Source organism: Bos javanicus, chromosome 11, assembly GCF_032452875.1.
Source record: "Bos javanicus breed banteng chromosome 11, ARS-OSU_banteng_1.0, whole genome shotgun sequence".
Classification (NCBI taxonomy): Eukaryota; Metazoa; Chordata; class Mammalia; order Artiodactyla; family Bovidae; genus Bos; species Bos javanicus.
The window spans coordinates 84,073,197-84,217,375 of record NC_083878.1 but is presented as its reverse complement, the minus strand read 5'-3'; positions in this window follow the sequence as shown (position 1 = coordinate 84,217,375).

Here is a 144,179-nt window from a genome sequence, read left to right as displayed (position 1 = left end):
TATCGCCCTCCTTATTTAAGTTATATGCAGAGTACATCAGAGAAATGCTGGGCTGGAAGAGGCACAAGCTGGAATCAAGATTGCCAGAAGAAATATCAATAACCTCAGACATGCAGATGACACCACCCTTATGGCAGAAAGTGAAGAAGAACTAAAGAGCCTCTTGATGAAACTGAAAGACGAGAGTAGAAAAGTTGGCTTAAAGCTCATCATTCAGAAAAGTAGATCATGGCATCTGGTCCCATCACTTCATGGCAAATAGATGGGGAAACATTGGAAACAGTGCCAGACTTTATTTTGGGGGGCTTGAAAATTACTGAAAATGGTGACTGCAGCCATGAAATTAAAAGATGCTTACTCATTGGAAGAAAAGTTATGACAAACCTAGATAGCATATTGAAAAGCAGAGACATTACTTTGTCAACAAAGTTCCATCTAGTCAAGGCTATGGGGTTACAGTGGTCATGTATGGATGTGAGAGTTGGACTATAAAGAAAGCTGGACACCAAACAATTGATGCTTTTGAACTGTGGTGTTGGAGAAGACTCTTGAGAGTCCATTGGACTGCAAGGGGATCCAACCAGTCCATCATAAAAGAAATCAGTCCTGGATTTTCATTGGAAGGACTGATGCTGAAGCTGAAACTCCAATACTTTGGCCACCTGATGCGAAGAGCTGATTCATTTGAAAAGACCCTGATAATGGGAAAGACTGAGGACAGGAGGTGAAGGGGACGACAGAGGATGAGATGGTTGGATGGCATCACTGACTCAGTGGACATGGGCTTGGGTACACTCAGGGAGTTGGTGATGGGCAGGGAGGCCTGGCGTGCTGTGGTTCATGGGGTCTCAAGAGTCGGATACAACTAAGCGACTGAACTGAACTGAAAAGTAGGTTATAAAATTGAAAATGAAAATAGTAATAAGTAAATTAATATTTAAAAATGATAAAAATAATATATATCTAGGAATCCTCTGGAGCTGTTGAGGGCAGTGTGGGGTCAGTTCAGTTTCAAATAGTTCCTTGTTCCAGCCTATTCTTCTCACGGTCTATAGGCCCTTTCCAATGTAGTCAATGCTAACTACAGGGTTTTAATCTGTTAACACTTGACAGTTACAAAGCTGTTCCCTCTTTGTTTATTTTGGCTTCCTCTGTTTGCAAGTCTCTTCAAGTGTCTAAATTCTGCCCTGACACAAGGGGGTGTAGGTGGTCACTTATTTAAGCTCACTTGTTCAGTTGTGCTGTAGGGAGGGAGGAACACTGCAAACAAATATCACTGGCGTGTATGGGGAGTGCTCGCAGTGTATGGACCACACTGGGTTGGCCCCATCTCATGTGGGGCACGTGTGCTCTCCTGGTCTACACTGCTCAGGCTCCAGGTTGCTCTGCAGGGCAACTCTCCAAAGCAGGCCCTGGGTTTTGTGCACTTCCCAGGTCCGAGCAGCTCAGGCGACCAGGTGCTTGGCAAGTGCACTGTCGCATGTGATCTGTGCATTTTAACCACCTCCCCGGTCCCAGACACCTGGTTTCCTGGGTGTGCAGCAAGAGTTGTGTGTCTCCTCTGGGGAGATGATCTCTGGCTGCGGCCCTCCTGGCGGATGTCAACCGTCCAGGATCCCAGGAAGACTTGGTTAGCAACTGGGAGCCTGCTCACAGTTTGGTGGAGAATGCCCCTTGTCTTCCAGCTCTGGCTGCTGCCCGCCTGCCTCTCTGCCTCTGCGAGTTGATGGGCTGGTCCGCAGTCGGCTAGCTCTCCTCTGGTGTTCCCTTAATCCTTTGTTCTATGAGCAGGCCAGTCTGTGCCTTAGGTTAGAGCTTTTCTTGGGAAAGTTCTCTCTCTCTCTCTCTCTCTTTTTTTCCCCTCTGTCTGGCTATCCTACATTTTGGGTTGCTAGCTCACATTAGCTCCTTCAGATTTTCCTCAGGGCACTCAGGCCAGGTCCTTACCCTAAGCATGCAACCTGCACCCTCTGTTCAATCCCCACTTGTTGGTGGCAGATGCAAACATCTGGGCTACTTCTCTGCTGGGAGTTGTGGATAAGGCAGGTATTCAGTGGGTTGTTTTGTTTTGTTTCCTCCTGGTTATGTTGCCCTCTGAGATACCAAAACTCCCCACAGACCTGCTGGTGAGAAACCTGCTGGTGACAGGGTTTCCTGGTGTTTGGAACCTTCTTAACAACTCCCTCCCTGGGATGGGTCTCCATCCCTAACTCTTTTGTCCCTCTTTTTGTCTTTTATATTTTGTCCTACCTCCTTTTGAAGAGAATGGGCTGCCTGTCTGGGTGCCTGGTATCCTCCGCCAGCATTCAGAAGTTGTACTGTGGAAGTTGCTTAGCATTCAAGTGATCTTTTCATGAATTTGTCGGGGACAAAGTGGTCTCCTCGTCCTATTCCTCCACCATCTTCCATCACTTCCTTAGTTTTTTTAATTTTTAGTTTTAAGCCAGCTTTTTCTCTCTCCTCTTTCACTTTCATCAAGAGGCTCTTTAGTTCCTCTTCACTTTCTGCCATTAGAGTGGTGTCATCTGTATATCTGAGGTTATTGATATTTCTCCTGGCAATCTTGATTCCAGCTGGAGCTTTATCCAGCCCAGCATTTCACATGATATACTCTGCATATAATTTAATTAATCAGAGTGACAACATATCAGTCCAGTTCAGTTCATTCGCTTAGTCATATCTGACTCTTTGTGACCCCATGAACTGCAGCATGCCAGGCTTCCTTGTCCATCACCAACTCCCAGAGCTTACTCAAGCTCATGTCCATCGAGTGGGTGATACCATCCAACCATCTCATCCTCTGTCGTCCTCTTCTGCTCCTACCTCCAATCTTTCCCAGCGTCAGTGTCTTTTCCAGTGAGTCAGTTCTTCACATCAGATGGCCAAATTATTGGAATTTCGGCTTCAGCATCAGTCCTTCCATTGAATATTCAGGACTGATTTTCTTTAGGATTGACCAGCTGGATCTCCTTCCTGTCCAAGGGACTCTCAAGATTCTTCTCCAACACTACAGTTTAAAAGCATTAATTCAGTGCTCAGCTTTCTTCATAGGTCAACTCTCACTTCCACACGTGACTACTGGAAAAACCATAGCCTTGACTAGACAGACCTTTCTTGGCAAAGTAACGTCTATGATTTTTAATATATTGTCTAGCACTTTGGCCACTTCATGCAAAGAGCTGACTCATTGGAAAAGATTCTGATGCTGGGAGGGATTGGGGGCAGGAGGAGAAGGGGATGACAGAGGATGAGATGGCTGGATGGCATCACTGACTCAATGGATGTGAGTCTGAGTGAACTCCGGGAGTTGGTGATGGACAGGGAGGCCTGGCGTGCTGTGATTCATGGGGTCGCAAAGAGTCGGACATGACTGAGCGACTGAACTGAACTGAACTGAACTAGCTTGGTCATAACTTTTCTTCCAAGGAGCGTCTTTTAATTTCATGGCTACAGTCACCATCTGCAGTGATTTTGGAGCCCAGGAAAATAAAGTCAGCCACTGTTTCTACTGTTTCCCCATCTATTTGCCATGAAGTGATGGGGCTGGATGCCATGATCTCAGTTTTTTGAATGTTGAGTTTTAAGCCTACATTTTCACTCCCCTCTTTCACTTTCATCAAGAGGCTGTTTAGTTCTTCTTCACATTCTGCATATTTGAGGTTATTGATATTTCTCCTGGCAATCCTGATTCCAGCTTGTGCTTCATCCAGCCTGGCATTTCTCATGATGTACTCTGCATATAAGTTAAATGAGCAAGGTGACAATATACAGCCTTGACGTATTCCTTTTCCTATTTGGAACCAGCCCATTGTTCCATGTCCAGTTCTAACTGTTCCTTCCTAACCTGCATACAGATTTCTCAGGAGGTAGGTCAGCTGGTCTGGTATTCCCATCTGTTTAAGAATTTTCCACAGTTTCCACAGAGGGGAATAATCCTCTTCTAAACTTACTTAGGTTGATGGGCAAGTTCAGGTTCTTTGTAGAACTAAATGACTTCAACTTCAGCATCAGTCTCTGACATGACACTGCTTTAAGGGCTCATGTGATCACACCAAACACATCTAAATAATCTCCCCATCTTAAGGTCAATCGTTGCCCATAAGATAACACAATTACAGGAGTGGAGTGGAACATATTTTGGTGCCATTTTTAAAAAACTGCTTATTATATAGAGAAAAAGAAATTTTCCATGAATGCTAAGTGCTTCAGTTGTGTCCAACTCTTTTCCACCCCATGGACTATATAGCCCACCAAGCTCCTCTGTCCATGGGATTCTTCAGGCAAAAATATTGCCATCAAGGGATCTTCCCAACTTAGGGAGTGAACCTTTGTCTCTGGCATCTCCTGCATTGGCATGTGGGTTCTTTACTAGTAGCACCACCTGAGAAGCCCTAAGAAACTATGAACTGTTGCAAAGTTAGTAATGGGTGAAAATAAATACACCACAAAAACTAAGAAAACAAAACATATTATTATTTCTATCACATTTATTCTCTGTATAAAACACCTCTACCATACTGTTACAGGGAAGGACTGACTCTATGTTGGATCTGTTTCTTTTGCTGTAAGCTTTGCTTCCCATTGCTTTTGTTTATTAGAAGGATACTGTCCATACATAATGGTCTGCCTCAGGGAAGCCTGCTCCTGTGCCTGAATGTTAAAGTAAAATGCCTTTGTTCCAGACCCTGTCCACTTGTGGATAGCTACAGGAAGAAATAAATTAGTACACCCCCTACTCAAAGATGGCCATTCCTGGAGATATTTGTAAGACTAATGGCCATTTTTACTTTACATCCTCACCTCCCTGCCTCTCTGTTCTATAAAAGAACCTGGCATCCAGACCCTGATGAGATGGTTATCTTGAAACATTAGTCTGCCATCTTCTCAGTCTTCCAGCTTTCTGAGTAGTCGAATTCCTTGCCTTAACACCTCTTCTCTGGGTTAATTGGTCTGTTATGCAATGAGCAGAGCAAGCTTGGACTCAGTAAGAATGCTTTTTGAAAACCATGCTGGAGTATTGGTTTTGAGTGACTGAATTGTTCTCATCTTTCCTTTTCTTGCCTAATCATTTCCATCTTTGGCACATTTAAATGAAGATATTCTGAATTCTTTATTACACTTTTCAGGTTCACCTGAAATAATCACCCTTTGACCTTTAAATGTGGTTTTTTAAAAGGTTGTCTGTTAGTTCATGAGTTAATCAGAGTCACATGTCTGGCCTCTCCCTGTGGTGCCCTGCAGCTTTCTGCCTTATGTCTTCCAATTTAAGTACTCTGTATTCTCGGACTTGTTAATTCTGTTCTACCTCTGTGTTTTGCATTCGGCCACACTCTACTGCAGCAAAAGTGTTACTGTAATTTGCTCCTTTTGATGAAAGTACCTTTCATGTTGAGCTGAAAGTGGTTTTTTTTTTGTTCTTTTTTTTTTTGCTTTGGAGGAATATAGATGGTTTCTCCTTCATGTGTAGCACCATTGAGCATCCCCTCCGGCAGCAAGAGTTCAGAGGTATGCTTTATCATTTATCGTTTCATGTCCAACATTCGCAATCAGATTTATCTCCAATGACATTGATATTGAAAGTGGGATCATATGCACTTTTAGGGTCATGCTACTCTAAACAAAGCTTTGGGCCTTTCCTCTTTACGTGTGCAGTTGGGTATGAGTGTGTGTTGTGTGTTCATGTGTGTCCACTCATTCTTTTACTCATTTAACAAACGTTCATTAATTGACTATACACTTTTGGTGTGGTATTATTGAAAAGGATGAGAACACTTAGAAACTGTGAGACACTTTATAATCTATTATGATAATAGACAGGTAACTTTGGAAGACTTGGTTAAGCATTTTGAAAGTAGGAAACATGAGAAGAGCTTGCATAGAAATAGCAACAAACTCTGTTTAGTGGAGGATCAGGGAAACCATTCCTATGAACACTGTAAACGGACCAATCTTGCAAGATGAGAAATTAGCCAGGAAGGACAGTGCATAGATAAAGAGCATTCTTATAAGAGAATGAATGCATACATATTAAAGCCAATGGGAGAAAGCAGAATACATTTAGATTTTTAAAGCACATCTGTGAAACAAATATAAAATGTGAAGACACAGCAAAACCTGTGTCTGGAAAGATATATAGAATGTACCTAGATGTATATACAATGTTAGCATTAACAGTAACTTGCAAGACACATTGTACACATGATTCTCTCATTCAGAAAAAAAAAAAAAATTGAAGGCTATGATATTTGTATACTTAAATGCTTTTGGCAAGACTATAAAAGACACTTTTCTAAACATACCTAAGGCTAAAAAGTAGAAAATATTTACTTTATTAATGAATTTAAAGTTTGTGATCACTGTAGTCACAAATCTTCTTCTTAGTCAAATCTTCAGATCATTTTTTCTGATTTCATCCACATGGGAATCATAAATCTGTCACTTTTGCATTTCACTTAAGCAAGGATGTAGGTTCCTCTATCTCTCATTCTACCACTTCCTTCTTTCATTGTCTTAAATTTAAGCTTTCTTTGAAGGAGCACTTTAATTCAGGGCTTGCGCTACAGAACCTTCACTGAGTCTCAAGCAGAGTCAATCTACTTCTCTTCTAATCTGATATCTTGTATATGCCACTTCCTGTAGCAGGATTTTAATCATTTCTGAAGTCTCAACTTAAGCTTTATTATATTTATTACATTAGAAGTCCTTGTATTTTTTTTTTTTTTAAGTTCTATCTATCTAACTTATCTTAGAGCAACTTCAAGCCACATTCAGGATATTCCTTGTTCTTCTTGGTTTAAAATCAGCACAAATGACTCTGCATGGAACATCAGATTGAATGTGTATATTCTAGAATTAGAGACAATAGTAGGAGGTGGCATCATGAGAAAAGACCATAAAGAAGGCTGCGGCTCTTGCTCAGTAATATCTTTCACCCAGGAAATGAAGTACCAAGTATAGCATGGGTACTTTCAAGACTGTAAATCTGCAATAGACTGCAGATTTGGGTTGCCTGGAGAATCCCATGGACAGAGGAGCCTGGTGGGCTATAGCCCATGGGACTATAGCAAAAAGTCAGACACACTGAGCGACTAAGCATGCACACACAGCCTTATCTTATACCACTGTATTGACATATAACTGACATACACAATACAGGGTTGATGTATACAATTTGATGAATTTAGACATAAGTATGTTTGGAAGGAATGATGCTGAAGCTGAAACTCCAGTACTTTGGCCACGTCATGTGAAGAGTTGCCTCATTGGAAAAGACTCTGATGCTGGGAGGGATTGGGGGCAGGAGGAGAAGGGGACGACAGAGGATGAGATGGCTGGATGGCATCACTGACTCGATGGACGTGAGTCTCAGTGAACTCTGGGAGTTGGTGATGGACAGGGAGGCCTGGCGTGCTGCGATTTATGGGGTTGCAAAGAGTCGGACACGACTGAGCGACTGATCTGATCTGATCTGATCTGATGCACCCATAAAGCCCTCATCACAAATCAATGTCATAACTATGTGTTAATATATATCAATCATCACCTCCAAAAGTTTCTTCTTGTCCTCTTTATCTTTTATGTGATAAGAACACAACATAAGATTTGTCCTCTTAACGATTTTTAAAATTATACTGTATAACACCGTATCATTAACTATAGCCCCTATAGTGTAGAGTAAAATGTAAGAATTGCACATCTTGCATAACTGACACTTTGTACACTTGGATTAATGTCTCCTTTTTTCTCCCTCCAGGCCCTGGAAATCACCACCCTCCTTTCTTCTCCATGAATTATATCATTTCAGATTCTTTATATAAATTGTGTCCTGTAACACCATCTGCAGTGATTTTGGAGCCCAAAAATAAAGTCTCTCACTGTTTCCTTTGTTTCTCCATCTATTTGCCATGGAGTGATGGAACCAGATGCCATGATCTTAGTTTTTTGAATACTGAATTTTAAGCCAGCTTTTCCCCTCTCTTCCTTCACTTTCATCAAGAGGCTCTTTAGTTCCTCTTCACTTTCTGCCATAAGGGTGGTGTCATCTGCATATCTGAAGTTATTGATATTTCTCCTGGAAGTCTTGATTCCAGCTTCTTTTCATTCTGGGCTTCATCCAGCCCAGCCTTTTGTATAATGTACTCTGCATATTGGAGAAGGAAATGGAAATCCACTCCAGTACTCTTGCCTGGAAAATCCCATGGATGGAGGACTGTGGTAGGCTGTGGTCCATGGGGTTGCAAAGAGTCGGACATGACTGAGAGACTTCACTTTCACTTTTCACTTTCACTCTGCATATAAGTTAAATAAACAGGGTGACAATATACAGCCTCGGCACACTCCTTTCCTGATTTGGAACCAGTCTGTTGTTCTATGTCCAGTTCTAACCGTTGCTTCTTGACCTGAAATTCTTTCCATAATATACTATTTGTCTTACATTATTTTGAAGCTAAGAAATCTAGAAATCAATAAAATGTTACCCATATATTTGTAACAATAAGATAGCATTTCTTCCTTTTCAGTTCTAGAATCTTACCCATTATTCATTATTCTTTAAATATTATTAATTGTACTTTGATAAAATGATTTTCTTTCTCTATTAATAATATCTAAGATAAATACTGGAGAGGGAAATGGCAACCCACTCCAGTATTCTTGCCTGGAGAATCCCAGGGACAGAGGAGCCTACTGGGCTGCCATCTATGGGATAGCATAGAGTCGGACACAACTGAAGAGACTTAGCAGCAGCAAGATAAATCAATGAGATATTATTTTTATTTTATTTTTTTATTGAGGTTTTTTATTTTTTTTAATTTTATTTAACTTTACAATATTGTATTGGTTTTGCCATATATCAAAATGAATCTGCCACAGGTATACACGTGTTCCCCATCCTGAACCCTCCTCCCTCCTCCCTCCCCATACCATCCCTCTGGGTCGTCCCAGTGCTCCAGCCCCAAGCATCCAGTATCATGCATCGAACCTGGACTGGCAACTCATTTCATATATGATATTATACGTATTTCAATGCCATTCTCCCAAATCATCCCACCCTCTCCCCACACTCTCCCACAGAGTCCAAAAGACTGTTCTATACATTTTTATTTTTAAAATTTCTGTTCTTTAATAGTGAGTTTTTCTTTAAGATGCTTATAATTTACATCATTTTATACATCAGTCGTGGGCAGAACTGAAATCAAATTCACTGTGAAGCTTATAAAAGAAATATGTGATTATGAAATAAACCAGTTTATGAGACTTTATAGGTAAAAATGGATGGAATATGTCAGAATTACCCTTGCACATATAAGCTCCCCAGGGTATTCATTTTTTACCTTTCAGAAAAACAGACAACCTCACACACACTTGTATAGTTTTAGAGAATTCCTCAAAGATTTCTGAGGACAAAGGAAATTCAATAGAGATCAATAGATACAAGTTAGAGATGTAAGTAATTGGGCACATGCTGTCAGAAAAGAATAGATATAATTCCTAAGTCACGTTCCTTAAATTGCCCATAAAGATAAAAAACTTGAGAGTAGAGGCTGTGATGGGAATTGCCCTGTTTTCTGAGAACAGCTGGCCATTTGTTCTGACATGTAATATGGCAAGTCAATTCACGAGTTGTTTGTGTTAGAGAAGACTGCACTCAAAATACTTCTGTGCACACAGAAGCTATAAATCACAATGAATTCTGAAACCTTGATAGAAGTTTTTTTCTTGAGATAGGATAGAAATAGGATAAGTGATTCTACTTGTACAACATAGGAATATTTTAGAAATAGGCCAGTTAAATACTACTATAGCAATAAATAGCCAATATTGCATTAGTCACTTAAATTTCCCCTAATATTCTATCAGGAATAGAATATTTTTTTCAAAACTCTATAATCCTTACTTGAAGATTATATGTATAAATTATAAAATTATATAGGAATGGAGATGACATTAAAGTTATTGCAAAATGACTTAAAGAATTAAAAAAATATTTGACATATAAATATACATTTGTATGTATGTATGGCTATTTATTCATATATACATATATGTCTGTGTATCTTGTATATATGGATGTAATTGGATCTCCATGGTTTTAGTTATCCTTTTGGAAATGAAAAAAAAAATAAAAACACAAAGTAAAATTCTATATACTTTTATGAAACATTCATAGAAAGAAAAAAAATTTTTTTTTTGACTGTGCAGTTGAACCTCAAGTCACTGTAGCTTTAGTAATTGCTTATTGTATTAGTTTAGATGCTAGCACTGCATGTGCTGTGCATATTCTGATTTTATTAAAATAAAAGTTGAAAAAATATTTTTAAAACCACAGTTAAGAATAACAAAGTCTCAGATAAAAGGAAGATTACACTAAAATTTTAAAAGGATAATCTATATGCCTCTTCCTAATTTTATTGAATATAGTTATTTAATAATCACTCATCTGGTTCAAATCCATGTTTCTTATTATTTATTGCAGTGTAAAATGATTAATTCATCTGCCCAATAACACACACATTAATTGGATGGTGGCACTAATCTAATCCCAAATAGCATACCCTATTCAATGTAATAAATTACTGGAACATTTATATCTTGGATTTTCCATTTTTCTTGTTATATACATGTTGTTCTTTGTTTAGTGTATAGATTGTACTCAAAATAGTAATTTATCAAACTAAAAAAATAGTATAATATATAGGATTTAGTGTCCTGGGTTATTTTAATACAGGGACAGCAAACTTTTCTCTAAAAGGCCAATGAATAAACATTTCAGGCATTATGGTTCAGGCATTGTCTCTGTCACAACTACTTAATTTTGCTGTCACAGGGTGAAAACAATCATCAGTTCAGTTCAGTTAAGTTCAGTCGCTCAGTCGTGTCCGACTCTGCGACCCCATGAGTAGCAGCATGCCAGGCCTCCCTGTCCATCACCTACTCCCGGAGTTCACTCATTCAGCCATCTCATCCTCTGTCATCCCCTTCTCCTCCTGCCCCCAATCCCTCCCAGCATCAGAATCTTTTCCAATGAGTCAACTCTTCGCATGAGGTGGCCAAAGTATTGGAGTTTCCGCTTTAGCATCAGTCCTTCCAATGAACACCCAGGACTAATCTCCTTTAAAGTGGATTGGTTGGATCTCCTTGCAGTCCAAGAGACTCTCAAGAGTCTTCTCCAACATCAGAGTTCAAAAGCATCAATTCTTCGGTGCTCAGCTTTCTTCACAGTCCAACTCTCACATCCATACATGACCACTGGAAAAACCATAGCCTTGACTAGACGGACTTTGTTGGCAAAGTAATGTCTCTGCTTTTGAATATGCTATCTAGGTTGGCCATAAATTTCCTTCCAAGGAGTAAGTGTTTTTTAATTTCATGGCTGCAATCACCATCTGCAGTGTTGATAATACATAAACAAACATGGCTATATTCCAATAAAAACTTTATTGATACTGAAATATGAATGTTATAGAATTTTCACATATGAAATATTATTCTTTCTTGGCTTTTTAAACATTTGAAAATGAAAAAGTGATTCTTAGCATACAGTTTGCACATAAATACAAGGCAAGCTAGATTTCCTAAAGGACATAGGTTGCTGACCCATAGTATGTTAATATGAATGCAAATATATGACTTTACTAGAATGATTTCTGCAAGAACTTATTTGCTTCAAGCTTACATAAATCTTAACTAATCCATTTATAACAAATGGATGCAGTATACTCAAACATATGGAAAAGGCACTAATACATCTTTCTTGGTACCTACACAAAATCCCCCTCATTGAGTTTCAGTAGAGGAGAATTAACTACTTGGTATGACTGTAGAGTGTAAAGTCTTTTCCCCCTGCTATAAATTTGAATGCACTAGTTGTCTACTTTTCAGAAATTGTATTTTTTTTTTTTTGTAGGAGATGTAAGTTATTGATTGGTTCTCCAAGCATAATATAAACAAATGAGGCGTGCATCTTTGTGCACCTACTAGCCTCTACAAACCATTAAATCAAGTTTGTTGTTTAGTCTCTAGGTTTTGTCTGACTCTTTTTGTGACCCCATGGATTGCAGCCCACCAGGCTCCTCTGTTCAAGGAATTTCCTAGGCAAGAATTCTAGAGAGGGTTGCCATTTCCTTCTCCAAGGGATATTCCCAACACAGGGATCTAGCCCACATCTCCTGCATTGGCAGGCTAATTCTTTACCGCTGAATCACCAAGGTAGTCCATTAAATCAGCTACCTTCTAATCTCTGTTCTAAAGATTCAATTGACCTGAGCAGAATATATGGAGGGTACTTTATAAAAACTCAAATTATCCCATATAAGCCCCTGCCTAAATTATACTTCGGTGTGCTCTTAAACAGATAGGAACCTCAGAAGGAAGACCTGTTACTGAGTCTTTCTTAGCACATGGACTTATTGTGCTGTGCATAGGTCTTTGAAACATTTCTGTACTCTCAGGTAAGGAGCTTAATGGAAGAGGCTACTTATCTATACAAGCCCTCAGGGCAATCAATTAAACTTGGAATCCATAGATTTCCAAGGTGTTCATACACACTAAATAAACATGTTTCCAATAGCAGATTTATTTGTAGCCTTCTATAGTTGCCAAGGAGACCCAACTAGTCCATCCTAAAAGAAATCAGTCCTGAATGTTCATTGGAAGGACTGATGTTGAAGCTGAAACTCCAATCCTTTGGCCACCTGATGTGAAGAACTGACTCATCTGAAAAGACCCTGATGCTGGCAAAGATTGAAGGGGAGAGGACAAGGGAATGACAGAGGATGAGATGGTTGGATGGCATCACCGACTGAATGGACATAAGTTTGAGTAAACTCTGGGAGTTGGTGATGGACAGAGAGGCCTGGAGTGCTGTAGCCCATGGGGTCACAAAGATTCAGACACGACTGAGTGACTGAACTGAACTGAACAGATGCCAGTAGGTAAGGGTTAAAGTGTTAGTCATTCAGTCATGTCCTATTCTTTGTGATCCCATCGACTGCTGCCTGCCAGACTCTTCTGTCCATGGAATTCTCTAATCAAAAGTGGCTAGCTTTTAGTCACTTTTTTGATTGGCCAATCTGCAGCACTTGTTTGGTTATACTTCAAGTATTTATGGAAACGCCTAAATATTTCTCTCAGTGTCCAAATGATCTTACAGATTTGACTTTTGCTTGAGGATTCCCCCTGAAATGGCATGCAAATTATTTAACTCTGTGTTCTCTTGAAGTCACTCCATAATTTCTCTCAAGAAGATCAGCTGAAGAACAGCATAAACCATCTAGAGAAAACCTGCAAATCTGAAAAAAAAAAAAATAAAGCTGTGTAATGTTTGATCTCACAGACACATTTTTTTCTGTCCTCTTAAGAATAAAATCTATTCAATAATGCTCACCAGGGCTTCCCTGGTGGCTCAGATGGTAAAGCGTCTGCCTGCAATGTGGGAGACCCAGGTTCGATCCCTGGGTTGGGAAGATCCCCTGGAGAAAGAAATGGCAATCCACTCCAGTACTCTTGCCTGGAAAATCCCATGGATGGAGGAGCCTGATAGGCTACAGCCCATGTGGTCCCAAAGGGTCAGACATGACTGAGTGACTCCACTTTCACTTTCAGTAATGCTCAAGAGATTAAAAAAATAAGGTATAATTGCCAGAAGCAGGAAGGGGAATGTAATGGACAATTTTGTGCACAAATTTCCCAAAGATTAATGATGGAGTAAACTTTTATTTTTAAATTTTTGTTATTTTTATTTTTTAATCAGGATGTAGAATTGGAGGCTGTTAGATGTTACTGGTTGATCTGCTCTAGTTTTTCAGTCGCTAAGTCATGTCTGACTCTTTGTGACCCCATAGAGTGTGGCACGCCACACTGTCCTCTGTCCTCTACTACAAAAAGGAGTTTGCTCAAATTCATGTCCATTGAGTCAGTCATGCTATCTACTTATCTCATCCTCTGCTACTCCCTTCTTCTTTTGCCTTCAATCTTTCCCAGCATCAGAGTCTTTTCCAGTGAGTCAGCTATTTGCATCAGGTGGCAGAAGTATTGGAGCTTCAGCTGCAGCATCAGTCCTTCCAGTGAAAATTCAGGGTAGATTTCATATAGGATTGACTAGTTTGAAATCCTTGCAGTCCAAGTAACTCTCTAGAGTCTTCTCCAACACCACAGTTCAAGAACATCAGTTCTCTGGGGCTCAGCCTTCTTTTATGATCCAGCTCTTGTTGTTCAGTTGCTAAGTCATGCCTGACATTTTGCAACTCCATGGGCCACAGCATGCCAGGCTTTTTATGATAATCTTTCAGAATTTGTTGGCTATTTCAAAGCAGGGAAATCATTAGATAATAAATTATCTAAAAGCTAATCTAAAAATTCAGATGGAAAAAATTTTACTACAAATGCATAGCTCTGGGGGGCTATCCTTTTTCTCCAAGCACATCCACATCATTTTTTTTTCCTTTAGGAAAGTACAGCATTAAACACAGTAATAGAAGTCTCATCTAATCTCTTATGACTGGCTTAATGAAATTAAATGACACTATTGACTTCCTAGGAAAGGAAATATCAGAAGGGAGATGCCTAGTCCTCAAAAGTACAATAATCTTAGATAAGATCTTGGTTTCAGAGAGAGGACACTTGTGTTGCCTTGGGGAAAGAAATCATAAGGATACACTAACACTCTGTATATCATTTTGGTTGGTTACTTTAATTCAATATATTCATTTTGAGATTTATTCAAGTTATGATGTATATCAGTGGTTCTTTCATTACTAAGTAGTGCCCCATTATATTAGATATATGACAGACAATTTGCTTATGCATGCATTTCTTGATGGGCATTTCAGTTATTTTTAGTGTGGGGCTATTACAAACAAAACTGTCATGAAACATTGATGTACGAGTCTGTATATGGATACATGCTCATATTTATCTTGACTAAACACCTAGGAGGGGAATGGCAATATTACTTGGTAGGTGTACACTTCACTTTTTAGAAAATGGTCACCTTCTTTTCCAAAGTGGTTGTCCCATACTGTACTCCCACCAGCAAGGTATGATTTCCAATTTGTCCACGTCTTTTTCAAAGCTATGTGTAGTCAGTCTGTTCAGTCTGGGGCATTGTAAAAGATGGGAGTGGTATGTCACTGTGATTTTAATTTGCATTTCTTTAAAGACTAATGAGTTTAAGAGTCATATTATGAGCTTGTCACCCTCATCTCATCTCAGTGAAATAACTGTTCAATTTTTCTCCCATTATTTAAAGTGGGGTCAGGAGCACATTTCAGCCCATAACAAGAAAAGTATAACTATATATACATATATATGACATTATATATATGTATATATATATATATATACACACATATATAATGTCACCATGTGAGCAACACCATAAAATAACACCTATAGGTGTCATATGTAGAGAATTTGCTTTCTGTTTATTTGTAGAGAGATGTGATTTTTAGAGTCCTGAGGGCACCGTCTCATCTTATATGCATGGTTTAGCATTAGGATGAAGGGAAAGAGAGAAAGGCTTTGCTTCTTTTTAACAGTTTCACAGAAAATTACAATGCTGTGCATTTTTTATCATGAACAGAAATGGCATTATAGAGAATTCTTTGGAGCCAAATGCACAATTCACTCTATCTAGTATAGGGGTTTTAAATTGAGTAGGGTTTGTGTTGGTCTCATTCAGCTGTGCAGTTTGAAAGTTCATTTTGACAGTTTTATGGCTTATAGCGTACTTTAAAGTTGGTTTTTTTCCTCGCTTAATTTGTTGGAGTAATGTCAACTTCCTTTTAGGCTAGGCTGTTATTTCTGCATATGATGCCATCTTCTGAATATGGCTGGAGAAACAGACATCAATAACCTTCAAGCCTTAGACAGGTTTATGATTTCAGTTCTCCAGCTGGAGGCACAGTGGGGTAGAGGGGTGAAAGGAAGAAAAGGACATTTGAAAAACCTGTGTAGTTTTTGATCTTTAAACTAATATTTCAGAATAGTCAGAAACTGCTTACATATAGGGTTTATTTTTCTGAGTAGCCTTTGAAACTGGTAAAACCTTTTTTTTTCCTTACACTGCTTTTGTTGAGATAGTAAGATATTCCTCACATTTAGTATGTAACTGTATCACTCAAAGATTATCAGTGAATTTTATTTTTTTTTTATTTTTTTTAATATAAATTTATTTATTTTAATTGGAGGCTAATTACTTTACAATATTGTATTGGTTTTGCCATACATCAACATGAATCCCCCACGGGTGTACACGTGTTCCCCATCCTGAACCCCCCTCCCACCACCCTCCCCATACCATCCCTCTGGGTCATCCCAGTGCATCAGCCCCGAGCATCCTGTATCATGCATCAAACCTGGACTGGCGATTCATTTCACATATGATATTACACATATTTCAATGCTATTCTCTCAAATCATCCCACCCTCTCCCTCTCCCACAGAGTCCAAAAGACTGTTCTATATATCTGTGTCTCTTTTGCTGTCTCGCATACAGGGTTATCGTTACCATGTTTCTAAATTCCATATATATGCATTTGTATACTGCATTAGTGTCGTAAAGCATTTTTTTTGTGTGCCTGGCTGGTCCACTACTTATCTTAGTCTGTTCAGGCTATTTTAACAAAACTACAATAGACTGGGTGGCTGAAACAGCAAACAATTCTTTCTCATGGTTCTGGAGGTTGGAAAGACAAAGACGAAGGTGCTAGCAGATTCTGTGTCTTGTAAAAGGCCGCTTATAGACTGCAGACTGCCATCTTCTCACTGTTTCCTCACACAGCTTAAGGGATGACAGAGCTTGCTGGGATCTCTTCACGAAGGCCCCTAATCCCATCCATGCGGGGTTTTGCTCTCTGTCCTAATTATCTTCCAAAGTCAGAACCTCCAAATACCAGCACAATGGGGGCTAGTTTTCAACATATGAGTTTGAAAGGAGCACAAACATTCAGTCTATTGTACTAAGTAGGTGTTTGCTTTGGTTTTAATTATTACTGTTTGTTTAATTATTGATGCTTTTGAACTGTGGTGCTGGAGAAGATTCTTGAGAATCCCTTGGACTGCAAGATCAAACCAGTCAATCCTAAAGCAAGTCAATCCTGAATACTCATTGGAGGGACTGATGCTGAAGCTGAAGCTCCAATACTTTGGCCACCTGATGCAAAGAGCCAACTCATTGGAAAAGACGCTGATACTGGGAAAGATTGAAGGCAGGATGAAAAGGGGACAACAGAGGATGAGATGGTTGGATGTCATCACCGACTCAATGGACATGAGTTTAAGCAAGCTCTGGGAGTTGGTGAAGGACAGAACCCTATCCTGGCATGCTGCAGTTTATGGGATCACAGAGAGTCAGACACGACTGAGTGACTGAACGACAACAAAAATTGTTGTTTAAATAACAGAAGGCCCTGTGACTAAGATTAAAGAAGACCCAGGAAGTCCAGCATTGGAAGTTTGGTGATAAGACAAATTCACTTCAGATAAAGGTCACCTCTTGTTCTGTCTGCATTCCATATGGAGAAGAGAGAAGCCCCCCCTTCCTGGTAAGGGTCTACACAACTGCCTCTATGTCTGAAAACAGTGCTTCATTTGGGAATTTCTTTCCCATGTTTCTCAGAACATGCATATCTAAATCTCAAACCCTGAGGAACATCAGTTCAGAAATTATTAAAAAAAAAAAAAAACAGCCAAAATTTAAAAAATTCACCAAGAACTTCCAGATGTTCAAATTGAATTTAGAAAAGGCAGAAGGACCAGAGATCAAATTGCTAACATCTGTTGGATTACAGAAAAAGCAAGAGATTTCCAGAAAGACATCTACTTTTGTTTTATTGGCTACGCTAAATCCTTTGACTGTGTGGATCAAATCAAACTGTGGAAAATTCTTAAAGATATGGGAATACCAGACCACCTTATCTACCTCCTGAGAAACCTGTATGCAGGCCAAGAAGCAACAGTTAGAACTGGACATGGAACAATGGACTGGTTCCAAATTGGAAAAGGAGTATGTCAAGGCTGTATGTTGTCACCTTGCTTATTTAACTCAAATTCAGTGTACATCATATGAAATGCCAGGCTGGATGAAGCACAAGCTGGAATCAAGAATGCTGGGAGAAATATCAATAACCTCGGATATGCAGACACCATCCTAATGGAAGAAAGTGAAAAGGAACTAAAGAGCCTGAATGAAGGTGAAAGAGGAGAGTGAAAAACCTGGCTTAAAAACTCAACATTCTAAAAGCGAAGATCATGGCAGCTGGCCCCATCCCTTCATGGTAAATTGATGGGGAAATGGTAGCAGACTTTATTTTGGGGGTGGGGGGGCTCCAAAATCACTGCAGATGGTGACTACAGCCATGGACTTAAAAGATGCTTGCTCCTTGGAAGAAAAGCTATGACCAACCTAAACAGTGTATTAAAAAGCAGAGACATTACTTTGCCAACAAAGTTCCATCTAGTCAAAGCTATGGTTTTTCCAGTAGTCATGTATGGATGTGAACGTTGCACCATAAAGGAGGCTGAACACTGAAGAATTGATGCTTTTGAGCTGTGGTGCTGGAGATGATTCGAGAGTCCCTTAGACTTCAAGGAGATCAAATCAGTCAATCCTAAAGGAAATCAACTCTGAATAGTCATTGGAAGGACTGATGCTAAAGCTGCAATGATTCAAAGAGCCAACTCAATAGAAAAGACCCCGAGCTGGGGAAGATTAAAGGCAGGAAGAGAAGGGGACAATAGAGGATGAGATGGTTGCATGGCATCACCAGTCAATGGACATGAGTTTGAGCAAGCTCCGGGAGTTGGTGATGAACAGGGAAGCCTGGTGTGCTGAAGTCCATGGGGTCGCAAAAGTCAGACATAACTGAGCAACTGAACAACAACGAGAACGCAGAAACATTAGTGCTTTGAAGGAATCGATGATGTCAAATCAAAAGTATTAAGAGCTACATACTAAGTCAAAGTTTAAGGTTGATATTTCTCAGAACAAGGACAAGAGCACATAAGGGAAGTGATCATGATTTAGTCCAGGCAACAATAAACTTTTTCTGTAAATGGCCAGACAGTAAAGAGTTTAAGTTATGGTCCTTGCTAAGTGCAACTATTCAACTGTGTCTTTGCATTAGACATACGCAATTGAATAGACATGGCTTTGTTTCAGCAAAAACTTATTTATGAACATTAAAATTTGAGCTTCATATGAATTTTAAGCATCATGACATACTGCTTTTAAAAATTTCTCAGCCATTTAAAAATGTGAAGATATTCTTAGCCTGTGGAGCATACAAAATGGCGGGGGGGGGGGTGTGCGGGGAACGCATAATAGGCCAATATCTGATCTCCTTAATCTTTCTGCTGCCATGTTGGAAGTGTGAGTTCCAGCTATAAGTGCTGCAAACAATAAGTCATTTTTGCAAATAAAATATATACACAAATAATATATGTATATGTCTTTAAATAAATTCTATAAGTGATGTTTCAAAAAGCTACAAGTTTGGAATCAAAATAAGTCCTTAAATTGACAGTTTTGACACATAATTCTGTGAGATGTTAACTATGCTAGAAAATCTAAATGCTAAATTGTTCCTAAGCTACCCAGTCAAATGTCACCCAACTACCCAAATGTGTTCTCTAAATTTTTTTCAGAGAATTAGTCTTCAAATTTGCTGTCAATAGCATTTTTTACATTAACAAAAGAAATACAAAGATTATATGAGTTTCTTTATGAAATGCTCTAAAGTAAGGTATTTCCTGGTAGCTCAGATGGTAAAGAATCTGCCTACAATGCAGGAGACCTGGGTTTGATTCCTGAGTCAGGAAGATTCCTTGGAGAAGGAAATGACAACCAGCTCCATTATTCTTATCTGGACAATCCCATGGACAGAGGAGCCTGGCAGGCTACAGTCCATGAGGTCCAGAGTCAGACAGGAATGAGCTACTAACACTTTCACTTTCAAAACAAGGTCAGAAACTGGTCAAAATGTTTATTAGCAAAAGCAATATTCATTTTGGTAGTGGCAACTGAAGAAACATTCACAACACAAAGTTATGGGTTAAGTTTTATTCAGAGACCTTACTGAAAACTATAGCCCTGGAGTTAGTTTCTCAGATAACTCTAAGGAATTGCCCGAAGAAGAGGTAAAAGAAGAGCCACTATATATAGGAGCTTTTGCTGGGGAAAAAAGTAAAAATATTACTGTAAATCAAAAAGAAAATAGACATCTCAAGTTAATGACTTTAGCATTTCTCTATGTATGAGAAAATGCAAGAATCATTGAAGTGTTGGACTGGACAGTCTGAGTTGGAATCCTGCTTCTCTACCTGCCCATTATAGGATTTTGAAAAATTAATAAGTTTTGTTAATCCTCAATTTATTCTTATGTGAATGGTGATGTTGAGAATGCCTACTCGCCTGCTCCACAGGTTATACACAGAAAAACTAAAGTGTGTAAAGTGCCACGTGATGTATTGTCTACAGAAAGGGTTTAAAGAGTTTTGACAAAAAGTACCATAAACAATTATAAAGGCAATATGTAATGCAAAGTGATGGCTCTGGAAGAGACATACAGATATTCTTCTGAAAACTCAGAACTGGAAATGATTGATTTTTGCCTAGATGAATTAGCAAAGGCTTTATTGAGTAGAGGAACTTGATCACACACACACATAAAAAGAGAGGAATTTCATCAGTTAAAAAGAACAGCCAAATTAAAGAAAATGCCCATTTCAACAAGATGTAAACCCCAGGACAGAGATATAGACTCTGAATCTTGGTACTGAGCTTGTTAGACATTTAGGACTTATTTATTATATTGAATTAAATTGGCTTCCAGGAATTTAAAAGAGTTAAATGTTCCCCCAAATTGTGACTACTTCAGTATGAATAGAGAATGTAATCTTCAAGAAGTAGGAGATGAGGCTGGAGAAATATTTTAAAGGATTTAATCTTATTTTATACTACAGGCCAGTACCATCAAAATTACTTTTATTCCCCAAAGTACATATACTTAACACAACCAAAGAATGGCCAAAATAAAGAATTTTAAGAAAGTTCTCTAGAAAGACATGTGAGGGTTTTGAATTGAATACAAATTTGATCAGATTTTTATCTTTAATTAAAAACATGGCTTCATGACATCTACATCTTGGGGTACATAATTTTTCCTTTTACTAATTTAAATTGGTATATTTAAAATATTACTCAAAGAAATATCTTATTCCATAGTATACAAAACAGCAATCAGAGAAGAAAAATAAATAAAGGAATCCAAGTTGGAAAAGAAGTAAAGCTTTCACTGTTTGCAGATGACATGTATTATACATAGAAAATCCTAAAGATACTAGAAGAAAACTAGTAGAGCTGCTCATCAATGAATAGGGTGAAGTTCCTGGATAGAAAAACTAATATGCAAAAATATGTGGCATTTCTATATACCAATCACAAAATATCAGAAAGAGAAAGTAAAACAATCTCACTTACTATCACATTAAAAAAAAAATTGAATACATGAAACAGGGCACTCAAAGCTGGTATACTGGGACAACCCAGAGGGGTGGGATGGGGAGGGAGGTGGGAGGCGGGTTTGGGAGGAGTGACACATGTACACCTGTGGCTGATTCATGTCAATGTATGGCAAAAACCACCACAATATTGTAAAGTAATTAGCCCCCAACTAAAATAAATTGATTTTTAAAAAATTAAAAAATGTTTTTATTTCTTCAGCCCCATGGAACCAAGAAGGCAGCTCTAGGGGGAAATGAGTAGAGAAGCAGCGAGGAAGGCCTGTGGCCGAGTCTAGGTTGCCTGTTAATTTCCAGGTTGCCCCCTCTGAGGAGGTCAATGAATAAAAAATTATAAAAAAAATTTGAGGTCCCCCCCCAAAAAAATCTAGAAATAAACCTAGCTGGGAGGCAAAAGACATATATTCTGCAAACTATAAGATGATGATTAAAGAAGCTGAAGACAACATGAACAGATGGAAAGATAAACTGTGTTCTTAGATTGGAAGAATCAATATTGTTGAAATGACCATACTATCAAGAGCAATCTGTAGATTCAATGCAGTCCTATAAAAATATCGGTATTTTTTACATACCTAGAATAATTTTTTTTTTTAATTTGTAAGTAAACACAAAAGACCTTGAGTAGCCAAAGTAACCTTGAGGAAGACAAATGGAGCTGGAAGAATCACACTCTCTGACTTCAGACTACAAAGCTACAGCATGGTACTGGCACAAAACAGACAAATAGATCAATAGAACAGGATAGAAAGCCCAGAAATAAACCCATATACTAGGATCAATTAATCTAAAACAAAGGAGGCAAAACTATACAATGGAGAAAAGACAGTCTTGTAAATAAGTGGTGCTCGGAAAACTAGACAGATACATGTAAAAGAATATAGTTACAACATACTCTAACGCCATATACAAAATAAACTCAAAATGGATTAAGGATCTAAATGGAAGATAGGTTACTAGAGGAAAATATAGGAAGAACACTCTTTGATATAAATTACAGCAATATAATTTTTTGGGGATTCATCTCTTACAATGATGGAAATGAAAACAACAATAAACAAATAGGACCTAATTAAACTTAAAAGATTTTGCATATCAAAGGAAACCATAAACAAAATGAAAAGACAACCTGTGGACTGGGAGAAAATATTTGCAAACAATGCTACTGACAAGGGACTAATTTCCAAAATATACAAACAGCTCATACTGCTTAATATTAAAAAAGCAAACAACCCAATCAAAAAACGGGCATAAGACCTAACAGACACTCTTTCAAAAAATATATACAGAAGGCCAAAAATCAAATTAAAAGATGCTCAAGAAAAATGCAAATCAAAACTACAGTGAGGTTTGTGTTACACCAGTCAAAATTTCTGTCATTGAAAGTCTATAAATAATAAGTATTGGAAAAGATGTGGAGAAAAAGGAACCCTCCTATACTGATAATGGAAATGCAAATTGGTACAGCCACTATGGAGAACAGTATGGAGGTTTGTTCAAAACAAACAAACAAAAAAAGAGTTACTTCATGATCCTACAATCCCAGTATTGGGTATATAACTGGAGAAAACTTTTAATTCAAAAAGATACATGCACCCTAATCTTCAGAATGCACTATTTACAATAGCCAAGACATGAAGCAGCCATATACAGCAACACGGATAGATCTAGAGATTATCATACTAAATGAAGAAGGACAGACAGAAAAACAAATATCATATGATATTGCTTACATGTGTAATCTAAAAAAAAATGATACAAATGAACTTATTTACAAAGCAGAAATAGACTCATAGACTTAGAAAACAAACTTATGGTTACCAAAGAGGATAGTGGGGAGGTAGAGAGATAAATAAGGAGTTTGGAATTAACATATACACACTGTTACATATAAAGTAGGTAAACAACAAGGGCCTACAAATATAGCACAGGGAACTATATTCAATATCTTGCAACAAGCTATAGTGGAAAAGAATCTGAGAAATATGTATATGTGTGTTTGTGTGTGTGTGTGTGTATAACAGAATCACTTTGCTGCACACTTGAAACTAATACAACTTTACAAATTAACTATGCTTCAATAAAAATCATTAAAAGCATAATATGCAAAGTTATTATAAGTCAATTTGTAATGAAAAATCTTGAATATATTTAAACCCATGGCTTTGTTTTTTGGCTTTAATTTATTTTATTTAAAAATCTCTACTCACATTGGTTTTGTAAAAATAAACAAAGACCAACCAAACAAGAACAGAGGCTGTTTATTCAGGGCTTGCTGTAGTAAGAGTCAGCCAACATTATACTTGCATTAGAGGCTCATAGGCAACAGGAGAGTGAGATAACTATACTGGACAAAAGTCAAGATTATAGATGCTTGATTAGAGGTTTTTGGCACGGAGAAGCTGGAGGTGGGCAGCAGGATATGTTAGTGATCAATTTGGGTCTTGAAAACCAGGGCAAATAAAATAGGGACATAGGTGTCATTGACTCAGTTCTCATGTTTTTGTGTTGATTGCTGGTTGTGGTTTGGATTCCTGGACTGGTTACTGCAGAAGTTCTGGGTATTTTACTGAATTTTACTGTCATATATAATATAGCCACCGCCAATTGTTTATTGACTGTTTCACTTCTAATGCCTTCCATGGATGCTAAGCACTTTGGACTCATCAAAATTTCAATGCTAAATTTATGCTAAAATCATTTTCATACACAGTGATGTGGAAGTAAAAAATAAACTATAACTAAATAATTTGAAAAATCTCTCAGTCACTGAACTAGAGAGTGATGCAAGCTTTAATCTCCTGAATTTGGGGCATATCTCAATGTATATAAAAATATGTGTGTATTTCTATTTTTCATCATACAGTTTAATAACACAAAAACTTTTTATTCAGCAAATACTCCCTTTATCCATTAGCAATAGACTCATTAAATCATCACAACTGAATGCTTTAATTTTTTCTCTGCTCTTAAAAAAAGAATAATAAAGGAGGCAATCAATGCCATTTCTTTCATAGACAAAACCTAACCTATCATTGGAGAATTAAAATAGTACCATGGGCTTATAACAATACCTTTGGATAAAGAATCCAATCATTCTTTTTGAAATATCAGTAAAAAACAAAAAATTATACAAAACAACAGTTGATTTAATAATCCGATTAAGCTTAGTTCCTTTCTGGATTTTCTAGGTACAAAAATGAATTTGTAAAAAAATTATGGAAAGCATCCATATAAGTAAAACAACAGCCCTTGAGCCACTGGATATCTGACAATTATAGTCCATTTTCACTAGTCTTTAGGGATTTTAATATTTTTATTTTATTCAGTTTTCAGTGAGTTAAATATTTGTGGTTAATGGGTACATACTGTATTTTGTACTGGATTTATAGAGAGCTGTATGATGAACTGGGGAATGTTCTGAGTAAGATGCCCACTGGTGCTTCATTCTATTCAATTAATATTTACCAACTATCAGAAGTGCTAGGTTATGGTAACATGAGACTGAAATAATCACCATCACTAATAATTTTTAATTTGTGTGGATACTTGGTGTGTGTATACCTATAATAGACATATACACAATCATGCTTTAAAATATATAATTATATATTATATTGCAAACCATTCATGTCATATATATGTAACTTCAAGTCATGTGCTTAGTGAGTGTTTCAGTCCAGTTCAGTCACTCAGTTGTGTCCAACTCTTCGCAACCCCGTGGACTGCAGCACATCAGGCCTCCCTATCTATCACCAACTCCTGGAGTTTACACAAACTCATGTCCATTCAGTCAGTGATGCCATCCAACCATCTCATCCTCTGTCGTCCCCTTCTCCTCCCACCTTCAATCCTTCCTAGCATCGGGGTTTTTTCAAATGAGTCAGTTCTTTGCACCAGGTGGCCAAAGGATTGGAGTTTCAGCTTCAACATCAGTGCTTCCAATGAATATTCAGGACTGATTTCCTTTAGGATGGACTGGTTTGATCTCCTTGCAGTCCAAGGAACTCTCAAGAGTCTTCTCCAACACCACAGTTCAAAAGCATCAATTCTTCTGTGCTCAGCTTTCATTATAATCCAACTTTCACGTCCATATGTGACTACTGGAAAAACCATAGGTTTGACTAGACAGACCTTTGTTGGCAAAGTAATGTCTCTGCTTTTTAATAAGCTAAGTTGGTCATAACTTTTCTTCCAAAGAACAAATATCTTTTAACTTCATGGCTGTAGTCACCATCTGCAGTGATTTTGGAGCCCCCCAAAATAAAGTCTGTCACTGTTTTCCCATCTATTTGCCATGAAGTGATGGGACCAGATGCCATGATCTTAGTTTTCTGAATGCTGGGTTTTGAGCCAACTTTTTCACTCTCCTCTTTCACTTTCATCAAGAGGCTTTTGAGTTCCTCTTCACTTTCTGCCATTACGGTGCTGTCATCTGCGTATCTGAGGTTATTGATATTTCTCCTGGCAATCTTGATTCCAGCTTGTGTTTCTTCCAGTCCAGAGTTTCTTATGACGTATTCTGCATATAAGTTAAATACACAGGGTGACAATATACAGCCATGATGAACTCCTTTTCCTATTTGGAATCAGTCTGTTGTTCCATGTCCAGTTCTAACTGTTGCTTCCTGACCTGCATACAGATTTCTCAAGAGGCAGATCGGGTGGTCTGGTATTCCCATCTCTTGCAGAATTTTCCACAGTTTATTGTGATCCACACAGTCAAAGGCTTTGGCGTAGTCAATAAAGCAGAAATAGATGTTTTTCTGGAACTCTCTTGCTTTTTCCATGATCCAGAGGTTGTTGGCAATTTGATCTCTGGTTCCTCTGCCTTTTCTAAAACCAGCTTGAACATCTGGAAGTTCACAGTTCACATATTGCTGAAGACTGGCTTGGAGAATTTTGAGCATTACTTTACTAGCTTGTGAGATGAGTGCAATTGTGCAGTAGTTTGAGCATTCTTAGTTCTTCACTTTCTGCCATAAGGGTGGTGTCACCTGCATATCTGAGATGACTGATATTTCTCCCAGCTATCTTGATTCCAGCTTGTGCTTCATCCAGCCCAGCATTTCTCATGATGTACTCTGCATATAAGTTAAATAAACAAGGTGACAATAAACTACTTTGATGTACTCCTTTCCCTATTTGGAGCCAGTCTGTGGTTCCATGTCCATTTCTAACTGTTGCTTCCTGAACTGCATACATATTTCTCAAGCGGGAGGTCAGGTGGTCAGGTATTCCCGTACCTGGAGTAACAGGAAAATTTGGCCTTGGAGTACAGGATGAAACAGGGCAAAGGCTAATAGACTTTTGCCAAGGGAAAGCACTGGTCATAGGAAACACACTCTTCCAACAACACAAGAGAAGACTCTACACATGGACATCACCATATGGTCAATGCAGAAATCACATTGATTATGTTCTCTGCAACCAAAGATGGGGAAGCTCTACACAGTCAACAAAAACAAGACTGAGAGCTGACTGTGGCACAGACCATGAAATCCTTATTGCCAAATTCAGAGTTAAATTGAAGAAAGTAGGGGAAACCACTAGACCATTCAGGTATGACCTAAATCAAATTCCTTACCATTATACAGTAGAAGTGACAAATAGATTCAAGGGATTAGATCTGATAGATAGACTGCCTGAAGAACTATGGATGGAGGTTCATGACATTGTACAGAGGCAGAGATCAAGAAATGAAAAGGAAAAGAGATGCAAAAAGGCAAAATGGTTGTCTGAGGGGGCCCTACAAATAGCTGTGAATAGAAGAGAATCGAAAGGCAAAGGAGTGAGTGTTTACCCTTTACCAACTTCTATTCTAGGTGCTGGAGAAATGATTATATAGAAGATACAAAGAATTCCTCACAGAAGTAAGAGTTAGTGAAGATCTCAAACAAACATGCTGAAATGTGTATGCTAAAGTTGTGCCATGCTTGGATATACAGGAAAGTATAGATGTTGACTGAGTTGAATCTTGAGAGAAATTTCCGATACATTAATAAAGGAAGGACTATTTCAGGGAATACTGTTAGACCTTTCCTTTGTGTTCACAGATATGTCTCCTAACCTTATTATCTTGAAATTTTACAATGATCTTTAATAATAAACTATCATTCTTAGTAACTGGTATGTTGCACATATGTGTGTAGAAATTTTTTCAAAACTGAAAAAAATTATATTAAAACATAAAGACATTATACTCTCGGTTTCAAAGCTCTTCAATGATCACAAATTCACTCCTCTTTGAGTAATTCCTAGGAAGGAGTTAGAGACAGATGGGGTTTTACTACCCTGTTGACAGACAGACTTAATCTGGTCATAATTAACAAACAAACCTTCTCATTCCAGTTGTATTCTACTTTGACAAATATTTAAGTTTTACTCCACCATTATGACTCAGGCTTTGGTCTTCTAGGTCTCATGGTTCAGGAGAGAGCACAGTTTTACAAACAAATCAGGACAACCACACTGTGCTGTGCTTAGCGGCTCAGTCGTGTCCAACTCTGTGACCCCGTAGCCTTTTGTAGCCCAAGAATCCTCTGTCCATGGGGATTCTCCAGGCCAGAATTCTGGAGTGGGTAGCTGGTGTCTTCTCCAGGGGATCTTCCCAATCCAGGGATCGAACCCAGGTCTCCTGCACTGCAGTAGTATTCTTTACCGTCTGAGCCACCAAGGAAGACATGATAATAACATTTGTACAAAGTATTAAGAAGAGAGAGAATTTTATTTGTAGGCAAGTTCCAAGCAGTCTTAAACTGATCTTTTATTATCTTAAATAGGTTCTGAATTACACAGAGATGCTTGCAAGCCAAAGAAAAGGGGGAGACTGTATTCAAGACAGCAATAATGGTGTCTATAAAATCTCAGATGTATGAACCAAGTAGTTTTCATATTCATTAGTATCTAGTGCAGCAGACAGTTAAAAGTAATGGTGACCTTCATTCACATTTGACATGTGAAAGAGATTGAGCCTTGGCTCCTATCTTTGCAGTGACTAGGTATGTGAACTTGCACAAAATTGTTTAGTCTCATTGAATCCCTATTATGCACTAGCGAATGGGGATAATACAATGGAGTCATTGTTAAGATTGAAAATGATAACACCCTGTAGGCTGTATGTACAAGACCTGATATAGTGCTGCATTCTCCACCACTGTCAATACAGTTATAAAAGCATCTCCTTTTATAACTCATAGGTAACAATACAAATAAAACTAACTGCTTAGATATATAGCTAACAAAATATCTTCCTTGATAAGTTTTTTTTTTTTTTTTAGTATATTCATACTAACATTAGTGATATTGACTAAGGACATGAAGCAAAAGTGTTAGTCGGTCAGTTGTGTCTAATTCTTTGTGACCCTATGGACTGTGTCCCACCAGGCTCCTCTGTCCATGGATTTCCCAGGCAAGAATACTGGAATGGGTTGCCATTTCTTTCTCCAGGGATTGAACTCACATCTCCTGCACTGCAGGCAGATACTTTACCATCTGAGCCAACAGGGAATTCCATTAGCAACTTTATTGTTCTTCAGTTGCTAACATCGCTTTCATCTAAGAATAGTTGTCATTCACAGAAAGCAATTATATTTTCTAAATCCCATTCCAATGAATAGTATCCAAAATATGGGGGAAAGAATGAAAATTAATATGCACTTAATCTCCCTGTCATAGGAGGCCCTATAAAACAAGGTCAGGCTCTAAGTTTCCCAGAGTCAAGGCTGTGGCAGGTTTTTGTATTTCCCCAAGAGTAGAACAGGTTAAATGTGCTAAAAATTATTTTTTTGTTATTGTTTAGTTGCTAAGTTGTGTCCAACTCTTCTGCAACTCCATGCATTATAGCCACCCAGGCTCCTCTGTCTATGAAATTTCCCAGGCAGAAATACTGGAGTGGGTCGCAATTTCCTTCTCCAGGGGATGTTCCGACCAAAGAATCGAATGTTCATCTCCCGCACTGGCAGGTGGATTCTGAGCCACTAGATCAGATCAGATCAGTCACTCAGTCGTGTCCGACTCTTTGCGACCCCATGAATTGCAGCACACCAGGCCTCCCTGTCCATCACCAACTCCCGGAGTACACTGAGACTCACATCCATCGAGTCAGTGATGCCATCCAGCCATCTCATCCTCTGTCGTCCCCTTCACCTTCTGCCCCCAATCCCTCCCAGCATCAGTCTTTTCCAATGAGTCAACTCTTTGCATGAGGTGGCCAAAGTACTGGAGTTTCAGCTTTATAATCATTCCCTCCAAAGAAATCCCAGGGCTGATCTCCTTCAGAATGGACTGGTTGGATCTCCTTGCAGTCCAAGGGACTCTCAAGAGTCTTCCCCAACACCACAGTTCAAAAGCATCAATTCTTCGGTGCTCAGCCTTCTTCACAGTTCAACTCTCACATCCATACATGACCACAGGAAAAACCATAGCCTTGACTAGACGAAGCTTTGTTGGCAAAGTAATGTCTCTGCTTTTTAATATGCTCTCTAGGTTGGTCATAACTTTCCTTCCAAGGAGTAAGTGTCTTTTAATTTCATGGAGGCAGTCACCATCTGTAGTGATTTTGGAGCCCAGAAAAATAAAGTCTGACACTGTTTCCACTGTTTCCCCATCTATTTTCCATGAAGTGGTGGGACCGGATGCCATGATCTTCGTTTTCTGAATGTTGAGCTTTAAGCCAACTTTTTCACTCTCCACTTTCACTTTCATCAAGAGGCTTTTGAGTTCCTCTTCACTTTCTGCCATTACGGTGCTGTCATCTGCGTATCTGAGGTTATTGATATTTCTCCCAGCAATCTTGATTCCAGCTTGTGTTTCTTCCAGTCCAGAGTTTCTTATGACGTATTCTGCATATAAGTTAAATACACAGGGTGACAATATACAGCCATGATGAACTCCTTTTCCTATTTGGAATCAGTCTGTTGTTCCATGTCCAGTTCTAACTGTTGCTTCCTGACCTGCATACAGATTTCTCAAGAGGCAGATCGGGTGGTCTGGTATTCCCATCTCTTGCAGAATTTTCCACAGTTTATTGTGATCCACACAGTCAAAGGCTTTGGCGTAGTCAATAAAGCAGAAATAGATGTTTTTCTGGAACTCTCTTGCTTTTTCCATGATCCAGAGGTTGTTGGCAATTTGATCTCTGGTTCCTCTGCCTTTTCTAAAACCAGCTTGAACATCAGGAAGTTCACAGTTCACATATTGCTGAAGACTGGCTTGGAGAATTTTGAGCATTACTTTACTAGCTTGTGAGATGAGTGCAATTGTGCAGTAGTTTGAGCATTCTTTGACATTGCCTTTCTTTGGGATTGGAATGAAAACTGACCTTTTCCAGTCCTGTGGCCACTGCTGAGTTTTCCAAATTTGCTGTCATATTGAGTGCAGCACTTTCACAGCATCATCTTTCAGGATTTGGAATAGCTAGGGAAGTCCCCAAATTATTTAGGCCATGCTAAATGATGAAGCTTGCTTTGCTATAGACATTTTTCAAGCTACTTTATAAAATATTAGGTATGTATTAGGAAATCACATGTATATTGGGTACTACGATTTTTCTAATGAATACTGATGTGCTTTGTTAAAGCTCACCAATGCAATTGCTAATTTGTAGTCTGATGGGAAAATTTATTTTCCATATGCTCAGGATGTAATTTTATACATTTACAGTAAGAAAATTTAAATTAATAAATTAGCATTCATTAGTAAATAATAAAGTGCTAATTTGCATATTGCTACCCTCAGAATCGGAGAAGGCAATGGCACCCCACTCTAGTACTCTTGCCTGGAAAATCCCATGGATGGAGGAACCTGGAAGGCTGCAGTCCGTGGGGTCACTGAGGGTTGGACAAGACTGAGCGACTTCACTTTCACTTTTCACTTTCATGAATTGGAAAAGGAAATGGCAACCCACTTCAATACTCTTGCCTGGAGAATCCCAGGGATGGGGGAGCCTGGTGGGCTGCCGTCTATGGGGTCGCACAGAGTCGGACACGACTGAAGCAACTTAGCAGCAGCAGCAGCAGCACCCTAAAAATAGTTCACAAGTAAATTTTTTTTAATTTTATTTTATTTTTAAACTTTACAATATTGTATTGGTTTTGCCAAATATCAAAATGAATCTGCCACAGGTATACATGTGTTCCCCATCCTGAACCCTCCTCCCTCCTCCCTCCCATACCATCCCTCTGGGTCGTCCCAGTGCCCCAGCCCCAAGCATCCAGTATCGTGCATCGAACCTGGACTGGCGACTCATTTCATATATGATATTATACATGTTTCAATGCCTTTCTCCCAAATCTTCCCACACTCTCCCTCTCCCACAGATTCCATAAGACTGTTCTATACACCAGTGTCTCTTTTGCTGTCTCGTATACAGGGTTATTGTTACCATCTTTCTAAATTCCATATATTTGTGTTGGTATACTGTACTGGTGTTTTTCCTTCTGGCTTACTTCACTCTGTATAATAGGCTCCAGTTTCATCCACCTCATTAGAACTGATTCAAATGTATTCTTTTTCATGGCTGAGTAATACTCCATTGTGTATATGTACCCCAGCTTTCTTATCCATTCATCTGCTGATGGACATCTAGGTTGCTTCCATGTCCTGGCTATTATAAACAGTGCTGTGACGAACATTGGGGTACACGTGTCTCTTTCCCTTCTGGTTTCCTCAGTGTGTATGCCCAGCAGTGGGATTGCTGGATCATAAGGCAGTTCTATTTCCAGTTTTTTAAGGAATCTCCACACTGTTCTCCATAGTGGCTGTACTAGTTTGCAATCCCACCAACAGTGTAAGAGGGTTCCCTTTTCTCCACACCCTCTCCAGCATTTATTGCTTGTAGACTTATGGATCGCAGCCATTCTGACTGGCGTGAAATGGTACCTCATAGTGGTTTTGATTTGCATTTCTCTGATAATGAGTGATGTTGAGCATCTTTTCATGTGTTTGTTAGCCATCTGTATGTCTTCTTTGGAGAAATGTCTATTTAGTTCTTTGGCCCATTTTTTGATTGGGTCATTTATTTTTCTGGAGTTGAGCTGTAGGAGTTGATTGTATATTTTTGAGATTAGTTGTTTGTCAGTTGCTTCATTTGCTATTATTTTCTCCCATTCTGAAGGCTGTCTTTTCACCTTGCTAATAGTTTCCTTTGTTGTGCAGAAGCTTTTAAGTTTAATTAGGTCCCATTTGTTTATTTTTGCTTTTATTTCCAATATTCTGGGAGGTGGATCATAGAGGATCCTGCTGTGATGTATGTCGGAGAGTGTTTTGCCTATGTTCTCCTCTAGGAGTTTTATAGTTTCTGGTCTTACATTTAGATCTTTAATCCATTTTGAATTTATTTAGACCTATATATAGAAAACTATAAAACACTGGTGAAAGAAATCAAAGAGGACACTAATAGATAGAGAAATATACCATGTTCATGGATTAGAAGAATCAATATAGTGAAAATGAGTATACTACCCAAAGCAATTTATAGATTCAATGAAATCCCTATCAAGCTACTAACAGTATTCTTCACAGAGCTAGAACAAATAATTTCACAATTTGTATGGAAATATAAAAAACCTCAAATAGCCAAAGCTATCTTGAGAAAGAAGAATGGAACTGGAGGAATCAACCTACCTGACTTCAGGCTCTACTACAAAGCCACAGTCATCAAGAGAGTATGGTACTGGCACAAAGACAGAAATATAGATCAATGGAACAAAATAGAAAGCCCAGAGATAAATCCACGCACATATGGACACCTTATCTTTGACAAAGGAGGCAAGAATATACAATGGATTAAAGACAATCTCTTTAACAAGTGGTACTGGGAAAACTGGTCAACCACTTGTAAAAAATGAAACTAGAACACTTTCTAACACCATACACAAGTAAATTTCTATCTATAAAATATTTAATCTAGTAAGCAAACTCTATAATGCTGCTGCTGCTGCTGCTAATTCGCTTCAGTCGTGTCTGACTCTGTGGGACCCCATAGACTGCAGCGCACCTGGCTCCCCCATCCCTGGGATTCTCCAGGCAAGAACACTGGAGTGGGTTGCCGTTTCCTTCTCCAATGCATGAAAGTGAAGAGTGAAAGTGAAGTCACTCAGTCGTGTCCGACTCTTAGCGACCCCATGGACTACAGCCTACCAGGCTCCTCTGTCCATGGGATTTTCCAGGCAAGAGTACTGGAGCGGGGTGCCATTGCCTTCTCCGATATGCTTTCTCAAAACACAATCACCTCTTCCAGGGAGCCAATTCAACATTTTCACTGAGTAAACAAATATTAATAAAAACCTATTCTGGTCTAGACCAGTTCTAGATGCCCTAACTTAGGAATTAAGAAAGAAAAAAAGAAGAAAGACTCTAGAGCCAGACTGATTGGTTTCAAATTCTTCTCAGCAATTTATTGGATTTTATGATCTTGAGGAATTCACTTACTTTCTCCATACAGTTTTTCAACCTTAAAATAGTGATAGGAAGTATAATATGTACTCATAGTGTTGTTGGAAATAAATTAGTCAACACACATTAGGGTTTATATCACAAACATTATTAGTGTTTAACAACACTTCAAATATACTTGAATATTAAATATATATGAAAATATATATTTGAAGTGATGTTACTTATACATCATAAATATATACAACTATATATACATATATACATACTATAGGCTTCCCTGGTAGCTCGGAGGTTAAAGAGTCTGCCTGCAATGTGGGAGACCTGAGTTTGATCCCTTGGTTGGGAAGATCCCCTGAAGAAGGAGATGGCAACCCACTCCAGTATTCTTGCCTGGAGAATCCCATGGACAGAGGAGCTTGGTGGGCTACAGTCCACGGGGTTGCAAAGAGTCAGACACGACTGAGCAACTTCACTTCATATATACATATAAATGTGTATATATAAATATTTGTCATTTAGAACAGTGACTAAAATATATCATGGACAAAAATGTCAAGTGCCTTTTGTTATTACTAATGATGATTCAGTAGTGACAGAAAAAGAACACCTGTTTTCAGGGATCTTAAACTGTGGAGAAGAGTAAATAAATAAACAAGTATAATAGAAAATCCTCTATAAATACTATGCCAAGAATCAAAACAGAGCCACATGGTAGAGAGAGAATAGTTACATACTTTCAGCTCAGACACTCAGTCCTATACCACTCGGTGACCCCATGGAGTGCAGCACGCCAGGCTTCCCGGTCCATCACCAACTCCCAGAGCTTACTCAAACTCAGTTCCATTGAGTTGGTGATGCCATCCAACCATAAAGTTACATACTTTAGGCTGAGTTACTAGAGCAGCCTTATTTAGAAGGAAGACGTTCAAGCTGAAATCTAATCACAATAAGGTCACTAATTTCATACACTACCCTTGTATCAGTGGAAAGCTTCTGGAGCATTTAAAGTTGGAGAAGAGAGAGGAACAGAGCTGTGAACAGACTTTGTGTACTAAAATACTTGAGGTGCTATGTGGAAATTTGAGGGAGGCAGCTGTGGAAGGATGGGTGGATTAGACCAAGGAGGTAACATCAGCGATCTAGACAGGCAGACAAATTTAAGATACACTTACAATTTCAGTGGACATTCTTTGTAGAACACTTTGAATCCACTTCTTTAGGATATTTTGTAAGAATATAAAACCAGTAAACAAAGACTAAAACAGAAACATTCAGGAGACCTAAATAAATCAGAATAATCTTCAAATATTTTATTTTGATCTACTCAGTTACATGTTAACATATCATGCTGCTGATAGATAGGTCAATTATATATGTCATTTGTAAATATGCAAATTAGTCTATCTTAAATAGTCAATTACAATTCTAAAGGGGAAAATCACAGAGTATTTCATGTATCTAAACAATATAGAAGAAAAAAAATTACAAGAATTGCTAAGATAATTCTTAAGAAGAAGAATATAAGATTTTGTGTATCATTTACCCAGGTTCTTCCAATGGTTATGTCTTATGTAATTATGGTACACTATTGAAACCAGGAATTTGACATTAGAATGTGTACATAGTTATATCTATTTTAATTATGTGTGTGGATGAATGATTTCATTGCCACATTCAAGATACAGAAATATTCCATCAATGCAGAGCACACAGATGTAACACCCATATATCTTAATAGTGGTATCTCCATATATGTTTCTGGCAGCACTACTTTGGTTGTGTTGCACAATTTTGATATGTGTTTTTCAGTTTTCAATAAGTTCAATGCACTTTTTGAGTCTCCTTCTGGGACCTGTAGATTATTTAGAAGTGAGCCATTTAGTTCCAAGTGTTTGAAGACTTTTCCTGTTATTTATTGATGTCTGGATGGATTTCTTTATGCTCAATTTGGAATAAACTTTGTACAATTCAATACTTTTAAATTTGTTGAGATTTTATGTTTTAGGGTGGCATTTCTCCTGGTATATATCTGGAGGTGCTGAAAAATATGTATTCTTTAATGTGACATTGTTTAATGTCATAAAATCACCCTCAATAAACAAAAAAAGTAATGCCACTTATTTCTGAATCTCCTTTATTCCATCTCAGCAGCCCCTTTTCCAAAACAGGAAGTAATACCATTCACAAGATCATATTACAAAACTAAAAAAATAAAATAAAACAATCTACCTTTTGCCAATCTGTTCATCTTTTACGTTCTTGCTTTCCTAATCCCATTCCTTCCTTTTTATAATAAAAACTTCAAAGCCATGATCAACCTGTTAGAAATGTGCTAGGCTTACTTCTTCTACTTTCCTTTCTCTTTTCCTGGGTTTTATTTGCTTTCAGCTGTTATCCATCAACAATTATGCACAAACAGTCTTGGACTTTCCCTCAGTATTAGTGGCTGAACTGGCAAAGCCTATGTTTACAGAGTTGCAAACCAGAAAATGCTAAATCAATGCAGCACATTCGCGTACTTTCCAGTTGAAAAAATTAAAACAACATAAAACAAGACAGGTGAGGCATCCTGGGAAGTGATGTGAGAGTAATTATTCTGTTTAAAATGTTTTGTCTATATATAGTATACCCACCATCACTCACAGCACGTCTCCTCTGAATGTGATTTCTAACATCCTGTTGTTTGCTGCACACTTAATTACACTGAGTAATGAAGAGATTTGAAAGCCTTACTGTGTCACAGTTAATAGGGTGAATAATTAAAGTAATAGTAGAGTTGGTTTCCCTTCTGCACAAACCATTTGGTCTTCTAACACTATTGTTTAGAGTTTCCCACAAAGTGATTCACTTCCTCAGAATTTACTGCTGCATTCTTTCAGAAGTTTGATTTCACCAATGTGTACAGCACATGAAGAATGTGAAAAAATAATCTTTTTGAAATCCCTAGAAATAACATATTAAGGTGAATAGTTATGGCTTTTTGCCTCTCCTGACCCTGCAAAACCTTTTCAATTGAGGTTAAGGTGGGCAATTTTTTTTTTTATATGGAGCAACATGCAGTTGATAATTCATTAATTGAATAATTTGGAGCTACCAGAGTTTTGTTTTGTTTTGTTTTTAGTTCCACAGAGGTGAAGTAGACTTATTCTGGATATAAGACATGCAAAAATTATCTTCACAGTGATGTCTAACAGGAGAAAACAAAAGCATGGAGAAAAAAAGTGCCTGGCACTGAGGGGTGAAAATGAGCAAATTGTTGAGATTAAGAATGGTCCATAGGAAAGAAAAATGGAGAACAAGCCAAAGGGTAGTTGAGGATCTGATTAGGAAGACTCTAATGCTGAGATACAAATACGCAATTTATTCAGTAGTGAATTCAGGGCCAAAAGGTTTGAACATGAATGTAATCTCATGCAATTAATTTTAGAAAAACTAAAACAGATAAAAGAAGATTAATTTGTAGGCATGTACTTTGTGCATTAGGATACACAGTTATTAATTTCAGGTCTTCCAGAGACTAGAAGTCTTCAAGTGTAACATGAAATGTTATTATTTAAGAAGTGGATTCATTTAGTGGAAACTTCCCTGGATTAGAATCATAAAGCCAAAAGTCATGTCACCTTACTGGTCTTAGCTTTCTTACCTTATAAAATAGACCTGTTCTATCTTCTCATAGGTTGGTGGTTAGGAGCAAAATGAAATGCTGACTGCTGAGCCCATGAAAGAAAAGCAAAATAACTTGTTGGTCAGTAAATCACATTTCCTGTTCATTCCAAAATAGAGACCACTACCTTGACAGAATCCAAGTACTATTTTGTAAGAAGAAGGTCCAAGATGGGATATTTATAAAGCTTTGGGGATCTGGGTTAAGGCAGGACTTTGAATATGGGGGCCTGATTGGGACTGGGCAATGTTTGTTATAAGTGCTGTGTGCTGTGCTTAGTCGCTCAGTTGTGTCTGACTCTTTGTGACCCCATGGACTGTAGCCTGACAGGCTCCTCTGTCTTTGGATCCCAGGCAAGAATACTGGAGTGGGTTGCCATGCCCTCCACCAGGGGATCTTCCCAACCACTGCATCTAACCCAGTTCTCCTATATTGCAGGTGGAATTGTTATAGTCTGAGCCACCAGGGAAACTCAAGAATACTGGATGGGTAGCATATCCCTTCTCCAGGGGATCTTCCCAACCCAGGAATTGAACTGGGGTCTTCTGTATTGCAGGTGTTTTTGATATCACAGATTAGAATTAGTAAATATGTATAGTGCGGTATTTTTTGAAAATGGATATGCTGTACTGTGCTATGCTGCTGCTCAGCTGTACTCAACTCTTTGTGACCCCATGGGCTGTATCCCGTCAGGCTCCTCTGTCTATGGGGTTTTCCAGGCAAGAACACTGGAGTGGGTTGCCATTTTCTCCTCTGGGGTATCTTCCCTGACCCTGGGATTGAACCAGCGTGAACTAAATAGTTATGTGATAAACCAGGTGAATAATCTATTAATATTCATCTATTTTTCTGAAAACGAAGTCCCTTAAAGATACGTCAACATGCTTTTCCTGAGAAAGAATTCCCTAGAATAGTGAAGTCATAGTTCTGCAAATTGTTGTATATTACAATTGTTTTCATTTTCTCTTCTTGAGAGTAAGCTTCATTTTTAACCTTACTAAACTATGTAGCTTAAACTATTCATGTTAACAGCAAGAAAAGGTTGTGCTAGCAAAATCAAGGGGGTTTATTTAGAATTCCTTGAACCCTTTAAAAAACACGAATCTAGTGGCAGATTACAAGAGGAAGCACTAGGAGTTGCTATGATTTCTATTAATAAATGAATTTATACTGTTGCTAAGTATATTGAACTGTATACCAAAAATGGTTGCATTTTGGACATGTAAATAATGTCCTAATGTTTAAAAAAGGTGGCGACTACAGCCATGAAACTAAAAGATGCTTGCTCCTAGGAAGAAAAGCCATGATAAACCTAGACAGCATATCAAAAAGCAGACATTACTTTGTCAAGAAATGTCCATATACTCAAAGTTATGGCTTTTCCAGTAGTCATGTATGGATGTGAGAGCTGGACCATAAAGAGCGCTGAGTGTTGAAGAATTGATGTTTTTGAACTGTGGTGTTGGAGAAGACTCTTGAGAGTCCCTTGAACAGCTAGGAGATGAAATCAGTCAATCCTCAAGGAAATCAACCCTGAATATTCACTGGAAGGACTGATGCTGAAACCGAAGCTCCAAAACCTTGGTCATCTGATGTGAAGTGCCAACTCATTGGAAAAGATATTAATGCTGGGGAAAGATTGATGGCAGGAGAAGAGGATGACAAACGTTGAGATGGTTGGATGGCATCACTGACTCAATGGACGTGAACTTGAGTACGCTCTGGGAGATGGTGAAGGACAGGGGAGCCTGGCGTTCTGCAGTCCATGGAGTTGCAAAGAGCTGGACATGACTGAGTGACTGAACAACGATGACAACAACAATGGATGAAAATTTTATTTTCAGTACTCCCTCCCAAATTTTTATTAGCTTGCTAAATTATTTCATCCACTTTCCAATTCAAGAGGTTTCTCCTCCACATTATAGTGTCCTAGTACTTTAAGAACAAAATCTTTTCAAAAAGAAGTAACTTCTGCATAAGAATATCCAATATGTCACATTTCCTCCATGTAAATTATTCTCTATTTCTCCAAACACTCATACTTTCTTAGCATTCTCTCTGCTCACATTTTTCAACACCCTGAGAAAACCACCCACATATCTATACATTAAACTTATATACATTCTCAGGAGCCAATTTAAATATGATCATATCTGAAAAATCTTTGCACATTCCATTATAATATTTTTATACATTGGTTAGGATAATTATTACTTTTACTTTGGATTCCAGAGACTTCTTTATATGTACATTAAGTCATTAAAACAAGAACACAAATCTCTTCATATCTTCTATTATTTGAATAGTTCTTACAGATAGAAATGTTTAGTACATATTTTGGAAATGGATGATTGGTTGAAGGGATGAGTTTCAAAATTAAATTTTCTCTACTTATGTTTATAAGGATAACTCCAGAGATCAGGGCCAGGGAAGATGGCTCATATGTAAGATACATTCGACATTGCTCTAAAATTGCCAAATTTCTGGTCTCTGAGCCTTTAGAGAAATGTATTAAAAAGGAGAATACAATGTGGAAAGAGTAATGAAAGGGGGTCACAAATGATAAGAGTAAGGGAACATGGATTCTATTTCTAAGTCAGTTAGTAAATACACTGTAAAATTATTTAACATTCTCTCTGCTCATTTCCCCTGTGTCTCTTTTTGAGTCTTAATACATAATGATTCTAATTTGGGACTCCTGCCCCATTGGTTATGTTTGTGCTAATGTACCTATCTATCCCCCCGCCTGACCTAAACATATACACTGCCTCATAATATTTCTTTTCACCATACCTCTACTTTCCATAATTTCCTGCATGAAGGCAAACGACACTGCTGCCTCTGAGCTTCCTGTAGTGTGAGTGTTTAATGAATCACCCTAGGCCCAGGCAGGTGGATTCTGCTTGTCATGTCATTTGATCACTGTCTCATTACTTTGTACAATTTTGCATTTCAAACACCAGGGTGTACTTGTTATAACAACTATTAGGTTCTCTTCTCAAGCTTTGAGCCCACTCAGGATCCATAATATATTATCTTATTATCTCAGACTCTCAGATACACTGTAGTAGGATGGTGATTTGCATGGAGCATATCTTTCTGGGTGTGGAAAGGACTAAGTGACAAGACCAAAGCATCAGGCGTTCAGCCTAATTAGTTCCACGCCCAATGTCTGGAATTTCTATGTGCTAGTTTTAGCTACAATTATGCTGAAAACAAGTGACAGGGATAATATTTTACTTGTGAATTAAGGGCTTATTTAATAAATAGGTGTCACCTCATTGTTAACTTATTTTTGTTAGAATCTAAGGCACATGTGGGGCTTCCCAGGTGGCTCAGTGGTAAAGAATCCGCTTGTCAATGCAGGAGATGCTGAAGAAGATGCCGGTTTGAAGTTGGGTTGGGAAGATTCCCCTGGAGGAGGAAATGGCAACTAACTCTAGTATTCATAAAAAATAATTTTAAAATCCTGTTTATGTATTATTCCTTTAAAAACTTTTTCATCTCTTAAATAAAAATATTAATAATTGCAAAGAATGGGAAAACAGGCTAAAGAAATGAATAAACACAACTTTCCTAAGACTCCAAATAAGCACCAATTTTATGTATTAGATGTAAAATAAGTATGGTTCATTTCCTTTGAAAATTTTACATAGGAGAAAGCAACGTTAGCTTCAGTGTTGTGTCTGATACAAAAAAAGGATGATGTCTGGATGAAGCTGAGAAGTTTGAAACAGGGCCATTCAAAGATGTATTCTGAAATGACAGCTCACATTTGTGTACATCAGTCTCAACCCTAAAATTCCAATCAAGCCAAGGGCTTATAAGACCCCTCTGACTAAATGTACAAGCATTCAAAATCTTCAATAGCCTTGAAAAAGATCTTCCTTTTTTCCCTCTTTGTTTGGGTCTTTTTAGAAAAACATCCAGTGATTGGATATGATAGAAGATCAAAGAGAGATTATCAATACAACTTCTTATCCTTAAAATATTATATTATATTCACCAAGCCCATATCCTTTAAGCTAACTTCTGTTCAACACTTAGTTGCCATTTAATATTACTTCTTTCAAAAAGATGTTTCAGAAACCTGTTTAATTAGTTGTCTCTAGGAATGCCCTGGTGGTCCAGTGGTTGAGAGTCTGCCTGTGGCTACAGGGGACCTAGGCTCGATCCTTCCTCCGGGAAGATCCTACACGCTGCAGAGCAATTAGGCCTGTGTGCCATGACAAGGATCCAGTGAAGCCAAAAAAAATTTTTTTTTAATAAGTTGTCTATTCTCAGAGAACCCTGACTTAATTCCAGTATTGATATTTTCATGCTTTATTCTGTTAGCTTAATTTCTTTAACCCTCATATTAATTCCAAGCTCACTGAAAATGATATAATATTTACTATTGTATCTCTAGTTCATAGATGATTTTATACACTAGTACATAGCTCATTCTAATTCTATGAGATTAAAAATTGACCTGGGCCTCGTGATCAGAAGAACTTCAGACTTGGTTGAGCGCTCTCCTGCTACTTTCTTAAAATTCTTAATAATTCTTTCAACTTGTATTTTATATGTGAAGTCAATGGATCGAGGGAGCATGTGAATGAACAGAGAAAACATGCACAATAGGCATGTCTGCCAGGGTTCCTGGCTAGCTCATCTGCACAGTGTTATAATACCCCATGTGCACAGAACTCCTGTGGACCCAGGATATGTGAAAGTTCAGCGACAGTCAAGGCAAGTACAAGGGAAGCATGTAAGCAGTTGTATTGACAGCATTGGATTGCTGCACTTTCTCAAAATAGGGCCATGGCTTTCTAAGTCAGAGAGCTAAGGAAGCCTGGCACATTCTTTTTCACTTGACTATATTAGCCAACTACTTAAATTGAAAATAATGACATAAAAGGAAAATGCAGGACATAAAAAATGGACAAAATTAGTTCTTTTTTCTTTCAGCCTTTTTGTAGTTGTCTTAGAGCCAAAATAGTGATAGAAGATGTGCATATCAAAAAATGGGGCTCACATGGTAAAGAATCTGCCTGAAATGTAGGAGAACTGGATTCAATCTCTGGGTAAGAAAGAGTCCCTGGAGAAGGGAATGGCAACACACTCCAGTATCCTTGCCTGGAGAATTCCATGGACAGAGGAGCCTGGCAGGCTACAGTCCATGGGATGGCAAAGAGTCAGGCAAGACTGAGCAACTAACACATATCAAAAGTGAAATATAAATAGTTGAGTTAAATTTCTGTGTTTTTTCCTACTATTTTAGTAAGAACAAAATACATATGCACTTATGAACTATTAAATACAAATTGTGCAATTTTGGTTATTCAACATATGAGTTAAATGCTCCTATTTGCATTTAAAACAGGCACAATAGAATATAAAAATATACAGTAAAATCACTGTGAATAGTTTAAAATTGTAATTTTTCTTTAATTAGAGTGATATTATATAGCAAATATGAAACATTATGCCATTCTGAAAGACAGATAATAGAAGAGAAGAAAAAACTTCATATTTAGTTCCTTTAGTGACACCATCTTTCTGCTTTTTGACCAAGAGTGTTACATTTTCTTCTAGTACTGGGTCCTACAAAATATGTAGTCAGCTTTACAGTAAAATTTTAACTCAGCAGCAAGCTTGGAGTTTTTACATCCTATGCATGCCAAAGAATGAATTGTCCTTGATTAGCTCCTGGAACACAAACTCTGAGTCCTTGGGTTATCCTACTTGATAAAAGTATTTTCTTGTATTCTGGAAATCTAGGGCCAAACCAGATAATTGCTACTAATGGTATGATTTATGGAGAATATTTATTTTTGTTCACCTGAAACTCTGGGCCATGCTGCATCAATATGACCTTTGGGAGATGGCTGGAGATTCAATGGCTAAGGTTACTCACCTAGGGTGTTCTATGGCTATGTGATTGACTCCTGATAAACGATCCTGGTTACAAGGACTCAGGTGAGCTTCCCTGATTGGTAGTATTTCATAAATTGCTTTACACATCATTGCTGAGAGAATCAAATGCTGTCTATAGAACTAAACTGAGAAAGGTCAGTTGGAAGCTTGTGCCTGCACTTTCCTAGATTCCACTCTGTGTATCTGTTACCTTTGCTGATTTTAATCTAAATCTTTTCACTGCAAAAAAAAAAAAAAAGCAACAACCACAACACCCCCATAACTGTGAGTGTAATATCTTTACTAAGTTCTGTGAGTTTTTCTAGAAAATCAACCTCATGAGCACAGTTATGAATACTTCAACACACTGGCCCTGAGCACATAGTAACTAATTGGGGCAACAGTTAGTAATTGTCAATAGTAATCTGCAGCAACAGATCTAGTCTCAACAAGATCACGGTGGGGTAGGTATTTTCCACAATTTGAAATCAAAGTGTTGTTCTAAAAGGAGAGGAAGACTTGTGATATGGTAAAAAGATTTATTTATATACATATATATATATATTTATGCTTATAAATAAATAAAACATGGTCTATAAATAAATGTGTTTATATACATAAATATATATATATATATATATGAACCCCCTTCCTTTTAAAGTCTGAAAAATATTTCATTGTATGAATTTACTACATTTTATTTATCCACTCATCTTTCAATGTACACTTGGGTTGTTTCTACTTTTTGCTTCTTGCAAATAATTCTACAATAAACATGTGTAAAATCTGTCTCAGAACAAACACATACTTAGAATATATGTTGGCACATTAAAATAAAAACTCAACCTATTACAATAATTGAAATCATAGAGTATGCTTTCTGAACAAAATGGAATCAAAGTAGAAATCAATACCAGAAAAATAACAAAAGTTTCCAAACACTTGGAAAGTAAAAAATACAGTTGTAAATAATGCATGGGTCAGAGACATGACATCAAGGAAAAAAATGAATCTACTTGAATGAATGAATAAGTGAATAATTGCAACATATAAAAATTTATGGGAGAGGGATGAAACAGTGTTGAGAGAGAAATTTATAACATTAGTGCATACATTAAGAAGTAGAAAAATTCTAAAATCAGTAATCTAAGCTTGCACATCAGGAAACCACAAAAAAGAAAAAGGCAAAATACGTACATAACAAGTAAAAAGTCAACTAAGAATTAGTCAGAAAGACACTGGAAAGACATGGAAAGACACTTCACTGAAGTCATACAGATGACAAATAAGCACATGAATATTTGTTCAATTTCAGTAGCCACTAAGTAAATTCAAGTAAAAATACCACAGTGAGATAACATCATATACATAAGAATGGCTAAAATAAAAATAGGCAACACCACTAAATCCTCCCAAGGATGCAGAGAAATTGTGTCATTCACATACGCATTGCTGATGGGAATGAAAAATTGTATAGCCTTTCTTAAAAACTTTTTTGGAATTTCTTAACTAAATGTGAAAATTCTAAAACAACCCAGCGATTGCACTCCTGAGCCTAGTCTTAACCTGGAAAAAACATAATTGTCCCCCAATGAGCAAACAATTAAACAAAACATGATACATGCACACCATGGAATATTAGTCTAAATAGGAAGGAAGACACTGATACACACAATAGTATGGATGAGTCTCCAGGCAATTACAATGTGTGAAAAAAACACCAAATGGTTACATACAATATAATTCTATTTACATAGTTTTGTTGAAATGACAAAATTATAGAAATGGAGAATATATTAGTGGTTTCCAGGAGTTCAGAAGGGGTTGAAATTAGAAGGGAGATGGGAATGTATATGAAACCATTATAGGAAGGATATTTTTGCTGTTGGAATGTTAAATCCCTTAACTGTATCAATGTCAGTATTCTAGTTATCCTACTCTTGTTTTGCAAAGATATGGCCTTTGGCAAAACTGTAAAATAGATCACTTTGTATTGTTTCTTGAAACTGCATTTAAATAAATATCTCAGAATTTACAGAAAGCATAAAAAAGGAATACACTTAATTAAAAAATAAAGGAAAAATAAGCAACAGCAGTCTCTAGATTTTCTGTTGCACTTCAGAATGTATTCACATTCAAAATCTGATTTTCTAAAGACTAACGTAGGACCAGGCCAACATGTCATGTTTAAATCTAACAATGTATTATAATAACTTTCTGCCCGTCAATTTAATTTTAATACAATATTCTTATGTACTGTTTATGTTTGTTTCTTAAAATTATATGTGTAGTGAAGTGACCTTCTAGAAAGAGCCCTGAAGTGCAGAGTGATGGTAACACTTATCACGTATAATCTTTAACATACATGTCTGGCCACCTTCCACAGAAGGCATATTGTATGTTTTTATTCCTAGCTATATACAGTTTTTATAGTATTTTATATATGCCTATTTAATGAAAAAGTGAGTTTGCATTTTAATTGCCACTTGCTACCTAAAATATTCATGCTTTCTGACTGTTACATGACTATTTGGACAAGAATTTCTAACAAGGCCACATCATTTATGTTTGTATGGCTCCAACAAATGCTGAAGATATTTAGAAAACCTTCAAGTCAGTATCCATTACTAGTACTTATGAATTAATTTTAACAGAATGAGAAAACAGGATTCAGGGGTTTGTGTCTAAGGCAAAGCCAGAGAGTAGATACAACTTGACTAAAACAATGGGGTCAGTGATACAAGAGACCAATTTTCAGAGGACTAAGACATATTTTTAACTCCTACTTCTGACATTTTCAACATAAGTAGTCTTAAACAAATCTGAAAGCAATTTTCATTTTCTTCATCTATCAAATTGGAGGCAAATCCATAACTCATATGATTTCTGTGAGTATGAAGTATGGTATTGTGGGAAAAATTGTAATATACTGACAGCCAGGTCTTTTTCTGCCTTTTGCTTAAGAGATGTTTTTTCAATGTCCTTAACTTAACAGAATGAATCAAAAATGAGATCTTGTTTTAAACTAGCATGCTTTTAACAACACAGTTGTGAAAAATCTGTAAACTAGGATGTGACTCCTTTGTTCCAGGCAAGGGAGATTAGAAGATAAAGTCAAGTAAGTAGAAAAAAAAAAAAAGGAATACTACTGAAAAGAAGTAAGAGATATTATAGATTTAATGATTTGTTTAGTCAAAGTCAAATCTCCTGTGTATTTGAAACTTGTTCAAAGATATCTCCTTCCTTAAGTATCCACAATGACAAAGAAATATCAGTATTTTATTAATTGACTAGTGGGTATTTAAGATAGTTTAGAGTTTTCTGTTCTGCATTCTAGGTGCTTAAAAAGTGTTTAATTTAGATGAGTTTCTATAATTTGATTGCCAAATGAATAAATGGATAGATGAATGAATGAACAATTAAATGCAAGAAATAATGACAATTAATATGATTACTTTCAGGCTCTAGATTTTAATAACATTCTGTATACTCAAACACTTATGGCACTTTCCATTTGGGGAAACATTCCTGGTAATTTCTTTTTATGCAATAGAAGATAGATGGCTCAGAAATAACTTGAAATTTTCAAAAAATCACATTGCTTCTCAGGATCCGTGATGCTCAAACAATCCAAGTGTCATGAGGTTGACAGACACACTAGCTCCTTAAAATATATGAGCAAGTTATAACTTTTAGCATAAGGTCCTCTGATTCTGGCCTGAATGGTATGTAGATTACAATGGCAACCTCCTTGTACACAGTATACCCATGCTAAATCTAGGCTGTTACTGATGAACAAGTGGGTTTGGTAGAGTCAAAATGCCATTTTCTATGAAAGGAAAGCCACAGAGGGAAACTTTTTCATTGTCTAACAAATCAAGGCAGACCATATGTCCAATATAGTGGTCTTCAATAATTTTTAAATTTTGACATGGATATATTTATAGAATATATTTTTATAACCATAGTACCTGACAGAGGCTCATTTTCCTAACTGATGCGTGTCCCCAAGCTGCTTTCTCCTCCCATATCTACCTTGTTGCAGGAGTGATCTTCCTAATGTACCTTGGGTTTAGTTACTTTCATGCCATCTCACTGCCTTTGAGATAAAGCCCAAGCTTTAACACGGTATGCTAGGCTCCCATGACCTGGCTTATTCCTTTCGATTCAGTTTCATTCTTCAGTAGCCTGTGTCTTAAACTTTATGCTACAGGAAATCAAGATATTTAGCAGTTCCTTTGAGTGTCATTGGAGTTCATGCTTTGATATCATCATTGTTTCAGCTTCCTTTGTCTGAAATGCTCTACCTTCCCAGTTTCTTTCTGGATAAACCATAGTTATCTCTCAAGATGTAACTGCGTATTTTTGGGAGTTCTTTCTTTCCTCATGCACCTAATTTGGTGAGGCAACCTCTCCCTGTAGTTTCCTCCTTGTGTATTATTTTTCATGGCCCTTGACTTAATGTATTGAAATTTTCTCACAGCATCTTTGTCTTCCTCATTAGACTTGTGTATCACCAAGGGATTCCCTGGTGGCTTAGACTGTGAAGAATCTGACTACAATGCAGGAGACAGGAGTTCAGTCCCTGAGGTGGGGAGATCCCTTAGAGGAGAGCATGGCAACCTACTCAAATATACATGCCTAGAGAATCCCATGGACAGAGGAGCCAGGCAGGATACAGTCCATGGGGTTGCAAAGAGTTGGACAAGACTGAGCAACTTAGCATGAATGCATGCATCACCAAGGGAAAAGTACATTCAAATTCATCTTTGAACTTCCTGAGTTTGGTGAGTATTTGAAAATGTACTCAATGACGTTGGTGTGTTAGTCACTTGGTTGTATCCAACTCTTTGCGACCCCATGGACTGTAGCCCACCAGGCTTCTCTGTCCATGGAATTCTCCAGGCAAGAATCCTGGAGTGGGTGGCCATTTCCTTCTCCAAGTGGGTTGCCATTTCCTTCTCCAATGATGTTTACTGAAATTAATTCAAATAAGTACTAAGATACAATCTATTTTAACTGAATGCCATCTGTTAGCCTGAGGGCTGAGACAAAAAAAATAAAAAACAAACAACACCATTAAATGTTTAACAGAATGGTTACAGCCAGTGATTTTTTGGAAAACAAATTGGTTAATTTATGTAGTGGTATAAAAGGTTATATTCTAGGCTTTCCAATTTTCAATAGACTTAGAATGCTTATTTTAGACACCAAGAAAGAATCTTGATTCACTTTCCTGTAGTGAATGTGCCTGTTTTGTTTTATTTTATTTCTTCAGAAAAGCTTTTATATACTCTACAACACTCAAGAGATTATCTCTTTTTAAACTGAGCTTCTTTAATTTCAGAAACATAAATTGGCTATAATTCAGAGTGAAATGTGTCATTGCAGTCTAACAGCATTTATAAATGTCCATAGATGTTAAATTATAAGCCATTCAGACACTTTAAAGAATGCATGCACATGTACATTGGGCAGCACATAATGAGAAAATTTATCTTTATGTTTGGCTGCACAATCTATTTTCATTCCCTGGACTATTTTAATTCATCATTTAAACCTGGCTCTAAATCTTCTACTGCAGAATACTTCTAATGGGGTCAACTGGGGCTGGAAAACAGAAGTGTGGAGGTTCTTATCTGTATGGGGGAGTATGTGCCTAAAATGCTCTAGGACTGTCTTAATATTTTAATCTTGTCCAAATGTACCCAGGATACTGGACACTGGTCCCTAAGACACTGCATGCTTTAGAACAATGACTACTGTTATTAGTATTTTGTCTATGGTATTTCCTTGAGTAATATTAGCTCCACTTCCAAGTTATTTTAGTTTATTGAATGAATATGCTATTGCTTATAATGTTGCTATTTTTTCTTTATTGCATAAATTATATAATGCACTGAACTGGATAGTAAGGCCACCCTGTATGTGCACATAGTAAGTTCTTAGTCAATTGAGCAATATGACTTCTCAACAGAATGATTTGTTGATATTTTCCATTCTTGCTTTGAATAAGCAATTCTTATACTCACATTCTTTCTGGAATATAGGTGGGTCAAAATCAAAATTCATTATGCTACAATGGTAGAGCAGGTAATGGGCAGTTCAATTTTTTTTTTTTTTCATATAAAATAGGAGAATGTATGCAAGATCCCACCAGGCAAAGTAAATAGGGACATAATTGCTCTGATGGAATAAAGGAAAGGGATTTTAACCCTAAACACACAAACTCCTGGTTGTACTGTTGTGACTCTTGGGATTCTAAGAAGCACAGTTTATAAAACTAAGGTCCAGATCTCTATTTGTCCTAATACTAACCTTTAGAGCACATTTGTGAAGGCTTTTTTCTACATATATAAATATGTTCATATATTTCTGGATCTAAAATACCAAGAAAAAGTCTGGAAAACAAATCAGGAAAACAGAAGATTTAGGCATGATATTATCTTCCTGTTAAAACTACCATTGTCTTAAGAGTATTCATTTATACATGTTAGGGATTCAGTGAATGCTGCTGAACCACTGGGCATTCACATGTCAAAAATTAAATAAATAAATCTAGACACAAACCGCATATACCCCTTAGAAAAATTAATTCAACATAGAACATATATCATAATGTAAAATGCAAAACTTTCAAGTCTTGATGATAATATAGGAAAGTATCTAGGAAAGATGATACTGGGTGTGGTGATAACTTTTTTAGATACAACACTAAAGACATGAGCCACAAAAGAAAATTTTATAAGCTGAACTTCATTAAAATGTAGGACTTGTGCTTTGTGAAATACACATTTATAAGAGAATGATAAAACAAACCAACAACAGGAAAATAAATAATTGCAAAGATACATGATAAAGAACCATTATCCAAAATATACCAAGAACAGTTAGGATTCAATGACAAGAGAATGAAAAAAGCAATTTCAAAGAGAAATCTCACAGATACCAAGATCATATGGAAAATAACCATGAAAAGATATTCAACATTGTATGTCATTAGAAAGAGGTAAATTAAAATAAGATACCACTAAAACCTAAGAGAATGAGCAAAATCTAAAGTATGGCAAGACAAAAGTCTTGCAAGAATGTGGAGCAACAGGGTCTCTTTCATTGCTGGTGGGAAAACTAAACTATACAAATGCTCTGGAAGACAGTTTGCTGATTTCTTGAAAAGCTACACAGATTCTTACTGTACAAACCAGCAAACACACACCTTGGCATTTTATCAAATGAATAAAAGATCTTAAGTATCTAAATCTCAGCAGTTATTTTCTTTTATGAAAAATTAAATAAAAATTATAAGTAAATAAATAAATAAATAGAAGGATTCCTGGGGAGTGATTTAGAATCAAAATTGCAGGGTGAAAATAGAGGGTCATTATTTCCATTCAAAGTCCTTTCTACCAATATCTTTAGTCCCTGATGTGGGGAAAATATAAATATAGTATTTTCCCCAAGGTACTAGTAGAGGTGCTTGAGTGATTTTAAAAGCTTTCAATTTTCCAGTGCATAATGGGCAATAATATCACAACATTAGTGTGTGCTTTGAAGCTACAATGACTTCACACTTTTTAAATGGGCTTTCTTACTACTACTGTTAACTCTTTGTGTTAATATCCACCCACCAACTGGGAAAATTTTAAAGAAGTTTACATGAAAGGGAAAATGTGCCTCAAACCATCTATGCATGGCAATACTGGCTTCATATATTTCCCATTCTGTCTGATAACTGTTTTAATTGTTACACATCCCAGGGGCTGGAGGGTTCTATAAAATATGCTCATTTGGTTGATGAAATCAGGTGTTTTCCCAGGAACCATAAAGTTCCTGGCACTATGACAAATAATCCAGCAGATTAATGACTGGAATCTAATCATCTTTTCTCCTTGGTCATTCCCTGAGTTCTGAAAGGTCATCAGTGTATCCTCTACATGATACATTACATGTCACATACTTCATCAAGTCATTCTATCCTACATTTATCCTGTCAGATCACAGTGGTGTTTTTAAGTTCTTACTTCACCTATTCTTCTCCAGTGTTAGACTACACTGTAACCTTAATTAGATGTGATCTTTATTGAAATGAGGGCAGAGATCTCCCCTGGAAAACTAAAGATGATTTAAACCTGCTGATTAGGACCAAGCTCATCAAAATCTCTCCACCTCCAAATACATGGTCTAACCTCCATTTGCCCCTAAATTTCCATTGCAAACCCCGCCTTTTACCCTTAGTTTTATGCAATATGTTCTTTTGCTATATTCAACCACGTGCCCCTTTCAGAACTTGCCAAATAGTCACAAACCACATGTGTATTGCCCATGCAGTTTCTTTAGACTTCTTTAAAGTGAAAGTGGCTCAGTCATGTCCGACTCTTTGCAACCCCATGGACTACAGAATTCTTTAAATTCAATTATTAATGCAAACACATTCTTGGCCTCATATATATGAAACAACTACCAAGAGAATATCTGGGAAAAGAGTCAGAATTTTCAGGAAATATAGAAAGATTTTGAAGAGAAAATTACGTTTAAAATGAGCCTTTCATGGTGGATGAGAGTAGTATTTTGTTAATTCAATTTTTAAAAAATAATTTTTAATTTAAAATTTATAGTGTTTAAAAAAATTTTTTAATGTGCAAATAGTCATAGGAAACCAGCCTACCATTAGTGGGACATTGTGCTCAATAGTCACATCTAATTCTCAAAACTTAGTACATATCTTTGTTCTTTTTAAATTTTTATTATTTTATTTATTTTTATTATTTATTTTGGTTGCATTGTCACATGTGTGATCTTAGTTACCCAATCAGGGACCAAACTTATTCCCTATGCAGTAGAATCGCAGAGTCCTAACTACTGGACTGCCAAGGAATTCCCTTTGTTCTTTTTTAAATATGGAAAAAAAATCCAGATTTATTAAAGGCCTTATTCAGTATTTATACACTTGAGGATTGAGACTATTTATACATTAATGGTTTGATAAAAGCAATAGTGAAAATTCAAACTATTTTTCGGTTCCATAATATAAATCGTGCTACTTTTAATTAAAATGACAACTGTTAAAATAGGAAGGCCATAAATCACATGTTTGGGGTGTGGTTTCTCACCATCCATAGGCCACGATGGACTGGCGTATCACACCAAATCCTCTTCCACCTGAAGTACAACATAGGCAGCAGAAGCACTTGTTATTGCTTTTGTCCATTCTTACAGTGGGCTAAGACCAGAGCCACAGTCCATGATAGCAACCCCTATGCCGTCTTTAAGTCAACTTTATTGTTCCCATGGAATAGGAAGACTGTCTTTTGACTACTAACTTGTCTAAACCTGTGCAAAAATTGTTTCTCTAGTTACTATTAAGAAAGAAGGGGGTAATGGAGTCAAGTATTGCTACTATCTCTGATATCCTAAGAGTTGAAGATTGGCTGATCCCAAATGAGCATGACATCTGTGAATTAAGAATTGAGTTCACAAAATAATATAATTTCCAACTTTGGTTGAGGAGCATATCTAATTCCTTGATAACAAAGACTATATCTTCAAATACTGTAACATTTTGAGGTTATGGTTCCCAAGCAAGTCCAAAACCTAGCAGAATAGGTTCTGCTATAATTTAAGGCTCTAGAATAATCCACTTTGGCTGAATGCTCCATCACTGTAGCTACAACAGTAGCAGCCCTGTCCCCTTAATTCAGGGCACCCTGACCCCTTAGCCATGGGATTTCCTTCTAAAATCATGAAGATGGATCCTCTTCTAGAACCAAAGAGGAAACAGCCCCATCCTTGAAGATTTTGCCCTCTGGGTCTTGAATTAAAAGATTAAACGTCCACCCAGGAAGGGAATTGGGTATCTTAGCTTTTTTCCTTTTTTTAAAACCTGTAGACATAAACACAAGTCTTGACATTGCCAACTACTAACCAGAGTCATTGGTTAAGTTGCTTAAACTCTCTTGAGTTTTATGATCCTTATTTTAAAGAATAAACAGTAATATCTCTAAGAGAATTTTTTAGAATAAAGCAAAATCTCTATATGATGAACTTCATAGAAAGTCAATATTATTGTTAAAGCAAATTACGTATAGAGAAATAACTGAACCAAATGAATCTTGAACTGCCATCCTCCTTCAAATGTTATGAACATTTTTGACATGTAAAATTCATGAGAGAAATTCCCAGACTCCTCTTTAATAAGCCTTCACTGCTGAGCAGCACTATTAAGATAAGTATAAATGACAGAGGAGAACAACATTAAAAAAAAAAGCCTAGATTTTGAAAGATTTACTTAAATTCTAGTTCTTATTTTTACACTTGACTTTTTAGATCACTTAGATTCATTGAGAAAAGGGACAGCTATTGTCCAGTGGCTTTTTAGGACTCTAAACAGAGAACCTTTTCCTCATGTGTGCTCAGAGATATTTCAACTGGAGGCAGAACAGTGTTCATTGATCAAGTAGAATATAAGAGAAACAGCATAGGCTATTGTTGCAGAAAGAAATAAGTTAAAAGTTCAACTGTTCCCTATATTAGCTGTGTGACACAGGACACATCTCTCTGAGTCTTAATTATACCATCTGTGGTGAAAAGATTAATGACCTCATGTACCATCTACCTCAGAAAAAATGACAAAGCAGATGAAATTGTGTAAGTTGGAAAGCACAGGAAGGTCATTTATTTGGAAACCACCCAATTTAAAAACAGACAGAATCCTAAAAAGCAAAAACAGAAGAAAGAGGTGAGATTTTAAATATACCCCTCTTCATAAATCATTAGGAGATTCAGTGAAATATATTGACCTGCATTTTTTATTATTCATGCTATAATCACTCTTAGATAATTTTTAAAACACAGTAGTTCAAGTTGCCCTTAAGACAGAATATTTGATTTCAGTATCTAAACTGCAAATTTTTTTAATTTAATTTTTTCTCAGTTTTACATTAAATGTATTTTTGTTTAGTTATCAAGTGCTTGGTGGGATTTGATTTTGAACAGTTTTTTCCCCAGAAAATGAAAAATTCTCTGTATGTTCTGTCTGGGAAATAATCACAGATCCGCATGGAATGACTCATTCAGAAGAGGCCCACATTGGTTTACCCAGTCACTAAAATTAAACTGATGTCCACTTCTGAAGCCAGACTTACTCAGCCAGGGATGGATATTTACCTAGAATATTAGATCAGTTTCATGTTTATTTGATGAGGAAAGATGATTTTCTGCATGGACTCCCTACGTGTTCTTTGATCATTTTTGTCATTTAACAATAGAATATTTTCAAGTTCAGTAAAGCGAGGTGAATGCATTATACTACAAAATAACTATTTTCAGCAACTATACTATTCTTGCAAGATTAAAATGTTTTTTTACATATATTACAGTAATTTGAGTAGAAAGTTGAGAGTTGATTTAGAAATAAGGTTGCTGCTAAGTCGCTTCAGTCGTGTCTGACTCTGTGCGACCCCATGGACTGCAGCCTACCAGGCTTCTCCATCCATGGGATTCTCCAGGCAAGAACACTGGAGTGGGTTGCCATTTCCTTCTCCAATGCATGAAAGTGGAAAGTGAAAGTGAAGTCTCTCAGTCGTGTCTGACTCTTAGCGACTCCATGGACTGCAGCCTACCAGGCTCCTCCATCCATGGGATTTTCCAGGCAACAGTACTGGAGTGGGGTGCCATTGCCTTCTCCCAGAAATAAGGTTAAAGGAACTATTTCTGGATCAAATAAAGAGAAATTCTGCCAAAAAGTATAAAGTAATGTGAGATGATGCTAAAGTATCATTTGAGCAGATTTAAAAAGAGCGAGTATTGGTTGATGTATGGCAAAACCAATACAATATTGTAATTAACTTCCAATTAAGATAAATAAATTTATATATAAAAAAAGAGCGAGTAGAGGGGAGAAATCCTCCCATAAAGTCATGTTAAGAAATAGTGGAAGAAAGAAAGTCCCTTTAAGTGAAAGTTTCTCAAGATTAAATATGTATGTTAAATTATAAGAGAAATCATAATTCTGTTTGTCTCAGACTTGAGATCAAGATCACTATCAAGAAATAATCAATCATTTGAATAGAAATCAGAAAACCGAAGTGCAATATCTTAATAATGTATATTTCAACGTTTACCACAAAATTTCTACCTATAGTAATTGCGTCACCTTAGGTCCGTCCTACTCAGGGTCCACTACTTCACTCTAGCTTTGCATTGGAGGAAGTCACTAGACCCTTGGGATAATAACTAGTCTTATGACTCATATAATACTTTAAAATAAAATATGTAAGCTGGATTAATGTGTTAGGAAAATCAGATAAGCGTAGTTTGTACATGTGATATCAAATTATTTTTGTTACTGTAAGTATGTGACAACCCATAGAAGCTTCTGTAACCTTGCTTTGGCCGCAGAGACTGACTTGCTCCTGTTGCCATCCACAGCCCAGTGTTATTGAGGCAAATGCTGTGTCAGCCAAGACCTTGTGTCTGCTTCATGTGAAGGTAGTGGCCTTTCCCATGTTTAGTTGCCAGGGCCTGTGGGCCTGAGGAGACAGGGTAGTCATCTGGAGAGGGGAAGGGTCAGAACAGAGGAGATCAGGTGGGCTGTCACTACAAGAGGAACCTTCATGTATATTAGACAAAATCTCCCTTCCTGAACATGGCAGCCCCTCACCTGCCCCCAGGCTAGGTGCACTGGTTCAGGGACCAGCTGGCACCTATAACCATAGGATCAGAAAGGCAGTTTCTGGCAGAGATGACTCATCAGCCTGATGCCTGGAGTGAGAAGATGGTGAGGCCACACACACTCTGGCTATTGGTAACTTTGACCTCTTTTTAATTACCAAGAGTGGTACATGAGAATTCCCTAAGGGAAACAAAAAACTGACCAAAACACACAAAGCATTGGTTTTTAAAGACACTGGATACTAAGTATCAAAGGCCAGAGATCCCTGAGAGATACAGGAAAATCCAAGGTAAACTCTGATTGTCTCAGTTTAATGCTTTGCCATGGTGTAAGAGGAAGGAGCACAGCAGACTTCCAAGTTTGGGAGGTAGAGCTAAGGATCCAGGAAGATCAAGATATCTAGCTTTCATAAGACAAAGAAATAGAGAACTCTGGAAATCTGCCAAGAGTCCCTCTAGTGATTTCTGATTATCTTAATTATTCTGTGAGGAAATTACCCAAGGCTGGGAAAGATCCACTGGAAAGAATCAGAAAGAAAAGGTTTAGAGCTCATGCAGGGTGAAGAAGAATGCCTGTTTTCACCAGCCCATTTGGAAAAATTTATGCCATAGAGCACTGGGTGGACTGCTTGGGAGGTCTTACCTCAGTCATGGGGAATGGCTGGCCTTAAACAGCTCTGAGCCCTCCTGAGGAAGCATTAAAGCAAGACATGAAAGGAGAGAATTCTTTATGTATAACTTAACTGCATCTCAGAACAAAGCTCAAGAAGATTTATAAGAATATAAAAGCATCCAGCATCCAATTAGGTAAAACTCACAATGGCTGGCATCTGATCAAAGATTACTAGGCATGAAAAGAAGGCTATGTCCCTTGCTAATCAATCAACATTGACACAGATGTTAGAATTGACAGAAGACAGTAATTATAACTATATTCCTATATTCAAAAAGTTAAACAGAGGCAGGGAAATATTTTTTTTAAAAATACATGCTGAACTTTTACAGATGAAAACTTTTAGGCAAGAAAATATCTTAGGTTGAAAACATGCTGAACAAAATCAATGGCAGATTAGACACTGCAGGAAAGAAGATGGGTGATCTTGAAGACATAGCAAGAGAAACTATTCAAAATGAGACACACAGAGAAAAATAACAAAAACAAAGAACAAACAGAAGAGCATCAGTGAATGTAGATGGAATTCCTGAGGAGAGGGGAGGAGGTGGAACAGAAAAGTATTTGGAGAAATAAAGATTGAAAAATTTCCAAATTTGATGAAAGTTATAACTTAGAGATCCAAAGAATTCGGGGAATGTCAAGTACAAGAAAATGAGGGAAACTGTACCAAAGAACACCACAATCAATTTGCTCAAAACCACTGATAAGGAGAAAATCCTGGGACTTCCCTGGTGGTCCAGTGGTTAAGATTTCGTCTCCCAGTGCAGGGAACACAGGTTCCATCCATGGTAAGATCCTACATACCTCTTGGCCAAAAATCAGAACATGTATTGCAAAAAAATTCAATAAAGACTTTAAAAATGGTCCACAAAAAAAAAAGAGAGAGAAAATTTTAAAAGCAAACAGAGGAAAAAAAGACGTTTTCTGTAGAAAGGAACAGAGATAAGCACAATAGTAGATTTCTCATTGCAAGTGAAAAGACAGTGGAGTAACATCTTATTTTTTTCATTCAATACCCTAAACTGTCAATCTAGAATTCTGTGTTTTGTAAAGATACTTTTTCAAAAACAAAGGCAAAAAAAAAGGTAAAATAAAGATATTTTTTATCTTTACCTACAGCAGAAAAGAATTAATTATTAGCGCATCTGCAGTGTGAGGAAATCCTTCAGGCAGGAGGAGAATGATGCTTTTATGTGGGAAGAAATGAATGGAAATATGGTTCTACACAAAGGAATAAAAAGCTGGAAAAAAAAGTATGTGACAACATTAATTATATTCTTAAACATTATTTTGAAATAATGAAAGATTTGGAGGAAGCTACAAAAAATATACATGGAGATACCATGCATGATTCAAGCAACTTCCTCCAGTGATAACATATTGTATACCTATTGCACAATTTTAAGACTAGGAAATTGATTAAAACTGGGAAATTGACATGGGTTCAGTTCACACAGTTTATTTAGATTTCACCATTTTCACAAGCATTCATTTATGTGATTATATAATTCTGAACATTTCTATCAAATATAGAGCTCCATATAATCACAAGCACAATCAAGACATAGAATTGCTCCATCAATACAAGACTCTTGCTACCTACCTATATGTCTCTATTTCTATCTATCTATCGACCATCTTTGTATCTATTGCTACTTATAGTTTCTATGGTTGCTTTGTTTTAGAAAGTACTGCTTATATTCTAATAAGGGGGAAAAAGTTGTGCTCTCCAAAATTGTTGAAAATAAATTTAAACAGAAAAAAAGTGGCACTGCAAACATCAATAATATGTTCTCAATTGTCTTTTTATTCATGGATGAAATACTAGAATAAAGTGAAGTCATTCTGAGCAGTGTGATTAAAGATTTATACTCATCACTTAAAGACACCATAACAGTGAGCAATCAGATAGTAAGTCTTGTCCATTTTTAACAGCAGGTAGACTGTTCTTTGGAAGGACAGAAAAATTGTACTGTCCGGTGAATCCAATAGATTGAAGTTTGGAAAGACCTAGGACTGTGGGTATGCTCAAAAGCTCATTCAAGTTTCTTGTTTTCCTGAGACTTTTATGGTCCTAATATTATGAAATGTACTTCTAGCTTATCACGATATTGCAAAAAACTTCAAGGCACTAGGGTGGGGTTTTCACATTTGATTTTTTGTTTTGAAGGCTTCCGAACTGTTTTTGAAAATGTATATGACTTATTTCAGGGATGGGATGTTCTCTGGTGTTGACTATTGTTCATAGCACCGACTACTTTTTACACTTGATTTTCTACTATTTTGCAAACTCTCCACTATGAGAAGTAGGGGACAGGCAACTATAAGGGGAAACAAAAACAAAAAGTCTCTGGGATGCCTTCTGAATGCTACAATACATAAATAGATATTGCATGTCAAAAATTAAAGCTAAAACTATTCACAGATTACTTGAAAATTTCTAAAAATTGAGAAATATATCAGTAGCTTCTACACAAAACATACAGAATAACTGGCTTCAATTATGCCTGCAAAATATGCTCAGAGATTTTCAGGACTCATACTAATTAGAGACCATTCAAAGAAGTCTTTAAAAAAGAGATTGGGATTTATTCAGGACCTTAATAATTTAATCCTATCAATTTATGATTTTGACATTTGTTTCAAGAACAAAATCCATCTAATGTTGTCTGTCTACTTTGTAAAATTTTCCTTCGACACACAGTGATATAACACCCCTTAAATATGAAATTATAATGATAAATGTGGCATTCTCTCATGAGATTAAAAAAAAATGGCATCTGATTATCTCATCCTGACATTTCAGTCTTCATCTACCTTATCCTTAACAGCATTAAGCATTTTTCAACTCTTGTTTCTGAAACAATTCTTTCTCTTAATTTATGCAAACTCATTTTCTCATTTCATTATTGTTATTGTATGCCTGTTTTCTCCTTTGCTCTTCAGGCCACTTACTGATCATTCAGTCTTCTTTTCTCAATCTCAACCTGGATTAAACTCAGTCCAGTTTAATCCAGTCCTATTCTGTACTCTGCCCTATATTTTCCTTCAGAGACATTCACACTTATCTCTTTAAGGGCCATCTGTGCACGTGTGAGTCCTACAGTTATATTCAGTCTCCCTTTTGAATGATGCTCTTATGTGGCATCTTACTACTTTCTTACTTTCATTTCTCCTTGGTGTTTCAGCAGCATGCAAAGCTTAACAAGTTCATAATGATTTATTGATTTCTGCTATCCTCAAATCTATTTCTCCTCTTATGATGCTAATGCCATATGTACTTATTTCTATCTTTAGTATGGCTATCTTAGTTTAAGCCACTATTATCTCATACCACTGTAATATATTTTCAAAAGCTTATTAATTTGCTTTTTCTTCTCTTGCCTTTTTACATTCTAAAAAACAATTGTCAGAGGGATATGTGCACTTTTTTAGTGATTTTCCTTTGCTCTTAAATAAAATTCCTCTAACACGGCAGTTATAGATTGAATAGTGTCCCTCCCCACCCACCCACACACACAAAAGATATTTTAATTCCTAATCTCCAGTACCTTAAAGTGTAACCATATTTATAAATAGGGTCATTGCAAATATAATTAGTTGAGTTGATCATACTGTTTAAGGTAGGTCCCTATTCCAATTTGACTGATTTCCTTATGTATGTTGGCTATGTGATAAGACAGAATCTCATGGGAAGAACACTATGTATAGACCCAGGCATAGACTGGAAAGATGCATCTACAAGACAAAGATCAACACATACTTCTAGCCACAGCCAGAAGCTAGGGGCTTCCCAGGTGGCTCAGTGGTAAAGAATCCACCTGCCAGTGCAGGAGATGCAGGTTTGATCCCTGGGTCAGGAAGATTCCCTGAAGGAGGAAATGGCAATCCATCCCAGTATTCTGGCCAAGAAAATCCTATGGACAGAGGAGCCTGGAGGGCTACAGTCCATGGGGTTACAGAGTCAGAAACACCTGAGTGACTGAACATGCATGCATGCAAGCAGCAAAAAAAAAAAAAAAAATTGCAATTAAGCATTAAAACAATACTTTTTTCTAATCTAATATAGTCAGTAAGATATGCTGCATTGCCATGAATTTTCAGTTCTGCAGAAATGTCTTATATACTCTTACATATAAATTCAGACTATTATTTTTCAGTTCAGTTCAGTTCAGTCGCTCAGTCATGTCCAACTCTTTGCAACCCCATGAATCGTAGCACGCCAGGCCTCCCTGTCCATCACCAACTCCCGGAGTTTACTCAAACTCATGTCCATTGAGTTGGTGATGCCATCCAGCCATCTCATCCTCTGTCGTCCCCTTCTCCTCCTGCCCTCAATCCCTCCCAGCATCAGAGTCTTTTCCAATGAGACAACTCTTCACATGAGGTAGCCAAAGTATTGGAGTTTCAGCTTTACCATCAGTCCTTCCAATGAACACCCAGGGCTGATCTCCTTTAGAATCGACTGGTTGGATCTCCTTGCAGTCCAAGGGACTCTCAAAAGTATTTTTAGTTAGCTATTAAGTAATAGTTAACTTCACAAAAATTATCTTTAGCATAAAAGGAAGATTTCACATTCCATAAAACATCATATAATATGAGAAATATGGTATTTACAGATTCGTTTACAAACATGATCTTTCTCAGAAAGTTCTAAAATCTTACACACTGCCTGTAACCACCCATACCTTTTTTACCAGCTCTATAACTACTTCTACACTTTGGGGAAACAAAAATTCAGTAACAGATCTTATAACCCAGTGCAGTTCAAACTCAGTTCAGACTTATAGATCAACTCAGTTTAAGGAAAGTTGATGATGTTATTAAATGATGAGCCTTAGTCTATTTTATAGAAATAGTTAAAAGTTTATGTCACAGTGATTTTTCTAAGGATTAAATGAAATCATGTGTATAAACTTCTTAGCATAATCCTTCTTCACAATAAACACATTATACATAGTAGATTATTTATTCTTCTCAAACTTGTAGCATGAACTCCTAGGATAAACAACTCTTTGTTAGATATATAGAAAGTTCAAGGAAAAAAAATATGACATTTTTTTCTAGAGCATCAATTTTTCCTGATGGTAGATGATCTAAAATGTTAACTACATATTAAATTAGACCATAGTGTGTACTATAGTATAAAATTTGCATTTTTAAGCACAATGATTTATGGATTTTAGTAATAGTTGGGTAGTAGACAGAGAACAGAGATTTTGAAGGTTAAAGACCTCAATTCATCATGCAAAAGGCAAAGAACTATGGCAAAGCTTTTATCATATATAATATATATTGTGTATATGTAACATTATATACTATATAGCTGTCTTGAAAGAGTAGTGACTTAAGGTATTTTGAAAAGCCTAGAATTAAACCTGTCACATAGTAGGCACTTTAAAAAATTAGATATTATTACTCTTTAACAACTTTTTGGGATAAGACTCTACATATTTATAAAAATAAAAAATTTAAAAATACAGCCATAAATTGTTCTAATTGTTTACCGCTGGGAATACACTTTCTTCACCATTGAATAGGATTAAAAAAAAATTCTTGTTCCTCCATTTATTTTAATATATCTAGGTCATGCAGGAGGTTGTTGCTACATGGACCTTTATTCCTCTGGAGTGGAGAAACAAACGAACAAAAAAAAAATTAGGGGTTTTCAGAATTGTTTAGTAACAAAGGTGAAATATGAATGCTCTGTCTCCTAAAAGTGATTAATTTTTTTAAAGTGCCTGAAACTTTTCCAAGATTTAAAATGAGCTCTTAAGTTTTATTTTGTTTAAAGGATTTGATATCACAGTTTTATTTTTCAAAAGTTTAGGACCTCTTTATCAGATTAATGCTTTCGCTTTGTATGTGCTTGAAGATTTGAAAACCAATTCATTAGAAATACCTACCTCAAGTCTCTCAGAGTATTCATATCCTGAACATCACTGGAAAAGGTTGCTTGGCCATCTTATAAAGAACATAAATCCAAGTTAAAAGATGCCCTTAGAATCTGTTCATTCTTTCAGTTTCAGGCAGTTTGTTCTGTTAGAAACACCAGCCCTGAGACAAAAGACTTGGGAAGGATGGTCACAGCTTTTTGACCTCTCACTCCCAGAAATCCAATTACCCATGAAATAAGTAAAAAGGTCTACTCTTTCCCAAGGGTTGTCATTCTTGACGACACAATGTATTTCCTGAGTTCCAAAATGCGATAAAAGTGAAAGCTATTCAGTGCCCATATATGTGTTGAAATCTACTATGAGGAGACCCTGGGGGGAAATACAGACATGATTTATAGTTTCATCCAGTTTGTGGGCTACTATAGTAAGTACCAATCAATGAAAACTTAGGTTACATGTTACAAAATGAGGTAGCCTGAAGAATGTTACAATATTGTAACACCACATTTAATATGTAAAATTTGACAGTTTTTCAAATTGATTTTATGTTTTTACACATTGCTCTCAATTATGCAAAAAACCACAATGATAAAGAGAACATTATAAAACGAAAATATTAACACTTAATGTCTTTAGGAGAGTACATAGATTTTGGGGGCTTCCCTCATAGCTCAGTTGGTAAAGAATCTGCCTGCCATGCAGGAGACTCAGGTTCGATTCCTGGGTCGGGAAGATCCCCTGGAGAAGGAAATGGCAACCCACTCCAGTATTCTCGCCTGGAGAATCCCATGGACAGAGTAGCCTGGCAGGCTACAGTCCATGGAGTCGCAAGAGTTGAACACGACATAGCAACTAGAGAGAGAGAAAGAGTAACGGTCTAGCAATAACCCTTCCCAACATTAGGCATACTTCCTAGGAGACAGACACATGGGTGAAGAACCCACTGAGTAGACTTTCTGCCTTGAAAAGTAAGAAAAAAGAAAAAAACAAGAAAACTAAGGTTGGTTTAATGGCATTTATGCTGGAATTTGAAGGAAAGATGAGATTTGCAGATGAATAGATGTTGGTGGTGCGGGGATATTTCTTCAAGGATTGACAAGGCAGGTATATCCTAAATCAGAGTTCTGCAAAAACTTGCCGAGGAAACCTGCACAAGGACCCAGCAAAACCTGATAGCAAGGAATTTTTCCTACATGTCTTTGTTTTTCTTTCTTTAATAATATATTATTTTAAGATTTCAGAAATGGTCCCTTTATTTGTCTTCTGCTGTTTCATTCTTACCTCTATCTAATCTGACATAGAACAGCAATACACAGCTTGAGGGGAGATGCAAAATAGAATTGTTTTAAAGGATAGACATTGAATACATTTGCCAGAACACTGGAGGAAAATGTTTCTTTTGAGAAAATAAATGTACTTTCCAATATTTAAGTAATATATATTCATTATAGAACATTGGGAAACCACAGAAACTTTTAAAATTATCTAATTTTCTATTAATTATACTTTTAAATACATTTTTATCTTTATCTCAACTCTATATGTTATATAATATTATTCACTTTATTTTATAGATGAGAAAACTGAATGATGGAATAGTTAAGCTCAGTCTCCTCTATAGTAATAACTGGAGTTGAAACTGACTGAGGAAGTAGAGTAGAGACATGAAACATACGTTCTGTGACCATAGAGGATGGTCACATCCTCCACGGAGCATTCATAACACAGTGAGTGTGCAATGAAGGTTTGATAAATGGATATCAAACCTCTTTCATGATATAAGAATGTAATTCCGGAGAGTAGAAAAGCTTGGGCTTTTAGTCAACCAGAATTGGTTCTAATCACAGTTGCCTGAGTTTGAAGTGAAGTGAAGTTTTTCAGTCGTATCCAACTCTTTGCGACCCCACGGACTGTAGCCTGCCAGGCTCCTCTGTCCATGGAATTTTCTAGGCAAGAATACTGGAGTGGGTTGCCATTTTCTTCTCCAAGGGATCTTACCAACCCAGGGATCAAACCCAGGTCTCCTGCACTGCAGCAGACTCTTTACCATCTGAGTTGACAAGGAAGCCCTTCCTGAGTTTTCAAGATTTCAACTTTAAGATCAAGCTTAAACTTTTTCAGTTCAACCTAATGACATGATGATACTAGACAGAAAGTAGGGTTGTGAGGAGTCTGTAAATCCACAGCAGCAATATCCATGCATATAATTCAGTAAATGGTAGATTTTGCTATTGACAAGCCTACCACTTGAGTACAGTTTTATTCTTTTTCTCATTGACTTGCAATGCAGTATCTCTAGGGTACTGCTCTATTAAATCTATCGAAAATACCTCATATTATATAAGCAGGTAATGTGTAAAATCATTGTAATGAAAGAATCCCTCTGAAATTATTTGAGCACATGCCAGATTCTTTTGCTGGCAGATCAATAATTAACATTTGAATAGCATTTTACAGTTAGCAAAGAATCAGTGACAGTGGAAATTGATAATAGCTAATAAGGTACAACCCACAGAGGGAGCTTTAGACCTTGGATTACTTCACTCAGCATCATATAATAACTCTGGGCAAAGTCTAAGAGAATTATATCAATGTTCATAAAGTTATTCTACAGAAAAATACATTTTTATCACCTGGAGTTAGGTAAAGTGAAAGTGAATAAAAACAATGATTATTATTACCAATTATTTACTAGATGGAATACATCCAGATTGATTTTCAGAGCAATAGGAAGCTAGGAAAATACTGAGAATAAAATAAGTTCAGATATAGGTAGAATGTAAACATTACCTGTGATAAAGGTGCGTGCATGTGTGTTTAGTCACTTCAGTCGTGTCCGACACTCTCTGACCCCATGGCCCGCCAGGCTCCTCTGTCCATGGGATTCTCCAGGCAAGAATACTGGAGTGGGTTGCCATTTCCTTCTCCAGTGAAAAAGTATGAAGTGATTGAAATGAAGTTGCTCAGTTGTGTCCGACTCTTTGCGACCCCATGGACTGTAGCCTACCAGGCTCCTCCGTTCATGGGATTTTCCAGGCAAGAGAACTGGAATGGGTTGCCATTTCATTCTCCGGTGATATAGGTAGGATGCATATCTATCTATCTATCATCAACTATGAATCAATCATCTCTCCATCCTCATTTTCCATGCATAAAACATCCACTAGAGTGAGAATGTCACTTTGCAATATTATGTTGCAAACGAGCACCGTGCTTCTTTTTTAGAGGATATCTTTTTTTCCTCCTAACCATTTGTCTGAAATAGTGGTTTACAAACTTTGATGAATCTCCCCATCCTCTGGGGTGCTTGTTAAAGTACAGATTGCTGAGGCCAACACCAGTTTCAGATGCTGTAGGTCTCAGATGGGGCCTGAGAATCTGCACTTCTAACTAGTTCCTAAAAGGTAACCATGCTGCTGCTCCTGGCAATACACTATGAGAACTAATAAAAGCCTGATTGAGGCTCAAAACCACTTCTCCTACAAAGCCTTTTGATCACTGCTGTCCCTCTTAAAGCCTTCTTCCTATGATGCTTTTTTGTTTGTTTGCTTGTTGTTTTTTTGGTTTTTTTTTTGCACATTACCAATTAAATTCATCACATTACAGGAGTGACAAAGGAGAATACAAGTGTATACAATTGGGAATAAATATTTGTTTGGACTTAGCCATAAGTAGCTGTATCCTCATGGACAAGTTTTTTTTTCTTTCTCACTATGGTTTCTCACACCGCCCCCTTCCCTCCAACCGAGGCTGTACTTTGTTTTCTTATTTGAAATATATCCCTCAGTTTCTTCATTTTGCTTGATTCTCTGTGTTGGTTTCTCTGCATTAGATGGCACAGTCATCTCTCTCAGTCTTGATGGAGTGGTTTCCTGGTAAAAGAAATCTTATTGTTCAACCCTGTCCTAGCTTTTGCTTGTCTCTAAAACCTTTGGATTGTCCAAGCAGTCTATAATATTTGGAAGAGCTCCTAGTAGTTGAGGGTGTGCTAAACCCTGACAGTGTCCCAAAGTGGAGGAGCTCAGTCAGCACCTAGATTTGGGCTGATTGGATACATGTAATAGTGCTCTTCTGGGTTTTATTGGAACTTTGGAGCATAGCAGAGGGGAGAACAAAGATAGAGGGAGGGAGATAGAGGGAAAAAATGATTCCACCCTCCCAACATTAGCAAGGCAGAAGGAGGCAGAAACTCAGAATATAAATCACCCATGACCTTATAGCCAATAGGTAACCTGCTCAATTCAAACTCAGAACTGCTCAGTTCTCAGAGGAACTATTCTCCAGTTTCTCTAACCAGAATACAGAGTAGAGTTGAGAGGTTGCACAGTTCAATACCACCTCTGAATTCTATAGTCTTAATTATTCCCGATTATTTGTCTAATTTTTCAATGTTGAAGCTAAGTTTCCTGAAGACTTACATGTTAGAGATAATGTTAACAATTTACTAGCTGTATTAAGGCTTATTATGTGCCAGGTATCGTAGAAGATACATCTAATATAATTTAATTTCATCCTCACTTCCATAGAGAAGCCTCTCTGGTTGACCCTAATGAAAGCAACTTCCGGTTTCATTCTTTCTCTTATTACCATACTGTATTCTCCAAGTTATTTGTCACTGTCATAAAAGTGAAGTTGCTCAGTCATGTCCAACTCTTTGCGACCCCATGGACTATAGCCTATCAGGCTTCTCAGTTCATGGAATTTTCCAGGTAAGAGTACTGCAGTGGGTTCCCATTTCCTTCTCCATGGGATCTTCCCGACCCAGGGATCGAACTCAGGTCTCCCGCATTGCGGGCAGACACTTTACCATCTAGGCCACCAGGGAAGTCCCACTGTCATAACACATAATGTTTATTGTGAGTCTACTTATGTCTCTGCTTTGAATGGAGGCTTAATGAAATCAAAGATCCTTTTTGACATAGTTTTTATCTTCCCCAGCTAGCATATTTGCCCTGGAATATACTAATAGACAAATAAGTATTTGTTAAATAAATTTAAGTAAGTAAGTGTTAGTCGCTCAGTTGTGTCTGACTCTTTGCGACCTCATGGACTCCAGCCCCCCAGGCTCCTCTGTCATGAGATTTTCCAGGGAAAGATACTGGTGTAGGTTATCATTTCCTTCTCCAGGGGAATATTCCCAACCCAGGAATCAAACCCAGGTCTCCTACACTGCAGGTAGATTCTTTACTGACTGAGCTACAAAGGAAGCTCAGAGGGGGTATTATTCTCTTTGAGATGATATGACTACTTCAACTAACAGAATTAAGACATTATCTTAATGATACACCAACTCAGACTTATTTTTCCATTTGAGCCCCAATGGCCAAGGGAGCAGCCTCTAGATCTTCTCAGAGGCAATAAAGCAAAATTTCATATCCAACAACATTGTCCTTAATGATGCTCTGTATCCTCCTTATTCTCTTTCCATGAACATTGAAATCTTAACAGATAACAATTGAACAACAAAGGTTTGAACTAAATGGGACTGTTCATACATGAATTTTTTTTTCCCTAGATACATATTGCAGTACTATACAACCCAGGGTTGGTTCAATCAATTGATGGAACTGTAGCAATGGAGGGCAAACTATATCCCCATTATGTAAATATACATGTGATTTTTTTCTACATATGATTAAACATCTCATATTTTGAAGAAATTTGCCTAAAAATATAGAAGTGATGACACTAAATTCGTACTGAAGTTTTTAGGAATATTTTGAATTTGATACCAATTTTTAACTCAGTTTTCTATTAACAGAGTAATAAAAATTAGTTCTCAACCTCAGGAGACTTAGCATTAAACCTAATAACCTGGATGGGCGGTGTAATGTTTCTACCTCTGTCACTTACTACCAGCATAATCTCAGCCATTTAAATTATATACAGCTTAGTCTCTTTATTTGTAAAATACCACTGAAAACATACACCTCATCTTATGTTCTAAGAATTGTATAAGATGAGGCATATAGAGTTTTAACACAATCTATACTTGATTTTTGGAAGTTCAACTATAATTTTTTTGTTTGTTTGTTTTTAAGAATAAGACATCTGTAACTTATCTTCATAGCCCCCTCTTTTATTCATCTCATTTCATTTTTTTTAAGAAACAGTAATAATACAAAGATGATGATGATAAAGAAATGAATAGTTTTTTCAAAGTGAAATGTTTTTTTAAATCCAAGATTCAAATTCGGGTGTTAATCCCTCCTTTATAGCAAGAGAGATACTTCCTTCACTTTACTCCTCATGATACTTTGGTAGCGAAGCTGTTCTTTGTAAATGCATTTTAGCTTGAATTCATGAATTAGTAAAACCTGATAGATATCCCCAAAGGCTGTTGATTTTACCTGGCTTTCTTTAATTACAATGATCACATGGAACAATATTGTTTAACATCATTCATTCTGGGTTGCAATTAACTTAATCTCAAATTTATTTCAGCTTTTAGTGGACTTTTGATCTAAGGATGTTAGTTTGTTCAGGTCATATTAATACTCACTGATCTGATACGTAACTGGTGACATTTATAATGAGGTCATTCTCATCTATTAATTCTACCTGCATTATGGCTTCTGATACAGTGGGAAAGAGTGTCATTGACCCTCAGACTCTCACTTCTGCCTCATCAGTCACATACCAGTCTAACTGCACCCTGGGCCCTAAATCTCTGGTGTCATTAAGAAGCTAAAAACTTGAGAGGGCAGATTTGCAGCTGTGATGTATAATACAGAAGAGTTCATAAAAAAAAAAATTGGTAAGAGCAGATGCTAATCTATTTTATATTTGGAAAGAAAATGACTTCATGAAGACAACGTGCTATTGGGACAACGTGTACTTTATTTTCAAACAAATAAACATATTTTCAGAATAAATCTCTTTGATATAATAATTATTTTTGACATTTCTGACTCATGTCTTTTATTGTAATAATGAACATTCTAGGGAAAATGAGCATTATGAATTCATGAACGCAACTTATTTTGTTCTCAATGGGGAGGTGAGACTCTAGTAGAGTCAGCAAATATTTACTGGCTATGTATAATATGCAAGTACTGTGATAGATTTAGGGCAGAGTTCCCCAATCTCAGCATTATTGGAATTTTGAGACAGATAATTCTAAGTGGTTGTATCGTGTATTGCTGACTGTTTAGTATTATCCATGTTATCTACCCACTAGATGCCAATTTTGCCTCATCCTATGGTAACTACAACCAAAAATGCCTACAGACATTGCTCTGGGGGAAACCTTGCTCACAGTGAGGAACCATTAACTTAGAGTGTATAGGGATTAATCAGACAATGATTGCTCTAAATATATGTATGAATTTATCTAGAAGTAAGACGTCCTTTTCATTATACGGGACTGGAATGCAAAAGTAGGAAGTCAAGAAACACCTGGAGTAACAGGCAAATTTCGCCTTGGGATACGGAATGAAGCAGGGCAAAGATTAATAGAGTTTTGCCAAGAAAATGCACTGGTCATAACAAACACCCTCTTCCAACAACACAAGAGAAGACTCTATACATGGACATCACCAGATGGTCAACATCGAAATCAATTGATTATATTCTTTGCAGCCAAAGATGGAGAAGCTCTATACAGTCAGCAAAAACAAGACCAGGAGCTGACTGTGGCTCAGACCATGAACTCCTTATTGCCAAATTCAGAATGAAATTGAAGAAAGTGGAGAAAATCACTAAACCATTCAGGTATGACCTAAATCAAATCCCTTATGATTATACAATGGAAGTGAGAAATAGATTTAAGGGCCTAGATCTGATAGACAGAGTGCCTGATGAACTATGGAATGAGGTTCGTGACATTGTACAGGAGACAGGGATCAAGACCATTCCCATAGAAAAGAAATGCAAAAAAGCAAAATGGCTGTCTGGGGAGGCCTTACAAATAGCTGTGAAAAGGAGAGAAGCGAAAAGCAAAGGAGAAAAGGAAAGATATAAACATCTGAATGCAGAGTTCCAAAGAATAGCATGAAGAGATAAGAAAGCCTTCTTCAGCGATCAATGCAAAGAAATAGAGGAAAACAACAGAATGGGAAAGACTAGGGATCTCTTCAAGAAAATTAGAGATACCAAGGGGACATTTTATGCAAAGATGGGCTCGATAAAGGGCAGAAATGGTATGGACCTAACAGAAGCAGAAGATATTAAGAAGAGATGGCAAGAATACACAGAAGAACTGTACAAAAAAGATCTTCATGACCCAGATAATCACGATGGTGTGATCACTGACCTAGAGCCAGACATCCTGGAATGTGAAGTCAAGTGGGCCTTAGAAAGCATCACTACAAACAACGCTAGTGGAGGTGATGGAATTCCAGTTGAGCTCTTTCAAATCCTGAAAGATGATGCTGTGAAAGTGCTGCACTCAATATGCCAGCAAATTTGGAAAACTCAGCAGTGGCCACAGGACTGGAAAAGGTCAGTTTTCATTCCAATCCAAAAGAAAGACAATGCCAAAGGATGCTCAAACTACTGCACAATTGCACTCATCTCACACGCTAGTAAAGTAATGCTCAAAATTCTCCAAGCCAGGCTTCAGCAATATGTGAATCATGAACTTCCTGATGTTCAAGCTGGTTTTAGGAAAGGCAGAGGAACCAGAGATCAAATTGCCAACATCTTCTGGATCATGGAAAAAGCAAGAGAGTTCCATAAAAACATCTATTTCTGCTTTATTGACTATGCTAAAGCCTTTGATTGTGTGGATCACAATAAACTATGGAAAATTCTTCAAGAGATGGCAATACCAGACCACCTGACCTGCCTCTTGAGAAACCTATATGCAGGTCAGGAAGCAACAGTTAGAACTGGACATGGAACAACAGACTGGTTCCAAATAGGAAAAGGAGTTCGTCAAGGCTGTATATTGTCACCCTGTTTATTTAACTTATATGCAGAGTACATCATGAGAAACGCTGGACTGGAAGAAACACAAGCTGGAATCAAGATTGCCAGGAGAAATATCAATAACCTCAGATATGCAGATGACAGCACCCTAATGGCAGAAAGTGAAGAGGAACTCAAAAGCCTCTTAATGAAAGTGAAAGTGGAGAGTGAAAAAGTTGGCTTAAAACTCAACATTCAGAAAACAAAGATCATGGCATCTGGTCCCACCACTTCGTGGGAAATAGATGGGGCAACAGTGGAAACAGTGTCAGATTTTATTTTTGGGGGCTCCAAAATCACTGCAGATGGTGACTGCAGCCATGAAATTAAAAGACACTTACTCCTTGGAAGGAAAGTTATGACCAACCTAGATAGCATATTCAAAAGCAGAGACATTACTTTGCCAACAAAGTTCTATCTAGTCCAGGCTATGGTTTTTCCTGTGGTCATGTATGGATGTGAGAGTTGAACTGTGAAGAAGGCTGAGCACCGAAGAATTGATGTTTTTGAACTGTGGTGTTGGAGAAGACTCTTGAGAGTCCCTTGGACTGCAAGGAGATCCAACCAGTCCACTCTGAAGGAGATCAGCCCTGGGATTTCTTTGGAAGGAAAGATGCTAAAGTTGAAACTCCAGTACTTTGGCCACCTCCTGCGAAGAGTTGACTCATTGGAAAAGACTCTGATGCTGGGAGGGATTGGGGGCAGGAGGAGAAGGGTACGACAGAGGATGAGATGGCTGGATGGCATCAGTGACTTGATGGACGTGAGTCTGAGTGAACTCCGGGAGTTGGTGATGGACAGGGGGGCCTGGCATGCTGTGATACATGGGGTCGCAAAGAGTCGGACATGACTGAGCGACTGATCTGATCTGATCTGATACATAATTAGAAAACTACATGCACAACTTTCCCTGCATATATCTGCATAAGAATAAATAAAGAGTAATCTTATATTTAAGGCTTCACCTGCAACACTATCTATATTAGCAAAAAGAAAAGAAAATTTTAACTTTCTAGGAATAGGGAAGAAAACAATTGTATCTCAAATTCTTTGTATCTCAATTTGTGTCTCTATTGTATCACAATAGTGTGTGTCTACCCAACACAGTAAATTAGGTCACATATATTAGCACATTTTCATGAATATCTTATATTTTATTATTTTTTCTCTATTTATGCCAAAGAAAACCATTAACATTTTTAAACATGTATTCAAGTAAGCCCAACACACTGTTTAAGAGCTTGAATTCTAATTCAGATTTGTCTTATTTCAAAAATTCTGTTCTTTTTACACAAAAACACAAAACTGTATATAAGAAACAATCCTAATTCAGTTCAGTTAGTCACTCAGTTGTGTCCGACACTTTGGGATCCCATGGACCGCATAACGCTAGGCCTCCTTGTCCATCACCAACTCCTGGAGTTAACTAAAACTCATGTCCATTGAATAGGTTATGCCATTCAACCATCTCATCCTCTATTATCCCCTTCTCCTCCTGACTTCAATCTTTCCCAGCATAAGGGTCTTTTCCAATGAGTCAGTTTTTCACATCAGGTGGCCAAAGTATTGGAGTTTTGGCATCAGTCTTTCCAATGAATATTCAGGACTAATTTCCTTTAGGATAGAATGGTTGGATCTCCATGCCATCCAGGGGACTCTCAAGAGTCTTCTCCAACACCACAATTCAAAAGAATCAATTCTTTGGCATTCAGCTTTGTTTATAGTCCAATTCTCACATCCATACATGACTATGGGAAAAACCATAGCTTTGACTAGATGGACCTTTTGTTGGCAAATTAATGTCTCTGCTTTTTAATAAGCTGTCTAGGTTGGTCATAACTTTTCTTCCAATGAGCGAGCATCTTTTAATTTCATGGCTGCAGCCAACATCTGCAGTGATTTTGGAGCTCAAAAATATAAAGTCTGCCACTGTTTCCACTGTTTTTCCATCTATTTGTCATGAAGTGATGGGACCAGATGCCATGATCTTAGTTTTTTGAATGTTGAGCTTTAAGCCAACTTTTCCACTCTCCTCTTTCACTTTCATCAAGAGACTCTTTAGTTCTTCTTCACTTTCTGCCATAAGGGTGGTGTCATATGCATATCTGAGCTTATTGATATTTCTCCTGGCAATCTTGATTCCAGCTTATGCTTCATCCAGTCCAGCATTTCTCATGATATACTCTGCATATTAGCCTTTGCCCTGCTTCATTCTGTACTCCAAGGCCAAATTTGCCTGTCACTCCAGGTGTTTCTTGACTTTCTACTTTTGCATCCCAGTCCCCTATAATAAAAAAGACATCTTTTTTTTATGTTAGTTCTAGAAGGTCTTGTAGGTCTTCATAGAACCATTCAACTTCAGCTTCTTCAGCACTACTGGTTGGGGCATAAACTTGAATTACAGTGATATTGAATGGTTTGTCTTGGAAACGAACAGAGATCATTCTGTCGTTTTTGAGATTGTATCCAAATACTGCATTTCTGACCCTTTTGTTGACTATTACGGCTACTCTATTTCTTCTAAGGGATTCTTGCCCACAGTAGTAGACATAATGGTCATCTGAGTTAAATTCACCCATTCCAGTCCATTTCAGTTCACTGATTCTTAAAATGTCAAAGTTCACTCTTGCCATCTCCTGTTGACCACTTCCAATTTGCCTTGATTGATGGACTTAATATTCCATGTTCCTATGCAATACTGCTCTTTACAGCATTCAACCTTGCTTTTATCACCAGTCACAGCCACAACTTGCTGTTGTTTTGCTTTGGCTTCATCTTTTTCATTCTTTCTGCAGTTATTTCTCCACTAATCTCCAATAGCATATTGGGCACCTACCGAACTGGGGAGTTCACCTTTCAGTGTCCTATCTTTTTGTGTTTTCATACTGTTCATGGAGTTCTCAAGGCAAGAATTTTGAAGTGATTTGCCATTCCCATCTCCAGTGGACCACATTTTGTCAGAATATTTTCAACAGTTCATGAACCATGAACTTTCAGATGTCCAAGCTGGTTTTAGAAAAGGCAGAGGAACCAGAAATCAAATTGCCAACATCCATTGGATTTTTGAAAAAGCAAAAGAGCTCCAGAATAACATCTATTTCTGCTTTATTGACTATGCCAAAGCCTTTAACTGTGTGGATCACATCAAACTGTGGAAAATTATTAAAGAGATGGGAATACCAGGCCACCTGTCCTACCTCTTGAGAAATCTGTATGCAAGTCAGGAAGCAACAGGTAGAGTTGGACATGGAACTACAGACTAGTTCCAAATCAGGAAAAGAGTACATCAAGGTTGTATATTGTTACCCTGCTCATTTAACTTATATGCAGAGTACATCATGAGAAACACTGGGCTTGATGAAGCACAAGCTGGAATCAATATTTCTGGGAGAAATATCAGTAACCTCAGATATGTAGATGGCACCACCCTGATGACAGAAAGCAAAGAAGAACTAGAGTCTCTTGATGAAAGTGAAAGAGGTGAGTGAAAAAGTTGGCTTAAAGCTCAACATTAAGAAAATGAAGATCATGGCATCTGGTCCCATCACTTCATTGCAAATAGATGGGGAAACAGTGGAAACAGTGACAGATGTTAATTTTTTTTTTTTTTGACTCCAAAGTCACTGCAGATGGTGTCTGCAGCCATGAAATTAAAAGATGCTCACCACTCGGAAGAAAAGCTATGACCAAACTAGACAGCATATTAAAGAGCAGAGACATTACTTTGCCAACAAAGTCCATCTACTCAAGGCTATGGTTTTCCCAGTAGTCATGTATGGATGTGAGAATTAGACAATAAACAAAGCTGAGTGCCAAAGAATTGATGCTTTTGAACTGTGGTGTTGTAGAAGACTCTTGAGAGTGCCTTGGACTGCGTGGAGATCCAACCAGTCCATCATAAAGGAAATAAGTCCTGAATATTCTTTGGAAGGACTGATGCTGAATCTGAAACCCCAATCCTTTGGCCACCTGATGTGAAGTGTTGACTCATTGGGAAAGGCCCTGATGCTGGGAAAGATTGAAGGCAGGAGAAAGGGATGGCAGAGAAAGAGATGGTTGGTTGGCATGACTGACTCGATGGACATGAGTTTGAGTGAACTCTGGGAGTTGGTGATGGACAGGCAAGCCTGGCCTGCTGGAGTCCATGGGGTCTCAAAGAGTCAAACACGACTGAGTTACTGAACCTAACTGAACTCTGCATATAGGTTAAATATGCAGGGTGACAATATACAGCCTTGATATACTCCTTTCCCAATTTGGAACCAGTCTGTTTTTCCATGTCCAGTTCTTACTGTTGCTTCTGGGCCTGCATATTGACTTTTTAGGAGGCAGGTCAGGTGGGTCTGGTATTCCCATCTCTTGCAGAATTTTCCAGTTTCTTGTGATCCACACAGGGCTTTGACATAGTCAATAAGGCAGAAATAGACATTTTTCTGGAACTCTCTTGCCACCATATGTTATATTACTCATACATTTCTAGGAAAGTAAAATTAAATACATAGCTCTAAAAGTCACTTCTTTCAATGGTGCTGGAGTAAAGCAACAGTGATCATAAAGTGAGGAAGCAGGTCTAGGAAGTCTGGAAGGCTTCCTGGAGGAGGTAGCACTTCATATGAAAGTTTATTTATAAGAAGAGTTAACCAACCAGACTGTAGATAAAATGGATTAACACTGAAGGGTAAGATGTCAGGGTGGACTCAGGTGTAAAATGTTCAGTATTAGAGAGCAAACTGTATAATATACAGTTTTTCAAAGATCTGGCCAGCAAGATGATACTGTAGGATGAATTAGTTCAGTTCAGTTCAGTTGCTCAGTCATGCCCGAGTCTTTGCGACACCATGGACTTCAGCATGCCAGGCTTCCACGTCCATAACCAACTCCCAGAGTTACTCAAACTTATCCAACCATCTCATCCTCTGTCATTCTCTTCTCCTCCTGCCTTCAATCTTTCCCAGCATCAGGTCTTTTTCAGTGAGTCAGTTCTTCACATTGGGTAGCCAAGGTATTGGAGTTTCAGCTTCAGCATCAGTCCTTCCAATAAATATTCAACACTAATTTCCTTTAGGATGGACTGGTTGGATCTCCTTGCAGTCCAAGGGACTCTCAAGAGTCTTCTCCAACACCACAGTTCATAAGTATCAATTCTTTGACACTCAGCTTTCTTTATAGTTCAATTCTCACATCCCTACATGACTACTGGGAAAACCATAGCCTTGACTAGATGGACCTTTGTTTGCAAAGTAATGTCTCTGCTTTCTAACATGCTGTCTAGGTTCATAGGAAGAATATCGTGCAACACATCTTATGCTAAATATGTTTTTTAAATTATTTTTAATTCTCCATAGTAACTTTCAAGGTAGAGATTTCTGTCTCCATTTTGATGGCAATGAATGTGAAGCCCAGAGAGGTGACTTGCCCAAGGTTTTGATGTGTTGAAGCTTAAATAATACTCAAACCTATACCATGCAAGTGACTTTTGGTATGCCACATCGAGGAGAGCAGTCTCTTATCCCATCCACTCACATATAGTCATTTAACCACAATTATTTGCACTGTTCATTTTGGTCATTTGATTTCACAAAAAATCCAAGGCAAAGAGATAGTTCCAAAGGAGAGAATTGTAGCTTGAACACAATTAGCTTAAAAGAAGACAGAAAAGGATTTGGAGTCTGCCTGGAGGATGCCTGGATATCTTTAATATTAGAAGATAGTCATGCAGCCAGCAAATCCTAGGGAATTTACAGGACATGTTTGTCACAAGCCCATCTTATTCTCTGACTTTAATGAATCTGTGTATCCAAAATCAGCCAAGAGAAGACTCTTGACAAATTCTTGTGTTTTCCCATGGCACATAGGATGAGCTGCAGAAGGCTTTGCACAGCTCAGGAAGTCATCTGCAATCTGGCTCCTACCAGTCTTTGAACTTTAATTCCTCTCTCGCCACTTACACTTTATGTATGTGTATGTATATATATATATATATATATATATATATATATATATATATATATATATATATTATCTGTAGCTTCTCCAATGTGGGCTTCTGTGGTGGCTCAGTCAGTAAAAAATCCACCTGCAATGCGGGTGGCCTGGGTTCTATCCCTGGGTTGGGAATATCCCCTGGAGAAGGGAATGGCTACCCACACCAGTATTCTGGCCTGGAGAATTCCATGGAGCCTGGAGAGCTATAGCCATGGGGTCACCAAGAGCCGGACACGACTGAGCAACCTTCACTTTTCCTTTCTCCAGTATGTAATACTCATTCAAAGCTCTGCTCACCAAAAAAGTTTTTCTCTGACTGGGAGGTCCTATTTTTTTTTTTTTTTTTTTGCCTTAGAAAACATTCATTCTTCATCCAGTTTCAAGCTAAACCCTATCCCAACTATGACACCTTCCCTGTTTATCCTCTAGCAACAATTAAATAAGTACATAATAGCTTTTCTTTTTTTTTGCAGAGGCAATAGTACTTCTGAAACCACTTTTTGTACATTCAAATTTTCAGCAGAGAAATGAATATACTTTGGGTAATGAAACCAGTTTCTCACTGTCAAGAGTAGGGAGTTTAAAATATGGAAAAGACCAAGGACAGCAACACTGTGGCATTTCATTGGGATTGGAGTTATCAACATAATCTGTTGGTTTTGTTTTAATTTTTTAAAAATTTTATTGGAGCATAATTGATTTACAATATTGTGTTAGTTTCAGATGTATAGAAAATTGAATCAGTTATGCATGTATGTATAACCACTTTTTTCATCTTTGAAGTTTAGTATAAATACAGTGAATGACTCATAGTATATGGTTATATGATTAATTTTATGTATACAATTGGTTAGCCCACAGTACCAAGATATCTAAACATTATTCTAGGTGTTTCTGATGTTTTTTAGTTGAGGCTAACGTTTAAATCAAAAGACTTTAAATAAAAACCATATTATCTTCTGTAATATAGGTGGGCCTCATGTTTAAGGCCTTAATAGGAAAAAAAGACTGACTCTCAGAAAGAATGAATTCTGCTCATAGATGGCCTTAGGACTTGAAAGGCAGCATCAACCCTTCCCTGTGTCTTCAGTCTGCTGGCCAACCCTGCAGATTTTGAACTTCCTAACTTCCATAATTGCTTGAGCAAAATTCTTAAAAATCAATCAATTAATCAACCTTCATCCCCCCTCTTTCCCTCCCTCTCAACCTCCTCTCTCTTCTCTCTTCCCACTTCCTACTGACTTTCTCTCTCTGACGAACCTGGACCAATACATGAATTTGTTTAAAAATTAATTGATAAGGTTTTACCTCTTCCTATACTGGTTTTCTTCTGTTCACAAATAAAGACTAACATGTACAACTCCATCAGCTTTAGAAATTATACTAATAGGAGCTTTGATAGTTATCATAGGGAAAGCTTTTTATTGGTAATTACTTCTACAAAGAAACAATTAACTCTCAAATGTCCCCAAACTCCACTCTCACTAGGAAGACTTATATGTATTTTCATATGTTTCAGTTCCTCTATTAATTATCATTTGAAAACTGACAGAATCAGAAGATCTGGGATCTCATATAAGCTCTGCCATCTAGGAGCTGGAAGACCTTGTGCAAAATCACTCAACCTCTTTGACCCTCAGTTTCCTCATTTGTGGTATGTGTGCTCTAAGGTGACTTGATATTGCCTACTTCTATGAAAGAAGAAGTTTAAGTGGAATAAAAGCATGATTTAGACAAAGAAACATAAGGCTTGAATTTAGGCTTGTTAACTTGTTGGTCATCACTAAAACACGTTCTTCACCCTCACTGTCTATTAGCTCCATAATCTATAAATGAAGATAATTGCATTTGCCTCTCTGTATTGTTATTGGAATAGTGTGGTGCTGCAGACATAGCTCAGGCTTGGAATGAAATAATCAGGAATACACGTGAACTGTTCTTGGGTCTTGATGGACAGTATCAGGCTGCTGCCCAGACTGTCGTGACAATTTGCTTCCCATATATAACCCTGATTAAGCCATATTTTTTATTATTATTATTATTATTATTAAACTTTTGAATGGTAGAAGTGTTATAAGCCCCTTAAGGAAACTGCCAAGTAAAAACTGCATAAGGGAAAGTTAAATAAGTAAGGAAGACTTTATTCAAGGATACTGCATGAGGAGAGAGATGACAGAACTCAGTCTGAGCTCAAACTGGGGAGTTTTAAGGGCTGAAATCACAAGACAATTTTTTCTTCCTTTTTCTTATTCTTTTTTTTGCTAATTGGTGTTACTGGAAGGAGAAGTGAATGTTCTAATACCTTCCTGACAGGAGGTTATTTTAGAACTTGAAGCAAGGTGCCAACTGAAGTTCAACCCCTAACCTCTGACCTTCAAGGGCAGCTGGGAGATTGGGACATGGTCTTCCTTGATGATCGCATGTCAAGGGGATGGTACCCAGGCCCTTAAAATAGACAGTCTTGGATTGTGAATCTGGCAAGAGGTTTTCTGAAAGATTTTCATCTCAAAGAGGCAGAAACAGAATTGGCAGTTCCAAGTTTTCAAAAGTAAATTATCTAAGAAAAGAGAAGCCAGGGCCTAGAATCTTGTCCAAAGTTTACTCAAGCTGAGGAAACAGTAGGACCATCTTGGTAAATATGTACCTCATAAGACATCCTCAGTGCAGCAGAGGTGTTATGATTAATATAATGATCATTATCTTCACTTTATGTTTTTCCACTTGCAATTTGGCTTTATACACTTTCTCAAAGGGAGGCTGTTAACTGTCTAAAAATATTTATTTTCTTGTGTTTCAAAAAAGAAATGCTTCTCCTCTCATGAGATCAATGATTCATTATATTAGTTGTCTCTTTCCTCGCTTAAAAAAGATTTTTTTCACTGCACTTTACACTTGAAAGGAATTCAGCATTAAAGTTTGAAACTTTCCCTCACATTAGTCTTATTTGCTCTAATTAAAACAAGATTAGCTGACATTCACAAGTCATTTACAAAATGTATAACTGCATTCTGAGAACATATCTAATTATATAGACAACATGGGAAATTGCAAGAAGATATTGAAATTTACCCTAATATTTTCTTACACTATTGTCTTCAAAGCTTCATTAATGAATGGTTATTAACATATTCTCTGTGAATTAGAATCTCGCTATCTTTCATCTTTTTAACTGAACAGCAGAGCTTCCTAAAAAACATATACACAATTAAAATGGAAGTGTCAGTGCAGAGAATCAACACTATGAGAAAGTGTTTTGTGCTGGAATGCTTTTACAAACTTACATGATTTCATTTAATCTGCATGGCTATACAGTTGACTGAATATATTATTCTCATTTCACAGTTGAGAAATTTGAGGCTCAGTGATGTTAAATAACCTAACCAAGCACAATAGTCTAGTAAATAAAAAAGAATCAAACTCTGACCCTCATCTGTGATCTGTAATTTCCATATACTTATCATTTCATGATCCAGATAATCACGATGGTGTGATCACTCACCTAGAGCCAGACATGGTCAGGAAGCAACAGTTAAAACTGGACATGGATCAACAGACTGGTTCCAAATAGGAAAAGGAGTACCTCAAGGCTGCATATTGTCACCCTGCTTATTTAACTTATATGCAGAGTACATCATGAGAAACGCTGGGCTGGAAGAAGCACAAGCTGGAATCAAGATTGCCAGGAGAAATATCAATAATCTCAGATATGCAGATGACACCACCCTTATGGCAGAAAGTGAAGAGGAACTAAAAAGCCTCTTGATGAAAGTGAAAGTGGAGAGTGAAAAAGTTGGTTTAAAACTCATCATTCAGAAAACGAAGATCATGGCATCTGGTCCCATGACTTCATGGGAAATAGATGGGGAAACAGTGGAAACAGTGTCAGACTTTATTTTTGGGGGGCTCCAAAATCACTGCAGATGGTGACTGCAGCCATGAAATTAAAAGACACTTACTCCTTGGAAGGAAAGTTATGACCAACCTAGATAGCATATTGAACAGCAGAGACATTACTTTGCCAACAAAGGTCCATCTAGTCAAGGCTATGGTTTTTTCAGTGGTCATGTATGGATGTGAGAGATGGACTATAAAGAAAGCTGAGCACTGATGAATTGATGCTTTTGAACTATGGTGTTGGAGAAGACTCTTGAGAGTCCCTTGGACTGTAAGGAGATCCAACCGGTCCATTCTGAAGGAGATCAGCCCTGGGATTTCTTTGGAAGGAATGATGCTACAGCTGAAACTCCAGTACTTTGGCCACCTCATGCAAAGAGTTGACTCATTGGAAAAGACTCTGATGCTGGGAGGGATTGGGGGCAGGAAGAGAAGGGGACACAGAGGATGAGATGGCTGGATGGCATCAGTGACTCCATGGACTTGAGTCTGAGTGAACTCCGGGAGTTGGTGATGGACAGGGAGGCCTGGCGTGCTTCGATTCATGGGGTTGCAAAGAGTCGGACACAACTGAGCAACTGAACTGACTGGCTGACTGACAGAAGATGTGGTAAGTCATTTTGTAAAATCATATTAAATACCAGAATATACATTTTTATTTGGCATATGGGAATATGTTCATAATACAAGTGGTAGAAAGTAAAGTTCTAAATGAAAAGTTCAAAATAAAATTATTTCCATTTGAAGGTCAAATAATCTCATTGAAGAAAATGAGAGAATCTTGTTTTGTTAGGAGATATTTACTTCTCTGCAAAGGAAAAGTATTAGAAAATATAGAGACTCTCACCTATTCTCTAAAGCTCGTTTGCCATTCCATTTTGGAAGAAGTGGTACAATTTTAAAAACAAACATAAAGATCACCACACAGAGACCATGTAAAAGATAATGAACACTGCATGTGATGGTCAGCAACTTGGGACACAGAGATAGAAGTTTCAGATCTTGGAGAGATGGTAAAAAAGAAGAGTCAACAGGAAGAACCTATAACCTCCAGGCTATAAGCTTCAGGCACCTTCAGGTAGATGGGGAAGAGACGGAGAATGTGAGAACCCTGCCTCTTCCTAGAACACACTAGAGCAGACCCCTGATGCTGCTGCTGCTAAGTCGCTTCAGTTGTGTCCGACTCTGTGCGACCCCATAGATGGCAGCCCACCAGGCTCCCCCGTCCCTGGGATTCTCCAGGCAAGAACACTGGAGTGGGTTGCCATTTCCTTCTCCAATGCATGAAAGTGAAAAGTGAAAGTGAAGTCACTCAGTCGTGTCCGACTCCTAGCAACCCTATGGACTGCACCCTACCAGGCTCCTCCATCCATGGGATTTTCCAGGCAAGAGTACTGGAGTGGGGTGCCATTGCCTTCTCCGGAGCAGACACCTACCACTAACAATAATCTGAATGATTTTGGAAGCAGATTATTCTCCAGTCTCTGATAAGAAAGCAGCTTTTTTTAACACCTTGCTTTAACCTGGTGAGCCCTATATTTGATTAAATCTACAGAACTGTGAAATAATAAGCTTATGTTGTTCAAACCACTAATTTTTGTGGAGATTTGTTAGGAAGTTATAGAAAACTAATATACCACATTCACCTTAGTTCATCTCTGAATTCATTCTCCCACCAGTTCAAGATACCTTTAAAAAATGTTTCCTGAATTTGCTTATATCTGTTGTGTTAGGTGATGCTTTTCATTTCTTATCTCCTCTTCTCAGTTAAATTGCAACTTCCTCAGAGATAGAGACACAGACTGATCCACTGTGGCTGATATATTGTTGTTGTTGTTTGGTCACTAAGTTATGCCTGACTCTTTTGCAACTCCATGGACTGTAGTCTGCCAGGGTCCTCTGTCAATGGGATTTCACAGGCAAGAATCTGGAGTGGGTTGCCACTTCAGGGGTAGCATCCAAGTTTGATCTTGCATTGCAGGTCGATTCTATACTGCTAAGCAAATAAGTGATGCAAAATTTTTCTCACATCTGGCTCTATCACTCTTGGATTTTTCAAGATCAAGAAAATCAGTGGATTTAGGTTCCCAGTGTCTGTGTGTATCAGATCAGATCAGATCAGTCGCTCAGTCGTGTCTGACTCTTTGCGACCCCGTGAAGTGCAGCATGCCAGGCCTCCCTGTCCATCACCAACTCCCGGAGTTCACTCAGACTCATGTCCATCGAGTCAGTGATGCCATCCAGCCATCTCATCCTCTGTCGTCCCCTTCTCCTCTTGCTGTCAATCGCTCCCAGCATCAGAGTTTTTTCCAATGAGTCAACTCTTGGCATGAGGTGGCCAAAGTACTGGAGTTTCAGCTTCAGCATCATTCCTTCCAAAGAAATCCCAGGGCAGATCTCCTTGCAGTCCAAGGGACTCTCAAGAGTCTTCTCCAACACCACACTTCAAAAGCATCAATTCTTTGGCGCTCAGCCTTCTTCACAGTCCAACTCTCACATCCATACGTGACCACAGGAAAAACCATAGCCTTGACTAGATGAACCTTTGTTGGCAAAGTAATTTCTCTGCTTTTGAATATGCTATCTAGGTTGGTCATAACTTTCCTTCCAAGGCGTAGGCGTCTTTTAATTTCATGGCTGCAGTTACCATCTGTAGTAATTTTGGAGCCCAGAAAAATAAAGTCTGACACTGTTTCCACTATTTCGCCATCTATTTCCCATGAAGTGATGGGACTGGATGCCATGATCTTTGTTTTCTGAATGTTGAGCTTTAAGCCAACTTTTTCACTCTCCACTTTCACTTTCATCAAGAGGCTTTTGAGTTCCTCTTCACTTTCTGCCATAAGGGTGCTGTAATCTGCATATCTGAGGTTATTGATATTTCTCCTGGCAAACTTGACTCCAGCTTGTGTTTCTTCCACTCCAGCGTTTCTCATGATGTACTCTGCATATAAATTAAATAAGCAGGGCAATAATATACAGCCTTGACGAACTCCTTTTCCTATTTGGAACCAGTCTGTTTTTCAATGTCCAGTTCTAACTGTTGCTTCCTGACCTGCATACAAATTTCTCAGGAGGCAGATCAGGTGGTCTGGTATTCCCCTCTCTTGAAGAATTTTCCACAGTTTATTGTGATCCACACAGTCAAAGGCTTTGGCATAGTCAATAAAGGAGAAATAGATGATTTTATGGAACTCTTTTGCTTTTTCCATGATCCAGCAGATGTTGGCAATTTGATCTCTGGTTCTTCTGCCTTTTCTAAAACCAGCTTGAATATCAGGAAGTTCACGGTTCACATATTGCTGAAGCCTGGCTTGGAGAATTTTGAGCATTATTTTACTAGCGTGTGAGATGAGTGCAATTGTGCGGTAGTTTGAGCATTCTTTGGCATTGTCTTTCTTTGGGATTGGAATGAAAACTGACCTTTTCCAGTCCTGCAGCCACTGCTGAGTTTTCCAAATTTGCTGGCATATTGAGTGCAATGCTTTCACATCATCATCTTTCAGGATTTGGAATAGCTCAACTGAAATTCTATCACCTCCACTAGCTTTGTTCGTAGTGATGCTTTCTAAGGCCCACTTGACTTCACATTCCAGGATGTCTGGCTCTAGGTCAGTGATCACACCATCATGATTATCTGGGTCATGAAGATCTTTTTGTACAGTTCTTCTGTGTATTCTTGCCATCTCTTCTTAATATCGTCTGCTTCTGTTAGATCCATACCATTTCTGTCCTTCATCGAGTCCATCTTTGCATGAAATGTGTGTATAGACATGGGTATAATTGTGAATATTTGTTCTTCAAAATGAAGATATAATGTATGCCAAGTACCTACATTCCTGTGATAGGTGTGGTGCCTGGTAGGTACACCATGATTACTGATAACCACACTGTGTCACATGGCCCTAGAAACCCTGGCTCCTTAAAGTGGGGAAGTCTCACTGTGACTGTGGCAAGTGAAACATTTTAAGTCAGCAACCACAATAACTCCTCGTGTCATCTAATTTTAAAAAATGATCGTTTAAAACAGGCTGCATTTGCACTACTTCCACATTCTGACACTAACAAATTATTTGCTACATAATTGAAAAGTGATTCTTCACTGAATTACCCATTAACTGCGCTATTTTCTTTAGACTGCTCACAAAATAAATAAAGCTAGGGTTTGAGAAAGAGTGATAATAAATTCTGTCACTCTCTTAGGCTTTAAATGATGGATTCCTGTTAGGTGTGATTATGGATTCAAGGCACTAAATGCTGTCTCGGGCATTTCATCTGACCTTGTGTTAATACGGATAGAAAGTAGGCAATATCAGGGTGTCTATTCCCCCAAATAAAAGGAGAGGTATAAAAGAGAAGATAACTGTGTTGAATATCAGAACTGAATGATACTATGAAATACATGTATATTTCAGTCAAGATTTTATGGAAATAGAAATCTGAGAGGATATGTATTTTCTACTATGTAATAAATGCTTAGAGTATAAAAAAAGTGACAGATTGCCCTGAGCAGACTTGGAGCAATAATTGTGTGCATGCATAATTACCAAGCTAAAGAGAAAATTTTAACTAAAGCATGAAATTTCAAAAACAAATGACTTTCTGCCCTACTAGAACTATCTTCAATAATTTCCAAAATTCGATAAACTCCAGGAATATATTTAATGAAGTCAGTGTTACTAACCTTTCCCCCCAAAATAGGCATGTCCAAGTAAAGAATACCTTGATGATTTCTTTGATGTTTGGTTAACTCTTAGATTTCTAGCTTTTGTATTCTTTTACATTTCAACTTTTTAGGGTTTTATCATATTTTTTTATTATGTTAGAAAATCACAAATTGACATCTAATATCTTAGTAGTCACTCAAAAAATGCTCTAATATATTAATATTTACACAATACCTAAATTTGAAGTATAAATACCTAAATTAATCAATATTATAAATCTTCTACTTTGTAATTCAAGAAACTTAAACATCCATAATTTAAATTGCTCATTTCATAAGTGGGACCTGTGATCTGACTTCCTCTATTCCCTACAAATTAAATATTATGAAAAATTTAGTAAAACACGTTAACATTAATGAAATGCAAACAAGAATAAAAAACTGTGCAGGCCAAACATGTTTGTTGGCCAGATTCTGCCCTCAGTCTATGAGTTTGCAATCTCTGATTTATGAGTTTCTTTAACAAAGCTTTTAAAGTAATAAAATATCAGTTGGGAAGAATTGAACTAAATAGAAATTAACTGCAGACTTTTCAGTAAATGGTTAATTGAAACAAATTTTATAGCAATGGCATCTACTAGTAGAGTTATAATTAAAGTGAAATTCTAGTAGATTTTAGCTATTATTCAAAATGAAGTACTTTGTAAATTCACATTATGGTTAAGGAAAATATTTCTCTCATGGTTAGCACAGCTTCCTGGCTCTCATATTTAATAATGCAATGGAAACACTGTTTCCATGAAAGCTTTATTTGCAAAACTCTTCACTTTCAAATTTTATTGCGATTTTGGTAGCAAAGGAATAATATAGTCATTTTATATGTCATAACCTTTTTTTCTCCTTGAATATAAAAATCTTCAGTTCAGGTCAGTTCAGTCGCTCAGTCGTGTCCGACTCTTTGCGACCCCATGAATTGCAGCATGCTAAGCCTCCCTGTCCATCACCAACTCCCGGAGTTCACCCAAACTCACATCCATTGAGTCAGTGATGCCATCCAGCCATCTCAACCTCTGTCGTACCCTTCTCCTCCTGCCCCCAAATCCTCCCAGCATCAGTGTCTTTTCCAATGAGTCAACTCTTCGCATGAGGTGGCCAAAGTATTGGAGTTGCAGCTTTAGCATCATTCCTTCCAAAGAATACCCAGGGCTGATCTCCTTTAGGATGGACTGGTTGGATCTCCTTGCAGTCCAAGGGACTCTCAAAAGTCTTCTCCAACACCACAGTTCAAAAGCATCAATTCATCGGCGCTCAGCTTTCTTCACAGTCCAACTCTCACATCCATACATTAACACTGGAAAAACCATAGCCTTGACTAGACAGATCTTTATTGGCAAAGTAAAGTCTCTGCTTTTGAATATGCTGTCTAGGTTGGTCATAACTTTCCTTCCAAGGAGTAAGTGTCTTTTAATTTCATGGCTGCAATCACCATCTACAGTGATTTTGGACACCCCCCAAAATAAGGTCTGACACTGTTTCCACTGTTTCCCCATCTATTTCCCATGAAGTGATGGGACCAGATGCCATGATCTTAGTTTTCTGAATGTTGAGCTTTAAGCCAACTTTTTCACTCTCCAATTTCACTTTCATCAAGAGGTTTTTTAGTTCCTCTTCACTTTCTGCCATAAGGGTGGTGTCATCTGCATATCTAAGGTTACTGATATTTCTCCTGGCAATCTTGATTCCAGCTTGTGCTTCTTCCAGCCCAGCGTTTCTCATGATGTACTCTGCATATAAATTAAATAAGCAGGGTGACAATATACAGCCTTGAGGTACTCCTTTTCCTATTTGGAACCAGTCTGTTGATCCATGTCCAGTTCTAACTGTTGCTTCCTGACCTGCATATAGGTTTCTCAAGAGGCAGGTCAGGTGATCTGGTAAAGTACAATTAAAAGTAGAATAAGATTTTTGATTTAATTTTGAAATCAGTGTCTTCTCGTTTCTTTCACAGAATCAGCAAGGATTCTGATTCTGGAGTAAAACTTCCTTAACTGCCAGGGTCAGTGAAGAGGATGAGTGGCTCTGCCCAGACAAAGCATATGATGTTCAACTTAATTACCTAAATTCACTAACTGCCGTTTTGTCATCTAAGATGGAGATAATGACACTCTTGTATTGTGGACAAAACCTGTTCACAATTCTCAGGAAGTAAAAATAGAATCTGGGTAATAAAGTCTAACTTTTTTTTTTCCCCCTTTGAACTTAGTCCATTTCACTTGCTTGTAGGGGTCACATGCAGAGGCCTCACAGACCAGAGTTCCTCCTTTTAAAAGGACACACCCTACACCTCAGCTGCCTTTCTCTTCTGAGGTCACATCACTATCCAAGATGGTGGCAGTGGGCTGTGTGCAGAGCAGCTGCACACGGCACTGCCATCTGGGGCATCTGTGCCATCTGCGCCAGGAAAGTAAGAACTCCGCCCTCAGAAGAGAACCTGTCAAGCAGCCCCGCCCACCACCAGGCTGGGAGCCCCTTGCTCTGGAGCTCAAGCTCCCAGTTCTGTGTTCTTTTATCAAAGATAAAACTTCCCTTTGCTTCTGAACTGAACTTGGTCTGTTATTGGCTCCAAAGACACCAGACAGAGAATTCTCCTTGGGGGTGGACTTGAGAACACTGGTAACATTTTCTTAAGTCTGCTGCTGCTAAGTCACTTCAGTCGTGTCCAGCTCTGTGCGACCCCATAGACGGCAGCCCACCAAGCTTCCCTGGCCCTGGCATTCTCCAGGCAAGAACACTGGAGTGGGTTGCCAGTTCCTTCTCCAATGCATGAAAGTGAAAAGTGAAAGTGAAGTCATTCAGTCGTGTCCAACTCTTAGCGACCCCATGGACTGCAGTCTACCAGGCTCCTTCGTCCATGGGATTTTCCAGGCAAAAGTACTGGAGTGGGTTGCCATTGCCTTCTCCGACTCAGCCACTGGGGAATCCTTAACAAAAGTTAGCTCATATGATTATTTGTCATATTCCAGATAAGTAATAAAATCTTCTTGGATAAGTTTCCTTCTGTTTTCTGATGAGATGTTAATAAGAAAAAAAAATATTGCAATGATAAAATGAATAAGAAAATACTCAGAGAAAAAGTGTGGATTTTTAAAATCCGAAAAAAAATATTTAGTTTATAAGGTCTTTGTTTTCAATATCTCAGGAGAAATGATGATAGCTTTCTACATCACTTGAAGAAACTGTTACCTGAATCATTTTCAACATTTTGTTTTAAACTGTGTGAAATTTTATGACAATGTCTGTGATAATTATACTAGATGCATTTAAAGACAGAACTTGTTAAGTCTTTTGTTTTTTTACTTTGTTATGAAAAAATTTTAACATATAAAAAATAGACTAGTATTGCAAACACCCAAGTACTTGTTACTTACACAATTGCCCATCATTGTCTGTGAGGGTTGGTTTCAGGACACTCTCAGATACCAAAATCCTCAGAGGTTCGTCTCTTATCATAGAGTAAAATGGCATGGTATTTATATGTAACTTACATACGTTCTCCATATACTTTATATCCTCTCTAGATTACTTATAATACCTAATACAAAGTAAGTGCTATGTAGGTAGTTAGAAATACAATGCAAATGATGTATAAATAGTACAGTTGCCTTCTAGAGTGTGGCAGACTCAAGTTTTACTTTTCTGGAATTTTTTTGAATTTTTTTGCTGAATTTTTCTGATGGGTGGTTGGTTGAAAATGTGGATATAGAGTCCTTGGATAGGGAGGTCAGCTATATTTCTAAGTGTTAACATTTTGTATATTTGCTATGTCTATTGTTAGTTTGCTGAAATGCTTTCAAGTAGAGACATCATACAATTTTATCCCTCATATTGTAATAAATAATTTAAAAAGCAAATATTGAGTTTTGATTTTATGCTAATGTGTATGCTCAGGCCAGTCACAAGGTAAATAGCTAGTTTGTGAGCAATCACATGAAAATCGCACAGTACCAGCTGACAGTGTTTGTATGTGCGTGCTCAGTCATTCAGTCGTGTCTGACTCTTTGCAATGCCAGGGACTGTAGCCCGCTAGACACCTCTATCCATGGAATTTTCCAGGCAAGAATACCGGAGTGGGTTGCCATTTTCTACTCCAGGGGATCATCTTGACCCAGGAATTGAACTTGCATCTCTTGTGACTTCTGCATTGGCAGGCAGATTCTTTACCACTGGGTCACTTGGGAAGCCCTACAGTGTAATAGTCAACCACAAATTTATCTGGATTATTACATGTATGCCAGGTCCATTGTCTGTGTAATTGTTGTATGTAATGCCATGAGACAAAAATACTTCTGTTGATATTTTATCCCATTTTATTTTAAATGCATTTTAGTTTAAAAGCAAAGTTAGCTATTTTATTAGAAATTATGATAAATGTAGTCATCATTTGCACTATGAGAAACCTTCCTTATTTTCTTCTTTTCACTTTAACAAGGTGATTTGTAAATACTGTAATTTTTTTACTGTATTCAAAAATTTAACTACCTGTATTTAAGAAAGCAGTAAACTTAAAATTATAAGAAGAGTATACAGCATGAAGCTGTCTGTGCCCTGACCACTTCCATTCAATTTATGTCTGTTTTTGAATACAGACAGAAACATTCCAGTTATGAGTTTATCATCGTACCTGTCACAGGTAAACTAAAAACTGAATGATGCTAGGCATTTTCAAAAAATAGCTTTACACAATAAAGTCCTATTCTATGGCACTGGGAACTATATTCAACATCCTGTGATAAACCATAATGGAAAATAATAGAAAAAAGAATATATATATACATATGTACATATATATAGATATATAGATAACTGAATCATTTTGCTGTACATCAGAAATTAGCCCAACACTGTAAGTCAACTATACTTCAACTTTAGAAAAGAGAAAAAGTTCAAATATAGGTCTTTAGTTAAAACCATACTTCTAAGGCAATAAGAACAAATGAAAGATGGTGTGTAAAAAAACTTTTGGACATATTAAATTTTTTTAAGTTACAGAATATCTAGATAATAAAAAATTTGGCATACTTATCCAAATTAGCACATATTAAACACTGTAGTCAATAAGTATAGAATGACATTATTTTAAGGAATTCATGGAATATTTACCAAAATTGACCATATGTCAGGCTATTAAAAAAAGACTTAACTTATCTTAAGGGATAGAAATTATACAATAAATATTTTCTGACTTGAATGAAGATAAGCTAGAATTCAGTAATTAAAAGGTATCTACAAAATATCCAGCTGATTATAAATAAAGTAATAAAAATATGAATAATCCATTGGTCAAAGAAGAAATTAAAATTTAAGTTAAAAATTGTTTTGAAAAGAATGGTAAGGAAAATATAACATGAAAACTAGAGGAATATACATTCATCTTACTCCTATTTTGAGAACTGACTCATTACTAAGAAAAAAAATTTTTAACATCAATTAGCAAAATAATAATTTTTACCTGAGATGCAATGACTGAAGAAAGTAATAAAAATTAAAACTATTGTTAAAACATAAGGCAATGGCACCCCACTTCAGTACTCTTGCCTGGAAAATCCCATGGACGGAAGAGCCTGGTAAGCTGCAGTCCATGGGGTCGCTAAAAGTCGGACATGACTGAGCAAGTTCACTTTCACTTTTCTCTTTCACGCATTGGAGAAGGAAATGGCAACCCACTCCAGTATTCTTGCCTGGAAAATCCCAGGGATGGCAGAGCCTCGTGGGCTGCCAGAAATCCCCATACTTTGTCATCACAATCTAACAAGAACATCAGTTTGTGGAGACCAATTTGTAAAATGAAATTTATCAATACATATGTCTAGCATCAGCTTCAAGTACAGTTTAAACGTGCTTGAAAAAAGTTTCACTAGCTAACCCTTATATAGTTGTAAGGTTTGTACAATTTCATTAACTAAACCTTATAACTGATTTGTACTCTGAATCTTTATTCACATAAGTTAGGTTCCTTGTTCCATTTCTCTGGGAGAGTGACTTAAGCTAAGGGTCTCAGGTTTCTATCAGTTAAAAGGTATTAAAAGTTTAAAAATAGTTGAAATTACAGTCTTAGTTCAGTTTCCCTAATAATACAATAATAGTATAACATCTTGTTGTTTGTTGTTGTTTTTGTTTAGTAGCTAAGTTGTGTCCCACTCTTTCCAACCCCATGGACTGTACCTGACTAGACTTCTCTATCCACTGGATTTCCCAGACAAGAATACTGGAGTGAGTTGCCATTTCCTTTTCCAGGGGATCTTCTTGACTCAGGAATTGAACCCACATCTCCTACATTGTAGGCAGATTCTTTACCACTCAACCACCAAGAAAGCTCCATAAAATCCTGAATAGCCTCCAATAAGACTGATGATCTAAGAACAAAGATCAGGTTTACCTTCTCATCTGATAGGAAAAAAAAAAAAAAAAAGACTAAGCTTCTGAAAAAATTATTTTCAAGACATTTAGCAACAAAGGACTGTAAGCTCTGTGATACAGAAAATACTTGCTGTATAAAGAGTCTTACTCTCAAAAACAAGAAGTAAGAACATGACGAACATGATTATGGTAATAAGAAGTCAAGACAGCTTCCCCAAATAAGCAAAAGAACTTTGCAAAATCTCAAATAACATTGAAAAATGCTGGAGAATAAATCTATGTAGCTGTTCTTATTAAGAAATGCAAGTGCAATTATAAATGTTAAAAGAATCACTATAGCCTCTATGTGGCATGTAATTCAAAGGAAACATTAAATGTCCACCATTGGTATGACCTGTTTTTGGTATAATGTTCTAATCCTGAAACTTTGCCTATTAGGGTGGTTCTTCCCATGCTGTGATGCTGTAATTAGCCACTACTCTGAAGACAGTCCAGGGGCTTCCCTGGTGGGTCAGATGACAAAGAATCTGCCTGCAATGCAAGAGACACTAGTTCGATCCCTTGGTTGGGAAGATACCCTGGAGAAGGGAATTGCAACCCACTTCAGTATTTTTGCCTTGAGAACTCCATGGACAGAGGAGGCTGGTGTGCTACAGTCCATGAGGTTGCAAAGAATCGGAAATGACAGAGCTAATAACACTTTCACTTTCTAATGATGGTCTAAGTCCTAACCCGCCTTTAAAATTTCAGTCCCTTTTCAGGCCCTGTCATTCTGGGCTACTCTAAGAAGGCCATAAATTCTAACAGTGAGGAGAATTATTCTTCATTTTCTCTCTCAAAGTATTATTAACAACTGAAGATTTTTAAAAGCCTTTATTCCCTAGTATATCCCAGCAGACCATTTTATTATTTCAGACTTTGACTAAAATTTTATTGCCATGGTACTTCTGGAATGAAACAAGATAAGAAAAAAATGTATAATTCTTCAGCTTTAATATTCTTCTGTCCAGTTTAATATCATGGTATAAGAAAAAGGTCTATCTTTTCACAAAAATCTTTTTAAAATGTCTTTTAATTGCTCAATTCAATGGGAAGGGATTGATAAAACTTTCTTGCCAACACACACACACACACATACATATATATATATATATGCTAACATATATATATATGTATATGTTAACATATTAACATTCTGTATTTGGCATCTCCTATATGCCAGAAAGTGTTCTAAATGTTAGTTTAAAAATGAATATATTTTATTATCAGTCTGGGTACAAACAGAAAACAGAATCCAGATACAAATTTGAATCAGGAAGATTTCACATTTTAAAAATTACAGTAAGTCCCCCACATAGGAGCCCCTAAGTTGTAAACTTTCAAAAGAAGCTAACAGGCATTACACCAACACTAGGCAGAAATGAAGTTGCAGCTGGCTCTCCGCCTCCTATTGCTGACAATCGTTTAGCTCTACCATCGCCCACCTCTTCTCCTCCTGCAGTCAGTAACTCTTCTTGCCTCTTCACTTGATGCCAGCCCCTGTATATCAGCTGCTGTTTTGTACTTTTCCAGGTACTGTTGTCGTTCAGTTCCTAAGTCACGTCTAACTCTGAGACCCCATGGACTGCAGCACACCAGACTTCCCTGTCCTTCACTATCTCCTGGAGTTTGCTCAGACTCATATCCATTGAGTCAGTGATGCCATGCAGTCATCTCATGCAGTCATCTCATTTTCTGTTGCCCCCGTTTCTTCCTGCTCTCAATCTTTCCCAGCATCAGGGTCTTTTCCAATAAGTTGGCTCTTTGCAACAGGTGGCCAACATATTAGAGCTTCAGCATCAGTCCTTCCAGTGAATGTTCAGGGTTGATTTTCTTGTACTATAAGATTAAAAATGTTTTCTTTATTTTTGTTTTTGTTTTGTATGCATTATTTGTGTGAAAAGTAGTATAAACATATTACATTACAGTGTTTTAGAGCTGATTGTGTTAGTTGGGTATCTAGGTTAATTTTGTTGGACTTCAAACAAATTGGACTTAACACAATGCTGTCTAAATGGAAATTCATATTTAGGGCACTTACTCTATTAACTATAATAGGGAATTGGAGTAACAAGGTATTGGGTCATAGTCAAGAGAGGGCTTCCCAGGTGGCCCTAGTGGTAAAGAACCCACCTACCAATGCAGGAGACAAAAGAAATGCAGGTTCAGTCCCCGGGTTAGGAAGATCCCCTGGAGGAGAGAATGGCAACCCATTCCAGTATTATTGCTCCCATGGACAGAGGAGCCTGGTGGGCTACAGCCCATAGGGTCTCAAAGAGTCGGATACGACTGAAGTGACTTAGCGTGCACACACACACAAGTAAAGAGACCGCTAAACATTATAGGAATATTGAATAAGGAGCAAGCCCTAGTCCTTGGGTATTTTATCTCAATAGTATACCCCACCCCCAAGTTTGTGATCCAAACCTTAGTGGACGTCACAGCTGTGGTCCCCTAGATGGCAGAGAAGCCACAAAACTGCCATCTGGGTGACCTTTGTATGCCTTCTAGGGTTCCAGAGAAAGCTTCATGGGTGGCGACTCCCGAGACGCTGCTAAACCAAGTCAAAGGAGTTGCCCAGAAGGTGACCAATCTCGTTATGGTTTATTTGAGAAGGTCCCAATTAGAAATAGAAAGTCCCATATTCCATGGGTCTCCTCAATCTTGAGTAAATCATTATGGATGGTCACTGAGTTTCTGGGAAAACTTTCTGACCATAAGTTGTTGTTGGTCCCTATGCATTACAGGGGCTGAGCACTGGAGAAAGGGCATGCATTTGCAGAGACTGGTGCTGGCGGAGCTGTCCATGCAGGCACTGGGCACTGTGGGAGCCATGTGCTGCAGGAGCAGAAGGCTGGAGAAGCTGCTGATGTTGCAGGAGCCAGGCACCAGAGTATGCATGCTTTAGCAGCCCATCTAACGTTCACAGTAGAATAGTAAGCTAATCCCTGCCCTCCTGACATGTCTCTCCAGTACTCTCTACTGACAAATTTCAAGATCCAGCCAACTTGCAAAGAAAAAAGTATTTAAATGGTGTAGAGCAGTTGTTATATCATAAGTAGAAAGCATGTAATTGAAGCTGAGAGACATTAAACCCATTACCAGCACATCATAAATGTTATTTTCAAGTCTAGAACGCTTAGTATAATCCTGAAGACTCTATCTAATAAGTTATAGGTTCTAAGACTAGCATCCTAGAATGTGAGTTTACTCAAGAATCTTTTTCTTGCCTGCCTTTATTTATTGCATTCTACATTAAAAAACAATTTTTTTAATGTTATTGATATATAATTGACACACACCATTATATCAGATTCTAGATAACAGAAAAATGATTTGGTATTTGTATATATTGCAAAATGATCACCACAAAAATTCTAATTAGCATCCCTTACTATACATAGTTGCAATTTTTTTTCCTGTTGTGATATGTGAACTCTTAAGATTGATTCTCTTAGCAACTATTACATACAGAATTATTAATTTTAATTGTCATGCTGTGCATTATATTACAAGACTTTCTTATTTTATAACTAGAAGTTTGTATCTTTTGATTCCCTTTACTCATTTGATCCATGACCACTCTTCCTCTGACAACTACAAATTGGTTCTTTACATTTATGGCCTTATTTTTGACTTCCATACATAGCCAAGATCATATGCATTTATCTTTCTTCTACCTGACTTATTTCACTTAGCATAATGCCCTCAATGTCCATCTATGGTGTAAAAAATGGCAAGATTTCTTTCTTTTTTTATGACAATAATATATAATACATATGTAAAATTTATCCATCCACTGATGGATTTTTAAACTGCTTCTATATCTTGGCTATTGTAAGCATTGTTACAGTGAATATGAGGTTGCATATATATTTTTGAGTCAGTTTTTTCATTTTTCTTTAGATCTTTAGATAAATACCCAGAAGTGGAATTGCCAGGTTTTATATATATGTATATGGGCTTCCCTGGTAGCTCTAATAGTAAAGAATCTGCCTGCAATGCAGAAGACCTGGGTTCAGTGCCTGGGTTGGGAAGATCCCCTGGAGGAGAGCATGGCTACCCGCTCCAGTATTCTTGCCTGGAGAATCCCCATGGACAGAGAAGCCTGGCGGGCTACAGTCCATGGGGTTGCAAAGAGTCAGACACAACTGAGTAACTAACACACACACACACACACACACACACATAAATATGTGTGTATGTGTGTATATATATACATAATAGTTTCTGTTTATTTTTTTGAGGAACTGCCATAGTGTTCTCCATGGTGACTGCACCAATTTATATTCTCACCAATAGAGTACAAGCATTTCCTTTTCTCCACGTCCTCATCAACATTTGTCATTTCTTATATTTTTGAAAATAACCATTCTGATAGGTGTGAAACAGATCTGGGTTTTAAAGTTTTGAATGCTAAAAGTAACTATGGTTTTACCAAGGCTCTGATCTAAGTGTGCAGACAAAAATGATGTCTGATAGCTTCCATAATTTCAATGAGTACTGTCTTAACCCCAGAGAGAAACACCTGAGCGGAAACATTTATTAGTATGATTTATATTTTACTTGTCATGGAATAAAAAGAATTTTATTTTATTTCTAATCAAGAGTCCAGCACTATCAATATTTTATTTAATAGCTTTTCTTTGCCTATCTTAATATTTCAGTTAATTACTTCAGACAAGTCATAGTTAATCACCTACTCTTTAAATTAGTTTTATCTTCATGGTTATTGCTGTCTCTGACCACAACCAAAATAAATGTTCATACCATGATGTAGAATATAGGTCAAAATTTTATTTCATGTATTATATTCTTATTTTCTGTTTCTAAGTAAGATAGAGAATCTTATAAGGGTACAATGATCCCATCAACTAAAACAAAACTAGATGAAACCCAATTCATCAATTCTCGATGGCATCAGAGACCTGCTGAATAAACAGCTAAAGGTGAGAGGGAATGATGCAAGAAGAGGAGAAGGGGGAGGAGATCAGCAGCGTTTCTCAGAAGGCACTTTGTGATTCTGGATGTAGGACTGGAAACCACCCAGCTGAGAAGTACTGCTGGGGAATTAAGAAACCAGCAGAGCTATTGCAATCTTAAAACACTGGCATGATACAACTGGAGAACTGAGAGGTCTTCGGCATTAAGTTCCCTACCCTAACATTCAGTTCAGTTCAGTTCAGTCACTCAGTCGTGTCCAACACTTTGCAACCCCGTGATTCACAGCATGCCAGGCCTCCCTGTCCATCACCAACTCCCGGAGTTCACCGAGACTCACGTCCATCAAGTCAGTGATGCCATCCAGCCATCTCATCCTCTGTCGTCCCCTTCTCCTCCTGCCCCCAATCCCTCCCAGCATCAGAGTCTTTTCCAATGAGTCAGCTCTTCGCATGAGGTGGCCAAAGTACTGGAGTTTCAGCTTTAGCATCATTCCCTCCAAAGAAATCCCAGGGCTGATCTTCAGAATGGACTGGTTGGATCTCCTTGTAGTCCAAGGGACTCTCAAGAGTCTTCTCCAACACCACAGTTCAAAAGCATCAATTCTTCGGCACTCAGCCTTCTTCACAGTCCAACTCTCACATCCATATATGACCACAGGAAAAACCACAGCCTTGACTAGACAGACCTTTGTTGGCAAAGTAATGTCTCTGATTTTGAATATGCTATCTAGGTTGGTCATGGTTATATGTAAATTCTAAAGCTTCACAGAATTAAAACAAAAAGGAAACCTAAAAAAAAAGAAGAAGAACTAAAATTAATCTATGTTAGAAGCTAGGATTGTAGTTACCCTTGGAGGTGAGGGAGTTTCAAGGGGGCTTGAACATTTCTGGTAAGGTTCTGTTTCTTGAACTGGGTGATTTTTGCAAGCTTTATTCACTATGTGAAAATTTATTAAGCTATATGCTTATTATTTGTGTAAGTTTCTATAGTATATTTCATGTATATATGTACATGAAGAGATACATATACAAGAAGCATGTTTCATGCATAAATATAGTGACACATAAATGTTTTAGATACATATTCATTTGTATGCACACATACAGACTATGCATTCCTTCCATTATTCCTTCATGTCAGTAAAAGTGTTTCCTCTTAATGTTAAAAATTGTTAAGTATGGAAAATTCAAGATTTTTATAGTCTAAGTCATTAGGGTGAAAGATATCCACTCAGTCAGTTAAGTTCAGTGTCTCAGTCATGTCCGACTCTTTGCAACCCCATGGACTATAGCACAGAACTAAAGACTTCCCTGTCTATCACCAACTCCCAGCACTTGCTCAAACTCATGCCCATTGAGTCGGTGATGCCATTCAACCGTGTCACCCTCTGTCTTCCCCTTTTCCTCCTGCCTTCAATCTTTCCAAGCATCAGGGTCTTTTCCATTGAGTCATTTCTTCCCATCAGATGGCCAAAGTACTGGAGTTTCAGCTTCAGCATCAGTCCTTCCAATGAATATTGAGGACTGATTTCTTTAGGATGGACTAGTTGGATCTCCTTGCAGTCCAAGGGGCTCTCAGGAGTCTTTTTCAACACCACAGTTCAAAAGCATCAATTCTTTGGCCCTCAGCTTTCTTTGTGGTCCAGCTGTCACATCTGTACATGATTACTGGAAAAACCAAAGCTTTGACTAGACTAAATATTATATATTCATATAAAAATGACTGTGAATAAGAGGATTGAAATAAAATATGTAACAACAATCCTATCAGGAGTAAGTATAGCTTCTTTGGCATTGTTGACCCAAACAAAAATTTTGAAAGAAATCGTAGAAGCATTTATTGTTGTTGTTGCTCAGTCATATCTGACTCTTTGTGACCCAAGGACTGCAGCACACCAGGTTTCCATGTCCTTCACCAACTCCTGGAGTTTGTTCAAACTCATGTCCATTGAGTTCATGATGCCATTCAACCATCTCATCCTCTGTCATCACCTTTTCCTGCTGCCTTCAATCTTTTCCAGCATCAGGATCTCATCTACACATAGAAGCTTCAATTCAGTTCAGTTCAGTCACTCGGTCGTATCCGACTCTTTGCGACCCCATGAATTGCAGCACAGCAGGCCTCCGTGTCCATCACCAACTCCTAGAGTTCACCCAAACTCATGTCCATCAAGTCAGTGATGCCATCCAGCCATGTCATCCTCTGTCTTCCTCTTCTCCTCCTGCCCCCAGTTCCTCCCAGCATCAGGGTCTTTTCCAATGAGTCAAGTCTTCACATGAGGTGGCCAAAGTATTGGAGTTTCAGCCTCAGCATCAGTCCTTCCAATGAACACCCAGGACTGGTCTCCTTTAGGATGGACTGGTTGGATCTCATTGCAGTCCAAGGTCTCAAGAGTCTTCTCCAACACCACAGTTCAAAAGCATCAATTCTTTGGCCCTCAGCTTTCTTTATAGTCCAACTCTCACACCCATACATGACCGCTGGAAAAATCATAGCCTTGACTAGATGGAACTTTGTTGGCAAAGTAATGTCTCTGCTTTTTAATATGCTATTTAGGTTGGTCATAACTTTCCTTCCAAGGAGTAAGCATCTTTTAATTTCATGGCTGCAATCACCATCTACAGTGATTTTGGAACCCAAAAAATAAAGTCAGCCACTGTTTCCACTGTTTCACCATCTATTTCTCATGAAGTGATGGGACCGGATGCCATGATCTTAGGTTTCTGAATGTTGAACTTTAAGCCAACTTTTTCAGTTTCCTCTTTCACTTTCCTCAAGAGGCTTTTTAGTTCCTCTTCACTTTCTGCCATAAGGGTGGTGTCATCTGCATATCTGAGGTTATTGATATTTCTCCCGACAATCTTGATTCCAGCTTTTGCTTCTTCCAGACCAGTGTTTCTCATGATGTACTCTGCATAGAAGTTAAATAATCAGGGTGACAATATACAGCCTTGACGTACTCCTTTTCCTATTTGGAACCAGTCTGTTGTTCCATGTCCAGTTCTAACTGTTGCTTCCTGACCTGTATACAGGTTTCTCAAGAGGCAGATCAGGTAGTCTGGTATTCCCATCTCTTTCAGAATTTTCCACAGTTTATTGTGATCCACACAGTCAAAGGCTTTGGCATAGTCAATAAAGCAGAAATAGATGTTTTTCTGGAACTTTCTTGCTTTTTCCATGATCCAGCGAATGTTGGCAATTTGATCTCTGGTTTTAAGTCCAGCTTGAACATCTGGAAGTTCATGGTTCACATATTGCTGAAGCCTGGCTTGGAGAATTTTGAACATTACTAGTGTGTGAGATGAGTGCTTTGAGCATTCTTTGGCATTGCCTTTCTTTGGGATTGGAATGAAAACTGACCTTTTCCAGTCCTGTGGCCACTGCTGAGTTTTCCAAATTTGCTGGTATATTGAGTGCAGCACTTTCACAGCATCATCTTTCAGGATTTGAAATAGCTCAGCTGGAATTCCATCACCTCCACTAGCTTTGTTCTTAGAAGCTTGCTACTGCTACTGCTAAGTCAGTTCAGTCATGACCGACTCTGTGTGATCCCATAGACGGCAGCCCATCAGGCTCTGCCGTCCCTGGGATTCTCCAGGCAAGAACACTGGAGTGGGTTGCCATTTTCTTCTCCAATGCAGGAAAGTGAAAAGTGAAAGTGAAGTCGCTCATTCGTGTCCGACTCTTAGCGACCCTATGGATTACAGCCTCTTCCATCCATGGGATTTTCCAGGCAAGAGTACTTCAGTGGGGTGCCATTGCCTTCTCTGCTTAGAAGCTTAGATATTATCAAAGTTCAAGTGGGCATATGCCTCATATCTAAGCCCTAAAGAACTTTTCCTAACACAGTAGAGTTCCAGAGTTATATCTGAAGGAAAGGCTCCACAGAAATAAACCATTTTTAATGGGAATTGTTTAGGTGCCATTCATATGATTATACGTAACCGTGCGCTACATATTTTTAAATGAAAGCAGACTCAGGCAAATTATAGAGATGTGCAATAGATAAGAGTCACAGTCATATTACTCTTAACAAAATTTTGTGACACTCAGATACAAAAAATAGCAACACAAGATATCATCTTTACTGTATCTTCCTTTATTTATTTCCTCTTCTCATACATTTACATCAACTTGAAAAAAATCTAATAATATTTTACATTGTGAATCATATTTAAATGACCAATATCAATAAATTGGACTATGTTCTTATTGTCAATGAGTTCTGTAGTATTCATTTTTTTCCACTAAACTATACCTAACATCTATTGACCCTCTACTATGTGCCACGTAGTGTTTTATATACTTTATGTTCATTAAATTATTTTATCTGCAGAAAAAAATACAAACAAACAGTATGTCATAGCTTCTCATATAATTTTGTCTAAATAAATGCAGAAATCAAGTGACAAAGACATGGGGACATCCAATATTTGTCAAATAACTATTATGTGGAAGTATAGGAATTCTAGGGAAGCAGTCTCCTCCAGAGTCTCGTACCATTTGTTCATACTGCTTCTCAAATTTAAGCTAATTTGGCTTCAAATAAGAATGACAGCTAAATTAACTTATATGCAGCAAGCTTCACATTATACTATTCTTATTTTCACCCAGAAGATTTTCAAATGATTTCAATACTTCGGTTTCAACCTTCATTTAGGGAAGTATTTCTCAGAATTCAAAAGAAGATATATTTGGAATCTTTTTTTTTTCCTTTCCTAAATTCTATTCATACTATAGGACTTTACAGTGACATTCATCCACAGTGTTCTCTTGATTGTAAAACAAAACAAACATAAATTTTAATTGAAGATTTACTAGAGAACAGGAACAGTGAAAACATAAAACTATTTTAGAGTTTAAAAAAAAAGGAAAGAAGGTCCTGGAAAAGAAAGTTGAATCTCCATCTAGTGACCTTTTTCCCCTAAAGCAGGTCAGAAACTATAATTAATTCAGTGGAGTGATTGAAGTATAGTTATTATATGTACTGTGTAGTGTACATTTTCAAATAAAAAATGAATTTTTATTTCAAACTTACTGATGGAACATGATAATTTTGGTTGAGTCTTCTTCGATCAAAATGGTAATTATTGTGATTCTCTGGAATAATGTAGGGATAGAAGTTGGTATTAAAAAGAATAGAAGGTGAGTTGTTCTTGGAAAGTTGAAAGTGGAGAAAGTGTATCACAAAGAATATAGTTTAAAAAAAAAAGTGACAAGCTTTGGAAATACAGCAACTAAAAATGGACCAAACAATTTAATTTCTGGGCCCTTATTGGCTCCGTCAATGAATATGGGATTCCAGTGCCCTTCAATAAAGCTTTGTGCAAAGGACAACTGTGTGCACACGTATCTTTGAGATGGAGATAGAAAGATGCAAGACAATAACTTGCTTAAGAGTGGACTAGTAGCATTGGTTGTGAACTCAGATTCCTTGGGAACTCCCTCAGGGTCCCAGGAAACACTGGCTACCTGAAGGTTTTTAGCAGAAAATGTAGAGTTGCAAGACAAGTGGACAACATACTTCCTGGACTAGTTAGAAGGGTCTGAAAGAAAGCCTGAAGCTTCCTAATGTTCTCACAGTTGTGAGAGTTCAAGAAATGTTTGTCGTATCATTACCTGCTCCACACAGTGAGCATAAGTATGTTTCTAAACCCTGCTAGGTGTATATATATGCTCTGACTTCACAATCTCAAGTTACAAAGTTAAAAAAAAAAAAATAGGCAAAGTCACCACCTGAAATCACACCATGAAAGCAGAAAATTGAGCTTCGAACATCAGGGCTGGTCTGCCTCAGACCTGTGGCAATTGACTATATCTAGGGGAAACCGAATCCATTATTGACCCAGGAAACGGACTCCCCACCAAGAATGAGTAAGCAGGCTTCTTGTAGAGAAAGCAACTAAGCCTGGCAGGCACTTAACTTATCTCCTCCCTAAGCAGCTGAAACAATAAAGCAATAATGTCCAGCTCACTGCCCTGCAGAGAGGAAGGCCTAAAATCATTTTGAACAAAGTCAAATGAAATTAGAAAACTGAAGAGGAAGTAGAGCAATATCTGAGTGACCACTATTCTTAGGGTAAGAACTTTTAAAACATTATATCTCATATTTCTTCTTAAAAAATTTGTTAGATAGCAGGAAAATCCCGTAAATATCACTACCCATATTTTTAAAGTCAGAAAGATGAGATTCCAAGAGTTGAAGGAAATTGGCCAATTCTTCAAGAGCTCGTAAGTAGCAGATTCTGGATTCATAACATATTCTCTTCTCCCATGGGTTATGGGAGAAATCCGGTGTTTATTTGAACTCAAAACAATAATCACTAGGAAAATATGAAGTACATATTATACTTTCTTCCATTGGTGAACAGGATATTTCAAAAGAATAAACAGTTGGGGAATGTGGGGGATTGTCTCAATAAGTTTCCTATCTAGGTGTTCTCAGAGAGATAAAATGACTTTCTAAACATGGGGGCTCCCTTGATTCCTCCTCAGTGTGTTCAATAAGATTTTTTAAACTGTATCTCATTTTCCAGTTCTTCCTGGTGGGAAGTTTGCCCTGCTCTGAACTGGTTTGCTATAGCTAGAACTGGAAGGGAAAGACATTTTAATAAGCATTTTTGAGAGGAAATTGGTATTGTATTTGTTGTTGTTGTTCAGTAGCTAAGTTGTGTCTGACTTTTTTATGACCCCATGAACTACAGCCTGCCAGGCTCCTTGATCCATGGGATTTCCCAGGCAAGAGTATTGGAGTTGGTTGCCATTTCCTTCTCCAGAGGATCTTCCTGACTCAGGGATTTAACCTGTGTCTCCTGCACTGGTAGGCAGATTCTTTACTACTGAGCCACCAGAGAAACCCAACTATAATATAGAATTAACTTTCAATTCTCCACATATATTGATACTTATGCCTCTACAAGTCTATCCCAAACACAACTTATATACATGCATTATGATATACTTGGAAGGATTTTTATTGCATTTTCCAAATTAAAACAAGAAATCTGAAAATAATCTAAATGTTTATTCAATAGAGGAATTGTAGTATATGCCTTGTAGAATAGGTATATAATGCAGTATATACCTTCTAGAATGGCTAGACATTTTTAAAGGTTTTAGAAAAGCATTGGAAAACTTTTGGAAATGTCTTTTAAGGATGAATGTATATCTATTTCTACTTTATGGCTTAGTCATTTCATTCAGAAATTTACCTAAGGCAAATGAAAGAAAAAGTCCACTTAAAATTTTACGTAAATGATAATAGGAGTTTTATTCATTGTAGTCGAAAGCTAAAAGCAATCTAAATGCCCCTGTGAAAGGATAAACAAAATATAGCATATATCTTTGATGGAATGCTATGTGAAAATAAAAAAGAATTAAGTGATAATACTTCCTTGGATGTGTCTGAAAATTCATATATTGAACTAAAGAAACCAATCATGGGACTTTCCTGCTAGTCCAGTGGTTCAGACTCTGTGTTTCCAATGCAGGGGACATGGATTTGATCTCTGGTCAAGGAATAGAGACCCCACATGCTGCATGGCAAAAAAAATAAAATTAAAATTAAAAAAAAAATAAAGAAGCCAGTCACAAAAATGTATATTATGTATGATCTTATTTGCACGACTTTTTCCCTCCAACCAGGTTTATTAAAGACAACAAAATTCTATATATATGGTGACCTAAACCTGCTGCTTCAAAACATGATACTTTCCTTAACTACTATTTTGATAAGTCAACCCACAGAGTTTCAAAAGGCAGTCCACTCTAAAACTAATAGAAAAATACACAATGCATATTACATGAATGATCTAATTACTAGAACTCCTATTGTATAAGTCCTGGAAAATGCACATGAATGTAAAGAGACAAAAAGCAGATCAGCTGAGAGAAAGGTAGGAGGGTTGCAGTCTTGGCTCAAAGACGACAGACTCCTGCTTTTCTTAGAGTATCTTTAAAGGCTTCTTTGAATAAATGATGCTTAATTTGCTATATGACCTTAGGACCGTTTCAAGAGGCTTTGAATTGTTTTTTCCTCTCTAAGTAATTTTCACCTCTTTCACTGGAAAGTGGCTATGCATGGCTCCTCATGCTAACAGGCCAAAAATTCAATTTTGGGGGGGTGGGTTAAATATTATTTTAGCAGAATTAGTTGACTTTTTGTAAACAATAAAAGCTCTTAACAGATTGCTAGGGTATTTTCAGATAATTTTCAGCTATTTCACCAAGAAAGCTTGTATTGATTTCTTCTCCAGTGCCCAGTATATCCACATTGAAGAAACAATTCAATTCGTTTACTAGAGTTTTAGCTGCTATTTTCTTTTCTTTTCTTTTTTCACTTTTCATTATGGGTTTTACTAACTAGAGATTTAAATTTAATCTTGTTTAAAAAAATTAACATCAAATACACTGTATTTGTGCACTTCCTCTGTACCATTCGTTACATACTTACAAGGCTACTTTATCTGGGTTACAATGTTACTTTATCTGGGTTACAATGTTAATTTTTTAGATAACATTTGACTGATTTTGACTCCAGAAGACCATACTGTCCACCAATAATTTATTGTTCATTCCAATTCAATTTGAGCACACTGTAGTCCATGATAGAATGTTCATTATTTGCTTTTCACTGAATACATCATTGTATTATATACATATTAGTTTAATTCCAAAGACTTGTACACATGAAAAATTGTACTGACTATGCTGCTTACATTGACAGAAATTAAATTGACTGTCATTTATTCTTTGATTTTGTTTAGAACATCAGAGATTAAAGTTGGAGTTTAAATATGTACATGTGGAAAACACATTAGTTGGAAAAATTATAAATAGAGCAAATGAAGGATTTGTTATCATTTTAGAATTTAGAAATGATTGATACCTTTTATTTATTTATTTGTTTTAATTTTCTAAGCAAGGTGCTAGCAAGAACCTAAATGGTTCATGTAGGATAATGACCTTAATTTGCACAAGCATGGGGGAAATTAAATCTTAATTTTTTGCAGATGATCAAACTAAGTCCATGAGAGGCTACGAACCTTGTCTAAATAACACAAAGCTGAAATGCATTCTATGTGGCACAGAGACTACGAATGGCAGAAAATATGTTCAAGAGAATGGGTTTCATTTAAGGTATCAAAATCCTACATCTTGAGCAATGTGCAAGCCCCATTGGAAGAAGATACGCATTTGTGTATGTTTGTATCATTTTATACACAAAATTTGTAAGTGTCAATATTTAGTGTTGTGTAGGTTAGGTATTTATATATACATATGTATGGCATACGTATGGCATGTATACATATGTACATATATATGTGTGTGTATCATTTGTATGGCATACATAGGGCATATATATGGCATATGGATGGCATGTGGCTTCCCTTGCGGCTCAGCTGGTAAAGAATCCACCTGCAATGCGGGAGACCTGGTTTGGTCCCTGGGTTGGGAAGAAGCCCTGGAGAAGGGAAAAATACCCACTCCAGTATTCTGGCCTGGAGAATTCCATGGACTGTATAGTTCATGGGGTCGCAAAGAGTCAGACAAGACTGAGCAACTTTCACTTTATGTATGGCATGCCTTAATAGATATAGTTACTGATGCATTAAATGAGGGACAAAAAACAAATGTGGAAAGTGCAAATAAAGACTCTGAGAACAATGAAGCAAAATGATTTTTTAGATCTAGTTATTAGTGAATTAAGAGATAGCATTAACTCCTTACTGAATAAGAACTGGTTATAATATTCAGACTGACAGCTACTTAGAAATCACAAAGCTTAAGGAATGCTTGAGTTGTCAAAATTTGTTTCTGCCAGTTCACAGAAAACTTTTCTGAATTAAATCCTATGTAAACTGGCGTATATTTTTATGTGTGAAATTACTAACAGCTTAAAACAAACAAAATGCATATGTTTTACATCGAAATAGGGTACAGTTTTGTAAATATAATAGTGACAATGATCTCTGTAGACAAATGTCAGTGGGATAACTGATACTGTATTAGGGAGAATTAACTCATTGTTTGTGAACTGAATGGTTCATGAAAATTAAAAAGTGATAGTCTCACCTAACTCCCTGAGACCACAGGGACTGTGGACCACCAGGTTTTCTGTCTATGGAATTCTCCAGGCAAGAATAGTGGAGTAGATTGAGTAGGAAATATATTTCTTACTCCAGGGGATCTTCCAGACCTAGGGATCAAACCCAAGTCTCCATTCTTTACTCTCTGAGCCACCAGGGAGTAGTGATTTCTAAATAAACTATTTATATGGCTCAGAGGGTAAAGAATCTGCCTGCAGTGCGGGAGACCTGGGTTCAATCCCTGGCTCAGGAAGATCCCCTTTCCAACTCAACCCACTCCAGTATTCTTGCCTAGAGAATTCCATGGAGAGAAGAGCCTAGTAGGCTACATTCCATGGGGTCTCAGAGAGTCAGCTGTGACTATCACTTTTTCACTTTCATGAACCCTTCAGTTCCACAAACACTGAGATAACTTGTGACCCCATGGGGTTGCAAAGAGTTGGACATGACTGAGCAACTAAGGCTTTCATTTTCATTTTCAATTTCATATTCTGTTTAAGGATGCTTCCTCTATTCAGATGGAGAAACACAGAAATGTGTTACCAGAGTCAGGGATTCTGAATCACAAGCATGACCTCCTGTGTAAGAGTTCTTGTTACAAGGTAAATCAAAGGGAATGCCCCCCTCCCTTTTCTGGAATATCTACCTCAAAAGAAAGAGCTAGATCATTCCTTCCTGTAAGCAACACTTAATTTATTAGCAAGAAACCCACACGATTCTTTCATCAGCTAGCATTTATTCCATAGTATATACTTCTGAATTTCCCATCTTGGTTGAATGGATGCTGCAAACCACAGATGTCCTGCCAAAAACTTTTTTCTGGTTATCATAAATTCACAGGATAGTTTTTAACTCTTAGGTAATTTCACATTTTTAAAACTTCTGTCACCATTTTTGAAATGTATGCAAATAACAGCTGGGCTATTATTTTGATGAAAGAAAACTCATTTTTATGAAAGAAAACACCACGGAAATGTTGGCATCCTAGCTTGTTCCCGTGTTTCCTGTCTATTATCTTAAAACCATACAGAACTATTGGAGGGAGAAATTTGCAGTATTGTCAAAGTCATTTTGTCATCACTTTTCCAATTATGGAAGAAAAAATTTAGGTAAATTATCATCAGAAATGCAGGCTTATAATAGATGTGCCAACAGAAGCAGTTTCTGGATTAATTTTTATGGCTGTCATTAGCTGCAACAGGAGCTATCCATGGAAATCTCCCATTTCTACAGAAGAATGTACTTTTGAAAATGCATAATTCGAGGATCATAAGTTACCAAAAGGATAATCACAAAAGTATGTTTTTTTAATTCATTTTTGAATATATATCATAAGATACTGCTAGGCAAGAAATTTTAAAAAAAGAGACAGTCTTCTCAGTGATAGCTTTCTATGAGTATTTAATGTATCCTAAATGCTGTCACTAGAGTTACTTGGAATATTCTGATGACAAATATTTTTGAGCATCTTCATGGCACCATACTCTAGTATTCTTTACTAGAGAATTCCACAGACAGAGGAGCCTGACGGTCTACATTCCATGCAGAGTTGGACACAAATGAGCGTCCTGTGGTTGGACAGAGTTGGACACGACTGAGTGACTGAGCACACCACACATATTATCGTCAATGTAGGGATCTGAATACTTTCTACAATACAAACATACATAGCATTATTTCACCATTGAAGGAAGCAAAATCCAAAAGCTCCATGAGTATCTATTTGCTGAGTTACAAGATTTAAGATACACAACTTTAATAATTCCAATGTAGAAGTAATAACTAGAAAAGGGGATAATCAAGAATTCCCTTTTATGTAGGAAAGACGAAAGGAAGATGATACTGAGGTGAGATATACTGTTGGACGTGGTCAAATAGGGTATAATCAGTTGTTGGACAGATAGGGAAAATTGAAGCAAAGACCACTGAAGTTTTCAGACTGGATTTCCTTTCTCTTTCAGAGAAGGAAGGGGACACCATGAGTGTTCAGAAATGCTCTAACCTGTAGCTTGCATGTATGGAGCTGAAGTTATAGATCCACTATGCACGGGAAACAAAGAGTAATAGATACTTTTGTCAGCTTGTAGTTTTCCCAATTAGCAATGCTAAATTTAGACCTAGGGATTGAATCCTGGTCTCCAGCATCGCAGGCAGACTTTACCATCCGAGCCACCAGACGAGTCCAGTTTTTTGATATAAATCATCAAATATTTCCCTAGTCAAAAAATAGTATCCTTAGTATGCCGGATATAAAAATGAAAATTTTAAATTAATTTGTTTTACCTTTTCATATATTTCCGTTCCTTTTCAGTGTCTGTTTTTAAGCCCTTTAAGGAAATGGTAATGCTTTTGATATCCTGTTTTTGTTTGATGTGGTTTTTGTGTATGTGTGCTTTGATTATAACTGTATTTTTTAACTTCGTTTATTTTTGATTGGAGGATAACTGCTTTACACTGTTGAGTTAGTTTCTGCCATATATCAACATGAATCAGCCAGAGGCATACATATGTCCCCTCTCTTGTACCTCCCTCCCATCTCACCGCTCTAGGTTGTCACACAGCACCAGATTTGAGCTCTCTGCATCTTAAGCAAATTTCCACTGGCTGTCTAATTTTACATATGGCTATGTATATGTTTCAGTGCTAGTTGTGTTTATTTTTAATTAAAAAAGCAGAGCATGCATATTGAGATAAAAGTCAGAAAGTCTCAAGCTGTATGATTCTCATACCATAAAGTTGTGAAGAATCCCTTATAATATGAAATATCATTTTCTCACCAAAAGGAAAAAGGTGTTTCACTTGCAGATATATTGATAGAGTGAGAGTCAGAGTGATTTTGATGAGAATTTAGAGAGGAATCTCTATAAGAATTACAATTTCCTGCTTTGATTCCCTTAAATCCAAAGAGACATGGCCAAGCATATGCATGACAATTCATAGATAAATTTGAAAGTATCCTCAACATATAAATCTTCTGTCTTGTTCATAATGTAAGACCTCAAGAGAATGAAATTTTGGTTACATAAAGTGACACAATCACAATATCTGAATGAAATGCTTAGGAAATAATATCTAGGTGATCCAGCAGTTCTGAACATAGTACCGGAAATCATATTAAAATTTTCCCCATTTGCCATAAGATTGCAGAGATGGTGATTGTGCTGGAAAGTGATGGCGTTATTCACTCAGACGTGTCCAGTTCTTTGCAACCCCATGGACTATAGCCCGCCAGGCTCCTCTGGCATTGGAATCTCCAGGTAAGAATACTGAAGTTGGTAGCCATTCCCTTCTCCAGGGCATCTTCCCAACTCAGGGATTTAACCCAGGTCTCCTGTATTGCAGGCAGATTCTTTAGCGTCTGAGCCACCAGGTTCTGAAGTGATGTGATAAATGATGATAATGGTAACATCTCCAGGCATATCTAAATTCTTAACATCTACTTTTAAATATCTGTAATCACTCTCTAGAGAGTAAACTTTTATTATCCTTATTTACAAGTGAACAAATTTTGTCAGAGGTAGGTTGAAAAACACCTTCTAAATTGTAGAATCTTTGAATTTATAATAAGACTCAATGTAAAGAAATTTATTTACATGAAAGAGATAGGGGTTATCAGTAACAGATGAAGCAGAACAGCAAGGTGTTCAGAGCTTCAGCAAAAAGTCTGGAAGATCGAGGACATTACATGCAACAGAGACCTCATGAATGGTTTATCATAGCCAACTGGGAAAACAAAAACAGTTGGCTAAGTCTACTCAATGGTCAGTCTATGCAATGTTTCACTAAAATAAACCAGTAATGCCAGATACTTGATATTTGACAAATAGTTTATATTTTAAATAACAAAGACTCATTTCTCACTATAGATTCTTATCCATAATGTTTCTAGGAATCATTCAGAAATCTAGAAGAGCAGCAACCATTATTTTAAATGTTAGCACTTGCTAGGCTAAAGAGCAAAGTAAAACTATGTATGAATGAATGATCTTACATTGCACTTAAATCCTCTGACCTATATTGGCATGTATAATTAACATGTCCCATAAGTAATTTGTTATTAAGTTACCTACTAATCACTTAGTAATTGAACATATGATCCCACATATACACAATAAATTTCCGAAAGTGAAATTCTATTCAAGCCTCCAGAAATCAGAGCTGTAAATATTTGGCAACTCGCTTTTCACCTTTTGGATTGCCACACATTTAACTCATTTTTCTTTCTGAATAAACACAGGCTGCTTGATACCTTCACAATGGCAAGCATTCCATTTTCCTAGGCCACTCCTGTGTCAAGCACAAAATCCTGTATCTTTTGAGGTTTTTCCTTCTCTGTTACTCTCCTTGGTCACATACTAAGTGGCTGTTGAACAATATGTCTTTGTTTGTGTCAGAGCAACTCCCTTAGTCTTTTCATCCCTATAGAATATTGAGAGTTTAAAGATCATTTTAAATCTCAGGCAGTCACAAAGTCAGCAACACTCTAGTTTCTCTCAAGAATTGTTCATGTTTTCCTTTTGTTGCTGTTTTTGGAATTGGAATATAATTGCCTTAAAATGTTATGTTATTTTCTGCTGTACAACATTGTGCATCAGCCATATGTATAAATATATCCCCTCTCTCTTGAGCACCCCCCCCACCATTCCACCCTTCTAGGTCATCAAAGAGCACCAAAGTGAACTCTCTGTGCTATAGCGCTGCTTATTTTTTATATTAATATGTTGGATAGTTTTGAGTTCTATAACCTTTATTGTGAATACTTTGCTTTGAAGAGTCAAATTACATGCTTTTCCTCTAAAGGGTATTACTTGTGTTTGTTGTAGTTGACAGCTAACTTGGATGAACTCAAACTGCCAGCTCTGTTTCTTGGGGAGAAATTTAACTTTCACTGAAGCTCTTGGCGTCTACATCATGCAGGAGCCAGTCAGAGATGTGGGCAGTGCAAATACACAGAATCCAGGCTCTTCTCACTGGATCTGTCCTCCACTAAATTCTCTCTTTCCATTGGCTGTGGTTGCCCTTAAACTTTTCATATTCCGTGTTGAACCTGGCTTCTTCTCAAGCTGCTGCTGCTGCTGCCAAGTCGCTTCAGCCGTGTTCGACTCTGTGTGACCCCATAGACGGCAGCCCACCAGGCTGCCCCGTCTGTGGGATTCTTCTCAAGCTAAAAGTCATTAAATCTCTAGTATTACCCAATACTTTCTTATTCTTACAAATGTTTCCTTCCAGATTCTGCTTACTTTCTGTATTCTCCCTTTGCCTGTGTGCTCAGTCGCTTTAGTTCTGTCCAACTCTTTGCGACCCCATGGACCGTAGCCCACCAGACTCTTCTGTCCATGGGGTTCTCCAGGCAAGAATACTAGAGTAGGTTGCCATGCCCTCCTCCAGGGGATTTTCCTGACCCAGGGATTGAACCCACGTCTCCTGCACTGCAAGTGAAATCTTTACCCACTGAGCCATCTGGGAAGCCCCAAAGTACTTAACTATTCATACAAGCTACCTGTTTGTCAGCTTGGACGTAGGCTTTCAGAGTGAAGTAGTCAGTCTGGTTTCTTCCAAGAAGTTCATTATGTTCTTATGACAATAGATATCTTATTAACCCAGAGAAGATGTCTTAAATATACCTTCATGAGTACATGTCTTAGGCCAATGATATATAGATATTGTTGAATTTAATTTATATTTGCTGATGAAGTCTAATTGTGTCAATTAGTTAGAAAAGAGAGTTTGCAGTTTCCTACTCAAGAATTTAACCGACTAAAACCCCAAAGCAATGGAGAAACAGACATAGAGAATAGATTTACAGACATGGGGAGAAGGGAGGAGAGGGTGAGAGGTATGGAAAGAATAACATGGAAACTTACATTACCACATGTAAAATAGCCAATAGGAATTTGCTGTATGGCTCAGGAAACTCAAATATGGGCTCTGTATCAACCTAGAGGGGTGGATGGGGAGGGAGATGAGAGGGAACTTTAAGAGGGAGGGGATATATGTATACCTATGGCTGATTTATATTGAGGTTTGACAGAAAAGAGCAAAATTCTGTAAAGCAATTCTCCTTCAATAAAAAATAAATTAATTTTTTAAAAAAGGGCAAAGAAAGCACTTTAAGAGAAGATGGGCTTTAAAGTTAACCCAGCAAGTGGTTCAACTAACATAGATACAAACATATTGAATGGGTTTGATTAAGGAACTTCCTAGAAGGAAATTCTAGCTTTCAGTTCCCTGGTGATATTCAAACACTTATAGTTTAGAGGTCAGAGAAAAGAAAAACTTAGCACTCAGGCCAAGTCATCATACTCATCTTAGCAGCTGGAAATATGTGAACAAGTGCAGTGACATTTACAAATCCCTTGATTGCAATGGATGATTAGGTGACCTTGGTGGTCAGAGAAACTTCTTATATTTCTTCTTAGCAACTGGAAGCAAAACAACCATGAGTTGTACAGTCTCCCTAGAGAAACACAAAGTAAAATAGAGGTAGGGCACACACACAGCTCACATTCCTCAGAAGAAAAGTGTTTATTTGAAAAAAAAATTAGTTAAACCTCTCACAATTTCTTTAAAAATGCCACTGCCAAGAATTTTAAGACATAGATTATTATGATATCACACTCTACAAAATGTTTTTTTTCTGTAAATATACATAAATGATTTTGTAGTTCTTTTTTTTTTTAAACTCAACATTTAACTTTTAATTGTGGTAAAATGAACAGAACATCAAATTCACCATCTTAACCATTTTGACATGCATAATTCAGTAGGATTAAGTACATTCACACTGTTGAGCAACAAGCGTCCAGAACCCTTTTCATGCTGCAACACTGAAACCCACAGAACACCTCTCAGTTCTCTCCTCCCCCAGTCCCCACAACCATCCTTCACTTTCTGTTGCTCTGAATTTCACTCCTCGAGGTTCCTCATACAGAAGGAATCACACAGTATTTGTCTTTTTGTGACTGGCTGATTTCACTTAGCATAATTTTCCCAAGGTTCATCCATGTTGTAGTATGTGCCAGAATTTCATTCCTTTTTAAGGCTGATTATTATTCCATTGCCAGTATATGCCACATTTTGTTTATTCAGCCATTGATGGGCACATGGATTGCTGCCACCTTTGTGGCTATTGTGAAAAACTGATGTTATGCACCCAGGTATATAAGCATCTCTTCAATTAGCCTGCTTTCAATTCTTTGGAGTCTATATACCCAAAAGTAGAATTGGTAGATTATATGGTAATTCTATTTTTAATTTTTGAGTAACTGTTTTCTACAGTAACTGCACCATTTTACATTCCCACCAACAGTATACAAGGGTTCCAATTTCTCTTTGCCAACACATTATTTTGTTTTTTTCTTTTTTTATTTTTTAAATTTTATTTTATTTTTAAACTTTACAATATTGTATTAGTTTTGCCAAATATCGAAATTAATCCGCCACAGGTATACCCGCGTTCCCCATCCTGAACCCTCCTCCCTCCTCCCTCCTCCCTCCCCTACCCTCCCTCTGGGTCGTTCCAGTGCACCAGCCCCAAGCATCCAGTACCGTGCATCGAACCTGAGGAAGAAAGGCAGAACTTTGAGTTTAGAAAAGAATTCCTATAGTATGATTTAATAATTAGAGACAGATAACCCTGGCATTTCTCCCCATTTGCTTTCCCAACCTAAGAGATATTCAGAGGCAACAGGGAATATTTTACTGTTCCCAGTCTTTCTCCTCTGAGGATTTCCTACCTATCAGTCAACTCTATCTTTCCCTTTGCTTTCCCCAACTTTCTATCACTTACCTATATAGGCTGTCTAATTGTACTTTTAGGAAACCAACTGTTAGCCATCTAACTTTTGTTGTTAAAGGAACCAGGCTCTTTTCACTTTTAGCAAATGCTGACATTTAAATTATTCTGATTGTGGAACAAAGAAGTCAGTTCAATTCTGGGATCATTAAAAGAGTGGTGGTAAAAAGTATAGAGATATCAATACCTAGATATAACAATTCTAACAGTTTTGTTAACTATACACAAGATCAAACCTGTCCACGTGAAAAGCTGATCTCAACTGACTTCTTCACCCACAGAGATCTGATCCTGCTGCTGTCAAGAGGAGGCAGGAAACAGATATCAGCTCCACTAACTGGAAGACATGTACTAGGAAGTAGATCCAAAAGGGGATGACTAGACATCTCTCAGGAAATTAACTGGACTGATTTAAATGTATTCATTGAAAATATTATAAGTTAGTAAGTTAAAGCAACAACAACAACAAAAAGGGTAGGAAGTGCCTTCGCAGGTAAGCTATTTGGTTTAATACCCTCACTCTACCACTTGATAATTTCTGTGAACTGTGGCAAATTAAGTATCCTCTCTCTTTGTCATAGTTACCTCTTTTGGGATAATTCCAAATCAGATGACTTAAATGAGGTCATAAATAAGCTTGTCGGTCATATACTGTTTACGGATTCACACATTTGAGTTTATAATTAAAATTAAATAGTTCTCAACTAAAAAATTGAGTTTATAATTAAACAATTAAATTAATTGAGTTTATAATTGAGAGAAGTTTTAAAGACTCTCTTTTCTAGTACTAAAAGAAATCCTCTCCGCCCCTGCTAGTGTATTCTTGGTCATATGGGGCAAGTCATACATTAGTGATTTAGTGAATGTGCCAGATATTTCATTTGTCTGTTTTATTTGACTGCAATTTAATTAATGCTTTATGTCATGGATCAGAAAATTCCCAGTTTTTCAAATGCATAAAAGCCCAGAAACTATCACAATTCATTTTATTTTTACTCATCTTTTTCATATATAGTTCCAAGACTGAAAGTTTGTTATATTTGTCCTGATGAATTGTAATAACAATATATAAACACATAAGAGCTAACCTGTAGTCATTAAAACAATAAGATTATATAGTAAAAAAAAAAAAGTAGAATTGATCCTGCTTCCCCTGCTTATGGAATAGGTGAATAGATTTTCGCTATTTCTAGTTCCTTCCTAAGGTACCCAAGTTTACCTTTAGGATATAACATGGTCTAGAAAGGACAAAGAGTCATATAGCTCTAGTTGTTAAGGCACTTGTCTTGTAATCATGAATAGAGCCATACAATTAAAAAGTCAAGGCAACATAATTGGAAGTACAATGTGAGAGAATTTGAGCTAATTCCTTTATTGAGCCATGCTCAAAGACAGCCACCTCTAGATTTTCCGTTTGCAATAACCTAATAAATCCACTTACTTTTTAAGCCAGTTTGAGCCTGGTTTTCCAATGCTTGCAATTGAAAGAATCTCTCATTCAGCTCAAATTTAATAATGATTTCCTTGATTTATTCTGAAACTACCTTTAGAATTTTTATTCTTTCTTCGCATGATTTCCAAGGCTTTCAACAAGTTGGAGTCTAGAGGTAAACTTGCCCTTCAGGAGCGTTTACAATCTGGCTCTTGTTACTTTCCACCAAGTGCTCTTTTATACAAAAGCTTTTCCTTGGTTCAACTTTTCTATCAATATCTCATGCACATGGCAGACACAACCCCAGCTCAACGTTTGCACATGATCTTCCTCTGATGCAGAGAACACCTTTCTAGAATTTTTTTTCTCTCAAATTCCAGCTCAAGTCTCCTTCTATAAACATCTCTCTAGGGTCTTTAGTCCACAATGAATTTTTTCTTTTCCTCCCTTGCAGTAATATATATGTATGATATTTATCAAGTTCCATTTCATATATACAATCACAGTTATCAAGGACTGTATAAATTTTGCCATTATTTTTCTCTATTTCACCTAAAACAATTCTATGTACACAAAAAACTACCTTTTTTGGAGAATTTAATTTGCATTTGTGTTTTTTTCAAGATTCACTTGAAATGCAAATTGGACTGTACATTTGACACTGCAATCAAATCATTTTCCAGAACTTCCAATAGTTCTCTTAAGTTTTGAGACTGTTAAATGTTTTTGTATTTTCTCCTCATTAAGTAAATATCTATTAAGAATTTAGGGTGTTCAGTTGTTAGCAATGCATCAAAGACTAATGGACAGAGTCTCTGTTTTCATGGTCTAGTGGAGAAGGTATACAAAAATTAACATAAATCAGGAAAATAATTCAAACAACTGATTAGTGGACAGGGAGACTATTTGTTTTCTTTGCTTAGGAAACATCTGATATTTTCCTCTAGTACCAGTATTGTATCTGTTACATTATTTCTTATTTTAATTTTTAACATAAAATATTAAAAATTATATTAAAGTAAGTTAAGGTGGATTTGGCAAACTTCCATTTGTACTTGTGGCTTCTGCCATTGATTCATTCATGAGACCCATTTTCAGTAAATACCATGTATAGAAAGCATATTCAGACACTAATGATTATGGACAGCAAACGCTTTCTAGTTTTGGATATTAATAGCAGAAATTATTCAGTACTATTGATTGCTACATATTAAAAGTTCCAGCCAACTTTGTCATAGATGATGCCTTAGCCTTCAAGCAAAACTAAGGCTGGACTTCAAGAAGACTGAGGTGAAGTTGATGGTGGAACTATGCAGAAAAGAACCCCACATACATCATGCAAGTCCATTAATGCTAAACTGCTAGGCAAAAGTTGAAACTCCACAAGACCAGGCAAGGGCCACTAGTGAGTCATAAGCTGAACAACTCTCAGACCTTTACACATTGCTAAAAATGTTTTAAGTTCTGAGTAAACAGGATAGAGAGATCTCGTTAAACACCCTGGTAATTCAGAAGATTCCCCATAAGGACTACGCCTCAGTAGTAGGGATAAACCAGCCCTAGAATAAGAGCCTTTAAAAAACAGTGAAAGCAGCAGTAACTAAGCTACCTACAAACATAATATTTAGCTACTGAGCAAAACAATGTATGACAATATTTAAAGAAAGAAGACCAAACTTACCGCTGAACAACTCAAAGTTCACAAAGTTAAGCATTCAATCAGAAGCTAGAAACATGGATTTTATACATCAACTCAATTCAGTCGCTCAGTCATGTCTGACTCTTTGCAACCCCATGGACTGCGGCATCCCAGGCCTCACTGTCCATCACCAACTCCCAAAGTTTACTCAAACACATGTCCACTGAGTTATACATAGTAGTATGTGTATATGTGAAACCCATATATAATCCTAAACACTTTTCCCCATATCTCCCCTTTGATAACCATAAGTTTGATTTTGAGGTCTGTGTGTCTTTTTCTATTTTGTATATAAGTTCATTTGTATCAGTCATTTTGGTGTACACCTGAAACTAACACAACATTGTAAATCAATTTTACTCCAATACAATTAAAAATAAAAAAGCTAGAAACATGGAGAAGCAAAAATTTATGATCCAAAAGCAGATGGGAAAAATCAGACAAAAGAAGTTGGCTCATAAGTAAAATAGATGATGGAATTATCAGATAAGAATTTAAATGCAACTATAAAAATATATTAAATAATGTTAGCATGATAAATATACTCATATAATTATATATAAGCAAAGCAATGGAAATAGGAACCAAATGGAACACTTGAAGTTGAAAAATACAGTTACTGAAATGAAAAATTCCCTGGATAGGCTTCAGAACTGACTTGACACTACATAAAACAGCAACAAATAAATAGTGAATTTGATTTCCTAACAATATAAATGATGCAAACTTGAACACAGAAAAATCAAAGACAAAATAAAACAGACATAGTGACATGTGGGGGAAAAAAATCTGTCTACCATCTCTAATTGGAATCCTACAAAGAAGGCTGATGGAATAATTGAATAAATAATGACTAAAAAAATTTCAAAGTTAGTGGAAACATAGGGAACAAAAGAGACTGTTTCTTGCACTATAAGACTCTGGGATTTTTCTCTCTGTTTTGATTTTTTTTTTTTTTTCCACAAGGGTTCCTCCTGACATGCCATACCTTTCTCTAATCTGGCTTGAAAGTTCATCCCTTTAGATGTTTTGAATTTAGCTCTTTAGTCTGCTTTCCTTTTCAGGTTAAAATTCTGGCAGGTGCTTCATGGGGTGGACTTGTTCTTGGGCAAGTTTTATCTCTTAAGCACCAAAAAACTCTCAATGATTTCATTTGGCTTGTCCAAACTCCCACATTTAGACATGGTCCCAGAATTTACCAAAACATGCTAGAGAAAAAAAAAAAAAAGAACTGTGAGTTTTGTGTTTTTCAGGTCACAGCCTCTCAAGCTATAAAGCAAACCACAGTGTTTTCCATTTTCTGTAGTAGAATACTAATGCCTTTGGCAGGAACTGAGATCTTCTGCCAGACTGCAGAGGGCTTTTAGCATTAATAAAGCATTAGGACACTGGCCTCAGTGAAACCATTGAAGGATTTTACCTTTTGTGACTGGATAAATACAGCCTAACTGAACTGGGTGCATAGATGTTATTTTCAAGATGAGGGATAGAGTAGCTTTATTAATTGACAATTTACTATTACTGATCTAGAAACAGACTCTAAATCCAAACCAAGTGAATTAAACACAGTAAGCAAATTTTGCATCGATCAGTTGAACCAAACTATCATCATCGACTGCTTATTGATAACATATTGTGACACAGCTTGAGTACCTACAGTACAACTTAAATTTTGTCGCCATCTCAATGCATTTTAATTACCTTATGGAAACAAGTGCATGTTATTTGTTTAAATCAGTACTTATGGAAATTATTTTACTTTTTATAAACCAAAGAATTAATTTTCATTTAAAAAACACTTTGACTATACACATCTAATTTTTACATATGTTTATGTTATATAATTTGTGTGTGTGTGTGTGTGTGGTGTGCACTTAGTCATATTGGACTGTTTGTGACCATGTGGAGTACAACCCACTGGTCTCCTCTGTCCATGGGATTTTCCAGGCAAGAATACTGGAGTGGGTTTCATTTCCTTCTCCAGGTGATCTTCCAAACCCAGGGACTGAACCTGCATCTCCTGAATTTGCAGGCAGATTCTTTACGACTTAGCCACAGGCTTCATGGTATAATAATCACACTAAATGTGTAAGAAATTATTAAAACTTTTTTTTTCATTTTGCTGTGTTTGTGTTATAGATGAGGAAGTTAACATTCAGAAAGACTAGACAACTAATCCAAAATAGTACTGCTTACTAGAAGCAGTATAAATAGAGCGCCAAACTCAGTGTCTTTTAAATAGTCCCACACTGCTGATACCCACTCCAGTGTTTTTGCCTGGAGAATCCCAGGGACGGGAAGCCTGGTGGGCTGCCGTCTATGGGGTCGCACAGAGTCGGACACGACTGAAGCGACTTAGCAGCAGCAGCTGATACTGAGATGGCTGTTATCTTTAGGCATTTAGATCTAAAAGCAGATGTTTCTTTCTATGAAATCTCTTCATTCCTTTGGTTTTATGCCTAGCATGGCATGGATGAGAACATCCTGGAATCATTTTAAATTCTTTTTTTCTGCATACTTTTAATGGCCTCTGTATAGTATTAATGATGATTGTGTGATGGAATGAGAATTGGGGGTGGGTCAGGATTAACCATATTTGCAGTTTCCAGGGTGATTTATTCAGTATTGCTGCTTCTTCCCTTTTCTGTATTGATATTCATGATACACATGTCAGAACCTCATTTTTGAGCTAAGACATTACTATATTCAGTCTAGAGTGAGGAAAATTTGGGTTCTTTTCCTAGTGTTGGCATTTATTATAAATTCATAATCCAAAGAATTATTAAAATGGGAGTAATAATATTTACCTCAATAAAGGCCATTGTAAACCTTAATTGAATTTATATAGATAAATAATCTATTAGAATTATTAGCTTAAACTATTTACTCAACAAATGAAGCCTGTTCTAATTATTTCCACTCATACTCAAACTCATGAAATATTAAGACAAATATATCTTGGTATATATATTTATTCCTATGTTTATATTGGCAAATTAAATTTTATTAAGCTGCATCATATATATTATATTGGGTTTGGCAAGCATTTATATTTTCCTATTTCATTCTTATATCAATGTCACTAGCTTGTGATAATTATATTCATTTCCCATACAAAGAAACTGAATTCTGATTAAGTTATACAACTTTTGCAGAGTTGCATAGTAGATGATAGAGCTGAATTTAAAATACAAGTCATCTTATATGAAGACTAAGCCTTTTCCACAAGAACAGAGTCTCTTGTTTTTAAACTTCAAATCATTATCATGTTTTGTTGTAACATGAGTACAAATTAATATACAAGAAAAGATGTTCATGAGCACAGTACTGTCCTTCACTCCTCAGCTGTAAACTCAGAGGGATGGATATTTTCAAAGCATTTGGCATATATAGTGTTATTGATTTTGTCTTCTATCAATCCCCAAACCTCTCATCCTCCTTAATAATTACCCCATACACCAAGCCAAAATCAGGCCATCATTCTGTCTCCATTCTCTGCCTCATCCCTACATTTAAGAAAGCTTACTTGACTGTCACGTTCACATTCCAAAATAATCTTCAATTCTCTGCCATGTCACTGTGCTATGACTTATCATCTGAAACACCACAGTGGTGTCTGTACCTATCTTTCTCTCTTATGCCCAGTTTCCTCAAATACACCTTCTATACTGCTACTGAGAAATGATTCTAAAGTCTAATATTATCATGCAAATCCCTTCTTGAAATTCTTCAATGACTCTGTTACTGGGTAAAAGTCCAAACACTTCAGCAAGTCGCCTTCTGCAACAGGACTCCTACCTGTATAGCCTTTCCTATCTCTTTCTAGTCAAACTTTGACAGAAACAGTTTCATGAGTATCTCAGTGCTTCTACAGCTCAGAATGCCCATCCTTCTCTGATTTTTCTGATCACTTCAGTTCAGTCGTGTCCGACTCTTTGTGACCCCATAGACTGCAGCATGCCAGGCTTCCCTATTTATCACCAACACCCAGAGCCTACTCAAACTACATGTTCATTGTGTCACTGATGCCATCCAAACATCTCATCCTCTGTTGTCCTCTTCTCCTCCCACCTTCAATCTTTCCCAGCAGCAGGGTCTTTTCCATGAGTTGGTTCTTTGCATCAGATGGCCAAAGTATTGAAGTTTCAACTTCCACATCAGTCCTTCCACTGAACATTCAGTACTGATTTCCTTTAGGAGGGACTGGTTGAATCTCCTTGCAGTCCAAGAGACACTTAGGAGTCCTCTCCAACACCACAGTTCAAAAGCATCAATTCTCCAGTGCTCATCTTTCTTTGTAGTCCAACTCTCACATCCACATGTGACTACTGGAAAAACTATAGCTTTGACTAGACGGACCTTCGTTGATAAAGTAGTGTCTCTGTTTTGCAATATGCTATCTAGGTTGGTCATAGCTTTTCTTCCAAGGGGCAAGCATCTTTTAATTTAATGGCTACAGTCACCATCTGCAGTGATTTTGAACCCCTCCAAAATAAAGTCTGTCACTGTTTCCATTATTTCGCCATCTATTTGCCATGAAGTAATGGGACCAGATGCCATGATCTTAGTTTTCTGAATATTGAGTTTTAAGCCAATTTTTTCACTCTCCTCTTTTACTTTGATCAAGAGGCTCTTTAGTGTTTCTTCACTTTCTGCAGGTGATATAATCTGCATATCTGAGGTTATTGGTATTTCTCCCGGCTATCTTGATTCCAGCTTGTGCTTCATCCAGCCTGGCATTTCACATGATGTACTCTGCAAATAAGTTAAATAAGCAGGGTGCCAGTATACAGCCTTGACCTACTCCTTTCCTGATTTGAGCCAGTCTGTTGTTCCAAGTCCAGGTCTAACTGTTGCTTCCTGATCTGCATACAGATTTCTCAAGAGGCAGGTCAGCTGGTCTGGTATTCTCATCTATTGAAGAATTTTCCAGACTTTGTTGTGATCCACACAGTCAAAGATTTTGGCATAGTCAATAAAGCAGAAGTAGATGTTTTTCTGAAACTCTTTTGCCTTTGTGATGATACAGCGGATGTTGACAATTTGATTTCTGGTTCCTCTGCCTTTTATAAATCCAGCTTGAACATCTGGAAGTTCACAGTTGATGTACAGTTGAAGCTTGGCTTGGAGAATTTTTACATTACTTTGCTAGCGTGTGAGATGAGTGCAATTGTGCAGTAGTTTGAACATTCTTTAGCATTGCCTTTCTTTGGGATTGGAATGAAAACTTATCTTTTGCAGTCCTGTGGCCACTGCTGAGGTTTCCAAATTTGCTAGCATACTGAGTGAAGCACTTTTCACAGCATCATCTTTTCAGTTCAGTTCAGTTCAGTCACTCAGTCGTGTCCGACTCTTTGTGACCCCATTAATTGTAGCACTCCAGGCTTCCCTGTCCATCACCAACTCCCGGAGTTTACCCAAACTCATGTCCATCGAGTCAGTGATGCCATCCAACCATCTCATCCTCTGTCGTCCCCTTCTCCTCCTGCCCCCAATCTCTCCCAGCATGAGGGTCTTTTCCAATGAGTCAACTCTTCACATGAGGTGGCCAAAGTATTGGAATTTCAGCTTCAGCATCAATCCTTCCAATGAACACCCAGGACTGATCTCCTTTAGATGGACTGGTTGGATCTCCTTGCAGTCCAACGGACCTGCAAGAGTCTTCTCCAACACCACAGTGTAAAAGCATCAATTCTTCAGTTCTCAGCTTTCTTCACAGTCCAACTCTCACATCCGCACATGACTACTGGAAAAACTATAGCCTTGACTAGATGGAACTTTGTTGGCAAAGTAATGTCTCTGCTTTTTAATATGCTATTTAGGTTGGTCATAATTTTCCTTCCAAGGAGTAAGCATCTTTTAATTTCATGGCTGCAATCACCATCTACAGTGATTTTGGAATGCCCCAAAATAAAGTCAGCCACTGTTTCCACTGTTTCCCCATCTATATCCCATGAAGTGATGGGACAAGATGCCATGATCTTCGTTTTCTGAATGTTGAGCTTTAAGCCAACTTTTTCACTCTCTTCTTTCAGTTTCATCAAGAGGCTTTTTAGTTCCTCTTCACTTATCTTTTAGGATTTGAAATAGCTCAACTGGAATTCCATCACCTTCATTAGCTTTGTTCGTAGTGATGCTTCCTAAGGCCCATTTGACTTCGCATTCCTCTTCTTAATATCTTCTGCCACTTCTTCTTAATATCTTCTGCTTCTGTTAGGTCCATATCATTTCTGTCCTTTATTGTGCCCATCTTTGCATGAAATATTCGCTTGGTATCTCTAATTTTCTTGAAGAGATCTCTAGACTTTCCCATTCTATTGTTTCCCTCTATTTCTTTGCATTGATTGCTGAGGAAGGCTTTCTTATATCTCCTTGCTATTCTTTGGAATTCTGTATTCAAATGTGTATATCTTTCCTTTCCTCCTTTGCCTTTAGCTTCTCTTCTATTCACAGGTATTTGTAAGGCCTCCTCAGACAACCATTTCGTCTTTTGGGATTTCTTTTCCTTTGGGATGGTCTTGATCCCTGCCTCCTGTACAATGTCATGAACCTCTGTCCATAATTCTTCAGGCACTCTGTCTGTCAGATTGAATCCCTTGAATCTATTTGTCACTTCCACTGTATAATCATAAGGAAATTGATTTAGGTCATACCTGAATGGTCTAGTGGTTTTCCCTACTTTCTTCAATTTAAGTCTTAATTTGACAAGAATATTAGGAGGCCACAAAATTATATATCTGAATAAAACTACTGATTTATGTTATGTTTCATCTTCTGAAAATAATTACTGAGTGTCTATACTATGTGTCAGGTAAGGTGCAAATGGATGGAGACAGAGAACTGCAAAAGAGGAATTTGCAGCCTTTCAGGGATCACTGACTTTAAAGAAATCATCACATAATAAATGTGTATAGGCATAGCCATTTTATTTTGCTTTTCCTTGTTTCACTTCAAAGATATTGGGTGGTTTACAAATTAAATGTTTGTGGCAACTGTACATTGAGCAAATGGATTCTTGTCATTTTTCCAACAGCGTTTGCACACCTCATATCTCTGTGACACAGTCTAGCAATTCTCAAAATTCATCATTGTTATATTCATTATGGTAATCTGAGTTCAGTGATCTTTGAAGATACTATTGTAAAAAGATTATGGCTCACTGAATGCTCAGGGTTAGCTTTTTCTTTTTTTTATAGCAATAAAGTATTTTTTAATTAAAGTCTGTACATTTTTTAGACATAATGCTATTACACACCTAGTGGACTACAGTACAGTATAAAGATAACATTTTTTGTATGCACTGGGGGGGGGGCAAAAATTTGTATGACTCCCTTTATTCAACTCATCAGCCAGGTGACAAGGTGGGTTGGTAAACAGTCATTTCTGTTCCCAGATAGAAGAAAGCAAACAAGGGGATGTGCAGGGCTTCACGGAGCCACGTCACATAATCAGGCACTATCATTCCTGTCACCACCCAGAGGCCCTCCTTCCCAGGAAGACACTTAATGTGGAAGATCATCATCTCTTCCCTAAGAGAGTTGGCTGCAGACCTTCACCCCAGGATTGCATTCACCTGGAAATCCAGGTTGATGTATTACGTATGGTTTTCTGACATGTATATCCTTTGTTCTTTTGAGTCCATAAACAAATCAGGTAATGGAGGTCATAAAGGTTGAGGTTGTTGTCAGGGTGGTCATCAGTGGAGGGGTGGCAGGATGTTGACCTCCTTGAAAGACTCTATTCTCCCATGACACTATTCTCTCTGGACCCAAAGTTGACTAGCATCCACCCATAGCGTTGTCCTGTCATTTCGCCTTCTGACGATGGTTTTAGAAACACTTTTCCATTTCTTTATTTTCATACCTCCTCCTCCCTGTGTAGACAGCTCAAATGACATTCAGCTGCCTTCCATATGTCTATGATTTAATTATAATTCATACTGTTAGAGAAGGATGCTAAATCACAGAGGTCTGTCAGAGCATGCTGGCACAGCATAGAAATTTTCCATGATCATCTTTTTTCTGACTTCAAATTTATATTAATGGTCATCATTCCTCAGAAAGCTTCCCTAAGAAGTGCTGGCCACCAAGAATGAAAGCAAAATAAGCCATATATTGCCTCAAGCAGGAAATGACTGCTGTTAAATTGCATGAATGCCAATTTAAGACATTTCACTCAAGCTGCCTATGACAAGGCATATCCCATTTCATAAACTAAGCACATATGTCTTATCCAGCTTACCCTGTATGGACAGGAAGGTATTAGCTATCCTACCACAAAGATAGAAATTCAGAAATAGAACAACTTCATATGAGACAAACCAACTTTTAAAAATTGATAGGAAAGTCACTGAGAATAGACATTTTAAGAGCTAGAAAATTTAAAATGAATTATATCTAATAGAAAAAACATTTGTTCAGCTAAAATAGAATGTGTAGCAAAATTAAGAGATAAAGAATTTAATTGCACTATGATAGCATATATAGGTGGAGAAGGAGAAGGCAATGGCACCCCACTCCAGTACTCTTGCCTGAGAAATCCCATGGACGGAGAAGCCTGGAAGGCTGCAGTCCATGGGGTCGCTGAGGGTCAGGCACGACTGAGCGACTTCACTTTCACTTTTCACTTTCATGCATTGGAGAAGGAAATGGCAACTCACACCAGTGTTCTTGCCTGGAGAATCCCAGGGACGGGGGAGCCTAGTGGGCTGCTGTCTACGGGGTTGCACAGAGTCGGGCACGACTGAAGTGACTTAGCAGCAGCAGCAGCAGCAGCAGCAGCATATTTAAGAGGTTTGATTTACCTGGCTTCTCTCATTCAGTTCTTGACACTAATAGGGCAGATTCAATCCATATTCGGGTTTATTATACCACTTCAGATTTTTACAGAGAATAAAAAGGTTTGTTAGAAATAAGCAAACTAATTGAACTATAGCATGAAGATGATATAAAGTATCTATTTATCTACTTAGTTATATGCACACAGATGCACTGAAAAGTGACAATAAACACATGCTTCAAAGTCTCCTGAAGAACCAGGAAGATCTTTGGTCTGTTTGGTCCGAGAGCATCTTAATCAATTCCTTTCTGTCCATGTTCTACTGACTGTCCATGTAGAGTCAGTATATATATTGTCTATATATATAGACATATAATATTATATAATATATATTATATTAATACAGTATATATATTATATGTCTCATATAATATTTGCCCTAGAAAATAAACTCTATGATGCTGTTTTTGTGCTGCTGACCTTATGTCAGCTTGTACTCAATAATTTTCTTAAACTTTACTTGACACCACTCTATTAGGAAGGTCTATTTGCTCGCTGTTCTTCCTAATCTGGCAGTTGCCACTGAGCTGTTGGTTTCTGTCTGTCTGTCTCTGACACTATCTCTCCCTTTCCCTTCCCCTGAATATGCTATCTATTTTTATGCACTAGGTTTTCTGCTGTGCTGTGATGAAGGAATGAGAATTATAATTCTTTCAGTAGGTGGAAACAGTCACTTCTAATTGGGATCAGATTTGACAGGGTTTTTTCCCCATTAAACAGACATGTGGATATTCTGATTCTTTTTGTGAAAACCCATTAAACATCCCCATCCACAATTTCAGAAATTTTCAGGAATGTTTTCTTTTTATTTTTAGTCATAAAATGTTTCTTTTTTTTAATTTTATTTTTTTTAAAACTTTACAATATTGTATTGGTTTTGCCAAACATTGAAATGAATCTGCCACAGGTATACATGTGTTCCCCATCCTGAACCCTCTTCCCTCCTCCCTCCCCCCTCCCCATATCATCCCTCTGGGTCGTCCCAGTGCACTAGCCCCAAGCATCCAGTATCGTGCATCGAACCTGGACTGGCGACTCTTTCCATATATGATATTATATGTATTTCAATGCCATTCTCCCAAATCATCCCCACCCTCTCCCTCTCCCACAGAGTCCAAAAGACTGTTCTATACATCAGTGTCTCTTTTGCTGTCTCGTATACAGGGTTATTGTTACCATCTTTCTAAATTCCATATATATGCGTTAGTATACTGTATTCTAATTGGACTATTTCAAATTCTAAAAGATGATGCTATGCAAGTGCTGCACTCAATATGCCAGCAAATTTGGAAATCTCAGCAGTGGCCAGTGAAGAAAAGTCTTCAGCAGGACTGAAGAAGGTAAGTTTTCATTCCAATACCAAAGAAAGGCAATGCTAAAGAATGTTCAAACTACCACACAATTGCACTCATCTCACACGCTAGTAAATAATGCTCAAAATTCTCCAAGCCAGGCTTCAGCAGTATGTCAACCATTAACTTCCAGATGTTCAAGCTGGATTTAGAAAAGGCAGAGGAGCCAGAGATCAAATTGTCAACATTCCTTGGATCATCAAAAACACAAAAGAGTTCCAGAAAAATATTTACTTCTTCTTTATTGACTATGCCAAAGCTTTTGACTGTGTGGATCACAACAAACTCTGGAAAATTCTTCAAAAGAAGGGACTAACTGACCTGCCTCTTGAGAAATCTGTAGGCAGGTCAAGAAGCAACAGTTATAACTGGACATGGAACAACAGACTGGTTCCAAATAAGGAAAGGACTACGTCAAAACTATATATTGTCACCCTGCTTATTTAACTTCTATGCAGAGTACATCATTAGAAATGCCAGGATGGATGAAGCATAAGCTGGAATCAAGATTGCTGGGAGAAATATCAATAACTTCAGATATGCAGATGACACTGCCCTTATGGCAGAAAGTGAAGAAGAACTAAAGAGCCTCTGGATGAAAGTGAAAAAGAAAAATGAAAAAGTTGGCTTAAAATTCAACATTCAGAAAACTAAGATCATGGAATCTGGTCACATCAGTTCACAGCAAATAGATCTGGAAACAATGGAAACAGTGAGAGACTTTATTTTGGGGGGCTCCAAAATTACTGTAGATGGTGACTGCAGACATGAAATTAAAAGACACTTGCTCCTTTGAAGAAAAGTTTTGACCAACCTAGACAGCTTATTAAAAAGCAGAGACATTACTTTGTCAACAAAGGTCTGTCTAGTCTGAGCTGTGGTTTTTCCAGTAATCATGTATGGATATGAGCTGCTACTGCAGCTAAGTCCCTTTAGTCGTGTCTGACTCTGCATTGTACTATAAAGAAAGCTGAGTGCCGAAGAATTGATGCTTTTGAACTGTGGAGTTGAAGATCTTTTTTTTTTTTTTTTTATGTACTGATTATATTTTATTTTTTTTTAATTTTATTTTATTTTTAAACTTTACAATATTGTATTAGTTTTGCCAAATATCCAAATGAATCCGCCACAGGTATACCTGTGTTCCCCATCCTGAACCCTCCTCCCTCCTCCCTCCCCATACCCTCCCTCTGGGTCATCCCAGTGCACCAGCCCCAAGCATCCAGTACCGTGCATCGAACCTGGACTGGCGACTCATTTCATACATAATATTATACATGTTTCAATGCCATTCTCCCAAATCTCCCCACCCTCTCCCTCTCCCACAGAGTCCATAAGACTGATCTATACATCAGTGTCTCTTTTGCTGTCTCGTATACAGGGTTATTGTTACCATCTTTCTAAATTCCATATATATGCGTTAGTATACTGTATCGGTGTTTTTCTTTCTGGCTTACTTCACTCTGCATAATAGGTTCCAGTTTCATCCATCTCATTAGAACTGATTCAAATGTATTCTTTTTAATGGCTGAGTAATACTCCATTGTGTATATGTATCACCACTTTCTTATCCATTCATCTGTTGATGGACATCTAGGTTGCTTCCATGTCCTGGCGATTATAAACAGTGCTTCGATGAACATTGGGGTACACGTGTCTCTTTCCCTTCTGGTTTCCTCAGTGTGTATGCCCAGCAGTGGGATTGCTGGATCATAAGGCAGTTCTATTTCCAGTTTTTTAAGGAATCTCCACACTGTTCTCCATAGTGGCTGTACTAGTTTGCATTCCCACCAACAGTGTAAGAGAGTTCCCTTTTCTCCACACCCTCTCCAGCATTTATTGCTTGTAGACTTATGGATCACAGCCATTCTGACTGGCTTGAAATGGTACCTCATAGTGGTTTTGATTTGCATTTCTCTGATAATGAGTGATGTTGGGCATCTTTTCATGTGTTTGTTAGCCTTCTGTATGTCTTCTTTGGAGAAATGTCTATTTAGTTCTTTGGCCCATTTTTTGATTGGGTCATTTATTTTTCTGGAGTTGAGCTGTAGGAGTTGCTTGTATATTTTTGAGATTAGTTGTTTGTCAGTTGCTTCATTTGCTATTATTTTCTCCCATTCTGAAGGCTGTCTTTTCACCTTGCTAATAGTTTCCTTTGTTGTGCAGAAGCTTTTAAGTTTAATTAGGTCCCATTTGTTTATTTTTGCTTTTATTTCCAATATTCTGGGAGGTGGGTCATAGAGGATCCTGCTGTGATGTATGTCGGAGAGTGTTTTGCCTATGTTCTTGAGAGTTCCCTGGACTGCAAGGAGGTCCAACCAGTCCATCCCAAAGAAAATCAGTCCTTAATATACATTGAAGGGACTGATGCTGAAGCTGAAACTCCAATCCTTTGGCCACCTGATGCAAAGGACTGATTCATTTGAAAAGATCCTGATGCTGGGAAAGATTGAAGGCAGGAGGAGAAGGGAATGACAGAGGATGAGATGGCCAGATGGCATTTCTGACTCAATGGACATGAGTTTCAGTTAACTCGGGGAGTTGGTGATGGACAGGGAGGCCTTGGGTGCTGTGGTTAATGGGTCGCAAAGAGTCGAACACGACTGAGCAACTGAACTGAACTGAACTGAATATTGAAATACAATATCAGTGGGAAAGAGAGATCATCACATAAGAAATGTAACCACTAACTATACTAGATTTTTTTAACTTAAATTTTCTCTTTCCATTTTCAGTGGAAGCGGTGTTTAGCCTCAGTTAATGCTCAGGCCCTCTACTTGTTCTTTGGACTCCACACCATCTCATATTCTCAAGGATCTTACTTTTGTAGTTATCAGAATAAAAATATCACCCTTGTGTAGCAAAATCAAGGAAGAAATACTCAAATCTTAATTGAGTAAAAAGAAGAGTATGAGTTCAATTCTAGTTTTATTTGTTAGCCTCGTATGTGCCTGAAAGAGAGCTGATAATTCTTACCCAAAGTCAAACATTTAAAACTTCTTCTCTCATAACTTCTTCCCCAACTAGTGTGTCATGGGTGTATTTATTTGTCCTTATAAATTTTCAACTTTCATGGGAAAAATACGATTTTGCCTTAAGAACTATTTATTTATAGAATTTATGAGAATCATGCTAAAATAGTTTTCAAATCAAAGCTAAAATTAATCAGATTGCTTTAACTTGTTTTGCAACACTAACAAATCAGTTGGTCTTTACTTAATGTGAGTCAGTTCAGTTCAGTTCAGTCACTCAGTCATGTCCGACTCTTTGGGACCCCATGAATCGCAGCACGTCAGGCCTCCCTGTCCATCACCAACTCCCGGAGTTCACTGAAACTCACGTCCATCGAGACAGTGATGCCATCCAGCCATCTCATCCTCTGTTGTCCCCTTCTCCTCCTGCCTCAAATCCCTCCCAGCAACAGAGTCTTTTCCAATGAGTCAACTCTTCGCAGGAGGTGGCCAAAGACTGGAGTTCCAGCTTTAGCATCATTCCCTCTAAAGAAATTCCAGGGCTGATCTCCTTCAGAATGGACTGGTTGGATCTCCTTGTAGTCCAAGGGACCTGCAAGGGTCTTCTTCAACACCACAGTTCAAAAGCATCAATTCTTTGGCATTCAGCCTTCTTCACAGTCCAACTCTCACATCCATACATGACCACAGGAAAAACCATAGCCTTGACTAGATGGACCTTTGTTGGCAAAGTAATTTCTCTGCTTTTGAATATGCTATGTACATTGGTCATAACTTTCCTTCCAAGGAGTAAGCATCTTTTAATTTCATGGCTGCAGTCACCATCTGCAGTGATTTTGGAGCCCAAAAAAATAGTCTGACACTGTTTCCACTGTTTTCCCATCTATTTCCCATAAAGTGATGGGACCGGATGTCATGATCTTTGTTTTCTGAATGTTGAGCTTTAAGCCAAGTTTTTCACTCTCCACTTTCAATTTCATCAAGAGGCTTTTGAGTTCCTCTTCACTTTCTGCCATAAGGGTGGTGTCATCTGCATATCTGAGGTTATTGATATTTCTCCCGGCAATCTTGATTCCAGCTTGTGTTTCTTCCAGTCCAGTGTTTCTCATGATGTACTCTGCATATAAGTTAAATAAGCAGGGTGACAATGTACAGCCTTGCCCTACTCCTTTTCCTATTTGGAACCAGTCTGTTGTTCCATGTCCAGTTCTAACTGTTGCTTCCTGACCTGCATACAGATTTCTCAAGAGGCAAGTCAGGTGGTCTGGTATTCCCATCTCTTTCAGAATTTTCCACAATTTATTGTGATCCACACAGTCAAAGGCTTTGGCATAGTCAATAAAGCAGAAATAGATGTTTTTCTGGAACTCTCTTGCTTTTTCCATGATCCAACGGATGTTGGCAATTTGATCTCTGGTTCCTCTGCCTTTTCTAAAACCAGCTTGGACATCAGGAAGTTAACAGATCACGTATTCTTGAAGCCTGGCTTGGAGAATTTTGAGCATTACTTTACTAGCATGTGAGATGAGTGCAACTGTGATAGTTTGAGCATTCTTTGGCATTGCTTTTCTTTAGGATTGGAATGAAAACTGACCTTTTCCAGTCCTGCGGCCACTGCTGAGTTTTCCAAATTTGATGGCATATTGAGTGCAATACTTACACAGCATCATCTTTCAGGATTTGAAGAACTCAACTGGAAATCCATCACCTCCACTAGTTTTGTTTGCAGTGATGCTTTCTAAGCCCCACTTGACTTCACATTCCAGGATGTCTGGCTCTAGGTCAGTGATCACACCATCGTGATTATCTGGGTCGTGAAGATCTTTTTTGTACAGTTCTTCTGTGTATTCTTGCCACCTCTTCTTAATATCTTATGCTTCTGTTAGGTCCATACCATTTCTGTCCTTTATCGAGCCTATCTTTGCATGAAATGTTCCCTTGGTATCTCTAATTTTCTTGAAGAGATCTCTAGTCTTTCCCATTCTGTTGTTTTCCTCTATTTCCTTGCACTGATCGCGGAGGAAGGCTTTCTTATCTCTTCTTGCTATTCTTTGGAACTCTGCATTCAGATGCTTATATCTTTCCTTTTCTCCTTTGCTTTTAGCTTCTGTTCTTTCCACAGCTGTATTACAAATGAGTGAGTTAGAATGAGTGAAGGATTATCATGAAAATGTGCCACCTTGACCCCATCATTCTCTTCCATTTTCTTCTTCTTTTTGTCACACTATGTAAAAAACTTATTTATAACACAGAATGTTCTAGGCCACTGCTGTGACCATACTGGTCTTTTTATCTTCTGGCATAAAAAGCTACAATTGAAAAGCTGAAAGATGTCATCTGGTGACAAATGCCCAAAATAGACTCTGTAAGGTGTCTAAGACTGATTTTCCTAACTTCTTCAATATTTGGAATGTTATTAAATGTTCAGATTATTTTTTGAAATTTAAATTGTTGATGAGCTGATACAGTAATGGAGAATTAATTATATAATCATTCTAGTACAGTTTTCTCCACAACACTAAGTTAGAAACAAGGGATTTGGTCTTACTCATTTCTAAGTTTTATTGTTATTATCAAAGCTAACCTTAATTGAACATTTAATTTGAACTCTATAATTTATGAAGTGCTTTACATTATGTTTTTTATTTTACATTAATATCCATAATTATATGAGGTGGCTTTTATAGTCTCTACAAGTGGTATATTACAAAGAGACTCAAAGTTTTAACAACTTGTCTAGCCTTACAGAACTAATTAATGACAAAGCTGAGCCTGTGAACACAGTTCTCTTAGGTCACAAAACTGGATTTATAAATGGTTTATACTGCTACTATGTAATACTACATCTCCTAGTTTGGAAAAATAATAGGCATGATATAATGCTTGAAAAACAAATGGCTAGATTTTGCCTTTTTCACAAAAATAATAGATTAAAATTATGCTTCACGAATATCTACTATAGCCAAAAAATTCAGTGTGCCAAATAAGTGCATTGCTTTAGAAATTATTTCAAGCTTTTGATGGCTTCTATTTCATTCAGAGAATGGCATTGGTATAGAGTGATTCAATAGCATATCAATCAAAAACAGAATTTATAGTTCAATAATTTAGGCACAGCCACTTTCAATCCTTGTTGGAATCAAGTTAGCTCAAAATAAATCTTTATTTGATATATAGCCCAGAGGATATCACCAACAATAGCGTTAAGGGAAACTGTTATGCAAAGAAAATTGCAATATCCCCAGGCTCCCTAGATTGCCATGAAGAACTTTGCCAATTCTAAACACACAGAGACCTATAAAATATATTATCCCAACTACAATTTCTAAGCAAAATTTTAGCATTTCCTATTTAATTTTCTTTTAAAATTATGGATGAATTCATCTCGAGAAGATGATCTTAGTCTATCTTAAAATAATATTTTATGATACGTAAATTCATAAAACCCACTTATTAAAAACCGAAATTGGTAACCTGTAAGAATTAGTGTTTATTAAATAGTCTACATAAAGATATATTTAAAATAAGGTTCGAAATTTTCAATGAATATTCAGTTGTACACAAGGCAAATAAATGTATTGAGGATATAACTCGTCTTTCATCAAAATTGTTTGCCTGAACTTTGGTCAAAAGGACCCCTCTTCACCCTGCTTTGATAAGTACATAATCAAAGTTATACCTACAAGGGATGCAACAATTTTATTGAGGCATATTTATATGTACTTTTATATAAAAAATTCAATGATTTTTAGTAAATTTTCAGAATTTTACAACAATTACTACAGCCTTGAATACAGATTAGTCTGGTTCCATGAATCTTTTGTAAACAAAGGTGAAAAAATATTCAATGTCATTTGCTTATAAACTCATTAAAAATTTAGATCTGACATATTTTATGTGAAGATACTGAGATGGATATGAGGATACAATGATATAGTAATCAACAAAAATAACAGTAATTAACAACAAATGAGTTCTTCCTGTGTTTCAGACACCACTCTAAGTGTTTTATATGTGTTAATACTTTTACTTCTTACAACAACCCAAGGTGTTTGCATAAACTGATGACAAAGCATTAGAAAAATCTGCCTGTGTTTACTCAATTAATAAATGATGCAGCAGAATATCGGAGAAGGCAATGGCACCCCACTCCAGTACTCTTGCCTGGAAAATCCCATGGACGGAGGAGCCTGGTAGGCTGCAGTCCATGGGGTCGCTAAGAGTCGGGCAGGACTGAACGACTTCATTTTCACTTTTCTCTTTCATGCATTGGAGAAGGAAATGGCAACCCATTCCAGTGTTCTTGCCTGGAGAATCCCAGGGACGGGGGAGCCCAGTGGGCTTCCGTCTATGGGGTCGCAACAGAGTCGGACACGACTGAAGCGACTTAGCAGCAGCAGCAGCAGCAGCAGAATGTCTTAAATGCACTCAATAATCCTTCTGCAGAAAATTAAAACTAATAATAAAATAAATCTTCATTATCCATATCCTTCTGTAATGAAAGCTCCGTTGTCCTGCATGCCTTCAGAGAGAAAGAGACAGAGAGACACTGTTTCTACATCTTATCCTTAATTTTATCTTTTACCACCTCCAAGCATGTTCCATCCCTCTTGCTCTGCTGAAATTGCTTCCTCAGAACTATTAGAGACTGCATGTTATCAAATGCAGTAGTCAGCTCTCAGGAGCGTTCTGTTCTAAGTATTTACAACTCTTTTCTTTAACAGCTGTCTTCTCTGGGATTCCGTAATACCATAATGTATTGATTTTAGTTCTAGCTCGGCTTCTTATGGCTCTCTTGTTCTTGACTTGTCTTTTGTGCAACCTCTGAATGTTATTGATCCCTAAGATGCTGTCTTTAGCTGCTTATTTTCTTTTCATTCTAAATGCTCTCCCTGGATGATCTGCAAATTTTGAAGCACAATAATTACACCATTGAAATCTGCGTTCCTATATGTGTGATCTATCCACCCTCAAAACTCATGTGTTTGACATTTCTTTTTGGATGTGTAATACCCATCTCAATCCTAATGGAACAAAAACTGAACTCTTTTTTTATTGCATTGCCGCAAACACATTCTTCTTTATCTCAAATTTAATGTAGAAAAACAGAATTCTTTATTGCATTGCCCCAAACACAAACACAGTTTTCTTCAGCCTTCAAGTTTCTATATGTATTCTTCTGCTGTATAATATTTCTGAACAATCATTCCACCCCTTGCTCATTTCTCTTCAGTACAAGGAGGCTGAATTTTATGATAGGTGATTGAAACAGTCTCTCTCTCTCTCTCAAAAAAACAACAGCAACAACAAAGCACCATGCTATGCACTAACCATGAGGCTGCTGGGATTAGCAAATTAGCATTATAACAACAAACACAAAAAACTCAATCCTATCATCACAAGGAAATGAATTCCACCAACAAGCTGAAAGAGGTTAGAAGAAGAACTCAAGCTCCACATGGGAACCAAAGTTGAGCTGGTATTTTGTTTCCATTTTATGAGACCTGTACAGAGGACTCCCTGACTCCTGATCCACTGAAACTGTGAGATCATAAATTAGTGTTGTTTTATGCCAACAACTTTGTGGTCATTTGTTACATGGCAACAGGAAATTAAGCAGGGAAGTTGCTCAGTCATATCTGACTCTTTGAGAACCTATGGACTGTAGCCTGCTAGGTTTCTCCATTCATGGAATTTTCCAGGCAAGAATACTGGAGTGGGTTGCCATTTCCTTCTCCAGAGGATTTTCCCAACCCAGGAATTGAACCCAGGTCTCCTGCACTGCAGGCAGACCCTTTACTGGCTGAGCCTCCCTTTTCTTCTGGAGAAGAAAATTAAGTAAGTCTGGTGGGTTTTCTCAGTTTTTATTTTAAATATTCTGATTCTCTCTCATTGGTACTTTTGCTATTGCTACTATTGATCTCATTTCATTGCTTGTAACTATTATTTCCTGAGTACCTTCTCTGCAGTACATACATACTCTGCAAACTTCCTAAATATTTTTAATACTTATTAGATTGAAGCAAATCAGTTCTTACTATCCTAAGATGAAAGTAATCACACTTTAATAGCTATAATCCCTACTTAATAGATTGTCAAAAACTTGGTCATCTCACATTTTTCCTCAGATATTTTTGAACAGTGCTCAGAGTTCTCAGGGCCACCACATTATGCCTCCGATGTTGTGATTTTTTTTTCCCCTCAGTGGGTCATATTTTTTCCTTCTAGTTACCATCACTGTCAATGTCATCGTGGATTTGGATAAAGAAGATCCAATCCAAATTTTGCTACTCAATTAAAATTTTAGAGCCAGTCCCCCCATAACTGCTTTTATTACAACTTAGACAAAGTTATATATATTAAAAATATTCTACTGAAATTTTAGAAAGTGGAAGGTAAAGACCAGAAAATAGCATACAAATACTCTCTGGATTCAACATATGGTTAATTATTTTAATAAGCCAGCTTCCAAATCTCTAAATTGCTAGCCCAATTTATATGATGGTGTTTTCCCCAACTTCCATGTGTAATTCTTTTATCTATTATTTTTGTGTTGGTAAGTGGTATTTGTAAATCACAGGAACCAAATACAAAATAATTTAAGTAAGGAATCACAGCAAGGAGTCTAAAGAAATCCAGTAATAAGAAGATAGCCTTAGGAATAAATGGAAAACAGAAACTTAATACCCTCAGGTCTCTGGATTTTTCTGCTGTATGTATTTGCCTTGTTCTTTACTTTCTGTCTGAAGGTTGAATTCCCCCACTTCTTTAGTTCAGGCAGTCAAAAACATGGCTGATGGAAATTTCTGAATTTTACATGATGTAGCTTCAGACACACCTAGAGATTAATTCTCTTCCTCAGATTCAGTTCCAGAATTCCAAAGATAAATGCCAATTGCCCCAGAATTAGTTATATCCCCATCTATGAACCACTCAACTAAGCAATACTGTGCCATGGAGATGACATATTAACATTCGCTGTAACCATGTGGATTGTATGTGTATGTGTAGAAGCAGGTGGGAGTGAGGAGAAAATTTAATGTGGACCAGTTATCAGAGAGTCTATGATTAGTAGTACTGCATACTACTGGTAGTACTGGCATACTGAATACAATCACTATAACTAACCTATGGCATACAGGCTGTTAACTCAGGTTTGGCCCCCTTTCTCACTATAAGAAATCAACCAGAAAATACTAAGGACATGCCTTTATTGGGCACTATACATTTCTTAGAACTTCAATCCATAGGATTTACTTGAGTTCACTTAAGAAACAATTATTAGGTACTTGGCTCTACTCTGTGTTGAGGTCTAAAATATAGAGACAATTAAGAAACAGTTCTTCCCATGAGCATCCAGCCTAGAAATGAAGGCAGGCACATAATTGATATTTCAATGCAGCACACTAAGGAGGAAAGCTCAAGGTGCAGTCAAGAAGCAAATAAAAGAGCTATCAAGTCTGCATGGGTGGTTCAGTAATGATTTCCTGGGCCAGAATGGGAGTTGACCCAGGTTTACTGCTGAAAAAAAGCCAGAAAAAAAAATCAAGAAATTGGACAGTGCCGGTGAAATAAAACCATGTGCAAAGACATAGAGATATCAGAGAGCATGAGAATGCAGGCCTTTATTTATACCAATGTTGCTCTTTTTTTTTTTTTTGAAAAAATTACAGCTAGTTTAACTTTTCATCAAAGTAATGCATGCAGGAAGTTTAAAGAGTCAATTAGTTCGACAAGGCTGATTATGAAAACATCTGCAGGTCCTAACCGTTTGTCTCTACAGAGGCAAATACTTAAAACTCTTTTATCTAATTCTGTAGTGTTTGTGTTCATATTGATAAATACTATACTTATGTAACCACTTATTGATTTTTCAGTATTAGCCTTTATCTATTGACTTCCTAAATGAGAATTTAACTTTCCTTGACACACTCATTCTCATAATTCTCTCTGTTTCTCACACACACAAATACACACACTCCATCTTCTAACATAGTTAGAATTCTTGCTAAAACAAGATGGTGTTAGCAGTTTGAATATTAAACATACTATATTTTGATTACTGTGTTTCCTCAAAATGTTATTGGTTATTAGTTTCCCCTTAGAGCTTTAAATAACTGTACATAATGAGCTACTATTATGCCCACTTTACAGTGAAGAACTAAGGCTCAATAAATTGTCTAAGGTCACACAGGTAGAATACAGTAGATTGGTGTTTGAATTCAAGGACTCTAGGACCAACATCAAGTTGTGCATTTAACCATAATTTTTATGATGATTCTCAGTTGGAATAACATTTTCTAATATTCTTGTTATTGATTTAGACTTAGCACTTCGGACATTGTCACTTTAAATCCTCCTCCTATTATATAAATCCTTTCTCTATACATTCAAACCAGTAATGTGTTTTGTAAATTTTATCTTTTGCCTGGAACCTTCTCACTGGCTTCAGAAGAGACTGGTGATTCTTGAGTTTTTCATGTCTGTTATATAGTCTTAATTTCTAAGAGTTATTTCTTGTTATCTGATTGTTTTAAAACAATCTGCCTGTATTTCATGGCAGCTGCATTTTAAAAAATTTCTTTTTCTGAATGGTCCCTCTTTCTACCTTTTTTGTTTGTTTTCTGCTATTTCTATCAGATCCTAACTATTTGAGTCTATACCCTCATATTTAAGACAAGACATCTAAAAGCTAATTAGATCTTCTAAGTGTACAGGATTGTTTTTCTTCTGTGATTTTTACTAACACATGATCTCTACTAACACATGATCTCCTCAAGAGTTTCCTCACAGAAACTTTGTCAAAGCCTTATCTATGGATCTGCTTTTGAGAGAACTCAAATTCTTTACACAACATATAAGCTTTTACTTTATCACCAGGTTTCTGGAATGGTATCACCTTCTTCAGTATTATACCTTTGAAAAACTTTTCCAAGGGATCAACATTCTGTCTTCTGTTACCATGAAAATGTAGTTGCTCATTCATAGGAAGTGGTGGAAGGGATCTAAGATGAAGTAAGACTCCATCTTAACAGTGCTTCAATTTTGTTTTGTTTTTAATTTTTAGAGCATCCTTATGTGATTCATGGGGTTGCAAAGAGTCAGACATGACTTAGAGACTGAACTGAACTGAACTGAACTGATGCTTCTACTTCCAGAGCTAACTGATGCCAACAATCTTGAAGCTTTGGGAGATCCTGTGATGAACGTAGAATTACTTCTCTATGTTCTCACTTTCAGCTTGGGATTCAGCTTCCCCCAGCCTTCTAAGCCATTTACTAATCACCTGTCATCTGTCTACTTCTAGCCTCCCCACACCCATCAATTTACTTGTTAAAATTCCATTACCATTTTGTAGGTTTTAAGAAAGTACTAACCTTGTTATTATTTGGTCAGAATTTTTAGTCTATATATTTTATTCTCATTTATGCTTTATTATCCGGTTGCATAGGGCTTCCCATGTGATGCCAGTGGTAAAGAACCCACCTGCCAATGCAGGAGATGTAAGAGATGCAGGTTCACTCTCTGAGTTGGGAAGAACCTCTGGATGAGGGCATGGAAACCCACACCAGTATTCTTGCTGGAGAATCCCTTGGAGAGAGGAGCCAGGAGGGCTCGGTCCATAGGGTTGCAAAGAGTCAGACACGACTGAAGTGACAGCACACACACATATGTTCAGGTGAAATGGCACTTGAAGTCACTGAGACACAGATTCCTGTTTGCATAATGCTGTGTCTAATATCCATTGTGTAATTGTCAAACTGATTTATAAGAAAGTAGGCCACACAATCAGTACTCAAGCCTTGGAGTTAATAAATATCTGGCCATGTTACCATAACACATTTATAAAGCTTTATTTTGAATTTGTTCTGAAAATACAGTTGAAGAGTATAATGATATTTTTAAAAACCATATATTATATTACAGTTTCCCTATAACATTGATATAATTTGAGGTCAGATTTTTTTTTTTTTTCATGCACCAATTTACCACCTCCAATCTTCAATCTGGAAAACAATAGCTTTCTCTTGTCACCTTTTAACCTCCTAAGCCATTAAACCTTTGAAATATAAACTTAACTTAAAATTGTGTTGACAAGTGACTTGGCCACATCTATTCTAGAATCTGCAGCCAACAATAGTAAGAACATGTTTATAAGGAAAGTAATCAGGTATGATTAAAGTGCAATAAACCGGAAGATAAACCACTCAGTTATTTTACAGAGTATATTTTTTCTGCTTTGTTTTTAAATTTTCTTTATTTTTTGTGGAAAATTGCTTTACAATTTTGTGTTGGTTTCTGCCATACAACAATGTGAATCAGTCATAATTTAATATATATCCCTTCCCTCCTGAGCCGCCTGCCCCTCCCTCTATCCCACCCCTCCAGGTCATCACAGAGAGCCAAGCTGGGCTCCCTATGGTATTTTGCAATTTCCCACTAACTATCTATTTTATACATGACAGTGCATATATGTCAATGGCACTTTCTCAATTCATCCCACGCTCACTTTCCCCCACTGTGTCCACAAGTCCATTTTTTACTAAGTTCATCAGGAGCATTTTTCTAGATTCCATATGTATGTGCTAATATATGCTTTTCTTTGTCTGACTTATTAATACTTCACTCTGTGTAAGAGGCTCTAGGTTCATCCACCTCACTGCAACTAACTCAAATGTGCTTCTTTTTATGGTTGAGTAATATTCCATTATATAAATGTTCCAGAAGAAGTATACTTTTTAAAACGTGTTTTTGTTTTTATAGTTTACCTTGAGGAAATATGAAATGAGAGGAAAACATTGAGCATTCTCACAGTCAAATTATAACTATCATCAAAAAATAACGAAAGCAATTCTGTTTATATCAGATCAGATAAGATCAGTCGCTCAGTCGTGTCCCACTCTTTGCGACCCCATGAATCGCAGCATGCCAGGCCTCCCTGTCCATCACCAACTCCCAGAGTTCACTCAGACTCACGTCCATCGAGTTAGTGATGCCATCCAGCCATCTCATCCTCTGGCGTCCCCTTCTCCTCCTGCCCCCAATCCCTCGCAGCATCAGTCTTTTCCAATGAGTCAACTCTTTGCTTGAGGTGGCCAAAGTACTGGAGTTTCAGCTTTAGCATCATTCCTTCCAAAGAAATCCCAGGGCTGATCTCCTTCAGAATGGACTGGTTGGATCTCCTTGCAGTCCAAGGGACTCTCAAGAGTCTTCTCCAACACCACAGTTCAAAAGCATCAATTCTTTGGCCCTCAGCTTTCTTTACAGTCCAACTCTCACATCCATACATGACCACAGGAAAAACCATAGCCTTGACTAGATAGACCTTTGTTGGCAAAGTAATGTCTCTGCTTTTGAATATGCTATCTAGGTTGGTCATAACTTTCCTTCCAAGGAGCAAGCGTCTTTTAATTTCACGGCTGCAGTCACCATCTGCAGTGATTTTGGAGCCCCCAAAAATAAAGTCTGACACTGTTTCCACTGTTTCCCCATCTATTTCCCATGAAGTGATTGGACCAGATGCCAAGATCTTCGTTTTCTGAATGTTGAGCTTTAAGCCAACTTTTTCACTCTCCACTTCATCAAGAGGCTTTTTAGTTCCTCTTCACTTTCTGCCATTATAAGGGTGGTGTCATCTGCATATCTGAGGTTATTGATATTTCTCCTGGCAATCTTGATTCCAGCTTGTGTTTCTTCCAGTCCAGCGTTTCTCATGATGTACTCTGCATAGAAGTTAAATAAACAGGGTGACAATATACAGCCTTGACGTACTCCTTTTCCTATTTGGAACCAGTCTGTTGTTCCATGTCCAGTTCTAACTGTTGCTTCCTGACCTGCATACAGATTTCTCAACAGGCAGATCAGGTGGTCTGGTATTCCCATCTCTTTCAGAATTTTCCACAGTTTATTGTGATCCACACAGTCAAAGGCTTTGGCATAGTCAATAAAGCAGAAATAGATGTTTTTCTGGAACTCTCTTGCTTTTTCCATGATCCAGCGGATGTTGGCAATTTGATCTCTGGTTCCTCTGCCTTTTCTAAAACCAGCTTGGACATCAGGAAGTTCACGGTTCATATATGGCTGAAGCCTGGCTTGGAGAATTTTGAGCATTACTTTACTAGCGTGTGAGATGAGTGCAACTGTGTAGTAGTTTGAGCATTCTTTGGCATTGCCTTTCTTTGGGATTGGAATGAAAACTGACCTTTTCCAGTCCTGTGGCCACTGCTGAGTTTTCCAAATTTGCTGGCATATTGAGTGCAGCACTTTCACAGCATCATCTTTCAGGATTTGGAATAGCTCAACTGGAATTCTGTCACCTCCACTAGTTTTGTTCGCAGTGATGCTTTCTAAGGCCCACTTGACTTCACATTCCAGGATGTCTGGCTCTAGGTCAGTGATCACACCACCATGATTATCTGGGTTGTG